The sequence below is a fragment of the Ptiloglossa arizonensis genome, chromosome 9 (assembly GCF_051014685.1).
Source record: "Ptiloglossa arizonensis isolate GNS036 chromosome 9, iyPtiAriz1_principal, whole genome shotgun sequence".
Taxonomy (NCBI): domain Eukaryota; kingdom Metazoa; phylum Arthropoda; class Insecta; order Hymenoptera; family Colletidae; genus Ptiloglossa; species Ptiloglossa arizonensis.
This window is the reverse complement of record NC_135056.1, coordinates 20,013,484-20,135,379: the sequence shown is the minus strand read 5'-3', so window position 1 is coordinate 20,135,379 and position 121,896 is coordinate 20,013,484. Positions and strand designations below refer to the sequence as shown.

Genomic DNA, 121,896 nt, shown 5'->3' with positions numbered 1-121,896 from the left:
GCCCTACCACCGCCTTCGTTCACCTTCGTCTCGACCGAAAAATAGGGAGACCCGCCCCAGCGCGCGCGAAACGATCCTAGTTTACCTAGTTCTCCTCCTCCGCCTCCTCGACCACCTCCTCGTCGTCGTCGTCCACCGTCCCGTTTCCCGTACGAAGACCGAATCGGTGATAAGGTGTCGGGGTGTCCAGGTGAGGAGAGGTGTCGTGTCGCGCGTCGTGTCCGTCGGGTATCGTTCTCGTCCTGTTTCGAGTCTGCTCCCCCAGTTTCGGTTCTACCGCGCCCTGACCGATTCGTCGAAGGCGCGGCAGGTTCACGGGACCACGCGACGGGACGCGAGGCGAGTCGAGGCGACGCGAGACGAACGCGAACGCGAACGCGAACGCGAACGCGAACGCGACGCGAGGCGACGCTTCGGTTGCACACACGCGTGAGATGCACCATCCCCGTTCTCCCACCGATACCACGAGCACGGTACGCGATCGCACGTCGGGTAGCCCTACGCGCGGAAACACCGCAGCGTCGTACCGTCTCGCGTTCCACGCCTCCCTCGTGTCGCGCGCGCCGCGTCGTCAAATTGCCAGGAATCCTCGCCGGTAAACGTACACGCACCTACGCTCGTACACCTCTCGGAACCGATCCCGCCGAGTGCGCGAACCGAGCCCGTACACCGCTCGTGGCCGATCACGAGTACACCGAGAGGATGAGTCGATGAGAAACGAAGAGCCACCGAAAGGACACAGCTCGAACGCGCGATGGGTGTGTCGCTCGTACGAACGCGTAGGAAAGTTTCGCGGGAGGATCGTAGCCTCCCGCCTCGATCGTCGAATCGGGCCAGCAACGCCACCGTTTCCGCGGAGACGATCGAACGATCGAACGCGATCCACCGACCGATGCTCTGGATCGTCTTCGCGATTCAGCTGATCGGGGCGCTAGCCACTCCCGACAAGAGTAAGTATCTTTCTCTATTTTCGGCCGTCACGACGTCCAAGAAGATATCCGAGATCGAGATATAATACTTCCGGCGCGTTCTTTCCCTTACCCCGTGACCGTTCACCCGCCCCCACCGTCAACCGCAACCCCCTACTCCGCTCCTGTCTAAGAACTCTGTTTCGTCGGTGAATCGTTTCCGCTTTTCGAGTCGATCGATCCCGCGTTTAAAAAGAGCAACCGAGAAAGACACCGCGAGACTTTCCTGGCTTTTGGGATCCGTGGGAAAAGGCGTGGTCCTCCGCGTTACACGTCCTTTCGTTCGCACGAAAACACGAGAACCGCTCGCTCTTTCCCACCTCCCATGGGAAAACTACAAATTTCACGCGCCCGGGGTGAACCTGTTCCCCTTTTTTTTCCTCGTGTATCGCGGAATATTCGAAATTTCGCGCCCAGCCGCGAACCGTCTACTTCTTTATTCCCCGGTGTCGGAGAGTGCATCGGGGAACGTTCTAAATTTCGCGCCTCGCGAAACATTCCTTCTTTACGTTCTCGGGCTCCGCTACGGTGAAAATTCGCGATTCGGCGAACCACGCTTTGCGTTTTCGCGTTTGTGAATTTATCGGAGAACGTACGAAAGTTTACGCCCTCCCCGCGAAACCTTCTTTCGTTTACTCGTCTTTCAGAGATATCGGGAAAAGTTCCAAATTTCGCGCCTTCGGAAAGAACGTTTCTTTGCTCGAAAATGTATCGGGGAAAGTTTGAAATTTCCGACGAGGCGAATCGTTCAAACACGAGTCGACTAGGAGAATCGTGGACTGGAAGTGTATCGGAGAAAATCCGAAATTTCGCGCCAAGCCGCGAACCATCTCGAGGATCGCGCGACAACGACGCGAAGCGATTTTCAAATTTCGGGGTAGCGCACGGTCTCGTCGGAAGTGAATAAAAAAAAGAAAAAATCGGTGCCAGGGGTGAACCGGAAGCTGTACGAGTCGCGTGGAATCTCCTTACGGTTTTCCACGGCGTCTCCTCCCTTCGAGGCTCGTACACGAGTCACGTAACGGCTCGCCCGTTACCCTCTTCCTTAACTCGGACCGAGCGATCCACGATTCTGGAAGGACCTCGGGCTTCGTCTTCGATCGGGTGTGTAGGTCGGTCATAAGCGATCGCGCGTCGTTAACGTTGATTAACGTGGCCGGGAAGAAAGGCGAAAGGCGAGAAAACTCGATTTGCCATCTTCGAGCTCGCCCGGTGAGAGTTTCCAACTCGAGGGAACGTCGTCCGAGTCGATGTTCTTCGCGTCACCCGAAGACACGATCGTGGAAACTTTACCTACGTACGAGTACCGTTTCCATCTATACCTTTTTTTTCTTCTTTTTTCTCCTCTCATCGGTAAGTAGCCTACCGTGATGAAAGTTTGTTGTTCGTGAACGATACCGCGTTTTCGAGCACCGAACGAAACTCGACGAAGTAAACCATCGCACGGTTACCCGGGAGGCGTGAAATATGTACAAGTGGAAGTCGCGAAGCTGGTTTCTCCCCCGACGGGAACGTAGTATCGCGCGTTAGGGGAATACGGATAACGACGAGCGACGTTTGCTCGATCGCAGACGTTCGAAACCACCGACCGAAACGTTTCAGCCAATACGATCGCTAATTCCTCGCGGAAATCAATTTCTCGACTCCAGTGGTTGGGAATCGCGCGAAATTTCCTCCTGCGGTGACTCGATGCCTGTTAATCTCTGTCTCGATCGACGTAGATTCGACTACGCGCGCGATTCAAAATAGAAAAAAAAAGAAACGTAGAAGACGGTCGGCCGGGTGCTCGGTTCGCCATCGTCGACCTAAACCGGTACGCGGAAAATTAGAATTTACGATGCGCGCGTTACGTCTGCCGCGCGATGACGCGTCCGTTATTTTCGAACGAGGATAAACTTCCGCACTGTGGTACCACGGATGGAGATTAATTCGCGAACGTCCGAGTATCCCCGGATAACCGAACGAGACTCACCCTCGTCTTTGCACAGCGGAACTCGTCTTCGGGGACAACTCGATTCCTGACCACGGTTAACGGAGACGAAGAGCTCGCGATGTTTCCAAATTTACGCGCAATTCGTCCCGATCGGAGAGACGAAGAAAAGAGTCGTTCGAAATCGTTGGAAAGTTTCACGTAGAACGAATACGGATCCGAACGAGCAACAAACTGGGCGAGAGTCGCGAAACTTTGTTTTCGAGTTTCGTCCGAGTTCGTAGGGTTCTTCTTTGATAGTCGAAACGCGATCTGGGGTTCTTAAGAGCGTTTTTCCGGGTAGAAAAAAATACTCTCGATCGCGATACCGTTCTTTTTCACGGGTCGGGAAGTAAAAAGACGGTTCCAATTCCTTTCCCGCAGGACCGACCGCGTTTCTCGTGGAACGAGCTCCGCGTAACGAAAGGAAGGAAAGACGGGAGCGAATAGACCGGAGACGAGAAAAAGAGAAAAAAAATAAAGAAGAAGAAGGAGGAGGAGGAGGGGAGAACAAACGAGACGAGAGTTTTGTAAGCGGACAGTACTCGGCGCGAGTCGAGAGACGACGAGAAGGAGAAACAAGGGGCGCGCGACTGGATCCAAAAGAAATGAGCGATTGCGATTCCGAAGGGTCGGAAGGTGGTCCTTCCGAGCACAATTAACCTCCGCCACTTGGTCGCTAATGGTTTACAAACAAACGACGACAGCGGCGACGGCATCAACGTAGAAGAAGGGCCACCGTTTTATCGTTAATTTGCGAGCGGAACGGTTCCCCTTTCCGCTTTTCCGAGCGTCGCGTCGCGTCGCGTCGCGTCGCGGCGCAGCGCCGCGGCGAGTACTCCAACCGTTCGGCTAGAAAAACCAAAGACCGGCGAACACGGTCGTCCTGTACGCGCGTATAAGCGTAAGTACCTCGTCGACGTGGAACGCGGAATCGAGGAAACCTACCAAACGTTGGAATCGTCGTGCACGTATGTGGACACAGTGTATATACCTACGTACATCCTCGTGCCAAGAACAGTTTGCGCAACGTCGAGGTCCAGCCCCTGGGTTTCCACTCAACCTCAAAGTTTTTTACACGGACGCGGACGATTAAAAATAAAACGAGCCGCGAAAAGAGAGAAAAAAAGAAACAAGAAAAAAGAAAAAGAAACGAAAGAAAAACCGAACAAAATGGTACCGCCATCGTCGCGACGCGTATATCGCCGTGCCAGAAACTGTCCGCGCGAAGTCCGCTCCATGGTTTCAAGCCCGATCTCGAACTTTTTGCGCAAACGTGGAGAATCGAAAATCGAGGGAAGGAAGAATTAACCGAATTGTAGAATTATTCTACGGATACGTAAATACAATGTGCGCGTACAGTCGTAGAAAAAATAATTTCCGCGACAGCGAGCACCACGGATCCCGGTTTTAAGCTCGATTTCAAAGTTTTTGCGCAAACGTAGAGAATCGAAAATTGGGGGGAAGAAAGAATAAACCGAACTGTAGAATTATTCAACCGATACGTAAATACGGTGTGCGCGTACTGTCGTAGAAAAAATAATTTCCGCGACCGCGAGCACCACGAGGTCTCGGTTTTAAAGTCGAGCTCGAAGTTTCGACGCGCAACTCGGACGATTGAAGGTAAGACGAGCCACGGGGTGGTAAGAGGGAAAAAAGAAGAAGAAAAAACCGCGAAACGACGTAGAATTATTCCGCGCGTAGATACGTCGCGCGTACTTGCAACGGCGATGAATAATTTGCGCGGCCTCTCGGTTTTATACCCGAACTCGGAATTATTGCGTAAACAGGGACGATTAAAAGGAAAGGGGACGAGGCGGGGGAGGAGAAAAAGAAAAGAAAAAAAAAGAAACGAAGCCGAAGGAAACGACGAAATTATGGTGCGCGCGGACACAACGCTCGCGTATTTATCGTACGGGGAATAATTTGCGGGGACGTGTATGTTGGAGAGCTGTTGGTTTTTAAAACCGACTTCAAAGTTATTACGCAAACGGACGAACGCGAACGGCCGAAAATAAGACAAACGGAACGAGGCAAGGAAAGTGGATGAAAGTAAGGCGAATAAAGATACGGTGACGCGTTTGAAAGCAACGCCGGTCGCGGAAGATCGCGGATTTCGGCGAGAGCTTGGAAACCGTAATAACGAGCGGACCGTGTTTGGGGAAACGGAACCGCGGAATTTAAATGTATAACGAACCGGAGTAGAAACAGATAATCGCGTACGAGTAGGAGCGACGATGACGGTGGATAGGCGCGAAAGATCGACAAGGTACGAATCGGTGTTAAGTGTCTCGAGAACGAGCCAACCCGGCTGAAAGATCGTCTTTGGAGCGCGAGCCGCCGCCCGCCCTCGAACCGGCCAGACTTTTCAACGCGGAGAGAAACGCGAGAAAAATTCCACCGGCAAAGGAATAAATCTGTAACGAATATAATAACTTTCTCGCGCGAACGGAGGGCAGACCGGAGCCTTTTCACCGCCGCCTTTTCAATTCCGAAACAATCGAGATTCTCGCGCAGTTCGGCTCCATTTGCAATTCGAGCGACGCTCGGAAACTTCGCCGGAATTCCACCTGCTCGGGGAACGTTTCGGGGAACTTTTACCGTATCTCGGTGCGAGGAATAACCTAACGACGAATCGAACGTGTCGCGATACAACCACGGAAAGTGATTCTCGCGTCTCGATGACCAGGACGCGGGTAAACCGAAGAAAACGACGCGTAGCGTCGAACTCTGCGTAAACACCAACGATCTCCAGAGTTTCCGCAAATTTACGTACCCGCGAGGCACGAACACGCGCAACTAAACAGAAACGAACGCAATGCGTCTCGTACTCGATCTCTTTGCTCGCCTGGCGAGATTTTCGAGCCGATTCGCGGTGTTACCATTGCTAAATACCTCTCTGTCTTCTCCGTTCCTTTGCACCTGTTCGTTGTCGTTTCCCGTTCGTGGTAAACGAACGTTTTCCGTTACCGTTTATACGCTCCGGAACGTAGAAACCGGACGCGTTTAAAACGGAGCAGGACTCGCGCCGAAACGGAAAATAACGATATCGCAGCGGATACGTTCCGGTTAAATCCGGAAGAGCCGGTGTAGAAATAGCGGCGGGGGAATAGGAAAATATTATTTGCCGATAGCATTACGCTGTGGATATTTTCATACGCGATATTCGTCTCTCGAAGACTCGAGTCGCGCGCGTACGCGTTCGTAACGTTCGCGCGAACCTCGTATCGATTACACGGGAACCAGAAATATAACCCGGTATTAATTTCTGTTTCGGTGTTTTTATACCGATCCGCGCAGATTCCTGTGATTTAACGCGTCGGGGACGGCAGTCAAACACGGTAATGGGGGTAGAAATTGCGCCATTCCTTGAAACACAGTCGCTCGGATACGTGGATAGGTCGCGGACGCGACTAGTCGCGTTCAACTGTTTCATCGCGATAAATAACGTTTCCAGACGAACACCAGATACCCGACGATATCAATTCTCCATACGGGAGGTTCTCCGAGTCGGTTGATCTCGGTGCGATTCGACGTATCGGGGACACGCGGGTATAAAAATTGCACGCTCGTTCCGTACCGCGATTTGTAATCCGTTCGGATAAATAACGTTCTCCTCGAGTCTAAATTAGACGGTTAATGGCCGATAACACGAACGGTTGGAGCTCGCGCGCGAATTAAACGTAAAATTACACATCGATGGTTCGGAGAACGGTGCAATTTACGGCCACTTGGCTATATTACGTATCGACTTGGCCCTATCGAGCTTCGGTCCGCGTCGTCGATCCGTCGAGTATTTCCACTCGAACCGGATGGAAACGTGCTCGACGCGAGTATTCAAAGTTTTTAATAACCTCCGTCCGGGAGAACGTAGAAATACTTCTCTACCTTTTGTCAAAAGCCGCGGGTTACAACCGACGAGAACAACAAACCGATATCGCCGATCGGTACGCCCCGCGTATCGGTTTTTAATCCCGGGTCACCGGTATTACGCTCGGATCGCGTTCCCGTTTATTGTATCTCGCGCACGGCCACCGTTCGTTTTCCTTCGGGGCGTGGAACGATCGTCGAAGGGCGACGCTCTCGAGGGCCGTGTCGCGAAATTGCCCGCTACACGCGCCGCGTACGCGGTTCCGTAGCGTTTTAAGCGCAAGACGGCGATAGAGAGTGTCGACGGATAAGAGGGTCGGTCGTCTCTCGAGAACCGCGCGCAATTAACGTCGTCGGGTGTCGGGTCGTCGGTGGACCGTCGGGTAAAAGGTTATCGATACGCGGATCGCGGGTTCCCTTTGACCGGTTTCGATCGTTTGGAAGCCGTCGTGGATGTTCGCTCGTGGATGTTCGGTACGTTGGCCCGTTGGCACCGTTCACCGATATTAAGACGTAATAGCGTATAACAACGATGCCGTTTTTGGCAATGAATCAGAACACGGTCGGGCATTGCCGCAAGGCACCGCCGATAATTCGTGGCTTTCTTTCGTCGCCAAAAAATTCACCGCGCGACAGCTCGCGGCTGTTTCGCGGCCGTTTCACGAGCGTTTCACGAGCGTTTCACGAGCGCTTCGCGAGCGTTTCGCGGGCCGGCGTTGACCAATTAGTCGTCGATCGAAAATCGAATTTCATCGGTAGCCGGCCGACGGTGAACGGTCCCGTTCAATCGCTCCGAGTATAATTGAAGATCCACCTCGGATAACGTTTAATTGGAGACTGCCGGCTATTTCCACGCTTTAACGTGTACCAGGTGCACCGTTGCGCAAGCACCGTGCACGTTTCCGCGCCACGATCCTCCACCCTCGATTCTCCTGTTTGTTGTTCGAGCGTCTAACCGATAGGTTGTTCGGGCCGAGGTTGGGGTTGCGCTTATGCGTGCGTTCCCGCGGAAACGAGTACCGAATCGAGTCCCGGTTTCGAAGCGATCCCGATCCGTTGTCCGTTCCATCGTTGGACAAGCGACGACGTCTGTTCGTCGAGTGACCGCTCGACGTGTAATTATGTACACAGGCGGTACGTTCGACGAGACGGTGCGCAGTTCCTGCGAAGAGAACCAGGAACAGACGTATGTAAATGCGAACCGTTCGCCGGAATCGTTGATATTCCGGGCTTTCGAACCACCGAACGTTCCAACCACCGAGAACCCGAATATTCCACGGATTCGATCGGTCGCGGTGAACTTCGTTCCCGTGGTCCGATCCTACCTTGGCGCGAGAAACCGTCACATCCCTCGGTTTCTCTTTCCACGAATTAACGACACGCGTAACTTTAATCGCGAGCCGGTAACACCGCGGTCGTTTCCTCGGTGTTTCCGCCCTCTTGCCTCCATCGTCCCGCCATCGTTCCCGTTCCAACGCGCGAGCAAACTTTTCCCTTTAAACTTCAACCGAGTTACCCTCCGGCGATCCTACGATCGATTTATAATCGTGACCGACCAACGGATCGTTCTCCAACGGTCGAATGGATGGTACCGGCCGTAATACACCGACCGGTGAAAATCGGAGAAATCGAGTACCAAAGTGTCGGAGAGTTTGTCGCCGGTTAGCCGAGTTTCGATCTTCTTTGACGAAACACTTTCGCGAGGAAACTGCGAATCGGGCACGGGGAATCTATCCGCGAAGACTTTGTAATTCGATTCGCGAAACAACGCGACTCGTCGAGTCGTATACCGGCAGGAATACGGAACCGATTAGAGCACGGTGCTTGTGTTTCACAGGTTGTGCGAAAGAATCTTTATCGCAACGATTCGTTAAACGATGCAAATTTAACTCTGCTCTCGCGCGTTTCGATTAACGTTCTTCCTTCTGGTTCTCTACGGAGTAACTTTTCGAAAACGTTGCTCCCGTTTCGGTCGATTCGCGACGATCTCCGGGATTACGAATCGCGATGCAACGATCTTCGTAGCTGCTCTCCATCGTGCCGTCTTTCGGGAAGTTCGCGTTGGAAAATAGATTCAATGGTCGAACGAAGCGAGTCGATACGATACGCAACTCGAAACACCCGTAATCTGTTTCAGCCGGGGACATCGAGGTGGAAATCAAAGTACCGAGCGAGGCCAAAGTGGGATCTTCGGTGGAGCTGGGATGCGAATGGCGACTGTTCGGTCGGAACGGACTTTACTCGGTGAAATGGTACAAGGACGATCACGAGTTCTTTCGATACGTACCGGAAAATGATCCCAGGATACAAACGTTCCCGCAGCCGGGCGTAAACATCGACGTAAGTGTTTCGTTTCGTTTCTTTCGTCCCGTTCGTGATCGCGATAGATCCTCACCGTGTATCTCGCCGGAAGAAATACACGAAATACACGAAATACACGAAAGACACGGTCGCGGAGCGGAAACGCCAAAGGAGTCCGCGCGAGAATCGCGAGTCTTTTGATCGCGTACGAGGAAAACGTTTCAAGGTGTCGTCGCGAACGGAAAGTAAACGGAAATACCCCGATCGATCGCAATATCGTTTCGTCAGCCGGGATCGCGGAAAGGAAAACACCGAAGATAACTTTATATCCGTAAATTACAAGTAGACGCGAGACTGTTTACCAGAGGCGGAACAGAACGAGGAAATGGTAACGAAATTCTCGCGATAGGATCTTCGCGAGTCCTCGTCCGCTGGTACGTTTGTCGAACGGTGTTAACAATCGGTATCGAGATACGAGAAAACGAGACAGCTACGACAATGAGAGTACGTACACCGGAACGAAGAATAATTTGTCGCTGCGCCAATGAGTCCTCGAGCATCCTTACGGAAAATAGGAAAAAAAAGAAAGAAAAAAAAAATACTTGCTTCGTACCCGAGCGAGACCATTTTTTGCGCGAGCAGTTTTTTTCCATCGCTCGTATTCACTGCCAGTTTTTTTTTTCATTTTTTTTTTCTACCGCTCGTACGCATTTCCAGGAATTTATACGAGTAACTCGGTCGATCGTCTTCCGACTGGTTCGAAAAGTGGCCGAAACTTCGAACGGTCGTAGCGCGGCTCGAAATCGTTGGATTCGCTTCGAACGAAATTCAAATCGAAGTGCGCTCGTTTTCCAAACGAACCGGCTTCTATGGAATTTCGAAAGCGCACGGTACTCCGATCTACGTAGCTACGGTACGTTCGCGAGGTTGAAGGAAAATTCTATCGAAGGTTCGATCGGTTTTTCGTCGAACAAAGTTAAATACGTTCCCGCGATCGGGACGTCGGCTCCTCGGTTTCGCGTACGGTTTTATCGTCGATGTTATCGTAAACGTTGCGTCTCGAATATCTCCGGTGAAGCGAACTTAAAGAAGAGTTAACGAACTGCGACGCTGTAACGAGCACGACGAGCAATGGACCTCGGCGATACCGCGACGGTACACCTTGACACATATGTCGTTTATCGCGTCGGTGGTCCAACTCTTGCTTGATATTCTTCGAACGTAACCACCGAAACTTGCTTATCTCCGAGCATCGGAAACCGTGCTGCGTGCCGCGTATCGCTTATCAATATTTTTCGAGCAATCGAAACGCAGAATCCGTTGTATCTCGGAATCAACGGAAGATAATCGGACTTGCGCCATTTTTGCAATAAAAAACCGGCTCGTCGTCGCGACGCACGGGAAAAATTCGCGAAAGGATCGCGTTGTTGTCGCGTACCGGTTTAAAAATTGCAGTTCAAACGGAATTGTAAAACGACTGGAAAAGAAAGAAAAAAAATACGCGCCATGGTACAAAGGGAGAGCGACGAGAACGCGGAGAAACGTTAATCTCTCGTTACGGCGATGGCTCGTTACGCGGGGCGAGTATACTCGGAAAGAAGCTCGCCATCGGTTCGAGTCTCTTTTTCGTACGAGCACTTTTTTCTATTATCGCGTGCGTATACCCCGTGGGAGATTACACGGATCGTTCCATCTTCGTTTAATCGTTTCGATCGGTGGTCAAAGCTCGAACGACCGTAACTTCGGTCAAGATCTAAGGATTAACTTGGAAACGAAATTCGAATCGAATTCCTGAACGAGTTACCGTTCGTGAATTTTTGCTTCCAGGACTCGTTGGATTTCCGCTCGAATCGCGATCCGTGGTCTACTCTTCTCGTAATTTCGAAGCACCCGTGTTTCGTCGAAATATTTCCTAACGATTTTAAGATTTTTCGAAACCGTTTTGCGTGTTCGCAGAAGAGAAGGAGGAACGAGAAATCGATCAGGCTGAGGGAGCTCGGTGTGACGAGCTCGGGACAGTACAAGTGCGAGGTATCCACGGAAGCACCGTCGTTCGCGACCACGTATCGGACGGCAAACTTGACGGTGATCGGTAAGCGGAACGAGAAACGCGAGCGTTGGTTGCTTCGCTGTTTGCCTCCGCAGACGCCATTCAAAGTCCCGAGTTAATGGTAAACGTCGCGTTCGGCAAATACGTTAATCGGATGCAGCCAAGAAGTTATCGTAGCGCGCCGATGACGGTGATCCTCGTTATACCAGCCGCGGGCTTAACGACTCTACGTACGATAAGTTATACAACTGCACGCTCGACGCGACTGTTTGAACGGCAGCTGTAAAACGTTTGGGGTTGTTCGTGAAATCTGTCGCGAGACGCTGTCGTGGCGAAACGACGGTGCCATAAAACCTGCCGCATGTTTGACGAACGATAGGACCGAGAGAGCGTACCGGGACCGGTAGAGGTGATTGCGCGATAGAAGACTCGGTGTTGAAACTACTCGGAACGATTGAACGCGAAACGGACAATCTCGAACACCGGTCTACGGATGTATCGAGCTTTCGAGAACCCCGTGTCGTATAGAAACAAGCTCAACTTCCTACGAGAACGATATTTCCCTTCGAGAGCCGACTCTAGCTTCTCTCGTCTATTCGTTTGCGATGCTTCTTCGCGGGAATCTTTCCTCGATAATGAAAACATTTCCGTGGCGAAGGATCGAGTACACCGAACGATCGAGTACCCAGAAGTACCTCGATCGATAAATCGACGAATCTCGTGCGTTATGGCTCGGTGGAACGTACGTTAAAATTGTACGAACGTTATCGGGAATCTTTGGTAAATTATCTTTGGCGACGATACGCGATTCGATCTCGAGAGGCGTGGTTGACTTCTTCGCGGATTCAAACACGAAAACATGGAGACACGTAGCGAATTGTGATGCAAATATTAGAAAATAATCGTACATAGTATCCTATCGCGCCATCGAAAACGTTTTTGCAACGATATCGAGATTTCCGATGCACCTCGCGAACTTTCCGTTTTATTTCGATTCGGATCGAGAACAATGGACGGGAACGCGTTGTCCGCAAAAAAAAAAAAAAAAAAAAATAAACGACTCGAGATCGTTATCCGGTAGATATAAAATAATGACGCGGATTTACGAAAGATCGCGATACGCGATATCGCGCTCGCGGCGCGAAACCACGGCCCCGTTGGGGGAAGGGGGGAAACGGGTGAAAAAAATATCAATTTTTGGCACAACGCTCGAGTCGATCGAACGCGTGCTACGCGTCGAGGTAATTCGATGCACCGATTAACGCTCTCGAACACCTACACGAGCCCACTTTTACGCGCGTATAGGTTTACGTTCGTTTTACACCTTGTTTCGACACGATCGTACGACAAAATCGGTTCGTTCCTCTATAAAAATTACTACCCGAGTTTCCCGTTTCTCGCAATTCCGTGATTTTTCTCCCAGCGTCCGTTTTCTCGATGTGTTCGCGGAGTGGTTATACCTCGATGAAACGAACACGATTGAAAATCGTTTTACAAAAATCTCTACCCTAGTTTCCCTTTCTCGTGATTCTCTGATTTCTCTTCTATCATTTATTGTCTCAAAGTGTTTGCAGAGTCGTTACAATATAGTAGATTCCTCGATAAGTCTTGTCGTTCGATAACCAAATGAAACTATTAGGTTCGTCGTTTATATTTTTCTAAAGACTACTGTTCGACGAACGTGTACGAATTTTCGTGTAAATCTCTCGACTGGTTCCTATATTTACAATTCTTTAAATTTTCAAGCGTCGCGGTATTTTTTGACAATAGAAAAAATTACAAAACTTATCGAACAATCTACTATATGTTCCAACGAGCGCTATTTCGCCCTCGTATCTGGGCTCTTCGTTTATTCGTTAAAAATATACTGACTACGCTTGTGTACAGTGTACCTAATAGGTTGCTCGATAAATTTTGTATGGTAAAAAATGAAGCTACTAGATTCGTGCTTTTATTCCTCTAATGATGATACTACTGTTTGATGAACATATGTAAAGTTTCACGTAGTAAAGTTTCCCTTTTTCGCAATTCCATAATTTTTCTTCTAACATCCCTTTTCTCAAAATGTTTGCACAATAGTTACAATATAGTAGATTCCTCGATAAGTCTTGTCGTTCGATAACCAAGTAAAGCTATGAGATTCGTCATTTAATTTTTCTAAAGACTATTCTTTAAAGCACGTGTACAAATTTTCGTCCAAATCTCTCGACTCGTACGCTACATTCACAGCCGTTCAAAGTCGTTCCTAGTATTTTTTAACGATAGAAAAAACCGCCAAAACTTATCGAGCAACCGAGCACGACGAATGCGGCGTATCGCGTAATTTCGTTCGCATAAAAGCGTTGTCTCGTGGTCGGTAAGGATATTTCCCGGTAGGGTCGATGGACGAGCGTAACTCAAACACGAATTATCGTTTTCAGCGATGCCGGAGAGAGGGCCGGAAATCACTGGGCTATCATCCTCGCATTATGCCGTCGGTGAAAACGTGACGGCGAACTGCACCGTTTGGCCTTCGGTGCCAAAGGCTGCTCTTCGTTGGCTCATCAACGGAAAACCGGTAAAGACGAGGCGTCCTCTTCCCCGAATCTGTATCCCGCCTTCCACGTTTTTTCGGACCCCTGGACGACGTGATAACTCGTCACGAGGAATTCTCGAGGGAGCGGGCACGAAAAGCGCGGTTAACCGCGAGTCTTTCATTCGGAGCAAACGCAACGATCTCGTGCCCGTTTCCTTCGACTCTGTTCGAATTTACGGTATCTCGGACACGACGACCTCGAGAAAACGATTTCATCCGCGAAACCTCGTCCGTGCAACGACACTCGGTGTTTTTGCAAATCTTGCACGACGTATCGAGGTTCGATAGCACGAAGATTCAATACGTCGAGATTCAATTCCTCGAATCTCGACCGTACGTTACCACGGCAATCTGTTCGTACCTCGTGTCTCGACACTCGATACTTTGAAAACTCCTCGAAACAGAAGGTTAATACGCGAACCGTGAATACGCGAGGGAAGAGTAACGATCCAATCGATTGTCCACGGTATGTTGATACAATACGACGCTAAAGTTAATTAGTTTCTCGACTGTCGGGGGCCAGATCCCGAGCGTTCGAACGCGAATAAAATAAAGATGGTTCGCGGAAGTCGAGTCGGAAACACCGGGTAAAATTCTATCGTCGTTGAATGAAAAGTGACGCGGTTCTCCCACGTTGAGAATCGTTTCTAATTCGTCGATCGATATTGTACTCTGTTGGAAACGAGGTAAATCGAACGGAAGGTAAAGATACATGGAAAATTAGTTTCTCGAGGTCGTGGTTGCTCGTTTCGCGCGTACGAAGACGAACAAGAGTGCACGGAAAGTTACAAAGAGGCAACAGCGAGTAACGATTCAATCTGTAAAAAATTCAAATGAAAATACACGAGCGTGGTTCTCCCTTTCTTGAAGCGGTGTTTCTAGTACACGTGGACCGATATCGTTCTTCTGATCGTAGATCGCGAACGAGAAGACGATCCAGTACCCGGAGGAACGAAGAAATGGAAATGTTACCGGCACGGGAGCACCGAACAGCGTCGGACTACTGGTGGAACTCGAGCCGAAGTACTTCGGAGAGGCGAACGGTGGAACGAGCGTGTCGATCGAATGCGTGGCCGAAATCGGCTCGAACGCGCTCCGTGCGGAGAAAATCGTGTCGATAGCGCGCGTGAACAACCAACGATTGAGCGCCGGTGACACTCGTAGCGGTGGATACGGTGCTCATCGCGACTCGACCGATCGTTTCTGGCTTCTCTCGTTTCTGTTGTCGGTGATCTTCGCGACGTGACACGCACACGCGCTGGTACACGTACACGAGCACGAGAACGAGAACGAGAACGAGAACGAGAACGAGAACGAGAACGAGAACGAGAACGAGAACGAGAACGAGAACGAGAACGAGAACGAGAACGAGAACGAGAACGAGAACGAGAACGAGAACGAGAACGAAAACGGGAACGAGCGCGAACACGTATTACGAAACGTTTCCATCGATGATATTGTCTCGTATCGCGCGGCGTTCGGTGTTCGCACGATAATCGCGTTCCAATATCCGTCCGATCGCTCGGTACACGAATACGTCGATTCGATCGTTCGTTTCCAAGTTTACCGTGCGAACGCGCGAACGAAACGCTCCGTCGCGATCACGACGTACGAACGTTTCCCCGCGAGACCGTTTACGAGATCGAGACGTTTCTCACGTTCCGGGTAGGATCGCTCGTCTCGATCTAGATCGTTCGACCGTGCACGCTGTGATATTAATGATAAGACGTATGGAAGTTGTAGCGATCTCGTGTACGTCGACGTTCTCGTTCGATAAGACGACGTCTTGGGCCTTTTTCCTAGATCATCGCCGAGATTACTGAACCGTTTCGAGTACCCGTTTGCTGAGAGATCGCGATGCTCGGGGGAGGGAAGAGGGAGGGTGAAGAATCGATGGCGATTTTCCGCGCTACGTCACGGTTCTCGGTCGAGATCGCGCACGATATCGTGGTCGAATCGTGATTCCGGGTACGAAACGCGGAGAAACGTAAAGAAAAGTGATTCTAGCCCGATTCGATGACCGTGTTTGACGTATCGCGCGATTCGAGACTACGGTTCGAGCGAGACCCGAAACTGATCGTCCCGTTGTTGTTGGCTAGGCGCCATTTCCCAATCGACGCAATTCCGTCTTCGAACCGTCCTTAAAGCGAGCACAGCGAACGAACGACGAACAATGGAAACGAAATCAAGGAGCAAGGACAACGATTTTCCGATCCATAGATTAGTCGATTAGTATATATGCACTGATGTATGGTACGTATACGCGCACATTGATCGCGTCTCTCGTCGCGGGTGAACGCGCGGTGAACGAAGAACGATACGGATAAGATGTACGCGACGAGAGAGCACGCGGTCGTAGAATAGACTTATCCGCGATTCCGTAGCGATTCTTTCTACCGTAACGATAACCGTTCCGTTCGAAGTTACCGCGACCTTCGAACGCGATCTTTTTCTCGTATTAAATCCCGATCGCGAGATTACGGTCTCGGTTTCGCGTATCCGTCGTGCATCGTCCACGTATTTATATAACGAGTGCATTTTCGCGTGAAGAGATAACGCCGCCGAAACGCCGCCTTCGGCCTAGGCAACGCGCGGAGCGCGTAAACGACGCTCGATGTTTGCGAAACAATTCGGTAAACGGAGTTCGTCGAAGCTCCGTTTAACCGGTGAGCAAAGACGAAACCACTGGTGAGACTTTGCCCGCGTATGGCAACACGTTGCGTATCGATACGTTTGTATGTATACGGGACGCGTGCGTGCGTACACGTCCGCCTTTCAATATCGCTGAATAAACGATTCACGTTTCTCGACGTTGGTTATCATTCGTCTGTCAGCGTCTTTCAGCGGCGTTCGTTTCTCCCTTGATTTTTCTCTCCCGTTTCCAGAATCTAGAACGCGTTCAGATCGATCGAGAAAATATTTTTCCCTCGTTCGATTTCCAACGATCGCGAAACCGTTCATGGATCTCGCGATTCTCGTTCGGAAAATCGATCGTTGACGCTCGATCGACGAGCCGCGCCCAAGCGGAACGCAACGAACATAGAAACGGAAGAAAAAAACACTCCCCGATCGTTTCGCGGAGAGGGGAAAAAAAATCAAAACGAGTTTCGCATTTTTATCAATTCTTTTTTTTTTTCATCCGACGAGTTTGTTCTCCGCGTTAACGAGCAACGAGAATCTTTCCGTTTCGTAACGAGACGAAAGGGCGAAGGGAGCCCGCGCGTGCGCGTATCGTGATCAGCGCGTGTCGTCGCTTATCACCGATCTTCGATAAAATACCGACCAAGCGAGCGACGCAACTGTCCGGCCAAGGTACACCCACACCTGTGCAACTCGTCCGTGACGTTAACGATTGAACGTGTCGCTCGTCGACGTGGTCACGTGCAATAAAATCTCGTTCCATTACTCTCTACCTTATCAGTCATCGGTAAAATTAATCGCGCGCGAACGTTGCGAAAATGACCGCGCCGTCTACGAAGCAATAACACGATACACGGTTTCCCGGTCGTTTCGGTTTTCGTGTTTAAAGATTCGAAGCAACGTACGGTAAGTTTCTCGTCGCGAAACGATCATTCTCGACTTCTTTCCTTGCTTTCGTCCCGGTCGAACAGCTGAAAAACAATGTTCCAATTTTCGTTCCTCGATTCTGTTATCGATACTGTCCTCTTGAGTCGACTCGGTTCGTCGAGGATACCTCGATGCATCGCGGAGGAAATATTGAGCGACGAAAACGGAACTTGGATCGCTTGGAAGAAACATTGCAAAATAAACACTGTTCTCTTAGGTCGACTCTGGTTCGTCGAGGATACCTCGATGCATCGCGGAGGAAAAATTTGGAAGAAACATTGCAAAATAAACACTCTCCTCTTAGATCGACTCTGGTTCGTCGAGGATACCTCGATGCATCGCGGGGGGGAAATTGTACAACGAAAACGGAACTCGGATCACGCGGAAGAAACATTGCAAAATAAACACTCTCCTCTTACATCGATTCTGGTTCGTCGAGGATACCTCGATGCATCGCGGGGGAAAAATTGAGCGACGAAAACGGAACTCGGATCACGCGGAAGAAACATTGCAAAATAAACACTCTCCTCTTGGGTCGATTCTGGTTCGTCGAGGATACCTCGGTGCATCGCGGGGGGGAAATCGAGCGACGAAAACAGAACTCGGTTCGCTCGTAAGAAACGTTCCAAAATAAACACACTTATCGATACGCTCGCGACGAGTTTCCTCGATTGGGGTTCGCGAAACTCACGCGTGCTCCGTGCGGAGAACACGCCGCGGAGGGTGTCGTAGGAACGAGTGGAGGATGTCGCGAGGTGGAGAAGGTGGCGCGTTGGAAAGTGATGAAATAAACGTCGCGTCGCGGTATCCGGAATCGACGTCGTCGTTTTTCAGCCGATGGTGGCCGTATTATCAGGCGACGATCACGGTGTCGCGTTTGCGCGAATGGATGGTTAAGAACGATCACGCAGCGGGCGGCGGTGTGGATCTATAGAAATTACCCGCGGCGAGAAACAATAAGGAAAGACGAACGTAATAAGGCTGCACGTGCACGGAGCATGGAGCGTCACGGCGCGATGGTAACACGCGCGTCGATATCTCGCGCCAACCCGCGTCGTCTGTGCGCGCCGTCTCGGCTGCTCGTGTTCGTCGCGCTCGAGGCTCGACGCGTATCGAGCGTCCCGATTGGTCGTTGGACGATTTCCCTCTCGCTCCCAACAACGTGCCGCAACTTTCGTCGACGAGCAGCTCGCCGACGGAACGACCAGCGAACGCGATCCTCGATCGCGCGCTCGTCTCGCGTTTCATCGGCGAAACGAGCATCTCCGGTGCGAACGCGCGATAAAGAAACTTGAAGAAAAAAAAATAAAGAAAAAAAGAAAAGCAAAAAACAACTCGAGGAACGTTCGCGTGGCGCGCGACCTCGATTCCCATTCGCGGGTACGAACGATCGTTCCTCGAAAATGGAATTCTCCGCGAGGACGTCGCTCCGAAATCGGTACCTTCCTCGTCGCGAGCTACCACGATCTAGAATTTTCGAAACTCGAAGTTTCGCGAGTCGAGAACCGCGAACCAAGTGTCCCATGAAACTCCGTTCTCTGCCCACCGTGTGGAAGTCGATCGATCGCTGCGAGGAGAACACAAAATTGGAGTGACTCGAAGGCGATAGACGCGAACGATCGCCCCGAGGAGAAGTCGATTGTATGCCATGGCAATCCGGGTACACGGGCCGGTACCATTGGAAACGCGAGCGAAGAGAGACGAAAAAAAGAAAAAAGAAAAAGAAGCGAACGATTCTACGAAAAAGACGATACCGTTGCAGCTCGAACAGGTGGGAAACGGTGGGTGGCGGTGTGGCGTGGCGTATCTTCGGGGCCTTGTCGTCGTCGGTCCGCGGGGTGTACGGGGTGCGCGAAAGGGGGTGGCGGGAGAGCCGTGCGATAGAGGGGCGTGTGCACGAAGGTGGCGGAGGAGCAAGGAGCCAGAGACACCGAGAATTCGCGGCTCGCAAGATGCTTCGAATTAATCTGTCGCGGACATAAGATATAATGGTACCGAGCTGCTCAATTACTCCTGGATTAACAGTGCACGAGGGGTTCCCCTTCTCCCCCGACCGCTTCTCTCCTAGAGAATCCGTACTCTCAGTGTCCCTTGCACGCTCTCCACCTCGTGCACAATCTACCAGGGCCTTTGAAACGCTATATAAACTGACAAACTTCCTCGGTGGCGCTGTATTAGCGTTATTACGGCACCGCGATCCGGTCGGGTAATAGCCGCCCGGATAAAATCGAACCGAGGAAGCGATACGGTTCTCGACGACGACGACCACGACGATTCGTGTTACGCGTCGGTAAACGTTCGACGCACGACGTGTCTCTCGCGTCCGTATTTTCGTGTTTTCCTACGGTTTCTCTGCGGCTGGTCGTTCCGAGTCCGTTCACCGAGAGTCCACCGCGAGGAAGAAGTCACCGAGCAGGTGAAGTCGAGGCGATTCGACGCGAGTAAGGCGTCTCGGCTCCGTCGACCCTCGGCATCAATCGTCCCCGGTCGTCTTCTGGTTCCGTTTCCAGGCGTCTCGCACGGAGAATGATCCGTCACGGTACACGTGCCTGACCAGAACGTGCCGACGCACACGCGCGATCCCGAGCACGCGCACGCACACGCGCACACGCGCACACCTCGCGTCTCGAGTTGGATTCATCTCCACCGTTTCCAGACTTCGAGACGGAAGGTTAACGTTGCTGGGTAGGTATAATTTTCTTTAATAATCGTTCGCGTTGGCCAGCGTTCTCGCGAGGACCGTGTCTCCGGAGGATCGTGTTTTCACCCACGCGGTACGTCGCGCGAGCCGCGTACGTCTCGACTCCTCGCGGCGCGGAACCCAGCCTCGATTCGCGATCGGGATCGTAAACGCGCGCTACCATCGTACGTGCGTGTACGAATCACGGTGGAAGGTGTGCGTCGACACCGCTCGTTTTCGTTTACTCGCCGACTGACCCGAATAGCTCTCCCCTTTGCGCGTCGCGCGAGTTCCCTTCTCGTTCGTCCGCTCGCACTATCGTCTACTCCCTTTCTACGAACGCGTTTCCCGCGCGTGGTACGCGGACGCACGCTCCTCCTCGCAAAGGACGCTTCCGAACCTTCGTTTAGGCCCCATTAGCCAATCAACCGCCGCCCGAATCAAAGAAAATATAAATAGTACTCGCCGCGGGCAGACCCGGCGAACGCTACGGGTCAGGGGTACGTGGACAGCCAACCGCTCGACAAACTCCGCTCCATTGTTCGCGCAACTCGCGTTTAGGGTCACGAACGGAGAGATTCTCGGCCCTCTCGTCGTCTACGGTACCTTCGCCACCGCCACGGTTTTTGCGTTTCGGTTTCTCTCTCGCTGCCCGAACTCCCGCGAAAACATTGAAATGTTCACGACCGTGACACGATATCGATTCACAGGACCGCAAAGGCTCGAACATGAAACGTCCGATCGTGCTGGTTTGCACCCTCCTGGGACTTCTCGGCTCGGACGCTCTGCCACAGGATACCAAGGCTTACGAAGGTTTGTTGCTTCGAGATCGACCAGAGAACCGGTATCGTACTCGTTCGTTTATCGCCTCGTGATCGATAAGCGTCCATCGACGATCGATCGGGCCCGCGCGTTGCCATCGATCGCCGATTCGATACGCGAGATTAGAATTGGCACGGTAGTCGTTTACCGAGCCGTATTCGCGGCAACGACGATGCTCGCAATTAACGCGGGTAGCGGATAGGAACGACACTTTGCGGGATAATAAAGTCCGTTTCTCTTATCGATCAAATGTATAACGAGAATCGGCTCGGGCTCGTGACGCCCGCGATCTCGCGAAACCGAGGATAAACGCTCGTTACGGGAAGAAAACTCGGCTAATCGGTAACACGCCGCGTGGTTTCTGCCGCTTGAAAATCCTCGGTGCACCTTCAACCGTGAAATTGAATTCGTAAGCAGAAAACCGTATCGTTTCACCTTGACATTGTTTCGCAAAGATTGCGACGTTCCGCGAGTTGGGAAAACACCAACGCGGAATTCGCCCGGTTCGATTTTTCGAATTCGAGCGGCGACGATCGACGTTGAAATTTCGTCGTTGCGCAACGCGTATCGTCGATGCGAAATATCGATTATCGTCGCGCAGAAAAATACATCGAGCGCGTGAAAATTTCAGAGCTCGATTTTCGATAGATCACTCCGGGTTTTAGAATATTTTGCTTTCGCGTTTGCACGATGAACACGAAGACGAGATTCGGTTCAATTTTTGGGAAAATTTCATCGTTGCGCAAGAAATACATCGAGCGCGAACTCGCGTGAAAATTTCAGAGCTCGATTTTCGATAGATCACTCCGGGTTTTAGAATATTTTGCTTTCGCGTTTGCACGATGAACACGAAGACGAGATTCGGTTCAATTTTTGGGAAAATTTCATCGTTGCGCAAGAAATACATCGAGCGCGAACTCGCGTGAAAATTTCGGAGCTCGATTTTCCACGGATCGCTCCGGGTTCTAGAATATTTTGCTTTTGCGTTTACACGATGAACACGAAGACGAGATTTAGTTCAAATTTTCCGAGAAATTTCATCGTTGCGCAACGCGTACCGCCGACGCGGAATATCGATTCTCGTCGCGCAGAAAAACACATCGGGCGCGAACGCGCGTGAAAATTTCGGAGCTCGATTTTCCACGGATCACTCCAGATTCTAGAATGTTTTGCTTTTGCGTTTGCACGATGAACACGAAGAAGAGATTCCACCGATTCAATTTTTCGGAGAACCGCGACGATCGACCTGGAAATTTCATCGTTGCGCAACGCGTATCGTCGACGCGAAATATCGATTATCGTCGCGCAAAAATACATCGAGCGCGAACGCGCGAGAAACTTTCAAAGCCCGTATAATTTTCCACAGAGAGTATTTTACTTTCGCATCCGCGCGATATACAATTTTCCAAAAGCGCGTTAGGATTCTTTCTTCGAAATTGCCCTTTTGGCTGAAATCCGAACGCGTTCGACTTCTCGGGACATCGAAATCTTTGAATATAACTCTCCACGATTCTCGTCACGCAATAACACATTGAACGCGCGAGAAACTTTCAAAGCTCGAATAATTTTCCACGGAGAGTATTTTACTTTTGCATCCAAGCAATGTACAATTTTCTGAAAGCGCGTTAGGATTCTTTCTTCAAAGTTCTCCTTTTTGCCGAAATTCGAGCGCGTTCGACTTCTCGGGACATTAAAATCTTCAAATATTGGATTATTCTGAATATCATTTCGTTTTCCAAAACGAATGAAATATACAATTTAATAAAACGTTTATACGCTCTAAAAGATTCATGTTTCAAAAGAAAAGAAACGACTTTCCGAACCCAACGTAACTCTCCTCGATTCTCCTTCCCGTTAGAATACCTCTCTGTTGTGTATTTCGTAGCCGAACGTTTCCATCTTTCCGCAGACATGTCCTTTTGGCTGAAAGCCGGGCAGGAAAATCTTCAGAAGAACCTCGGCTATAGGAACGTCGAAAAGCGAGCGAAGAACGTAATTATATTCATCGGGGACGGTATGGGAATGTCTACGATCACGGCCGGTCGTATATTCAAAGGCCAGAGCAAGGGTACGACCGGCGAGGAATATAAACTGGCTTTCGAGATGTTCCCCAACACTGGATTCGCCAAGGTATAGAACACTTGGATGGTATTTACCGACCGTGGAGTTTCCTTCGTCGCGATTTCCATCCACGAAATTTCCCAAGAATAGTCCCGCGAATTTCGTTTTCTCGTTCGCAGACGTACAACACCGACAAACAAGTACCCGATTCGGCGGCAACGGCCACCGCGATCTTTTCCGGTTCCAAATGTCGTTACAAAGTGATCGGCTTGGACACCAGATCGGAGTACAATCATTGCGACGAAGCGATCAACCGAGTGACCAAACTGACCACGATCGCCGATTGGGCACAGGAAACGGGCATGAGCACCGGTGAGTATCATTTCCGCGTTTGTCGTAGACCTCGATGGAAAACGAGAACGAGACGCGGAAAAGTACCTCGCGATTATAACCGTGATAGCGACTGGTAGCGAAAGATCGGACTTTTTCGAAGAATACGGTGAAACGAACAAACGGAGAAGACAATGAAACGTATGGATAGTGAGTTTATCATAACTGTCCCTGTTGTACAGTTTACATAGGAAATACACGAAGAATCGTTGGCTAAGGAATCCTCGAGTACGGTAAACTCTTGCGATCGTCGTATCACGCGTTGAACCGGCCGAACTTCTTTTCACACGTTACTTAAACCCATGGCTCTCTCGTTGATCTTGTTTTCCATCGTAGTAAATTTTTTAATTCGACCGATTAAAGTTCCTGTCGTGACGGTGGGACGTGGTAGTGCGATTAAACGGCCCGCACGAAATTGCGTGTAAATTTTCTTAACGACCGATCGAAAGGAAACGTAAACACGCGCGCAGTTTGCACAGATGTTTTCGACAGTTGCGCGACGCGTAGCTACACGTAGACGGTGTCTCGGCGTTCGAAGAGTTCGACGATTTCGGAACGGTGGACGTAGCTTGCGAATAGAAAGAAAGAGAAAAAGAAAAGAAAACTTGAAACGTGGCCGAGCGTAACGATCGTAAGACGGTTCGCGATCGCGTATAAGCGCCGCGCGCGAACCAAGCGGAGAGTCGCGTTTAAAGAGTTCGACGATTTCGGATCGGTGGACGTAGCTTGCGAATAGAAAGAAAGAGAAAAAGAAAAGGAAAGTTGGAACGTGGCCGAGCGTAACGATCGTCGGTTGCTTCGCGATCGCGTACGAGCGCTGCGCGCGAACCAAGCGGAGAGTCGCGTTTAAAGAGTTCGACGATTTCGGATCGGTGGACGTAGCTTGCGAATAGAAAGAAAGAGAAAAAGAAAAATAGAAAAGAAAAGTTGGAACGTGGCCGAGCGTAACGATCGTCGGTTGCTTCGCGATCGCGTACGAGCGCCGCGCGCGAACCAAGCGTAGAGTCGCGCACGCGTGACTCGGTGACAACGACGGTCGGCTCACGGTCAGCTACCGGTGTTTAAACGTTAAACATCAGTATCGAATAGACCTTGTCGAAACGAGCGCGAAAACGACACGCCGGAGGAGGTCACGCGTCCGACCTTCCGCTTTATCTGGCGCGTAACGCTCGGCAATGTTCGTCGCTGCGACGATTACTTTTCGCGTTGCTCGGCAACCGTTGAAAAAATACGGGAAAAATCGATTTTTTCGCGCGTATCTCCCACTCGCTCTCTCTTACTCTCACTCTCTCTATCTCTCTCCGTCTATCCGTATCTCTCTCTCTCTCTCGTTTCCTCGGGGCCCCCAGTTCGCGCGATCGTTCGATCGTTCCCCGTTGAACGACGGGAAGGGCGCAATTTACCAGATTCGATTGGACGAATTTAGGATTCGTGACCACCACCCGTATCACTCATGCCACACCGGCAGCGTTGTACGCTCACACCAATAACCGCGACTGGGAGTGCGACACCTCGATACCGGACCAATACAAAGGCTGCGTGAAGGACATTGCGAGCCAACTGTTCGAGAATGCACCAGGAAGCAATTTCGAGGTGAGACGTCGTTCGAAACAACGATTCGTTTCTTCGTTTACGACCCAACCTCCCACCCCCCACACCCCCAACCTTCTCCCCTGCTTCTTATTTGTTCGTCACCGACCCTTCGCCCCGCCGCTTGGCAAACCGAATACGAGTTTTTAATTCTCGTTTCAATATTTGCGCGCTCGTTCGTGTAATTTTACGATCGCGTAAAATTGATTCAGGTGATGATGGGCGGCGGCGGACAACACTTGGGCCTCGAAGTGGGACCGTTGGATCCCGACACGTGCGTCAGGGGCGACGGGAAGAATCTAGCGGCAACCTGGGCCGAGAACAATCCCGAGGGAAGACTGGTGACCAACGCCGAGGATCTGATGTCGATCGATATCGCGAACACGACCAAGATCCTCGGTGTGTTCAACTGCAGCCATCTGCCGTATCACCAACTGATGACGAAGGAGACACCGAGTTTGGCCAACATGACCACCCAGGCCGTGAAGTTGCTACGAAAGAACCAGAACGGTTTCTTGCTGATGGTGAGTGGTCCACGGGGATGTCGAAGCTCTCGAGACGAGCGCGAGGAATATCCAATCTTTCCACGAATCGAGAGCATCGGTACACCGCCGTGGAAACGAATTTCGAAAAAAGTTGCTTTCCGTTTCTCGTTTACTCGCCGGAGAAGCGATTCGACGCACCTCTTACGGAATTACGCGTCGGATTCGATTCTCGTTCGCGAGAAGAATTTTCTCCGACTTATTCGCTGTTCTTTTGTTTGTCTTTTTCTTACCAGACAAGTGTACTCGGAAAATACACAGCGTTTAAGTACGAAACGCGCCACGATTACACGTACCGTCGAAGATTTTCCGAGCAAGTCGCATTCGCGTTCCGCGCGTACCATCGAAAATATTCGCGCTTCTTGCGCAATCGGCCAACGAACGATTTCCCAATGCAATTTCCCCGGTATCGAACCGTTTTGCAGGTCGAGAGCGGGAAGATCGACATCGCCCATCACAAGAACTACGCGAAATTGGCGCTTCGAGAGGTCTCGGAACTGGAGGACGCGGTCCAGGCCGCTCTGGTGCAGCTGAATCTCGACGAGACGTTGATCATCGTCACCGCCGATCATTCCCACGCGTTCACCATGAACGGTTACCCGCTAAGAGGAAACGAGATCCTAGGTTTCGCCAACGATCCGACCAGGCCGGAGATCCTACCGTACGAAACTCTCACGTACGCCAACGGACCGGGATTCGTTCATCACAGACGCAACGATAGCAACAACGTCAACGAAACGTGGATACCCGTGGAACAGGACAAAACGAGGGATGATCCATTCTACATGCACATGGCCGGCATGTACCTGAAGGACGAAACCCACGGAGGCGAAGACGTCGGTGTTTACTCCATCGGTACGCTATATCGTTCATCGTTTATGATAAATTGAGTTAAACGCGGTACAAATCGTCCAAGTTTAAACTTCTTTAAAATTATCGGAGAGTAAAGCTTCTATGTATCCGATTTTAACGATTCGAATTCAAGACAGTTAGTTAGACTTTCTTGTCCACGATTTATCAGTGATCAAATTGCGTGAAATCACCCAAGTTTAAACTTCTCTAAAATTATCGGAGAATAAAGATTCTCCCTAACCGATTTTAACAATTCGAATTGAAGACAGTTAGTAAGACTCTCTTGTCCACGATTTATCCGCGATAAAATTGCGTTAAATCACCCAAGTTTAAACTTCTCCGCAATTATCGGAGAGTAGAGCTTATCTGTATCCGATTTTGACAATTTCAATTCAAGACAATTAGTCAAATTCTCTCGAATAAAGATTCTCCTATCCGATTTTTACGACTCGAATTCGAGACAGTTAGTCAGACCCTCTTGTAGATACTTGCTGAATGGTAAGCGATGCAGCGTTAAGCGAAAGCTACCAAATACCCGCGAAAATACTCTCCTATTCGTACAATACCTTAGATGCGTCTTAACACGATTTGAGACGAATGTTTTCTTTTCGCAGGTCCTTACTCGCACCTGATTCGTGGCACCTTCGAGCAAAATTACATCGCTCATGTGGTGGCTTACGCCGCGTGCTTCAAAGACTGGCCGTCTCACTGCAACAACGCGTACAGTCGTTACTTCTACGAAGTGGCGAACTCGGTGAACCCGAGCACGAATTCCCCGTTCCTGTTGCTCTCGACGATCGTGGTCCTTTGGATGGTCGTTAAGTTCTAATCGTGTACATCGACGGTGTCACACACGCGGCACGATACCCTGTGGGTTATCATCTTTCGTTCAACGATCGTACGAAAATCGAACGCGTTCTCTCTTCGTCTCAGCCCTTCCCCGTCCCCTCTCCACGAACTATGAATTCTACCGACCGTACGGTATACCGATGCATCGTTAAAGTATTCCGCTGTAAATAATTCGCGCGATTCGGCTTACGATTAACGCAACGCTGCTACTATATATTATATCTATCTATCTATCTATCTATTTATATCTGTATACATACAAATATACAAAGCGGACGACATAGTACAAGAATGGACGACTATACGAAAAGAAATGCTGGAGAAGATCGCACGAGGTTGGTCGGTTGTAGCAAATACATTTTCACCTGTGATACTCAACTTTGTTGGTAAGCGTTTGTTCGTGCACCAAATCGCGAGGAACGACTCGAAATCGACGATTCGCGGATCGTTAACGGGAAAATTTCGTTCCGAATGAAAGTCGAGTAAAAATGGAACCGTTGCAAAACGAATTCTACTCTCGTTGGTCGTTCGAGAATAATATTCGGATAGAAATTCTTCCCGTTTTCGTCGCGTAGCTTCCTGTCGCGTGACGATTATACGACGAGCGTGCGTACGGTACGCGACGCACCGTGTACCGTGCGCCGCTCGTAATTAGACTTCCTACTTATAATTAAAATAGACCGAGCAAGGAACTCCGGCGAGTACGGGGACGTGCTCGATACGTGCACAGTTGCAAAAGCTTGGGAACCCGAAACAACGACGGCTCGGAAATCGTCGCGGAAACTTTCCTCTCGACGGCGAACGTAACGCGATTAAATACCGTGGGAACCGCGGAACGTTACAAGTTACGCGGGCGACGTCGCTCTGACGATAGCGAAATAATAATTCTTGTATATGAGCGGCATCGTGTCGTCGCTGACGAAGTTTCGATCCGGTTTGATCGAGGCGAATGGGTTCCGTCGCGGCGTAGAGAGCACCTCGACGTCGTATACGGATTGTATCCTCGCGAGGTCCCAGACCACCTCGTCCCCGGTGTAGGACGTGACGACGAGGGGGGTCGGTGTCTTGCAAAATTCTCGTATCGTTTCCAGCCACGTGTCCGTACCCGCGTACCCCGTGTTGCGATAGAGACCGGCGTTGAAAGCGCAGATCAAATCGGCCGGGACCACGCGCTCCGTTTCGTCGCGTACCAATTCGTGGTAGAGTCTCTCGGGTCGAAAGAGTACGATCACGGATTTACCATTGGACCTGCACTCGGAGCAGAGCTTCACTTTGGCGAGAAGCTTCGGGGGCACACCGCTCGGTAAACGCAATTCCGGACCGACCAGGATCAAACGTAGGGTCTTCAGGTTCGGTAGCAAATGAAGGTACAGTTTCTCCCACGCGTGTAGATTCACCCCCTCGAATTGAAATTCCGCTCCCGCTATGTGCACGGTCCATTCGGTCTTGGTTCGCCAATCCGGGCATGAGATTTGCATCGCGTGGAGAACCGTCAACGGGATCGTGGACAAATGGGACAAGCTGGCGTACGTGTAACTGTCCATTTCGCGGTAATACGCGGAATCCTCCCCGTAAATACGTTGCGCGAGCTCGTCGAAACCGAGAGTCGATATTTCGAGGGGATTGGATTGCCGCGCGTTCGGAATTCTCGGTTCGACGGCACCGTGTTTGTATTGCAGGACCAGGCATCGTCGCAACACTTGGAATTCCGCGCAACGTTTCTCGTGTTCGTCGCGATGCTCGCAGACCGGCTCCATCGAGCAACGCGGACAACAATCGTCGCGAAAACGACGACAGACTCGACACACGCGCGGATAGAGAACGATCTCCTTCTCCCAGAGTTGCAACGGTCTCCCGATCTCCGATTCGAGGATCGCGAGCACCTCCAGTCTGTACTCGCGGTACTGTTCGGCGTCGAGACGCGAGTCGGATTCATCGGCCAGCAGGGTGGTCATCGAGGCGCGTATCTCGTTCAACGGTTCGCAGAGGTCACGGTGACTGGACGATCCTTGAACTCGATGCGCGGCCGAACAATAGGACACCATTCGACAACGTTCGCAGAACACCTTGGACCGCTCGGAACAAACGGCGCAAAGGCTCGCCACGAACACGAATCTAGGTCTGACGTTCAACTCGACGCTCTCCGCGTCGTCGTCGTCGCTCTCGTCCGATGAATCCGACAACGACGATCGCACCAGGGGATAGTTCAAACGCGAGCAAACACCGATCGGTACACCCGGTTCGCGACCTCGAGAAATCGCGCTCTTGGTACGGATCTCGATCTCTTCGTTCCTGGTTGCGTCGACGGACGTGGATCCTGAACGATCGCGATCCTCTCTCGATGGTTTCGAATCCTGCTGCGCAACGCTCCTCCTACCTCGGGACTTTTTACGACCCATATTTTACCACCGCGAGAACTCTGAAACGGTAAACTTTAATCAACGATCTTGACTTCTTTTCGAGCCCTCTCTCTATCTCTCTCTCGAGATTCTCGATCGGTCTGTATTGAATCAACGGTGATAAAACGAATCACTGCGTAGGATACGAAGAACGACGATGCACCTGTAGGATGTTAACGTAGCCAGAAATTTTAGCGACCGTATATCATCGAGATCTTTCCAAATATCGGAATCTGGCCAAAGCCGACAGGTGTTTCAAACAGAGAAGGAGAACGAGAGAGAGAGAGAAGTGAAGTGAGCACTTTAATTTGATCGAATTACCGACTTTAAATACGAAGCAAACATTAAAAGCAAAGCGATCGTTCGATTACGAAAAATTGCGGCAAAGTCACGGGACGGATATTGTTTCGTTCGTTGGAAATATCCTCGTGCTGGTAGGTTTCTCGCTACGATCGCAGAGGTTTCTTTTCATCGTTTTATTTAACGAAAGAACAACGGTTTACGATATCGCGTTACCGTTATCGAACGATAAATCGTCGAATCGATCTACCATTTTGGAAAGTACACAACGATCGACTTACCTTGCCGTATTATCGCGAATCTCGATAACGCGAAAACATTAAAAAGGCTAATTGGTATTTGTTCCGAGCGATAAGATCCAACGTCGGGATGAGAAAAAATTGTCCGAGCTGGTCGCACCACGTAGACGAAACGGGAGGAAAATACGGGAAATTAAAGGAGAACTCGAGGAACGCAACGCGATGGAGCACAACCGATAGCGGTCGAAGTCTCGCAATGTATTGTCGAGAACAGAGCTCATTTGCGGGCACTATGCCCATTGCCCGGACGAAGGTATTTCAGGCTGCACGTTTCGGGTGTATGCCCCTTGCTAGCACCGACTAAAACGGGTCTAAATCGATTAGACCTCGTCCCTCACGAGATCCATTTATCCACGTCGATCCATTCTCCCGTTATTTCGATCCCCGATCGAAGTTGTCTTTCGGCGCACGAGAGACCCGAGCACTTCCATTTCATCGAATTACCGACTTTACCGAAAATACGAAGCGAACGTTCGAAGCAACGCGATCGTTCGATACGAAAAATTGTGGCAAAATCGCGAAACACGAGTACACGATTTCGTTCCGGACATTTTTACGGAAGAAACGTACGAACGGTGCAAAATCGTCTTTCGAAACAAAAATGTCCCGCGTTACTTTTCGACGTTTCGATCGAAAGCATCGCCACGCGAACATCGATCCGTTGTTGATTTGGAAAACTGTAATGACCCGCTGTCGATACAAAGGTCGTACCCGCGGACAATAAAAAGGAATTCGAAACGTGACGTCGGAATTTCGAGAAAACTCGAACAACAACGGTTACGAAATACGTTTCAATATCGCTCGTATATTCCTTAAACCGAATCTACGTTATCGATGATACGTCCGACGCGTTATATAATTTCAAGTACTGCTAATAATAAAAATTGGAATTATACACGCAACGATGACGATGATATATCGTGGGAAGTATACGCGTGTACGTATGCGCGTAATGTGAATAAAACTGCACACGTGCGTGTACTAGAATTGTGTAATGCAACGAAAAAAAAAAAGCAGAGGCGCATTGTTGGGGAAGTAAGAAATTTACACGCGTAGCTGTTGTAAATTCCTTCGGATGTTATCGTTGACGCACTTCGCGTTCTTCGTACCGCTGAAATCGCGTTTTTGCGATTATCGGTAAATTTTCGATAATTTGCAACATCGATCGCATCGTTATTCTATCCTTTCGAAATTTTTCGCGAATTACTGCGATTATAATTATTATTAACGAGAAATGCGCGCATCGACAAGTGCTGTCAGGCTGCGGTGACTGGCAGCAGTTGACTACGATCCTGATTTCTCAAACTGGTCGACCGTTGACGTACTGCCTCGTAGTATGCAAATACTAGATAAGACAACCGTAAAAGATAAGATTAAGCATTTCTTGTACCTCCCAGCGTTTTATATCACTTTTCGTAATCCGATTTTTTTTTCCACCTGAATACGCCTCCATGTGGTTAAAAGGTGAACGAACATAGGAACGTATCGTTACATACTGTAGGTAGGTTGTGCAGTTTTGAGGTTAGGTTATCGGTATTCGAACGTTATAGCGCTTTCTCTATACGATGTTTTCTCGTCTCACTGCCAAGAATCTGTTCGTAAAATGCTCTTAACCGATTCGAGTCATTGACGAATGTTGTACATAGAACGAAAAACATTACTTCGCGTAAATATATAGAGCAATTCGCCGCGACTTCAGCTATAAGGACGGCGCGTTTTAACCTACAACGTTTGTCTCGCGACAGAATTTTCTTCGTGCATCGCAATACTCTTTATCAAGATCGAGGGAACACGAAATGTGATGTAAATATTAATCTCTGTAATCGTTGAACCGGTTTCGATCGTTCGCATCAATGGCGATACCTTTCCAATTAACGATATTCTGACACGTGGAAATAAGCTACTATTTGTTTTGTTTTATTCGATGGCTACGAAGCAGTTCAAAGTGCTATCGCGTTGTAATGTTCATTTTTCGTTCGATTTGTGTACGTGCTATCCAATTTTCCAATTCGTTTCGATTTTATCGATAATTTGTAATGTAACGTCACGCAATTTGTATTCTTGTGCTTCTAACCCCTAACGTTAAAATTTTGATAACGTCGAATCGATTACGATCCCGATACTCGTAAAGACCAGTATGCTGAAATTCGTCTCGAACCATCTCGAACACGATTGTAATCGAAAACGTTCAATTCGATCGTTAAAAGGAGGCCGACGCGGGCTTGATTTCTTTGTCACGTGAGAAACTTCTCGACGTTAGAAACGTTTTAAAAATATACGCAAGTACAACAAATATACACTTGAGAGTAAAAATCATGTTTTATTGCGCACGATATTGCTTTTCGTTTCGTTCTTGGTATCCCGTATGTCGGAGAAACATTCGTTGGAGAAGTAAATTGTCGAATAAAAAGAAAAATACACTTTTCATCGTATAATCCGAATCGAGTCTTTCTTAGTTTAATGCACGGTGTATAGGAAACAAAGGGTGAATCGAGGGCGAAGAAGATCGTGCCAGCCTTAGAACGGTGCACTGTTGAATGCAAATCGGGAACAGTTGTATTTAAGTTGTTCCGACCAACGGTAACACACATACGAATCGGCGGGAATTTTTCACCAAGTTCAAAAGCATAGTTACAAGCTCCCTTTTTCCATAGAATCCTTTATAGTCGATTCTATTTTCTGACAAGTAATTTCGCGAGAATGAGCAATGATAATATAGAAATAAGGGTGTGTGCTAACGACTTACCAAAAATTCGGCATAGAAAAACAGAAAAGAAATTTTATGGGAGTAAAATGGTGGAACTAAACAGCGATAAATCGCTCGAAACGACTATCACCGATGCCTCCATGGAATCGGAAGTGGAATCCGACGAAGAAACGGAGAGCGATGGAGAGCATATGCGACGACTTATACCATCGCCGATCGTTCGTCAATGCGTTAGCAACGATTCGAAGAAATCTCTTACTCAGATGAATCAAACCAAACAGATCGACGACGAAAGCGTGTGGTCCATATCTATACAAATGTTTGTACCTTTTCTGTTAGCCGGTTTTGGTATGGTAGCCGCCAGTTTGTTACTGGATATCGTACAGGTACGTGGAAATAGACAATTCGATGGTACTCGAATATCGAGGAGTGAAACGGTGCTGATTTTCTGTTACAGCATTGGCCGGTATACCAAGAAGTGTCCGAAGTGTATATACTGGTACCGGCGTTGCTCGGTTTAAAAGGAAACTTGGAAATGACACTGGCCTCCCGACTTTCCACTCACGCCAATCTTGGTCACATGGACACAAAGAAGCAAAAATGGACTTTGATCGTTGGCAACTTAGCTTTGATTCAGTGTCAAGCTACCGTCGTGGGCCTATTGGCTTCCATAGCTGCCGTCACATTGGGTTGGATTCCGGAAGCACGGTTTGATGCACACCATGCGCTTTTATTATGTGCCAGTGCTTTAGTGACTGCGTTCGTAGCCAGTTTTTTATTAGGTTTAGTGATGGTGACCGTTATACTACTATCCAAGCAAATGAAGATCAATCCGGATAACGTAGCCACACCGATCGCAGCATCCCTTGGAGATTTAACTACTTTGGCGCTTCTTTCAGGGATTGCGTCCTTTCTGTACAGAGCGATAGGTAAACGCGTACCAACGAGTACGGATGCCTTTGATCTCGAATCACTCGAGCGCGCACCACTAATTTTTAGTTCTTCTTCGTTGTTCCAGATTATGCTCCGTGGATAGCACCAACGTGTATAGTGTTTCATATCGTCGCAACTCCTGTTTGGGGTTACATAGCAATCAGAAATCCATTTACCAAGGAAATATTGGATTACGGCTGGTCACCTGTAATATGTGCGATGTTAATTAGCAGGTTTTGTCGTTTTTTCCATCGGGAGAACAAAATTATACGCGACATCGGTCGTGTAAAAACGTTTGCATTCATTTCAGCGTGGGCGGTTTGATACTAGACTATACGATATCGAATTACAAAGGCATAGCTGTGTTTCAATTAGTGATAAACGGTGTTGGTGGTAACTTGGTCGCCGTTCAAGCCAGTAGAATATCAACATCGTTGCACAAAGAACGACGATCCGGTATTCAAGAAATACCCGTTGTTCGTTTCAGCGCGTTCCACGCATTTTTTGCCACAGGTACGACAAACACGGATCAACACTGTGTACAATGTAAAGTGTCTTGCTCAAATGTTAAAGTATCGCTTCGAACGACTTATAGGTGGACACGCGAGGACTGCCAGAGTTCTATTAGCAATGGTAATACCCGGTCATCTGATATTTGGGTATGCCATCAGTTACCTTCAAGCGGGACACACTTCTTTCACTCTCATATTTATTGTTGTGTATTTGACTGCCGCTTTACTGCAGGTAAAGCTGCTCACTTCATTAATCGTATCTCGACGGTAATGCCGTGCAATCGTTACAAAATATTTCGGATGATTAAAACGTCGTGTACGTGTTTTCGTTTGACCGTTAGGTGATTTTATTGTTGTACATTGCTCAATTGATGGTCGTTTGGATGTGGACAAGAGGAATGGATCCAGACAGTTCTGCGATACCGTACCTGACAGCGATAGGCGATCTCATAGGAACGGCGCTACTGGGAATCGCGTTCCACATACTTTATTCCATCGGCGACAAAGATTCGGACGTGGGTGACTGATTCATTTTGGATCGGTATTGTTATCCATGCGAAACAGTCTGCACGGAAAAGAACCAACGCAACGATGTTTACTAAAGATTCTCTATTAAACATTCGTCGACCCTCTCGTTGCAAGAGCGACGGCCGCAAAGCGCCCACGCAGTTTGCTCGACAGCACGCGCCGGAACAATGACGTATCGTTATTTCGGAGAAATTATTTTCAAAAGTATTTCTCAAAGAAGATCATCGTCCGGGTAACGGTACGTTCGAAAGTGTCCGATACAACGATTTTTGTGGCGCGTGCGCGATATTACGCGCGAGACGACCAAACAAAGTCGGTAACGACGAAAGGGTGAAATCTCGGAACATTTTCTAGCTCGTGGTACCTTTCTTTCGAAACTCGTCGAAATTTTAGAACATATCGTTCGTCGTACATCGTACCGTCTCTTCGACGCTACGATTATGCGAGATTATGCAAGATTATGCGAGAATTATATACGCAGTACGTATACGTACGTACGTACGTAGCGACGATGTGTAAAAATGTACGAACGACACGCGCGTGTGTCGTTACTTTAGCGAATACGTTGTATATACGTAGAAAGTCGGGTAAATCTTCGAACGGGGCTGCTCATTTCAATCAAAACGCATCGATGTGAACAAACGCAGGCATAAAGTCAACGAAATCAAATATTTTTTGTTACCGAAAATTGTACTTTACCGGTCGAAATAAATTCGACTCGCAATAATTTACGTGTGTTTCTTTTATCGCGTTTAAAGAAAATCGAAACCCTACGACGCGTTCTTTTGCGCAAAGTTCGCCTCGGTGGTCGCAAATTCAAAGATTCCTCGAAACGTTCAACCTCTCGAGAATTGTGCGCTACGGGACGCGCAAATCGAGCCGATCGTACGCAAGTTGGCGCGATTTCCGCGATCACGGTAGACTTTTCGAGAAACGATCGAAAATCTTACGTCTCGCGAACGAAACGTTCCCTTCTTCGTAAATACCAAGAACGCGATGCAATATTGTTTCGCGAGGGTGGACCTTTCGAAAAAGTGCGTAAAACAATTCGGTGCGTCGCGACACGGATCGAAGAGACAAAGGTGGACACGGTTCGGGTCGGGTCCCGAAGATCGAGGCGGACACCGACACCGACACCGACACCGGCGTAGGTAGGTCAGACAAGCGGACCGCTGGCCAGCTACACGTACCCGAGTTAAACTCGGTCCGACTCGATCTCTCGCGGCGGCGGCGGCGGCGGTGGTGGCGGTGGCGGTGGCGGTAGCGATGGTGGTGGTGGTGGTGGTGGTGTCTTTCTTTCGTACGATATCGTACGGTCGAGTTACGAGTAGGGCGTAAAGGTTCGTAAGCGTAATCGCGTAAGCGAGGCGCGTCTCGACGTGTGCGTACGACGTACATACGTCGCGATGCGTGCACGTGTACGTACACGTCGTCGGCTCAACGATTCGTACACGTACAACGTACGAACGAAACGACCAAGTTGTGGTCGAGAGGCACATCACGGCCCGTCTCCGTCAATGAAATAGTTAGATCTGTCAGTGCCAACTATCGCCTCGGTCTCGGCGGAGCCTTTTAGATTTGATCTATCGCGTTGCCCGTACGAGTCCGTTTTCTAAAAGTGTTTTCTTCGCGCTTAGCTCCCCCCTCTCCCCCTCTCCCTACCCCTCCACCCTCCTCCTCCGTTGCGCACAGCGGGCGACTTATCCTCGCGAGGAAAGGGAGAGAAAAACAGTGCGTTCGCGAACGATCTCGTCTCGTCTTTCGATATTCGTATTCTCGTGATCAACTCCGACGGAAATACCGTTGCGAACCAAGAAACAACAATCGACCGAGAGACGCGAGACGCGTTGCACGCGCGCGCGTACCGTTCTCTGTGTCGCGCGTACTCCGTTCTGGGTTTATTCCGCGTCGGTTGCGAAACAAACGGGAATAATTAACGACCGGAGACGTTGCTCGTCGTCCTCGTCGTTGTCGTCGTCGTCGTCGTCCTCGTTGTCGTCGTCGATCGATGAATTTTTCTACCGAGATAAGAAAGAAAAATATCGAGAACAAATTAGAGGACCCCCGTCCCGAACGAGAAGATCGCGCACCGCGAATCGTCCCGCCGATATATTACGACCGATACTCGTCGCTTCCTCGGGACGACGATCGTCGTTCCCTCTCGTTCACGTGCGCGGATCTACCCGCTGCTGTAGAAACGTTTCGTCTCGCGGCGCAACCCTGTGTAAGTATAAAAACAATGTTCGAGAAGAAGAAGAAAAGAAACAAAAAATATGAAAAAAGAAGAAAGAAAAAAGGAAAAATAAAGAAAATCTTTTCGTGCCCTCCCTAGCCGTAGCGCGTCGGTTTCTTTTGTTCTTTTTTTCATTTTTTTTTTTTTTTTTTTTTTCTTTCTTTTTCCACTTTCTTCTCCTTCGACGCTTTGAATTTCGCGCATTGCCGCAGGATATGGGGCACGGGACACGAGGATAGCATGGGTACAAGGGCACGGAAACTCCTCGTTTTCCATGGTAAACGAAAGGGATGTGTTCGAGAGTGCGCTTCGCGGGTCACGGGAACCAAGTATCAAAACGTATGTTAAGTTATTGCTCCTCATGGTCGAACTTAAACACGTGGAGTAATTTATCAATTTGTGAATATGTTACGGAAGTGCTTCGTACTCGCGCGCCGCGAACGTTAAACGACAATGTTTGCAAATGCCGATGCGTGGATATCGCGGCTCTCGCTTTGATTTTCGATACCGGTGTACATTTTTCGGTTTCTCGTTAATTCGATCGTCTGAACGTCGGCCGCGTCTCCGTGATTCCGTTTGCGTCGCGGCGCAACGACGACTACGAGAACGACGCTGCTTTCGTTCTGGCAGCGATTTCGGTCGCTCGATTTATACGCCCGCGCGACCGTGTATACGTACACTTTACACGCTCGTGTAAATCAAATTTTCGTCGGAAACGTTTCGCGCGCTGACGCTCTTACATAAGTAGTCGATGCAGCGAGATTACTCGGCCTAGACTTGCACAGAGTACTTTAACGAAGCACGCGTTGTTGGGTGTAAACGAGCGCGAAAGATTTACAGAGCTTACGCGAGCGATATCATCGGGATTGACGTTAAACTATTTGCCCCGCGATGTCTCGCGCTCGTTCGATCGCGCTACCTTCTCGCCCGGTCTCTCGAAGATTCGAGATTCGTTCGAATTTACACCGTGTACGAAAATTTCGACCGCGTTTCGGATGCCACGAACGAACCGGGTCGTTGAAAAAGAAAAAAAAAAAAAAAACGTCAATCGCGAACCGTCGAGACTTCGAACTATATTTCAAATTTTACGCGCCCGAAAACATCACCGATACCCGTCTTCGTGTCCGAACACGCTCGATCGATTATCGCCGCACGAGTAAACTATCGCGCGCGTAGAAATATGGGAAAACGTGCTCCTAGTTATAGCTTCGCGACACGCGGAGAAGTTAACGCTCAATGTCAAAGCGAAATGCTCGATTCGTGGACTGGCCGTAAAAGAGCTTATGTAATTGATCTTCGCGGAAGCGATAGATAAAGGTACAAATATTGCGAAAAACGAGCGTACGAAATCGAAATCGCTCGCTCGCGAAAATGACCGACGCGTCGAACCGCGAGGTGATAATCGTTCGTCGACCAACACCCAAAACGACGATCGACGATTTTTTTTTTTTTTTTCTTTTTTTCCGTCAACCGTTGAAAATCGTGCTCGTTCGCTCGCTCCGGCGTTCGCGCGCGCCCACGCGCGAGATCGCAACGCGTTCGCGTCGCCCGTTGCACCACAAATATTGTTCCTGGCAAAACAAGATTCGATGTTTCGTCGAATACGAGACATCGGTGTCGCAATGTTAGCCTATCGTCGTGTTTGAACTGGTTCGTTAGCGGAACATTTTCAGAAACTGTCGCGGAAAAACGCAACGGTTACACCCGTCCACGTTCCGTGCACGCGATCGTTTTCCTTCGAGGCCAGGGCGTTCGAGAGACTCGTCAATCGAACCCGTTTAACGCGAAACGTTCGATAAACGTCGGGTTCTGGACGTCACGGCTTACGGACGATATCGCGGACGGTGGTTCGCGCGCGATTCGATTCGTCGATCGAAAAAGAGGAGACTCCGCTCGAGTCGGAGATTAGATGCGTGGGACCGATTAAATGTACGCGACGATTCCGCGCGGGAGAAAAAATAATAAAATAGCGTCGTCTCGTAACGACAGTGAACCGATAGATAGACTCGCGGTCGGACGGGCAAGTAGGCGGACAATCGAACGATCGAGCAGCGGTTAAAGGCGGACCGGGTCCGGGTTAGGCGTACGAGCTGAGAACCGAGAAGGCAAGGCAAGGCAAGGCAAGGCAAGGCAAGGCAAGGCAGCCAGAGCTTACAATTAGTCGGAGCGACGATCGATAGATTCGCGCTTGCTCCGTTTGGCGCGTGTTCCCGGTAAACGTCCGGAGCGAGTTTTAAGGAGACAAGCGTGATGCACGATCGAGATCAGTCGCGATGTAACCATAGCGTGAAACGGCCTCGCACAGGCCTACCAGCCTTACACAGCCAAATGCGTGACGACGGTTGATTTTCATTTTTGCCAGAATCGACGCGATTTTGAGAACAACGCCGAAAACGAGGATTCTCGAGTCTATGAATTCGGTCGAGCCACAACCTACCGTCGAGGATCCGCTTACAAGCCAGCAGGTACATACAACCGACCAATTTCTCGTCGAAACGTTCGCGAACGAGCATGCATCGTTTCACCCGAGACCGTCATCGTGACTCCCGAATCCCCAAGTGTCATCCTTGTCTCCTTTGCAACATATGTATCGCTTACGCAAACGGCAGGGACGCTGATCATCGGCCGACAGTCGACAAATATTGTACATTTCGAAACGATTCTAACTCTCTCCCTCTCTCTCTCTATCGCTTGCTCTCTCGCGCTCGCTCTCGCCCTCGCTCTCTTTCTATCTCTCTCTCCGTCTCTCCGCCTATACGTATGCACCGGAACGTGGCGTTTAACCTTTAGAACGGGCGGCTGGAAAATCTTTAAACAGAGTTTTCGCGACGAACGTTTCGATGGTGACCGCTATCGCGATCCTCGGTCCTCGAAATCTCGGGGGGAAGTATTTCGTGACGCAACGCGGCGCGGATTTGTGCAACGACCGAGGACCGAGTAATTTTCTTCGATTCGTTTACGCGTCGATCGTACGCGAGTGTCGAGTAACAGATGCTCCGGCGATTGAAATTTTAAATTGCGATCGTTTCGAGCGGTGGGTAGCGTACGCGAGGCCCGATGAAAAACGTGTCCGAGATCATCGGTGAGATCGTTCTCTCCCACGGGACGAACGAAACAACGAACGACCAACGAACGTGTAAATCGTTGTAACGCACGGAAGACGCCGAGAACGATAAAGCTCCCGGGCGTGTGTAAAGGATTTATCGGACACCGATCGAACGCGAAAACAATTGCACGACATCGGTCGCGATATCTCCGCGCCGCGATACCGAAAATTGCATGGCTTTTTAATTTCCGACGCGACTCGCGACGACGGTTCCGAGCGAACCGAACCAGAGATAGCGTCCCTCGCCGGTTACGTAATTTGCTCGATTCTTGTCCTGAAATATAACGACAACGAGCGAACATTCAGACAAGCGTTATCGTTCTCAAAGGAGAATGGTTATATATCCGTGGCTGCGAGTCGCACGCGGTCCTCAGTAGAAGATGATAGAGGACAAGGTGCATCAACATCCGGTACGGCTACCACCCGACAAACACGCCCACGCCGACGTCGCAGGAGTCAAATTCGAAAAGTACGTTCATCCGAGACAATTTCTCTGTCAGATACCACTTTCCCGCTTCAGCGATGCGCGCGTATCTCGCGAACAACGCGAAACGTAAACAAGCGCGGGGTTTTTGCGGGAAAAAAAAAAGAAAGAAACAAAAAAAAAATAGGGAACCCGAGTAAAAAAGAAAAAGAGACGAACAAAAAAAAAAGAAGGAAAAAGAACTCGGTCGCGACGAGCGAATCGTGGCTCGCTTTCTTCGCGGGTAGGCGCCGTTGACTCGCGCGGGTCCCGCGTACGTAGGAAACAAATAAATAACCGTGTACGCGCGTAGGATGCGAGTACGCGCGCTTAACGCATACACGTGGTAAACGCAGAATTGTTACCGTCGTTGCTCCTGTTGACAGTGATCAATCCAAGGAACCGTTGCTCGCCGAGAAGCAAAGTTCCCACAGGATGACACCGTCCGCGGACACTCGTTCGCGCGCCAGCTCGGAATCACCGCTCGGGAAGACGGTCATGGGCACAACTTCGGCCACGGACGCGAGCATGGTCATGGTCGGTGATACGAACGCGTGCATGGAGCACGGCAGCAACGTCGGTGTTAATATCGTCACCAGCGTCACGGTGGACGCCGCCAACAAATCGCTAGACGAGGATTACATGGAGGTGCCCATCTTCGAGGAGGGAAACGCCGACGGTGGTCGTTTACCGGACGTGGTCGCCGAGAGTAAGATCTACGGGGTCACCAAGGAGGAACCGCTCGAGTCCTACTTGGCGATCACCATTCAAGTCTTCATACCGTTTCTCATCGCCGGCCTTGGCATGGTGGGCGCCGGATTGGTTCTGGATTTGGTGCAAGTACGATTAACCCGGTTCCCGTTACGATCCGCGCGTCTACCGTCTACCCTTGAACTTTCCCCCGCGATCGATCGATCGCAAACGGGAAAACCTTTACATCGTTTCTCGACGTTTTACGTTCGCAGCACTGGGTCGTGTTCGAGAAGGTGAGCGAGTTGATAATCCTGGTGCCGGCGTTGCTGGGCCTGAAGGGCAACCTGGAGATGACCCTCGCGTCGCGGCTCTCCACCCAGGCGAATCTCGGCCACATGGACACACGGAAACAACAGTGGTACATGATCGTCGGGAATCTGGTGTTGATTCAGGTAAGTCCACCCTCGGCGTCGCACGGTGTTGTTTTCTAAAAGCTTCCGTTACCGCGAACACCGGCCCGGTTCTTCGCACGGTATCTCTTTTCCTGTTTATTTTTCGTCGCGCTCCGTTTCACCGTCGGTCTCCCTCTAAGCCCCCTTCGATCTCCGTCTGTTCCTTTGGTTCCGTTGGTTCCGTTTCCGCGCGGTCCTCGACTTGTTTGCGTTTCACGGCGCCCGGTTGGGAACCGAGCGCTTTCGAAACACGCGTCGTCTCGTTACACCGTCACCGATACTCGAGCGTTCGCGCCCGACCGTTGAAATTCGTTCGAGGATCGGGCAAGATGCGCGACACGCGGACGGCCTTATCATTGGCGCCACGATTTTGTTTGATTACGCTTTCAACGCGTCGACGACGAAACGACCTTCGTGGACGAACGTTGCGCTCGTCGTGGTAAGTAAAACCAGCGATCGATGCGCGAGACGCTCGAGATACGAACACGCTCTTTCCGGTGAAAACGAGACGACCATGATCGTTGGACGCCTTCGGCGATCCAAACTCCCCCCGGGGATATCTAGCAACCCGCGAAAGGGAGTACTCTCTTTCGTCGTTTCGTTCACCCTCTTCGGATACGCTCTCGTTCGGCCATCCCTCGTCTTCGCGTTTCCGTTGTTTTGCCGTTTAGTGCGTACGTTTGTGTAAAGATGGTCGAGTGTCGTGTTGGCAGTGCCAGGCGATAGTGGTTGGATTTCTGGGCTCCCTGGTGGCGATTGTAATGGGAGCGTTTCGAAACGGTACCATTTCGTTGGATCACTCTTACCTGTTGTGCGCAAGCAGCCTGGTCACGGCCTCGTTGGCGTCCTTCGTACTCGGACTGATAACCGCCGGGGTGATTGTATTTTCACGGCATTGTCACATTAACCCGGACAACGTCGCGACCCCGATCGCCGCGAGCCTCGGCGACATCACATCCCTGGCTCTGCTCTCTTGGGTCTCGACGATACTCTACGAGTCGATAAACAAACAGGATTGGGCCGCGCCCCTCGTGATCGCCTGCTACGTTCTGGTGACACCGCTCTGGGTATGGATCGCCAAGAGAAACAAATACACCAACGACGTACTCTACTTCGGTTGGACGCCCGTCATGATCGCTATGCTGATAAGCAGGTAAAGCGAGAATCGAACTCTGCACCCGATTCCCCTAGTTGAACGCGAGAAATAATCTTCGTCGTTCCGATACAGTTGCGGTGGTCTGATACTGGAGTTCATGGTGTCGCGGTTCGAGAACTTGACCGTTTTCCAACCGGTGATCAACGGGGTCGGTGGTAATCTGGTGGCCGTACAAGCGAGCAGAATATCGACGGCCCTCCACAAACAAGCGGAATTGGGAACTCTTCTGATACCACCGGGTCACACGCATCCTGTGATCTTCATCACGCCTATCGCGAATTTTTTCGGCAAAGGTAACTCAGGCTTCGGGCCCCGAACCCCCGTCAACTGTACGGAACAGTGTCCTGGCCAAGGGTCGAGGGAAACTGCTCGATTTTGACCGATCGAAAGATCCGATCTCGAAAATCGAGACGTTTCCCTTGACCCACGACCGATTAATGCCACGTTCCTTCCACTGATGCGTACTTTTCTTCTCCGGCAGGTATGCACGCGAGGACTACCAGAGTTCTAATGGCGATGGTTATACCGGGTCACATAATTTTCATTTATCTGATCAATTACATGAAGGACGGCGAGACCTCGCTGACACCGCTTTTCGTCTTCGTTTATTTATGCGCCGCCATGCTGCAGGTCGCCGCCCTCCTCTACATCGCCTACATAATGATACATTGGATGTGGAAGCGAAAAATCGATCCCGACAACTCGGCGATACCGTATCTGACGGCGATGGGTGATCTTTTGGGTATCAGTCTGCTCGCGATCGCCTTCCAGTTTCTTTACTTGGTCGGCGATCAAGACTCCGAACGAACGATCGCCCCGTGAAACGAGAATCTTTCGCGGTCCTTATCGATTATTCAACGATCGATATCGTCGACGGGCGACCGTGCGCACAATCGTCGGTTATTACCATTCCATCGTCGCGTCGCCTTTGCTACCGCGCTATTGGTTACCCCTTCCCCCACCAGAAAGGTTCACCGTGGTAGTCGGGGGAGAGGAGCAATCGATACGTCGCCGAAATCGCAGCCGATCGAGGCCCGAAGAGGCTGCGCCTCTGCGAAAGTGTAACCGTTGCACCGCGTATCGCGAACCACGAGAAGCAAGAATCTCTCGCAAGGTTCGCTCCGATCGAACCGAAATCTCTATTTCGGTTGGACTCCGTCGAGCCTGTTCCGTTCCACCGAACCCAAGACATCTCCATCGATGGCCGCCGATACGCTACGCACGCTTCCTCGGATCGATCTTGCTTCTCGCTTCGGATACAGTGACAATACCGCGATCGTTTCCCGAGATCGTCTCGAATCGGTGAGAACGAGCGAAATCGAGAGCAAATTATTTCCTTGGAGCGACCACGGTAGTCTTACGCGAGGCTATAACCTAACTTACACTCTAGTCGTAAGTGTTTTCCGAAGCTGCGAACGTGTCCTCGTGAAATGGCCGGCCAGAGATCACGGGGAAACGGTGCAACGAAGAAACGGAACGAAAGTACACGGGAATTATCGCCTCGCTTCGGCGAATTGTTTTTTTTTTCCTCGGACGTCGATACGACGCGTGTATGTGTCTTTGAACAGTTGCCTTCGTATACGGCAGGGAAATTAGATAAATGCTATCCTAGATACCGTCTAAAAAGCCCGTGCGAACTATTTTTTGACGCTTTGCGAGAATTCGCGAGTTTACGCGACTCTCCTCGCGGCATCTACCCATAACCTATCTCTATCTATCCGCGCGTTTCTCGACCCGGTCCCCGAAAACGCGCACGCCCGAGTTCCGCGAAAAGTAGCGGTCGCCGTGGCTTTTGCGTCCCGCGTTGCTCCGCAAGTCTTCCAACGAACGTGAAAGCTGTACGTAGAGTTCGTTATCGACACGGCGACGCGCGTCCTCCTCGCCATTCCAACTCTTTCGTGCGTACGACACGGTAATTCGAACGGTTGTGTAATTATCGTTCGTTCGAGATACAGATCGAGTGGCTGCGAAGAAACGGATCGTCCCGAGAACGGACTCTGATCGGTCGGTTCCGACGACACATTGTTTCGACCAGGGGTGCGCGCGAGGTTTGTCGCGGAGTGAAGAGAAACGCGAAAAAAACCGCGTCGAATGGTCGAGAACCGGATGACGAAGATTACGTTGGAGTATTCTAAAGTAACGAACTATTGTTACTCCTTGCGTGCAAAAATAGCAACTCGAGCGCAACCGTAGCGTATACGTGTACGAGGAGAATAATCCCTCGCCGTTACGCCCCTGTCGCAGTCACATGGATTTGTTTACAACCGCTCTATACGCCGAACAATGTATACGTACGTAGCACGATCGAGGCATTTGTTTTCGATGCGCCAAAGAGTACCGTAACGATCAACGGGACCGTTGCGAACACGATCGTTCCTTACATAACATTCCAACGATATTAACACCGCTCAAAATAATTCGTTTACGAATCACCTTTAACCAAAGAGGAGAGAACATCTTCGAATAATCTTTACCAAAGACAGCGGCTGTACTGCTTCTTCCTAGTACAAAGTGATTCTCGGATTAGAATTTAAGGGGAATCCTTCGTTTGTGAATCGACACGGATTTCGAAAACGGTGCCCACGATAACTTTGTCGTTCCCCTAGGGTGGTATACTATTTATTCAGGGCCCGATAGATCGGGCGCACGTAGATTGCGTTCCACGTGCATTCAGTTTTTTTCTTTTCGCCTTCTTCGACGAGCCGCGCGATCGTCGCTGTTCGAATCGATCGAAGAGGTTATTTAAGAAACGAGCAACTGCTTTCTAAATAGTAGGGCAAGCGGTGTCTCGTTAGTATCGACGATAACGCGTTCTTGTTGCATACCGTGCGCGCGTACAGCGTCTTGGAATCCGAAGGATCGTCGATCGGAAAAAAAAAAGAAAGAAAGAAAACGGAAAAAAAGGGAGAACACTTCGATCGAAAAAGTTTCGTAATCTCGCATAAAAGCAACTAGTCAAATCGTCCGCGAATCGAGCAAAAGCACTTCCTGTTTGCGTTAATTGTCTCCGAACGCGAACGATATCTTGGCAATGGGGAGTCGCAATCACGCAATTAACCCTCACCGTAGGAGTTTCCCTTGGAATTATTGCAGTTGCATACATTACACCACGGCGCGAACTTGCCCTCTTTTTCTCTTTAAACGCACGCGGGCGCACGTATGCCGCTAACAGTTTCCGAAAGAATGTAAAAGTCGGTAGAAAAAACTATACCAAAGGATTAGGTTATAAAATACACGTTGACAATAATGTTCGATGCAAGATGTCGTGATAGATTTTATTTTCTACGCCAGATAAATTAATCGCAAGATCTCCTCGCTCGAAGGGAAATATTTCGATGTCCGCAGAGGTATCCCGGTACCCGTTCGAAATTTTCACGAACTTTACGAAGAGCGGACGCGAAACGTTTCCCTTCGAATTGTTTCGCAATCCCGAACGAGCGAGAAAGGATACGAGAGAAAGAGAGCGGTAGTGGATGGATGTAGGGAACGAAGACGAAATGAAATCTGGGTGCGATACATTCGAAAGGGAAACTATTATTTTTAATACGATAGCGAAGAAAGGAGAGTCGGCCTACGAGAACGAGAGAGACGCGTGCGAGCTGATAACAGTCGTTTACAAATCACGTTGATTAGGTCGTGGTATGTACCTGCCCTTCGTCGTAGTCTAAGCATTCTAAAATGGTCTCAGTTCGATCGAACGAGCCAACGAAAAAGAAAAAAAAAAAGGAACAAAAAGAAAAAAACAACTGTTAAGCGTTTTCGAACGATAAAAGAAAGATCGAGACGCGTCGTTGACATCCAGCGACGTGGTCACGCACATTCGGACGAAGCATCTATGTAGTTTTATATAATAAAACTGGGGGAAAGAAAGAAAACAAACGTATTCTCAACTTACCTCCGTTTTCGTTCATTTATTTCCCTGATCCCCAACGTCGACCGTATTAAAAACTTCAGAACTTACAAAATATTCGAATTCGTTTATTGCGAGACGTTTAACCTCCAAAAATAAATGTACATCTCGTACAATCTTAGAGACAATCAAAGAAACACACGGAACGCAGGTACCCCTAGATCGTTCTGTTTTATATACGAACGACTCAAAATCTAAAGCGCAGCGATAACGAAATCTTATAAAAGTACGAATTGCGCGCGATCGATATGAATTATTCGCTAACGAACAAATGAACTACGCGTGCTATCGTAGAACCGTGACTGTAATTCGAAAAATGAATGGCGATTCTATGATTGCTGATTCTACGATCAACTTGACAGATGCGTATCACATATTTATACATGGAAAATTATAATACAGTACATACGACGGTAAGTTTTGGACAGGGACTATCAACGATTACGCGAAACGTAAAAACATAAGCTGTACATGGTTCAGTCTGACAAAGTGCTCCCAACATTGTTCACTGTAATTTCGCTTCTTCCTTCGCCTTCCAAAGAATTAATTCCATGCAGGAAACGGCGTCTTCTTTGCTATCGTGTCCGCCAACTGCAACACCAATTAGCAACAAATTATCGTCAATTTTTGCGAGATACAATACCGCGCGATAACGCGACGACTTTCAAACTAACCGTCGTTCTGAATGATCTTTCTCAGATACTCGGAACAAAGATTCTTCAGGGCTCGTTTCTGCGGCAATCCATTCTTGTGCGGAAACATTACACTCGTGTCGACCACGGTGTCGTGAAGAAGCCTCAGAGCTTTGAAATCGCTCTCGAGACTGTGACCCACCAATATTGTTTTTTCCGAAAACATGGTAAGGAGCGACGCTTGAACATCCAGTAACGTCGTTGTCACATCCTTCATGCTTTCCTCCGTGATTCCGGAAAACCTGTGCAATTGACCCCCGATAAACGGCCACCGTTACTCGCATCTTGTGGAGAGTTACAGCGGGGAAGTGACGAACAGAGACGGGACGAAAATGGAGAAAAGAGAAAGTATCTCGAAATATTTTACCTTGTATTATAATCGATTACCGGATTCTGCGGTTTAACCAACGTTTCGTACACTACTTTGGATTCTTCGTCGATGACCGTTACCCTAGTTAGTTCTAAGCCCTGTGTGGTGTAACTCATTTCGCAATCGAGCGCGTAAACTCCCTGTTCTTCGGCCAGCACATCTTCGCGATGACGCGAAACGGAAGAAAAGTGGAGTGAAGGTGAAAACTCAAAAGATATAAAATTAACGAGAACCGATATCAATGATTAAGATGTACCTTTCGGCAAGGTTTTCACGTAGCCACGTAGATTTTCGTAATCGGTGTATTCCCAGACGTGCGTCTTTGCGTCGCAACATCCGGTCGCGGAACCATATTGTTGGCAACAGCTGTACTTGCCCTCTCCCCTGATCGTGAATTTTCTACCCCAATGGTATATACAGTTCTGCGATCGTACCGCGAATCCTTGTTTGTCTATTATATAAGTTTGACCGCAACGGCTGCAAATCCTTTCGTTAGGCACTTTCGACAGAACATTTTGGTTCCGTGAATTTATTACGTAGATCTTCGCGCGACCCTGCAATTAAAACGAATCGAACGATAGAGTTGCGGTCGTCGGTAAAGGTATTCTATTCTCTTCGTTGCAAACTCTTCGTAGACGATTCACCTTGTGGCCATCGGGATGTGGACGGGGAAATCCGTTATCCCGTAGTTGTTGTTCCGTCATTATCCATTTCTTCAGCATACCGTAGAGCACCACTCCTTTGAACTGCGTGACGGATCTCTTGCTTTTCAGAACGCTCCAAGAACCCTTTGCTTTTCCAGTGATCACCGCCTCGTGGGACATCACGCTACTGGCCGATGTCGTTGTTGTCGTTGTACTACCATCCATCGACGAATTCTGGTCAACTTCTTTTCTTAGCCTATGTGCGGCGAGCATACACGAATTTTTATAGACGGCCAATGCTTTACATCTTTCGTGACAAGCGAATTCTTCTTTCACCGCGCGCTGCGCCGCGTCTTCACCGGTAGTGTAGATCTGTACGCACACGTCGTGCATCATGTTTACGTAATACTGACGAACGTTTAAGGGGAACTTCTGCGTGGTCACTTGCAACGGTTCCGGCCGTATCAACTGGGGAATCTGCAAGCACGTAGTAAATCAACCGATCGTATCGTCGTATTTGTTTAGACTATACCCTACGATAATAATATACTCACGGCTTGAGGAACATGAGCGATGCGTACACCGCTCTTTGCGGTTTGCGCCGCTGTTTTGTAACTGTCCACTGCTTTTGTTTCTGTCGATTTTCCTACATTCTCTGTCATCTTCTTCTTCTCGATCGCTAGAGACTTCGCGTACGGCACATGAGCGATTCTAACGCGACCTGTTGCAAACATTGAGCATATAGATCACTCTCACGTGCAACGGTAACCACAGAGCACGTTCTGTTATATTTTCGAGACTGGATTCTCTCGAGAAATGCAGCAGAACCTCTTTTATCGGAAGGGCGATATCGCATCGATAAGGGAGTATCTACAATTTTTTTCTAAATTTTTGTACGTTCACTTAAAAAGATCATCTAGGATGCGTCGAGAACAGAATTTCGAAATAAATACATATTTAAGAAAATTTTATCAATTTTTCACTCTATCCGTTACAATTTCTTAGGAATGTAAGATCAAAGAGAGATCAACTTCTCAGAGTTTCGAGTACCTCCTTAATATAGTCAATGGATCGAAGCATAATTGAACGTAACGAATGGAATTTTGATAAACATTTGTAAGAGGACTTACTGCATTGACTTTATACAGATTAGAATAAATATTTTATACGTCCTCACAGCTACTCGAGTGACGAATAACTGAAACGATGTTAACAGATACGCAGCCGCTGACGTAATACACAGCTTACAACTTATCGTAAACAGTAGACGGTCACTGCTGACGTAATATTTTATACTTCTCATATTTCTAATGGGACTCTCGACATAAAACTACGTCTCCGCGACTCTAACAACCGCACGACAATAATCGATTTCAAATTAAATAAGGGGAACAGGCTATGGATACTTTCCTCTCGCTGATTTCTTTACTTTCATCGGTATTTGAGATTTGTCTGTTGCATTTTTATTTAAGTCATAATAAAATTCATACTCTCTGAAAGCTGAGTTAATATCCTAACTGTTTATGTGCCTCTTATATCTAACTAGCCTTTTATGATCAACGTTATTGTTTGAACTGAACCGAACGATTAATCAACTACTAGCAATAACAATTGACATTTAACGCTGTCCAATGTAGGGACTCCTCAGACGTCTACTTCCCCTTCCAACCGTTCCCTTGTGTAGCGTGCTGCCTTCGTTGTCAAGGAAACCACGCACATTAAAGAGGCAACCATGACAGACTGATGATAGCAGCTAGCAGAAACCACGCACGACAACGCGACCAACAGCGAGCCAATAACTATCATTATCCGTGAATACTTTCTTATTGAATTAGATGAGAAGAATCTAATTCGTCCTCACAGCGATCAATTCTTGGATCACCTACATACCCCGCGTCTCTAATTGTAGAGCCAAGAACAGATACAGACGCAAAAAATAACAATGACGAAACGATTGAACTCGCAACCTTACAACATATACCAGGATGAGAAAATAACACGGCAGTAAGCAACGAAATAATTAACGATGTAACTATCGAAAAGAGCATTCATCCCAGAAACAAAAACACGGATGAGATAAAATATCCGGACATCCTGCCCCTTTCTCGTCTTTCGATTAGTTCGAATAATCGAGATAATCTACCGTAAGCGTAATTACCGTTTCCATTCAATTTTAGTTCGGAATTGTGAGCCGTTCCTATCGGTTCAACATGGTTTCGACGCACATCCTTGGGAACAGCACTACTCGCTAGAGCTGACTTTTCCGCTACAGCGTCTCTCATCAAACGCCACCTTTCGTACATCTTCTGTTGCGGGTTTGTCGATTTCTTCGAATGATTAACAACGACCTGTCTGGTAACGCAAGTGGCCGCCGAAGGATGCGCTACTCTCTTCTTGCCAAAATCTTCGTTTTGATCTTTTTCAGGCATCGACGAAGACTCTCTCGTTGATACCCTAGTTTTCGATCGTTCCGATACTTGGTATTCCTTAAAGAACAGAAAAACCTATTACAGTAGACCGTATCGTGAGAATAGGACAATAAGGATTAATCGTCAAAAATAGAAATGCGAAACGACGACTAATTTACCGACCTATATCAAATATAAACGGGTACATAGGATGTTGAAAAGATGAATCTTTGCTTAAGCTAAGATCAACCTTTTATTCTTCTTTGCAAGTACTGTAAGCCTCGTAAGTTTCGGACTTTTTTTCTTTTAATATCCTGTATGTAGCTTAACGCGTTCACGATATATTTCCATCTCCGATTAAAATGTTTGTATTCAACACTGAGTGATTTATCACACGTACCTGAAATATTTTTAAGCATTCCTCTTGCACGTCGTGATCCGAGTCGGACGCGATCGAAACTATGTCATCGACGTCGTTGTTGACGATGTTACTATAACGATCATCGTTCTCCTCGCATGCATCGTCATCTATATTCGATCGGAAGCTATCCAAAGGACTTGTGGATCTATCGGTCGAATTTCTTTCTTCGCTAGTTTCCATCTGTACACGTATTCCTTCGTTCGTTTTATCGTCGGATTTACGATCCAACTTTAAACGTTTCCTTTCGTCTCTTCTTTTTTTAATGCGGTCCAATTTTTTGGAATACTCGGAAGAATTCTTGGAATCGCGTTCACGGTGCTTCTCCGATTCACGAGAATCCCTCCTATCTCGTTTACTCTTGTGTTTATTTCCATTCTTGTCTCTGTTCCTTTCCTTATCTCGATGTTTCTCTTGATCCGCATCTCTACTTTTATCCTTGTCGTGTTTTTTACTTTTTGAATCCTTAGTTTTGTGTCTGAGACGACTTCTGTCCTTGCTTCTACTATCGGACGTAGAACGTGATTTTTCGTTCGAGACACGACTGTCCTTGTATCGTTTATGAGAAGTATCGTGGCTCCTTTGATCTCTGCTTTTACTCTTACTTCTGCTTTTGTGTTCCTTTATATTTTTATCGACCGCTTTATTCGCATCCACTTCCAACGATTTTCCCTTCTCGTGTCGTAAAGATTTCGAAGTTTCTTTAGTCGTGGTTTTCTCTTGCGCCGGCACACTGCTGTTGTCTATCGGTACCTTCTCGTCGCGGTTTTCTTTACTGATGCATTCGTCGTTAATATTTTCTTTCGGGGAATGTACACGTGTATCTTGCGCATCGTTCGAACAATCACTGTTCTTGATATCACGATATAATTCATTTTGTTCCGTGGATCCCTCGTCGATAAGATCTCCGTTGATCTTATTTACATCATGACCGTAATCTTCTGTGTGATCTTGACTTTCATTTTCGTCTTCTTCGTCGTCCGAGAATTTCGGTTCAAAATCTAAAGAAGATTCTCGAGGCTCCTCGCTTGACTGTACGTTAGAAGCAGACTTAGCATCCGTCGATACCTCGTTTACCATATCAAAGTCTGATGCAAATCCATCTAATGTCAATTCGTTTAGGCTCTTAACAGTTTTCAATGGGGCCTTTACTTTCTTAGGGACATACTCCTCTCTCTTCTTCTTACACTTTGGATAATACGGCTCCCTAAGTTTAAACAGATAGTCGTTCGAACTACCATCTTCGTACGAATTCGATGAAACAGAGTCAGACTTACACGTTGGTATATAACTTTGCATAGCATCCCGAGCATTGGAATTGACTATTGTGGTAGGTTTATATTTAGCTTCGGTAGTTTGAGGCTCTGCAGATTCGCAACCTATACCTAACCAAGGCTTAACTCTATCTGGAGAACTTTTATGTTTCACAGCTACCCTACTTTCCCTGGTTGGCATATAGGATATTATTGGTATATGACGTTTCTTCAGTTCTGCAATCGGCGTAGGATTATAAACACACGGAACAGGTTTATTAATCGGCGGCGGTACATCTGTCCTTTTTTCTCCAGTACTAGCCGCAACAATTTCCAAAGTACCAGACGTTCCAGAAGTCAAAGATGGCTTCAGCCCTTCAACTACCTGAGAAACAACATTCTGACACGAAAAATTATCTGTATTCGTGACTTCTTGGTTGGCAAGAACTTTCTTGACAGCCTCCGTCACTAACTGTTGTAAAACGTCTGAATTGGATTGTACCATTGTAGCTTTTGATTCTTGAACCTGACCCGTCGAACGGCTTTCCAGCGTCCCGGTCGTCTCCGTCGTAACCCCGACATCCTCTAAAACACATAATACGAATATCGTTTGTCCATGGCCCAATTCTCGCATTCGCATATCTCCACGATAAAAATTCAGTCAAATTGATTTTCGATGTAATCCAATGTAATGTTTTATGCGTAATATATTTACGACGACAAGATATTCAAAAAACAAAGTGACTTACCTCGCTTTGCGTGTTTGAAATGACAGTAGGGTCTATCGCAAGCTCCGCTTTCATAAAACGGACAATTGATAGCTTTAAAGTAACCAGTCGAAGGCAACATAACTATTTCATTGTACTTTGTTCTTGTAATCGCTCACTTTTTGAGCAAAAAGTATCGCATGAAACCGTGCTAGAACATTGACCTTCCGAACAAGTTTAAACTAATTTACCTTCTTTATAAATTAAGCATTATTCTTTCTTATATCAAATCGATGCGTTTGTGGCCATTATCCGAGAGAGATTCGTGAGTTTTTACAAGACGCGTCAGAGACACGAAACTCCAGACGAATCAAGTCCCGAAAACAAAGGTTATGTACAAGTGGTTCGTACATTTCCCTATTTGCCATTTGTTTGAAGGTATCGTTCCCTTCCTCTTTCTCACTCGCTCTACTACTCTTCTACAATTTCCCGTTACTCTTGTCCTTTATTGTCTCTACTGCCATCTGGTCTACGTTCGTCAAACAACCAATAAACAACGACTGGGTATCGAATATACTATATATGTATGGTCTGCTCAAATGAATAGTGCTCCGCGTAAGAATATACTTGACGACATTACTCACGCTGAAGCATATTAATCTTCTAGTGACAGGAGCTCCATTAAATGATAGATGCATTCTTTCTAATAATACTTTATTCGAATGGAATCATTTGCTCGAGCAATGTATGTACGCATGGAAAATATTTACGTAAATTTTACGCATGTACAGTCCCTTTATCCTATTGCGTATGCCCTACACTCACACTATAGGAAATATACATACACATATGTATGTACATACCGCCTTTTTCGACTTGCCGTTTAAATTTTTGCAAATAATAAAAGTATCTGTAATATTTGTCAAAGAAATTGAACGCTTTCAGGGAAATTATAAATCAAACGAAAGGTAAACAGACGTAAAAGCAAATACAAAAAGACTACAAATAAAATGACTTATCATATTTTTCTACATATGCCTTACTCATGGTCTTAGATATTTATCGTTTTTAGAATATTAAAAATAAATCCACAGTATTATTTTTTCCAGAGTTTCTAATTTAAGAATCAGCTTTTAACAATGTTTTCGATAATTACTACTTGTCATTTTTTTAATATCTTTTTACAATTATTAAAAATTTTAGAAACGAACATCAACACTTCATAGTTGAGGAAAAGGTTTGCATACCATGCATATATAATATTATTATACATTCAAGTAAATATATGTACATATATATATTTTTAAATATACTATAACAAAACGGTACAAAATACAACAAGCGTTTTGGCAGTGTAATCATTATGGAATTGACCACAATACACCAATAACAATTTGCCTATGTGTGTGTCTGTATATTATATATAACACAAGTTAACGTCATTTTTATATAATGATTATCTACCAACGATTATCTTATTGCGTTCTGATTTTATAGAGTTACGACAGTAAAAAGTTGATTCGCGCCATGGATAAAGTTGTACAAATTGTTTATCACGCATGAACGATCAGTTCGCAGTTTTGTGCGTCTTCGTTCTCCACCGTTGCGAACGAAGGTAATTCTGCTTTAGTAGCTAATTGTAGAGCGTGGAACCATCTAAAAATTTGATGCGTATTGAAAAATACTGAACAATATAAAACGATACGTTTAATAAATGTATTAAACAATGGAACCCACTTCTGCTTGTCTTCTTGCGACGATGCTTGTAAGTAATAACTTTTCCTGGAATGATGCATCTTAAGAGCTTTAGGTCTGTCCTTAAAACTCAAAGGGTCCTCATCAGACAATTTAACACCTTCCGTAACAATAAAACCAGGCATAGGAGTCGCTGTTAGAGCCATACTTTCAGATTCAGATTTAAAGGTATATAAAACAAAATCGATGCGTAGTGCGAACCATCGCCGTATCCAAGGTTTACTTGGTTGAGTCTTTAACATAAGATATCCAGATATAACGGAGGATGCGCTCGCCGAAACTTGTAATAAACTTGGTACCGGTCCGGACGGAGACGACGAAGAGGGTGATTTAGAAAGCGGTTGCGTTAACGTAGCGTAACACAGACGACAAACTCTCATGTTTTTATTATCCTCAAACAATAATTTTTGATTCGAGCATTTACCGCAAACTACCTATATAACAAATAAAAGTAAAATAATATGAAGATCTGGAAAACAATATTTCCACGCATCTACGTTGCATTCACAAATTCGTCTTTGATAATTTCATTTTCATTTCGATCCTTACGAAGCAGTGCCGAGAAGCGTACTCACTATTCCGCAAGCTCTGCAGTTGTGTTTTCTCTTCATTACAGAAAAAATTACATCGCATATCATGCACCTGGTTACATCTTCAGTTTTTACAAGCGTTTTAACATTTGCGGTTTTCAGACTTGCTTTTCTTCTCATAATTTCTTGCATCGTATCGAAAAGTGCAACAAGCCACGCTGCCTTCTCCTCGGCTGCATGCGTGTATAATTCAACGCTCTTGTCTTCGTCTCTTATGTAAAAAGTATTTGCTGTTTCTAAATTGTCGCCCTCCATTACTTGCAAATTTTCAACCATGAATTTTGCTCTCAATCGATATAGTGGTCCAGGTATCAGTCTTATCGAACAAAGTAATAATAAATCACTGAACTGAAAATCAGGAAAAATAAAGGAATTTTTATCACTAAAGTTTAGTGTAAGTAACAATAATGATTAACTATTTGAACAAAATTGTTTCGTTGTATCACGGGTGTGTATGTATTTAAACAAACATAAAAATATCCGCACTATAGTTGTATACGTACCAAAAATAAATGCCTTTCCTGATGATCGCCGCTCCTTGCAGAAATCTTAACAATACGACCCTCTCTTACAAGTTCCCGTGTAGCACTGACTAGATCCGTCGTATCGTATATACTCTCTTGTATTTCAAGAAGCTTTTTGAACTTGTCGATCTTCTTCATTGCGTCGTTCGTGTGATTAGCAGCAGTCGATACTAATTCCAATGCCTCTACGAGAAAGAAAGCCGTGTCTGTTCGTTTGATTTTACTACGGACGTCTATTTAAACGTACCCCGTTCAATAAACGTTTAAATAGAAGCCAGTCCTCGTTAGGTGAACGTTACTTTATGCGAATGTAACTCAGCGAATGGAACTCGAAAGATCCTTACTTTTAGCGTCCTCGTAATCAGCATTTCCTTCTGTGAGGTTTCTCAGGTAATCTTTCAGAAGAAGCTCGTACCTCGGTAATCTTTGTATAGGACTCAACATATGATGAGACAAAGATAACTTGGCACACTCATCCAATCTTTGAATGTCGTTGATAATTGCAGCAAATCTGGCAACTTTAGCTTGCAGAGTATGTATTAAATCCATGGCATAATCAAAGTTTTTTACATATTCTGTATACATCTTCAGAAATGGAGCAAAATTCTTCATAATATCTCCAATTCTAGGATCCAATTCCCAGTTTTGTATTCTTTCCTGAAGCTGGGGTAATAGAAAATCGTTGTGAAACTTGTAAATCGATTTAATATTAGAAAACATGTGTTGAACTGTTTCCGGAGGAAACATAGGATGTGCTCTATTTTCTTGATCGACTCTAAATTGGAATACTTGATCGATCAGTCTTAGAACATTAACATAATTCTTTTCTGTAGATAATAATTCTTCTGCAACTCGACGCGCTTTTTTCTTTTTAGAATCTGAACAATGTACATTGATCCTTGATTTTGTTTTGTACGTCGAATTGTCAGTATGATCCGTGACTATTGCAGAATCAGTTTCCAAAGACTTAGTGCCCTCAGATTCTTCTTCACTCTCCGATTCGCTTATCGTATATGAATCTACCGCGTATCGACGAGAATTTCTTTCTGCAGCTAAATATCTGAAAGTGTTTCAGGTATTGTACACTGTCATGTCAATCCGTACAAACTATTTCATAAATATAACTTACCTACTACTTCTATACTCTAGCACACCATGTGTTACACGAACAAATGGCACTTTCATAGAATTCTCCTCATCTTCTCCTATATCAACATGATCCGTTGAACTTCCAGCTGACATTACAAATGGCAGAAACCGTGAGGAACCACTAAAGGTGGTAATTTTGCTAAATGAATGACCATTGTATCCTTCCTGCTCTTTACCATCTATTGTTGTGTCAGAATGACTACATGTAGTATCCATACAATCTTCATCTTTACAGTCTGTCCTTTTATTTAAGCCAGATTCCTTGTCTTCTACATTAACTTCCAATTCGGTATAGAAGGTGCTATTCGACGATTGTGTCTTTGAACCAAACATTTTAGATGCTGTGTTATGATTTGTCTTACTATTAAATTTTAAGAACAATCTTATTGTTCGAAACGAAACATCTATCGGTTGGCCTTGCTGCATCCTATGCCTGGAACCATTAATTAAATTACTCGTTATAATTACATTACAAATTATGAACTTATTCAATATTAATACATTCATAATGCTTTGATAAAAAAGAAAAAATTGAGAAGGTACCTGTTTTCGATTTAATCATCATTTCACCCACCAAATACATTATACGTCCACTGTACGTAGATTGACTGTTTTCACTTGCTTCTAAGAGAAGGCATTGTCAATTAATAGCAATCAAATACGTGCAAATACAAATGATTGTACATACATACGTCCCATGAGCCTGTGTACCATTATATGTTTATATATACTAAAATTGAATAGGTCCACTAGCTCTATTAGTTCCCTGCGGTTTCATATGTAATCAAATATGATGTATTTCGGTAAATTACCTAAAGTCAGTGAAGATAAGTTTGTATCAAATTATACGTATGATATAACTTCTTTACTCTTCTATTGACTACTCTTTATCACAATTTGTTTTTTTATAACTTCGTATAAAAAAAATACTGATATCTTATCATTTAACACTGACAATAACTGACACAAAACGAAACAAAAATTTAACTACGATCTTCGTAACTTTGGGCGACGTTGACCTTCTTACGATTAATAATATAGGCTAACAGAATATGACACCCAACCATACTTGAATGCACCTTTAAATCAACGACGTATATCCCACCTATGTTCACACACATACATGATATACGTATCATCTATATCTCGTCACCCTTTATTCTTACTGTTGAGTGGAATACGGTACGTCAAATGCATCCCCTTCTTCTTCGTGACAGGCATTTATTTATGTATGTAGAAATTTGCCAAGAAAGTGGAGACGCTGAGTTTGGAACATCGTATTACTCTCGAACAGCAAAAATTAAGGAACCCACGTTACTTACCTACATAAATATTTATATATACTTTGTACACTTGTATGTGACTTATTTTTTGCGTATTTATATAGTTGACGAATGCGTTAAATAAACACATTTGTAGATCTACCAAAATAATATTTTCATGAAACAGAATCGTTCTAAATAAATAAATAAATTCATAATTGGATTCGGTAAATATTTTTGACTATATCAGTATCGACCAATAGGAAGCAAGATTTAGCAAATATAAGGGACCGTTCAAAAACGAGTCGTCGTGCGTTTCGGTGAAATGCCGGGTATCCAATACTATCTGAAAACAAAATTTTACACAAAAAAAGTAATCTGAAAACGTCGAAATTGTCCGAAACAAACCAAGTATAAACTACAAACTACCAAAAATGTGCAACTATATTAAGATTTTATGAATGAACGTATAACGACACTCGGCAGCAATCTCGTACAGGAGAAGGCTATCGATCACGTCTTTTTCACTTCATAATGTTGCTTCGAAGAAAAAGTTCATGCTCATCGAAATCGATTACCTAATGGTGCGTACAAGTGATATAGTATTTTTACGCTACTGCAATTTAGCAAACACTGTTTTCGTATTACTCGTTGTCAGTACACGTTACCCATCAAGAGGTTTCGCGGGTGTACGAGTTTATGGGTAATATTTCCCAAGATTCTTTGGCATCAAGTCGTGAGGCTGCGCGAAACGCCAAGAATTGAATTCGCTGTACGAGGATGAAAGAGAAAGAAAAGCGGGAAGAAAACAAAAGACATTTGAATTTTATACGAGTTTCGCTCGATTTGATCCTACTATCGTAAATAATTTAGGTTCACGTTCGCGGTGCATGTTTATTCGGGTCAGCAACAAAAATGGCGACCTTCTCACCTTTACTTGCGATTTCGCGCGCTTCGTTATTCGATTTGTTCTTTTCAGCTCACTACATCGTGACCGCGACCGCTAACGTTATTGCTATCTTCGCGATTGCTAAGTATAATAACTGGTTTATTTCTAGATACCGTCATTGGTGGTATGTGATAATCGCTACCGCGAATATTGTGACTCGTATTCCGTGTTGCGATCGTTACGAGAGAACGTAATGTAATAAGCCCTTTGGATCCTTTCGACAGTTTTTAACCTTTCTTTTAAATGTTCGTATCGTGAAAGAGTCGCGCAAATAACCGATTTTATCGGTAAAAATAACCCAGAATATCAGCGCGCGAATCTTCGATGCATCGCAAACGAATCGTTGATAAACCCTATTTTAAGACAGATGCTTACCTGCGGACACGAAACTAAGACACAAAATAATGACGTGGATCATCGGCGATCATCGCGAAACATTGTTTGTTCGCAGCTCTGGGTTTGTAGCAAAATATGTCGACACAAGGCACAGAGCTTTCGAATTGCCTCGTGACTCGAGATGTCGAAACCATGTCCGACGAGATACAGGTAACATCTCTCGGCTTCGGCTTCGGCTCATAGATTTAATTTCGTTGAAATGTACGTGTTCTTACTGCTTTCTGTTGTTTATCATCTGTTATTCTTCAGGGCAATCGTGCGGATATATTGGAGTGCCTATCGGTCCTAATTAATGAAAATAACACCGAGAATGGTAGAACGGAAGAGTTGATATTGGACGAGCAGTTGTTGGGCGGTACAACATTAACAGCCGTAACATTACTGGATGGAACACAAGCATTTGTTGCGAATAATTTTAATGACAATGGTGCGTGACAAATGGATATTAAGAGGCGTATCTATAATAAATAGTACCTCCATTATTTTTATACCTTGTAGTAATACAGTTAATTATCGCTTTGTATTTATTCAATACGCAGAAGTGGACTCAAAGGGGCAAGCAACATTTGAATTGGAGAATGGAGATACTATATTATTGCGGGATGTATCAGATTTTACAGACGGTAAGCCACTTCAATTGGAATTAGATCCAGCTACTTTGGTCCAAGCTCGCGATGCTACTATAGAGAACGTTGAAAACACATATCCAAGGGTAGAGTTTATTGACGGTACTGCCTACATGGTGACGGGTCATCTTGATGTTGGCAAAGATTTGTGGGAAATCGAAAGTGGTAAACTGAAAAAGAAGGATTCTAAGATCTTATTAAATAAACTATCTACATCGAGGATCAGGCATCCTTGTCCAAGGGAAGGCTGTTCCAAAGTCTACAGTACCCCTCATCATCTTAAGGTGAAGGTCGTTTACGATAATAAATATAAGGTCAGATCTGTCCGTGCTTAGGTCTGTTGTGCAATTTTATTTATACACTTGTAAACTTTACGCGCAAAGGTGTATCAGCTATAGATATCAGAATTTTTAGCAAGAATGTTCGAATAGTCATGCACAGCTATGTTTTCATTAAAACTTTCTATTCTATCTAATTCGAACTAATCGTGGTCAGGTCTGATTAAAAGTCTTAAACGTAATGCTTTGCCATCGTATAAAACGGTATCGTCAAATTAGGTGCACGAACGATCTCACACTGGTCAACGACCATATCGTTGCACACATCCCAAATGTAAAAAAAGTTTTTCGACGGGATACAGTTTAAAGGCGCATTTGCGTACGCACACAGGAGAAAAGCCCTACAAATGTCCAAATGAAGCATGTGAAAAAAGTTTTAAAACCTCTGGAGATTTATTAAAACATGTTCGGACACACACGGGAGAACGCCCCTTTTTGTGTCCGTTCGATGGTTGTGGTCGTTCCTTTACTACTAGCAATATTAGAAAGGTAAGAAGAAGAAAAGTTGTCTCCAGTAGTATTATACCAATAACACTAGCTGCAGATTGATAATTCTATAACGTAACGTAATAGGTCCATGTCAGAACGCACACCGGTGAACGTCCTTACAAATGTACGCAACCGAAATGTGGAAAGGCTTTTGCCAGCGCAACGAATTATAAAAATCATATACGAATTCATTCTGGCGAGAAACCTTATGTATGTTCGATCGAAAATTGTGGAAGGAGGTTTACCGAATATTCTAGTCTTCATAAACATCACCTCGTGAGTATCGAATCACAATTAACGGCAAGAGATACCGATATTTGATTTTACGCATCTTCGTATCTACAGATTTTTTTTTATTTTTAGGTTCATACACAACAGCGTCCGTTTGAATGTAAAGTCTGTTTCAGGAGATACAGACAAAGCAGTACTCTTATAATGCACAAAAGAACAGCTCACGCTTTAGTCGATAATGATGATAATGTGGATGTTTTTTTCCAAGAATCCATGCCGGAGTCTTCTAGTCGGGGAAAAGACAGGCGGAAGACAAATGTTGTACGAGAAAACGGCAGCTCTCCGTTAAAGGTAATTCGAAAAATACTACTACGCAACATACGCGATAAATTTTTTCCACAATATACCTTCTCATGTTCGTGTTATGGAAGATTACAGAAAAAGATAGACAGATACAGATTCATTCCAAAGCGATCGACGATTTAAACGACAACGAAACGCAAATTCTACTGGTTGGCGATCCTTCGCAAATCGCAGCGTTACAGGTTGGTCGAGTTTATTTTTTCCCCGGGTTTTTTACAAAATTGTTCCCCGTACGATAATACTCTTACAAAACACTGGCATATCGATAATTATAATTCAGACGATTTTTGGTGTTTGTTGTGTTCACAGAAGATCGAGTTAAACGGTGGATTCGACGAGCCTGGAATCGATACTTCGTTCGAAGAATTAAACATAAAGATCGAAGACATAGAACTTGGATGGAATTAACGCGTTTTCGATGGCGTATGCTCCAACATTAAACAGAGATGCGAGTCAGCTTGTCATCGCGCGCGATTATTTCCTATTTTCTCAATATTTTTTCGACTTATTTTCTGATACCATTGGCACGAATTATTTCGGCAACGTTTCGTTTTAGCGTTGCGGAACGAACGATTTCGGTGCCATGGATTTAGCGACGATTCAACCCTTTTTAATTTTCGGCGATAATTAAACGATTTTTATATTTATTAACGTAAAGGAACAAGCATTTCTCGTGTTTGCGATTGTATATACAGTGACTGCAGTTTTCGATTGGGCTTTTTATAGTAGGTATAATATCTCGTTGCACGTATTCATTCCGTCTGTCGCGTTCTTATTCCTGTTCCATCCTATTTCGTTACGCGTCGAACCGAATTCGTTCAGTTGCTTCAGATTTACGTCTTACGAATATATTCGAATCGTGCTGGTCGTTAACGACCGATATTATTACGAAGAAAATTACGTTTAGTTTCCGTCGTGACGCACGACGTTATGAGAAAAGGGCATATAAAATTATAGAGAAATTATGAAGTTTGTGATAATATATCTTTTCAGTAAATAATACGATAATCTTATACGGTGTGAACGTTTTGTGTTTAAACAACAATGGTCCTGTCGAACATTGCGATACCTGTTTAACAACGGTCTGCGTATCACGAATATTATTAACACCAACGTCGAGGAACAGCGACGAGTGCCGACGAGGAGTCGATCGTTTCTTCTTTCAGAGGACGACAGTCCGACGTGTAAATCATTCGCAAATAATACGACCTGTAGCGGAGAACCGCGACAGAAAGAAATACGGATTGTTATTAGCACGGTTTTACTAACCGAATAACTTTATTAACATCTCGAACTACGGGCTTGAGATTTTTCGAAGCGATCGCATTAGTCGAGTTCGAGCTGCGCTACATCGGAAATCGGTATCGCGCGCGGTCCGTATCGAGTTCCTTCCCCATTTACGTTTCTCTTTGCTCAAGATTCGTTTTTCGTTTCCCGAACCGGTGCATTATACCGTCGTTACTCGTTAACGTTCGTACATATGTATTTAATCGTTTTCCGGTGCTCTATCGCTTCCATTTACGTGTCGTTTCATCGTGGTTGACCACGGCGAGCCCAGTTTCGCGCTCGAAATCGTCGCGGTCGGTTAAAACGCGTTATTTCCGATCTCTCGTTCGAAAATTTATTTCGTTCTCTTTCTTTGCCCATAAAGCTGGTTAACCTTGACACGTAGACGGTCTTCTTACGAAATACCTCCTAGCAAGGGTCGTTTGAAATTACTTCCGAAAGTAGTACGAACATCCAACCAGTCCTCGGAGCGAGTAGGTCCTGTTTCTCGTTCTCCCACCCGACAAAAACCTTTTCGTAATGAGTTCGTATGAGTTTAACGTTTAATTCGTCATTCGCGGACGACCCAATTATTCAGTTCACAGTCGTGTACATTCGTTCACGTACCTACGTTTCGACGAGCCTCGGGGCCCGTTTGATCAATTTCCACCGTACCAGTTCATATCGTTTCCTGTTGTCCGTAGTTTTTCTTTTTCGGACGCCGGTGTCGGTTCTCGGCCCGTCGGAATCACGCGACGAGCGCGTATATTTCGCGGACCGATCGCGGTTACTATTGCAGAAATGTCCGTCGGGTTCTAATCGCGTGTCGTTTGGAATTTCGTGCTCCATTCTCGAGAAATTTGCGCGTAACGGTCCGCCGAGGACACCGACGATGGTAATAGCAAAAGTGAACATTTCAAGAACGAAGAGTTAATTGGAATAGCAAACCACGAGGGAAAGGCGAACGATGCTCGATGATGCGCTCCTGTGTGTACGGAGAGAAGTTTTAACGCGGCAATTATCGGTGTTGTAATTTAATTTAGATATTCGAGAGAGCATCGATGTATCGTTTCGTTCCTACCACTGGGTACGTATTCTATTAGTTCTCTATTCGAAATTCAGACAGTCCGTTTACCGTGCGCGGTTTACAGTTTCACTTCCGATAGCCTATTATCGAAAGCAATTTGCGCTCGTTGCTATCACGATTCGTTAATCCACGTTTATTCGGTATCTGTTTGAAAGTCGTCTCGATGTGTAAAGAAGATAAGCTCCTGTAACCGCGTGCAATCAGCGGTATAAAAGTAGGGGACTGTATAGGCAATCGAAAGCTAAATCAGTGGATCGCAGTAAGCATCCCTGCATCTCCGATCGTAATTCCCGTATTTTTCGCAATAACGTAATTGCGGCGAAGATAATCGCGGAAAGATCCCCGTATCGCTGAATAATTCCCGTATTTTCGAACGTCGTTACAGGGAAGATTCACGTGAGAATTGTTCGTTGGCGGTAACGGTGGTACTGTTGGTACAAATTACAAAACAGCTCGATTGTACGCACGATCCGGTGATCGAGCGATCGTTGACATTCGTTTTCGTCGAAGCAACGATAGAATGGTACTCAAGGCTCGTTGGACCGTATCATTGATCGGAAGGAAGCAATTAAACGGTTGCGTCGTCGTGCTCGATTCGTTTTTGAAAAATTCGAAGATACGACGGATCGAAAGTACTACTCGATCGCGTCGCGTCTCGTCGCGTCGGAGAACTGAAAAGTAATCGACTCGCGACAAAAGCACGAACCCGACCGTTACGGAAAATTGTCTTTTATCGTTGGATAAACAATAGTGCGCGCAGTTTCTCGAGAAACAATTCCATCTGAAGGATCTATCGCGGGTTTGCGAGTTTTGAGCCCGGATCGTTCTCCGATGAGCGGTATAAGGGTATAAAACGGACAAAGTAGACCGCCGCGTAGGAAATAAATCGATGATTCACAGCCACGATGGACACACGAGCGTGTATTCTCCGCACGATAAATCATCCGTACGATCGATCTTGTCCTTCGATCTTTCAACCGGTAGGATATATTGCGTTCTGCGAGGTTACGTAAAGACCATTGTCGAAGGGAACATTTTTGTCGCCAATTGCGCGGTAACGGTGAAAATCGTTGTCACGCGGTATAGGAACGTCCCTAAGTCACTCAGCGACCATCGGTACGTTCGGTGCGTAACGTTGTTCGTCAACGTTACGGGCAAACGAGAGACGAACACTCGAGTTAATCGTCGACTACCGCGTCCGACAAAAGTATCCTTTTGTCTAGACTCTCCTCTTTCATTAGGGGCGTCTCTTCTTCGTTTCAAGCGGTGAGAATTGAAAATTGGTCCACGTAGCTCGTGTTCCATTGTCGTCCCGCGTCTTTCACGAACGTTTAGAATTTATCGCGCAACGAGCTCCCCGCGTTGGTTTATTCGCTCGTTCGTCTTCTCCGACCGTTTATTTCGCTCGCCGGTCTCCCAAGCGAGAAACGAACTCGCACCGTCGATATCGAACGAACAGAACGGATCCTCGAGCCTCGCAACGGGTAAATCGTTGTGGATTATTCGCGCGAAACGTGCGCGGTCTTTTTTTCACTCTTTTCGTCCTTAGAGAATTTACCTCGACCGATATTCCGACGTTCTCGTTGCAGGGTGTACGGGGATTCACGAGTCCCGTGACAGAACGGAACCGTGTTCCCGGTGAAAACGATCGATCGTGTCGTCGATAATGGCTGGCAGCTGCCGGCACTTAAAATCGTATCGGATATCTGACGGAGGAGTCGTCATCGAGGGAGAAGAAGGTGATTTCTGAAGGTCGTGAAATAAGGAGTTATCGCGCGATAATGTCTCGTCGCCGTAGTCTACTTGACCGTACGTAATCTGCTTTTAGTGCCGCAGTATTGAGAATCGCGACGACGATCCGCGAATCCATCGTGAACCACCTCCGTTCGCGGTGTCGTACGATCCGTGATCGGACTCGCGAAAAAAAGCATCGCTTCCGGGCGACCTGCCACCGAGAGGAAATCATTATAGAAGCGAGGATCGTAGGACCACGATGAGACTCGACGAAAGCCCGAGTTGCTCCACCGTCGTTCGCTCTTGTTCTTGATATTGACTCTTCGAAATCTTCGAGCAAAGAATGTCGAAGAAACAATGGATGGTCCTGCTGATGCTGTTCTTGACTTACTTGCTGCTAGGTGCCTCCATCTTCTACCATATCGAGAGTCGTTTAGAGATCGAGCGCGTCGAAACGGCCAAGCAAGAACGCATCGAGATCAACGGTGAGCGGATACAATTCCTCGTGACGATCGATCGTTACGCGTCCACTGAAAGATAAATCGTACGTAAATTGATTCGTGTATTCGGTAGAGTACGCGATCGAAGATATCGTACAACGATTCTCGAACGAACGGTTAATCGATCGGCTCTCGAAACGCGGGATAACGATCGAAGGAAGCGTCGGTTGCAACGTCGTTGGACCGAAACCCGACCAATTGTTTATCCGCGAATGTTCGTAGCCGCATCGTCGAACAACCGTGCACGATCACGAGGAACGTCGTCGGAGTGGTCTCGCCCTGCCGCTCCTGAAAAAACATTTATCCGAGTGGTTAATTGCCGATGATTTCGAACACCGGTGATTTCCTCGTTTACGCACACGTTTCGAACTCGTCGGGAATTATATTTACGACGGTCGTAACTGACATCGCGGCGATTATTTTACCACGTCGCGCGGACAGTGTCGATAAAATTACAACGCGATGATCGATCGTACGGGCAGTCTCGGTGCCTCGAAATGTGTAAAAAAAAATGTTCCAAGTGCGAGAACGGTTGCAAATTTTACCGCGTGTCCCGTGTGAAAGAAATTTCCCGGTATTCTCGCAGCGAATCGAAATCAATCGGTACGATTTCGACGCGTGAGAGATCCACCGATTCGAACCGCTTAGCCTCGTGATCGTGATCGCGTTCGTGATCGATTTCGAGGAAAAATATTATCGAAAACTTGTCGTCCCGAATCGAAAGCGATAAGCAATCGGTCGCCGGGCAACGTGGTGCAACGCAACGGGTCGTTTTACCCGAAACGTACGAACCAAGGGTGTTTGTCCGCTCAACGGTACACGGATCGATGGAAACGTTGCGTTCTCGAGCGATTTCTATCTGAAAACTATCTCTCTGCGCGCTTCTCGAATGTAAATAAAGTCTCGTTAATTTAGCGCGAGCGGTCAATACAAACGATAAGATTGATCGGATAACACCGATCGTGAAATGTCACATTTAACGCGGGCACTCGATACAGAAGCGGGCGAAGCTCGAATCGGACCTCGTGATCGAAACCGGGAGAAACCTTCTTTCGTTTACGAAAGAAACGCGCGCGATCGTTCGTCTTTACGATTACCGTATTTACAAGTCCGTCACCATTTTTTCAGCTTTGCTTCACGCCCATTACGTGCCCAGCAATATTCACAATCACAACGAGATTCTCGGTAAATTGACGCGATACTGCGGCAAATCGGTGTACAATTACACCGAGGGCGAAACGGATCCGTTGAAATGGGACTTTTACAACAGTTTCTATTTCGCGTACACCGTGGTCAGCACCATAGGTACGTATCGAGGACGGAGGCAGACGCAGGTACAAGTGCACGTTTTGTGTAGCATTTACGTGTTTATAGATAGGGAAATATTCGAATGAAATAATAGACGCGGGGAGATATACCGACCCGATCGAGAAGCAAATATACAAAACGTGGAATTTACGAATTATTGTCGTTCGCCTTTGTCCGTTAGCAATCGATATAGCCGTGTACAAGGTGTCCAGGAGGTGTACTCTTCGTTAATTCGGTATGCGCAATATATAGGTTACGGAAACTTGGCCCCCACGAACATGCTGGGTCGCATCTTGATGATATTTTACGGTCTGGTAGGCATACCTATAAACGGAATTTTGCTGACACAGTTGGGAGAATTCTTCGGTCACGTATTCGTGAAAGCCCACCAGAAGTATAAATCGTACAAACACGGCCGCAACGATTACTATCCGAGAAAACTGACCACGTTCGAGACGAGAAAGCTCGGCTTGGCCGCACAGATATTCGTATACCTGACGCCTGGCTTCGTCATGTTCATATTCTTCCCGGCGTTCCTCTTCTCTCATTACGAGGGCTGGAGCTACGACGAAGCGGTCTATTACGCTTTCGTCACGTTGACGACCATCGGTTTCGGGGACTACGTGGCAGGTCAGAGAACATTTTATCCCTTAACTCGTAGCCGCGGGACCATCCCGCGCGTTTCCTCGTTTCGAGCGGTCCCCCGTCGTGCACGTTTCCGAAACGTTCGAATTCAATTCGGAACGTTAACGCGCGGAATAAACTCGACGGAGTTCAGGAGATGGACGAGGGTCAGCGTTCGTACCTTCTCTTCTTTTTATTTATTCATTCATTTATTTTTCTTCCGTTTCTTTCCACACGCTCACACGGGGATCCCACCTTTCGAAGTAAGTACACACGTTCGCTAAGTTTCCGTCCCGTGTAATTTATCGAGCGTCGTTGAACGCCGCGATAACTGGTCACGGGATTCGCGCGCGACGTAACGCGATCGCGGATCGGACACTGAAGAGTTTCTTTCGCACCCGACAGGACAGGACAATAGCAAGGGTAGCGGAGTTTTTTTCATTTTGTACAAAACCTTCCTAATATGCTGGATCTCCTTTGGATTGGGATACATCGTTATGATCATGACTTTTATCGCTCGAGGTATGCGCAGTAAAAAGATTACGCAAATCGAGCGTAAGCTGGCGATAAACTTGAAGCACACGCAGAGTAAAATCTGGAACGAATTCAATAAAGAGATAAACTATTTGCGCCGCGTCTTCAATGAACTTCAACTCTCCAAGGTCAAGGTAACGGAACAGATCCTTTCGCCTATCTTCGATTCTTATCTAGCCACGCTTACTACCTACCATCTAGCGATTTCTTTTCTCTAACGATGCATTTCACGAATGCTCGCGCGACGGCCGCGCATCGATTTCTAGTAATTATCTTCTATCGCGCGTCGCGAGACGCCGCGACGCGACCTGGCCACACGTCTATTCGCGCGCGCCAATTCGTTTCAGAGAGTGTACGTGGACGAATGCAATTACGAAATCCCACCGTCGAAGTTTCCTCGTAGCAACAGCTTTCCCGATCTTCGCGATTTGTTGCACGGCGCGAAAGGGTACGACAGTATACGCCAATACAGACCGAGACGACGCGCCAACAGCGAGGTGGTACCGACCGAGGTAAGAAACATTTATCTTTCCCCAAATTACGAGTATTATCTACTCGCGATTTCGATCGACTTCGATCTTCCAGTTTCTCATATCCGCGCACCGTGGACTCGATTCGTAAATTCGTAACCGATTATCTTCCCGTTTTGCTCGAAACACCGTTTCCATTGTATCGAGCCGATTCTCCCCGCGCAACGAGCGTAAATTTTCACGTGAATTTCAAATAACTCGTTATCGTTTCTAGATATCGGCCGCGACTAGTCGAACGGTATATTTTTCCATTCGAAATGAAATTTATGCGCGAGTTACAACAGAACACGATTCTAGGAGGACAAAATGGCGCGCGTCGTGTCCGAGACGGATCTCCAGAGGATCGACAAGACGGCTACCTTCGCCACCCACGCGATGGTTCAGCCAGCGGAGTTACTGGCGAGACTGGTGAACATTCTCGGTTACATGCCGCCGGCCACGGACGATATCGGAGCCGATTTCTCGAATCAGAACACGTACGTGGAGCCGGATACTCAGTATCGCGGGAGAATCGACGAGAACGGGACGAAAGATCCATCCGCGATGGAACCGATCTACGATCAAAGCACCGGGGGTACTGGCGCCTGGGCGATCGGCAACGAACGGATCTTCCGATTGCAGAAACCGCGCTCGAGAGCAGCCAGCGAGATCAGGTTGCACGAGACCAAGGACGAGGACCATCACGTGGACTGGACCTGGTCCGGTCCGACGGCTTCGCGAAAAATTCGAGAACTGATGAAAGCTCGTACGAATCTATCGTTGCTGAAGGACACCCGCGCGACCAAGGATACGAAACTATCCAAGCCTCGTGCCTTCTCGTTGGTGAAATCGGTACCGAAAGCGTTGATTTCGGGTCCGTGGAGGAATCGGTTCTCCTCGAACACGGAGAAGAAGAACACGGAACTGGTGGGACGTGGTACCAACTCGAAGGACGCCGAGGAGTCGTTCACGTCGGGACACTCGTACCCCGATGAGAAACGACGCGCCTCGATCGCCGCTTTCCCGCGAAGATACTATCACACGCACACCGGGGCCGATAACAACGATCTGTCGGAAACGGAAGGCAGCAATCTCCTCGAGGAAACCAGCCTGGCCGATTTCCTCAGGGCTCTGACCGTTCTACACGCGAGCGTCGCCACCACTGGCAGCTGGACGGCTGCAGCCGCTGACGATGATCCCGCCAATCGATCTCGACCTCGTAGAAAAATGGGCACCGCTTCCCTGTCCCCGCCGAAACTCCCCAGCCTGTTCACGTTGTTCTCGTCCCCCTCGTCCGGATCCAACGCGCAGGAACCCAGCGAATCGTCAACGGCCCAGATCGCTCGTAACCCGAGACGGGGCAGTTTGGCTTTCGTCGGTCCCACGGTCGCGAAACCGAGACGATTTTCTCTGAGACCTGTGGCGACACCAATCAGCCCCCCGACACCCCCAAGAAGCGATTCGCCATTCTTATCGGTGAGCTTTCCGATAAACGTCGAGCATTGTACGCGAACGAGGTGATCCCGTTTTGGACACGGCGGGTTTTAGACGTTCAGGGGCAATCGTGAGGTACAATGTGTCTATGGGCCCCCTGAACGGATAGAACCCGCTATACTTTGGAGTATACTTCCCCATGATCGGTCACTATTCCACCCGTTTTGTAGAAATCTATTTTAGATATATTTTTTGCACAGTTTACTTTCATTTTAATACGTTCTAGTAGAATTTTTCCAGCGAAATTGCATAACACGATCGGTGATTTTTTATCAGGACTCTCGACGAACGCCGTACGAAAATAACTCTGCGTTTCTATTCGAGTCGCACAAGGAACCTCTGATTCGAACTGAAGGAGCGTTGGGTTTATCGTCACCGATGGTGTCACCCCCGCCACCGCCGCCACCACTACCGTCCACTAACGGTAGACGTTTCTCGTTACGACCTGCTCAGATTCAAACAGGAATTCCAACGGCAGGAAACACGACGACAGCAACGACGACGACGACAACGACAACAACGACGACGACGACGACGACGACGACGACAACGACGATGAATCCACTTGCACCCGTGCTGAAAGCCGTACCACGTTGGAAGGCTGGTATGCTGCAACGACAAATCGGTCAAATGAACCTTCGACGTCGAGTAAGGGCCTTCAGTCTCAGCGATGTCCACGTGGACGATCTTAAGCAGAAGGCTACCGAGTCCGTTAGTCCAACGTCCACTGTCTACGCGAAGAAAACCAATCGAGATGTACTTCGTAGGAACGATGGTCCGCACGGTGCCAGTGCCGAACCGGGGAGATCTACCGAGGGTTCGGAATCGCGAGATTCTACCAGCATTCGGTTCGAGAACGAAAGTGCTCCGTCGAACAATAAAATCGAACGTACGACTTGCGTTGAAAACGGAGGGAAAGGACAGATACACGTGGAACCGTCTTTGTATAGAAATATCGCGATGGAACCACTCGTGGATAAACCTCCGATTGCCCGTAGCAACGAGTCGCGGCAACCATTGGTAGAAGTAAAAGTAGAAAAGCCCGTCGTGAGCGATCTCAAGGAACTAAAAATTGAAAAACACCAACCTTCTCGTTCGAGCAAATCGTGACACAACGTTACCGTTTGAAAAATATACATATTAAACGACGTGTAACGCGTAAAATTTAGATCAATTATTGGAATTGGAAGGGACCAAATGCTAACACGGTTTAATCGCGTACGCAACAACGTTAACGAGGAAATTGCATAATTTTTGCGAAACGATTCCTGAAACCACTCAAATTTTATTCGATCGTTCGATACAATAAATTAAGTATAATTTAGTTTACGATGGAAAAAAGCTTTTCTCCCCCTGCTAATCGATAACAAAAATAAAAACATTCTAATTTCACGGAAGCATCGAACAATCTGTTTGGTATTAAATTAATTGTACAAAATAATATGCTAAATTTGTAAGTAATTTACGAATTTTGTAGCCTTCTCCTTATTTCTTCGACCAAAGTTGCTCGTGGAATCAAAATCTGCGATCGCGACGTGACGTCTCTCAACGTAACTTCGTTCCTCATCAGTTCCCCTTCACCGATTATCACGGCCAATGGTATACCATTCTCTTCGCAGTGCTGTAACTGAGCGAGTAATTTTACGTTCTTTTTGTAGGATTGTTCGGCTTTCAGTCCAGCATCCCAAAGATCAGATAAAATCTTCATTCTTTCTTCGTGTAAATTCTTTTGCGCACTCGCCACGAACACTTCGACCTCGGTCGTGCGTGTCTTTAAACCATCGCGATTCAGTTTTGCTTCTAAAACACTAAAAATGCGTTCGACGCCCAACGACAGGCCGACGCACGGTACCGATTTCTTTTTGCTGTCGAACATTCCTACTAAATTATCGTAACGACCACCACCGGCAACGCTACCAACTCCGACGTCATCGCCTGAAAATAAAAAAAAAAGAAAGGAAATTCATTTAATCGAATCGTTCGCATTTAATAACGAACCCACATCGAGTACTCACCGATCAATACCGCTTCGAAGATTACACCCGTATAATAATCGAGTCCTCTGGCGAGACTAAGATCAAACGTTACTTTGTTCGTTATTTTAAAAATATTACAGTACTTAAACAACAGTTCCATGGATTCGAGTCCTTTTACCGCGGACTCGTGTTTCATCAATTCGACGTCTTTTCTCAATTCAGCGATGAGTTCCACTCCACCGGTTCGCGATACGTACGTTCCAATTTTGTCGGCAGTCGGTTCGTCCAGTCCCTTTTCTTCTACTATTTCTTTCTTAACTTCCAACCACGGACTTTTGTCGAGTTTATCGACAGAAGAACAAATACCGCGAAACATATCTTGCGGAACGCCACAAGCAGCGAATATACCGTCTAGCAACAATCTATGGTTCAATTTGATCGCGTAGGGTTCCAAGTCTAGCGATTGCAATGCTTCGGAAATAATAACAATGCATTCCACGTCTGGTAACATAGGATCGTACTGACCGGCTATGTCGAAATCCTTGAATAAAACATGCGACGAATGAAGGGAATGTTCAATGATACATTTACCGTGACTCTTTTCAAAATGATAAGGGTCGTCGAATTTTACTTACGCATTGATAAAACTCCCTATATCTGCCCTTTGTTGTGGCTGGATTGTCTCTTCTGTAAACTTTTGCTATATGATACCTTTTGATAGTGGAGACTTTCCCCATAGCCAAATATCTGGCAAAAGGTACAGTTAAGTCGTATCTGAGAGCTAAAATCTCTCCTCCTTGATCCTTCAAATCATAGATTAGTTTCGAATCTTCCCCGTACTTTCCTGTCAATACATCCTGAATCGAAAACGATTTAGACAATTTCTTTACGTTCCTGTAGTTTAAGGTAAATAGTTATACTTTCTACCTACTTTCAATTCGAACACAGGTGTATCTATAGTCTCTGCCCCGTGTCTTTTAAAGACCGTTATTATTTTATCCAGTACTCCCAGCCGCAATGCCATTTGCTCTGGTCCGTAATCTCTGGTGCCTTTAGGCGTTTTGAGAATAAGTTTGGACAACGGGACATTGTTTTCGTTCAACTTAGCTTTTAGCTGCACCAATTTGGTAACTTCGTTCGCTATCTACGCAAAACAGGAACAACTCGAATTAAATGTGATTGGCAAATGGATTTCAAATCTGTGTCAAAAATAGGATAGATTTTAGTGCAATTTCTCTTCTTGTTGTTAGTCTAACTGAATGCTTATACGACTTTTGCATACCTTCAGCCCCGAAATCGTCGCGTGGCAATATTTTCGTGCAGCAAGGATGATATTGGTCCGCGTTGGACGTAACATCGCAAACGATGCAGTCATTTTTAAACAACCAGAACGAAAGAGAAAAGTCCGCCTCAATGTTGATTATTAAACTAGCCGAAAGAACAGACAGTACCATGTAAGCGAGCCAACGAGCAAATGCTATAAATTACATCTTATTTGTCTTTGATTGGCAATGTACGAATCCACGATTAAATATTGCAATAAGAAAATAAAAGTGTAATTATAATTTTTTGGAACATATAATTTATAGCAACTTTGCTTGCAAGCAAACAACTGCCTCACCTTTTCGTCAATTGCATTTCGATCAAAGAGACAGAGATCGTTTATTCGATCAACTTTCCTGGTCAAAGAAGAAGTAACTTGTCCATCTGGATCAGGAAATGCGATACGCTCTGTTCGATCAAAGCTTTGAATATTTGTAAACCACCTTTTCAAATGTGGCCATTTTAAAAGTTGCTCGTGAATAGTAACACATAAGTCAAATAGAACTGCGTCTTTTGTAGTGGGTACCCAACCACAAACATAACTGACATCCGCGAAATCGTGGTTTATGCTTTCCAATTGTGTTTCTATATCCCAAGAATTCTTTAGATCCTGAAGGATGGAAAGCGATGCGGCACTGTGCGATTTTTGTCAAAGGTTAAAATAAATAAAGAGTACCGAAAATCTTATTTATCGCAACAAGACGACGGATTTGCTCTCTCTCAAAAAAGAAAAAAAAACGAAGAATAAAATATTGACTCTTGCAAAAATAAATCAAACACGAGCAACAAATATGACTTTACAAATTAAACTATTCTGTTAAGTAACGTTAAATTCAGACACGGTGGCGGCAGAAGTTCGTTCCCAGAAGGTATTCGCTCATAGTAAAAGGTTCGCGTAAAAAAAACCTAAAGTTTACGATTCTTGAAAAAATAAAAATATTTAATCGTACCTCAATATTGTTAGTCTTCGCGGCCTTTAACTTTCGTACGATTTCTCCCTGTTCCTTCACCTGTTCCATTAGTTTTTCTCTGATTTCGTCAGCCATAGTGCGTGGTTCAATCTTTCTCTGCAAAAGTCCAATTCCAAACGTTTCACGCAACGCGGCATCACTGCGCCTTCCGCTAGGTTATATCCACGTTACACCCAGAATTATTACGGTCTGCTCGCTTTGCTGATATTACAATCGCGTACGATTCGCCCGTTTACGCTTTCCAGGAAACTTGAAAGTTTACTCAACCCCACTGACGTTCGCATGTTTCTGAAACGTGTGTTCTACGATCAGTAGAACACTACTGCGACCATTTTCTTTTTTCTTAAAATTTGTCGATATATCGGAGAATTTTTAATATTTTTTTCCTTATTGGTTAATTGAAACAAAAGAATAATTGAATATATATTATACGCGCAAACAATGTAACCGAAATATTTAACATTTAGTAATATTAACACGATATTAATCTTTATGAGTTTCTATAGAAAATGATTTAATTTTGATTTAGTTTTTCTGATCGATAAAAATGATTATCTAATAAAAAAAACTTTAATAATAACCACAATGTCATAACAAAAAGTGCTTAGAGCTACGATATTAGTTTAACATTAAAAACATTCATATCGAAAGGAATAAATTAGTAAATGACTTTACAGTAATTGAATGTTAAAAAAATATCCTTGTAGCGAATGGACCAGTTTCCAATTCCATATTTTAATGCGATTAAGTACAACAAAATGTTTAAAGTATAAGAAAAGTATAACAAGTGCGTAAACACTATTTAAAAATCGCGGTATAATCAAGGAACAGGGAACGAAGGCGTGGGTGAAAGTTGTTTCGTGGAGATGTAGGGCGAGCCTTTTATCATATGTTTTACAGGCTATAGAATATACAATATAAGTAGATACTTTTATAGCTAAACAATAAATTCTAACATAACATATTATTTAATACCAACAAGCCAATCAAAACACGAGTTCAACAGTCATCGCATCACGTTATGGACATCCACCATAGGTTAGTTGCTAAAAATGGCGTTTTCACTGGAGGGATTTCCAATTCAAAATTCACCGCTATAATTGCTACCTAGAATAATAATGAATGAAATATCTATAGATTTATATATATTTAAATAAAATATAATTATATTGATTGCGTGTTCCATAGTTCATTCTAAAAAAGCATTGATATACATTTAAAATTAATTATTTAATTCTAGGATTGATAATCTATTTACAACGAAAAGTATTTAACAATGAAACATTCGCAAAGAAAATGTAAAGTGCCATCTTATGATAGACAACAGTAATGTTATATGTGGTATGGATATATATCGATACTACAGAGACTGATAGTTATGTATTAATATTACAGAAACTAATGGTAATATACCGACATTACAGAAACTTGTAATATGTACAGTACAGAAATTAGTGACATCTAGTGATACGGATAAGAACTATTTTGCTATAAACTTGGGTGTTTTATCGCCGAGGGCGCTAGTTTGAGTTTTAAAAATAGTTTGATCCGTTCACCGCGAAATAGTAGATGGATTACTTTATCCAAAGATTAAACTATTATTTATTAATTATGTGTAATTGCATTGTGAATATAAATTTTTATACATTTAACCAACATATGGATCGTATGAATTATTATGAAATGATAATAATCTGACTATTCCTTTGTAATATTTTAAATTCAAACTCAACTTATGAATTAAAGGATTAGAATGTTATTTGTTAAATATGTGTCATTGCGTTTTGAGAATGAATTTTAATATTTATAATTTAAACATAACAAATACTACGAAATAAGAATTGATAGCAGTTTCATGATATTTTAATTCTGTAATAAATTACTTTAGTAACAACTAAAAGTTTGCTTAGAAGAAGAGAATGTGTTCGGTGTAACGTATTTCTCTTAAATGGCAAAAATTAATAGTCGTTTTTATATGTAGCAGATTATATTCTACAACATTGTATTATCAAAATATAAAACAGTTATCGGATGTCACTATCGTAAAGAATCAAAGTTAAATAATCGCATAAGGATTAGTGAACATTTTTAACAATCTTTGCTACAATGCTAATAGATTTTAATAAAGAAAACATTATACGTATTTGATTTACTGCACTACGGCATGGCCTACAACTCTTGGGAGGACAACGATCCCATTCACTTTTACCTTTTGTCGCCATATTAACACGTTTTAAAGGGTCATCGAAAAGTACATTAGCGGCAAATATTATCCTTAACTTAAGATACCGCATTTGCCATTCTGTTTTGCAGTGTTTTATTTTATTCTGGTAAATTGCCCATGTGAAACACTGATAACCATTTCAAAAGCTTTTTTGAGAGTAGTAACAGCATCAGTCTGTCCGATGCAGTCCGAAGGACTCGCAGAATCTCCATAAGTAAGTGTGTGACGTGTCTATGTGTAATTACGAAAAGTGTGTGGGATGTCATTCACTAATACAATAAAACGACATTCAATTGCTGCAGTAATTGAGAGAATTCTAGTGTTATAATCGTGGAATTAACAACGGGCAGTGCCCAGTTGAAGCGATCCTAACCTTGAACAATAACAAGCTGGAAACATGGGTAAGCAAACAAATTCTAAAACATACTTACCTTCTACAAAAAGAGCATCTTATGAAAAAAAAGAAATCGTTTTCTTGGAACACGGAGTAATCTGTTTCCTAGTAACGGGCCGATAGCGCAAAACGGTCGCGTACCGTACGTTTTATAATCTAATCTATAGTCTATAGAAGACGATTACTCATTCATCGTTTCAGTCAGCGATTCACACCTTATTCAAACAGGTTGTTGAAGTTATTCGTAATTAAATATGAGAAATTTACAAGAAACAACTGATAATATACCGTTGCGTAGAAAGTTTGACAGTAACATTAGTATAGATAGATTTTCTGAGAAAAGTCTTCATGGGCTTGAGTTTGAAATTCGATCTTGCAGTAAGTTTCTTCATGTGAATATATTAGTGAACAAAATCTATAAAACTTATTGGTAATGATTATTAATCATGACTAGATACAATATGACTTTTAAAAAATTTGCATTTTGAAAATAGGAGACCTATGGTACATTATTTTACAATGTAGTATATAATATTTTTATTCTTACAGGGAATCTTTGTAATGATTGTATGGCTAGAGTGCCATACGCAACCCTTATTGCAACCATAATGTGTTGTTTAGGAGTAGGTATATTCTGTGGCACAATGTATAGAGGTGTTACATTGGGTTCTTTGATGATGGATCAGGTGAAATAAACATGGTTTTATTATAAATACCATATACGACGGATAGAGTTTGTTTAACATTTTTATTAAGAATTTTATTTCATAAGGTGTTTCACTTACGACTTGGATGGTTGGAAGCTGTACAGTTGACTTTTGCAACAATTGGTGCTAGTATGGCAGCTTTAGGTTTCATGATATTATGTGTTGGTTGTCTTGCAACTGGAGCTACAAGGCATAAAGTATATCGTGCATGGAGATCTAGAGTTGGTGGACGTATTTCCTGTGCCGTTGTATGTATTTACTATTATGGATTGTAGTTTTGGAAACTAATAGAACAAAAAGAAAAGAAATATATATATACATATATATTGTATTTTTTAGTTTATGACAATTACATACATTCTTCAATTAGGCTGGCTTTTGATATTCGCATTCTTGGTTATAATTACTTGGATTTTCACTATATTTTGGGGATTATGCAGTAATCCTCGAGTTCAGTCTCTTGATCAATGCATTGATTTCACTCAATTCAGTAAGTTTTCCTATGTTTATAAAAATTCTAGTCTTTTTTTAATACATTATTTAATCAATTTATTCTTTAAAAAACAAAACATTGTATATATTTTATTTCATGCAGGTTTCATATTCCCAAATAATACAAGAATCGAAGATATGAAAGTATGTGGACCACAAGAAGTGAAACTATTTTGTAAAGATTTTGTTGAAAAAGCAGAGGTGATGTTTATCTTGGCAACAGTGGCTGCAATGCTAGTTGTATTAAGTCTCATACACTATTTAATGTGTCTGTCTGCCAACTACGCGCATATCCGAGATCATGAAAAATTTCAAGAATTGCAAGAACTTCAATTTCTGCAAGATCCAGGAGATCCAGATTCTCCTCAGCCCGGTATGGGAACTTTGAGCTCACATCATCGTGCTAAGGACAGATTCTAGGATACGGCCCGCGAGATCTTCGCCATGAATCCTTTATAAATCCAACACTCCTGTCTACAGGAAATCGGAGATCTCTGCTCTATAAGAATCGAAAACCTTTTGGTGTTATTCTTCTCTTTGTACCTAGACTCAGTATTCTACTAACTAATTACTGTTGCAGTAGTTTACTGACCGAGGATCTTGCGGGAACACTTTATGCCGTCCATTTTCTGTGACTGTCTTTTAAGCATTTACTCCATCTTAAAGTTACAAATCAATTAGATGACGTTTAGAAGCATATAAGATTTCATCTATTCTAATGTTGAGTAATTCGATTATTGTTACTATATATAGCGTAAGACACATGACAACATTCCATAATTTGTATGTGTTTAAAGACAAAATGAGTTTTTTTTCAAATGCAGATGTATAGTGAATACGTGCGAGACAAAGACTATAACGCACGGAGTATATATACTTTCTAAACTATTTGCTATATAAAAAAATTATATATATATATATATAAAATTTTATGTATATCAATAACAAATATGTGTACATATATTTATCATTGATGTACGCAAATGTTTTTTATATACTAATGTCATTTGATATGGTAACTTCTCGTTTGCTAATGTCTTCAAATTTTGTAAGACTGTTTATCAACACAGACTGTATATTAAGTATTGTTGATATCATTTATATAGATTTTTTGTTTAAATAAAGAAGTGCAGCTTTTTTATACCTTTGTAAAGCGAACTAAGGAAACTATATTAATTGTACATTGCTATTCAGTGTTCTAATTATGCTGGAGGAAAAAATGAAAAAAATTATTTTTGTTATATTTGTATTTACATTTCTAATTTCTTATCTATTATACTTGTGTTAAAAAGGAAAGTTCATTGAACTATTCAAAGTTAATTATATTTTCTTCCAGTATGAACAATTAAGTATTACATTATAGATCTACTGCCATTATAAAAAAATTATTTAAAGAAGTCCGTGTTTATTATATTACAAAGTATCGGAAAAGACAATAGAAATTTAATTCATATTGTATCTTCAATGCACAAAATAGAACTGTGCCAAATTTATGCAATTTAAACTACGAATAAAACATAACATATATTATATGTTATTGCTGAGAAATAGATTCTAAAATGAATATACTTAAATTAGCAAGTTTGATTTATAATAATTTCGTACTTGCTCAAATTTTTTGATACTAATTCGTAGTTTTTGTGCACACGCAATAAAATTCAGGAACGAGAGTTTTGTTTAGAATAAATAGATGTGATTAATGCTACATTATGCACACCTGACAAGTACATATCAAAGAGATTACATGTTATTTATGTAAGTTTGGAACACGAAGGATTGCGCATGAAAAATTAATGCGCGAGTTACGTATAATAAAAAATCGATTTATTGTTATTTTTTGGAAACTAAGCGCTACATTTTTTTATCTAAACATTTGTATATTCCTGTAAGGTCGAATAAAAAGTACTTTCTACTCGACGTGTATATTCAATTTTTAAAAACAGTTTAAAAGTATTCCCAGAATCCTACAGTGTTTAGATTGCACATTAATAGACAAATTTCATATTTTTATTATGTACAGTTAATTACAATTTGTTCAAGCTTGTATATCCATATAAGTTACTCATCGTCAAACTCGAGGTCCAACTCCAGGTCGAGAGCACTCACTTCTTGAAAGGTATTAATGAACGTGTACCGTGAAAATATCATGTATAATTTTCGAAACCAGACATACTGGGACTTGTGTGCAATCATGGCATTCTATAAAGGCAGGAAACAATTTCAAAATGTTTACTTTTGTTTGTGTCAACATTTAAAATTAAAAATATAAAAAGTTCGTTAATGGCAAATAGTATACGTTAAATATAAATCACACGGCAATTGTGTACTTACTTTTATTATTTTTTTTTGATCATATGTTACTAAATACCAGTAGGAAGCAGATAATAAACTAATTGGTAAATCTAGAAGCTGTACATATTTTCTAATTATATTCACAGACTCTAATACGTACAGCTTACAATCTGAAAAAAGAATTAGACTTTTAGCGCCTTCTTAATATCAAGTTAGGATTGCAACAAACAATACTAACAAGACGGTACTTTCTTTTCAATGCATAATGCAGCTATGGCAAAGTATAAGGAAATGTGATTCTTGTGTCGACTTATGCCATGTTTGTCAAATGTTACAACTGCATTGATTTTATAACTTTCTACATGTTGTAAAATACATTCTGCCACTACTTCTGTTGGCCATTGTACATTTTGATCATCAGGTAACTCTGTACTCCTATACATGCATTTATTGAACTATGATAGAAGATTAGAAGGATAGAACTTGATTTCATTCAAACGAATAGCAAATTATTTTATAAATTAATAGGACAAAATAAATTCCTTACATTATTATAGTTACATTAGCTTCTGGAATTCCTAACATTTTGGTACAATCCCATAGCTCTTCTTTCCTTCTTTTATTTCCACCTAAAAGAATATTTATAAATATATAAAATTCTACATAGATTCCTTTTGTATATCTAATGCATTAATTATAAGGTTTTGTAGCATTTAACAAACTGAACATGTATCATACCAGTGGTAAGACAAAGGAGATAAATCTCACTAGCCTTCAATTTTGTGACCCAGTATACCAGTGGACCAAAGAACATGACTTCATCATCAGGATGAGCAGTGACTAACAATATTCGGGCAGGTGGACCTGGAAGCTGCCACGCTGTGTGGCTGACTCTTTTCAAGATTGAATAAAGACAAACACAAACGCAAAGGTACGCGACAGTAGCAATTAACAATTGCCATGAAATTTCTTTGATATAATACCACCACCAACAAATTGCTTCATTAATTTGCAGACTAAGGTATTCCCTAATAAAATCGAGATCTAACATTTTAAACGGCAATGTGAGAACTACTTTCACTTACGAATGTCACGGTCCTGTCATAGTTCTGGAAGAGCGTTCTATCCCTTCAAAATTTGAAATAAAATTTCTTTCGTTAACAGAACATTGTTTGGTTATGTTGTGCACCAACGAGATAATAGGATTGGACGCCATGCTTGCGTAAGTCGATACAAAATTTCTATTGTAGGGTTTATATGTACGTATATTTGCACTTCCGACATTTTTTAATCATTTGTTTAAATTCATTCCTTGAGTTATATTTTTATTCAATAGCAAATTTCTTCCAATTTACGTTCAATTCATCTACTGCACTGTTACTAGTTACTACATTTAATGATCTATTTACATCAGTTTACATTTGTAATTTGTACACGTGTATCAAATAACAAATACATGTGTTTTTAATTTTTAACGAACTTTATATCTTATTCTTTATACTGTTTTTTACTTGTAATAAAAAATCTGTTCCGCATTATACTCTATAAAAATTTGAATAATTCTTAATGCAGCATTATATGGAATTAATTTCTTAAACAATACTATTACAACTTTTATTTTAACAATTCGATATTTATTTTAGAATCGAGCCATTGATTTATAAAAATTTGCCTCTTCACGATTTTAAATCACTTTATCATGGGTGAAGTTACATAATGTCACAGAATGGTCAAAATCTAAAATTCCCTATACTCGAAACTTGAATCGTATACATTCTAGGTCTGTTAGGAAGATGATATTTTGTTATATTAGATTTCATAATTTCGTTGCAAACATCATTTATTTTAAGTAACCTTAGAAAAATTTAATCAATTGGTACGAATAAAATTTACACTGTTTACACGTTAAAAGGAGTTGAAATTATCAATTGTACTACGATGATTGCTGCATCATTAAATAATATTTTCGACAGCTTAGAGCAGGTTGACATTCAACGTAAAAATATTAAAGAACGAGTATCCTATTATACCACGATACACTTGTCAGGTATCCGGGTAATAAAGAACAGGTTATCGAGCATTTATGTCTAACCCTTCATTGATATTTTCAATTTTATAATAGTTATTGATTTAAATTTTTCATTTAATATACTTTCTTCGACATTCCTATTTTTAATTATATTATTTTCAGGTTGACGTTATATTTTACATATTTTGCATAACTTTTTTAGCACGCAGACACAAGGTTGGAAAGTCGTGTCCTAATTCCTCCTAGTCGTGTCCTAAAGGATTTCCTAATTCCAAAGTCGACCTTCTTGTTAAGTTAAGTCGTTCTCTGTGCACACATCTTTGCACACACATTCCACGAAGGTTTGATGGAATACAATGTAAGTTAGCTTAGAGAAAAGGTTATTCAAATATATTTAGATTAAAATCATCGACAAATGAAACCTGTGCCACGGTTCAGTATCCACAACGTAGAACTACTAATGCTGCCTCGAAAAATCAATGGATCTCCACCGTGGTCTGGCCTCTGCACCTTTTACAATAAAACCCATAGATCACATATTGGACAAAGTAATGGACGTTACGTATGGAAAGTGAATAAAGACAGTTGCAGAGAATGAACTTTAGATCTAATCGACTTGTCAAGAAGATGAAGATACTACAATTTACGACGAAACACTAAAATTATAATACAATTTACTAGATAATTATGCACATTGTATCGTATTGTGTACATTAAATATTTTTATTTTGATATTACAGGGCGATGCACCCTGTGAATAAAAGTTTATATCATGTTATCGTTCTCGTTGTTTTGCAAATACCACGATTTGATAAGTGAAAACAGTCTGACGAGTTGCTATCTTTTTCTATCGATACGAAGAAAATTTAAGCGTCAATGCGCGCCAAGTAGAACTATCCCGCGCATAGTCAGACACAGTGAAAATGCGTAGTTATAAGGCGGCTGGTTACTCCGCATTAAAATACGACACGATTGAACGAATGCATATATATATACATATTTCGAGGTATCGTGCGAAATAAATTGCAACACCCATTGAGAAAAAGTAAAAAGTATGTATTCGTAAAATCACAACTGTGTGTACATTAAAAAACGTAGCTCGGATTTTCGATGGAGCGTTCCAATTACGGGTTCACGACTTCCCTCGTTCGATCTCGAAGGCTAAAATAAAGTAAACGGAACCATTGGAAAACCAATAATAATTACCGTGTACGGAAGATCGTAACTCGTAGGCCGAGTTCATTTTCCCATTTATCGTCTTGTCGGGCAGGACGAGCCGGCCGCGGAACAATGGCTCGGCATTGCGTAGGAACGAATAGCCTGTCATACCTGTGACATATATATTTTTTTGTCGTTGGCACAATCGCCGCGTCAGTCAGGAAGAAAAACTGATCGTATTTCTTTCCATCGCGGAGCTAACCTCGTGGTTTCCGCGGTACGAACAACGTGCCGAACGTCGAAAAAGAAAATTCGACTCGCCGATAATTTCGACCACCAACAGTCTCTACGCGCGCAGGGAACGATTCGTGTCTCTCGATTATCGTGCGTTCGTTTCTTTTCTTTCCTTCCTTTTCCATTTATTTTTATCGAGCATGTGCGAGCCTCGAATAAATTTTCCGCTCCTCGTAAAGTCGAGTACTTACCCTACTCGTTCGACCCATTTGAACACGTTATAGACGAAATATTTAAAGGTTAAGTAGAATCTGATTTGCGCATAGGCATCAATTCATCGTTAATTAATTTTCGTACAGTTATTGCGTATTACCGCGTTTTATTGCCTCTTAACAGTTGGCGTAACACGATTTACTGCCGGTCGAGTTGCGAATAAAACGTGGCGAAGAATTCGAGCCTCGAGGATTCTCATGATTACGAAACCCCTGTGCACGTATCTGCCTTCTGTCGAGAGATTTATGACACAATAATAACGGGATGCACTGGACGCGACGTATTTCGATAACGATAATAACACACGATCGACTGTCGGTAATCGTACGAATCGCGGCAAACGACCGCGGTAGCGCTCCGCGCGAATCACCGAAATACGACAATGAAGCCCGAAAAGCGTGTTAATAACAGTCCTTATCGTGGTATCGCGAACAGGATCGGACGATCTTCGAGTCGCGACGTAGCTGTTTGTTTTGGACGAGTAATTTTGTAAATAGGCTCGACGAGACGTTTTGCAACGATCGTCGTAATAAATATTCGGTCGATCTCGAGATTTCGATCGGTGTCCCGAGATCGAGAATTCTCCTCGCTCGAGGGTCGAGACGTACGCGATTCGCAAGGTTAGGGGGGTCCTTTGTCGATTTTCACAGGGTCGAAGAAATTCTATAAATACGACGAACGTTTATCGACGTGCATTTTGACGTCACTGCGAACGGATAATGTAAATTCGTGGGTATTACTCTTCGTCTGGATTACAATGTGTCGGAGAGATTGTATCTTTTACTTTTCTTTTTTTTTTTAATAGAAAAAAGTTTATTTCGTATTTACATTCCGAAGGGACGAGTCACCGATGTCCAAGTAGATTACAGATGTCTCGGTTATCGTTCGTATCGATTCACGCGTGTTCGACGTTGCGTGGAAAAATATAATAATCGCTATTTTGACATCCGTTTATGGAATTACGACACGACTTGTTTGTAACTTTTCGAAAACTCGATTATCAGCGATCTCGATCCGTTGCCAGGTCTGAAACAACGATTACGGTACTGTCGATATCGATAAATTTCAAGTATACGGTTTATTAAAAACAAGAAGGAAAAAACACACACACACGCACAAGGCTGTTACCAATTGTTAAAAAATTGTATCGACTTTGTCCCCTTTTTAAATAAAAGTTCTTTCCATATTCCGGTACCTCGATACAATTAGTCCAGAATATTGTTACATAACCGGGTTTATTCTTAATTTGTAACGTTATCTTGCGTTTCAGTCGATATTTGTTCGGAACGACGTTACGGCGAAACACGATAATATAAGAAAAAAAGAAAGAAGAAAAAAGAAACGTTTAATTACAAAAGGCGGACGCAGTGGTAGGTAGGACACTTCTACTTCCGTGACACGTTTACGGATCTTCGTCGGTATAAATCCGTCGATAACGGCACGATTGTAAATCTGTAAATTTGTAAATCATCCGGACCCACAGGAACGTTGGTCTACGCGAACGAGTACGATTATCGTTCGCGGAAGGCTACCAGAGAAGGATGGCAAAGGACTATACTTACTCGGGCGCCCCGTTACGAATTGACACATCTAAGTGGCGGTCGATTTTTCACGGGACCCTATAATAATCTTGACAGCTTTTCAGTAGTCTATGGTCGACCCTCGTAATAAGCTTAACCAATCCACGACCAATGTAATTTATAGAGGCCACTTGTTTACGGCTAATTACTGTGGCACGCGGGCAACCGTTAAATTTTTTTCTATACGTCACGCGTCTTCGGATCGCGTTCCACCGGGCCGGTGGATTTTTCGAAAAAAAGTCCGAGAGACCGCGTTGCCCTCGAGTATTTACAAGCGGTGGGTGTCGTCGAGAATCGTCGTACGTCGCGAGACTCGCGAGCCTCGGGTTCTCCGTAAATTGTCCCGTATCGGGGAAATCCGGCCGTTTCTCGCCGAACAATACGAAACGTACGCGCGAGTTCCGGCGTCGCTCCCGATCCGGTTCGTTTCGTCGAGACAACGCTAATCGTTCGGCATCGTCGACTCGCACACGACCGCCCCTCGATGAACACCGCCGCGAACGACAGTAGCCCGGCGCGCGCGCCAAGAAAAAGTCCACGGACCGTCATCGGCCCTTAAAACCGTCGAACAATAGACCGAAGAGGTTCTTAATCGATAGAAAGCAACGCGTCGCCTCGGTACACGCCTCCGTCACAAAACGAGCCTCGCGATAAGGTTATGTCTCGCGAGTCGAACAGAGGGCGCGTGCATGCACGTAGTAGATACGTACGGGCGTACACAGGTATGCGTGCTATCGGGCGCGAATAACGGAGCGAGCGAGAAAGGGGATCGTGGAACGTCCGCGGGATGGAGAAAGACGATGGCAAAAAGGAGAGAGGAAAGGAGACACGGAGCCTCTCGCGGTCGAGAGTGGGATCCACCGAACCGCGCGGTGGGGCGTAAAGGGGTTAGGGAGGAGGACGAGGAGTACTCCCCCCTTAGGACGGTGCGGCGCGGTGCGGCGCGGCGCAGCGGGCCGAGGTGAAGAGACGAAGAGAGAAAGAAAGAGGGAGACGGATCGCGACGAGAGAAGAGGAGGGCAGGAGGTAGGTAGAGGAGGAATATTTCGCGGACGCGCGAGAGGTAAAGATTCTCTGAAACCTGTGGCATTTCGCGAGGCACTCTTCCGTTCGGGTATACGCCGAAGGGGGATCGATAGCGCGTCAGAGACGAGGAGAATCAGGCGGCAGGGCTATTTCGAGCAACAACACACGGCAGCAGAAGCAGCAGAGAAGCGGTAGCAACGACAGAAGCGTCCCGTACGCCGCGAGAGAATCCCGCAGCCATTCCACGGCCATGTCTGCCGGCGCACGGGGTTGGCTACGCCCGAGCGGGGTCCGTTCGGCCAATCGACGGGGAGCGCGGAAGGTCCCGCGCCGTGGTCGTGGCCAATGGGCGTAGCCCGTTCCGGTGAGGCGCGCGACGTCGCGTCGCGGTAGAGGGGGGACCCTCGCGGCTGTCACAGGTGCAGCCAGTTGGCTGGCGAACTCGAGGCGAGCGTGCTCGGGAATCGCCGCGTTCCTCGCCGTGTGCCGCACCGTTCGCCCGGTTTCTTCGATTCCATCGCCGTTCACCGGGGTACGCAAACCGGTACGCGTACGCACCACCACCACCACCACCACCACCACCACCACTACCACCACCACCACTACCACCATCATCACCACCACCACCACCACCACCACCATCACCACCACCACCACCACCACCACCACCACCACCATCACCACCACCACCAGCACCACCACCACCACCACCACCACCACCACCACTACCACCACCGCTACCATCGACACCGCCGTCGTCGTCGACGAAGCCGGTGGAAACGCAAAGGGGAACCGCCGAGAGTGCTCGTTACCGGAACGATCGTAACAACCGCGAAAATCTCTGTTGCCCAAGCCGTCGATCGGCGAGACGCACCGACGACGTAAGGGCACGCGAGACGCGCACCGGGTGCTCTTGATGCGGCCCGTCGCGCGGACGCGCACGTCGCGTCTGAGAGATCCGCCGCGATACCGGTCTTCCACTCGGCGCCATGATCCAACGCGGAGTGTCTAGAGCCCAGCGGAAACGATCTTGAACGCGACGCACCCGGTGGTCGCGATGTGCCGACGGTACTGGCCCATCGGCTCAGAAACACGAGGGTGAAATATCGGTGCCGGGGAGTCTCGATCCGGTGGTTCTACCGGTGGTAGTTGTTGGCTCCGAATCGGGCGATACTTGCTCGAGAATTTCCAAAGTGCCCCGACACGAGATACCGAAGGAGAAACCGAAAGTAATTTCGAACGAGATTGATAAGAGAACAGATACCGATAGAAAGAGATCTAAAGACAGAGAGAACAAGAGAGAGACAGAGAGAGAGAGAGAAAGGGGGAGAGAGAGCGCGAGAGAAACCGAGAGAGAGCGTGCGTGTGTATGCGTGTGTGCGTGTGCGAGAGAGAGAAAGAAAGAGAGAGAGAGATAAAAAGAGAAAGAGAGAAAGAGAGAGAGAGAGAGTGGCGGAAGGGTCGAACATCGAGTGAAAAGAAACGTGTACAGAGGGAGGCACCGAGAGAAACAGAGATAAAGAAATAGAGACACCTACGGAGAAACAGGACCGAATTGTCGAAATATCGAGTGTGTGGCAAAAAAAACTGGCAGCCAACGGGGGGAAGTGTGAGAAGTGCGATTTAACGGCCGTTGGGATAACACCGCAGTAAAAGTGGGTGCACTGGGGCCCTCGGGACCGTTCGGCCGATACGGGCCCGTGGAAGGTGGGCCTGGTGGTGGTCCCGGGCCCGGCGAGGGAGTGGGGGCAGGGGTGGCCGCAGTCGCGGCTGGGGAGGTGGAGGGCTACGGGGGCGCCGGGGGCGGGGGAGGGGGCCCCGGGGGGGTTGGAACCCCCCGGATAAGGGTCGCGACCCTCGGCGGGCCTTGCTGCGCGCCCCTGCCCGTCACCCAAGCTTGTAACATAGGTAAGTGAACGGTTTCTCACCGCACAGTAATTCTACCATTCTTTCCCCTTATTGCGATCGAATCGCGACTCGACGCGATAACCAGCGATCCTCTTCGATACGAACGGCAATATCGTCGCGTTTCGAAGCGTATGCGTTATCGACGAGTTCGAGCAAAGTTCCTCCTGGAACGAAACGCAACGATGCAGCTCTTCGTACCGAAAATAAGAACTCGTTGCGATCGACTCGGTTTTCATCCTCCCCCGAGACTCCGAGTTTAACAAGTCCCCCCTCGCCACGGTTCGTCCACGTTAGACGGATATTTATGCGCTTTCCTGTATCGAACGTTACGAGCGTGGACAACTGTTTCGAGCAGCGATACGTTAAGCTGAATTATTAATACGGCGGGATATTAATATTCGAGGTATTTGCATATATTTGTAACGATAATAGCGCGTCTTTGTCGCATCGGGACTATGCGCGACGCGAAACCGAGGATCGTGTAAAATACGATAGCACGCGGTGGCAGAAATAAATATGCAATTACGGTGGCAGAGCCGGGGTACAGTTACGCGTTGCTCTTATCCCAATCTAGACTTTTATAATTAGTTTACCGATGCGTTTCGGAGTTCGCGAACCTTTGGTCGCTCGAACGGAACGGTGACACGCGTTCCCAGCCGTACAGGGGTCGTCCACTCGCGATCCACGAGGCTGTTTATACGTTTCTATCGCGATTTTTATACGCGGAATTGCTTTTTCCACGGGGCAACGGTTCCTTTGTACGTACCAGCGAAAGATTGAATTTGCGCGTACGTTCAGGGTTGAACGGTAACGTGATTGAGAAGAACGAACTTTGACCACTTGAGGTTTACTTTTCTCGCGCGTTAAATCGTCGATAGGTTCGACGTTACTTCGGTGGAATACTTTCCGCGTTGAGTAAATCGAGTTTGGGGGCCCGGAGTGAACAACGACAGTCGAACAATAATAACACCACCCGTGGAGGAACATCGATTATTTGGAGTTTAAATTTCTGGGGCATCGAATAAGAACATTACCATCGAGTTACCGTATTCGCGTTATCTCTCTGTTTCTACAATCGTATCTTTGTAACGCGTATTCTTTTATACCGTTCAAAGTATAACGAACCAACGAACTAAATACTATGGGTACTTTTGTCCCAACGATTCCAGCGATCGTGCAGAGGGTGGTGTTCGAGTTCGTTCTGACCCACGGTAACTCGTTTCGTTACAGCCGTTTCGGAAAATTCGTCGAACTCTTTCCCGTTCATAGATTTCTTGGTGGTACTCGGGCCGCGATTTGGTCATTTCGGACCCAGGTGACGAACGAGAGTCGATGAACCGTTCATCGATCGATCGTTCGATCGCGTGGATCGTTCCGGTCGCTCTAGAGTAAATCGATGAGCCAACGTTGGCCAAAAAGCTCGTGGCACCGGTGTCCGCGCGTAGAGGACGTCGGGGGACCGGAAAAGGTCAAGGGTTTTTCTTTCGCAGGGAATTTTCCGCGATACGAGTCCAGAGGAGCGGTTTCTCGAGGACTTTTTGCGGACGGGCAAGAAACGCCGTTCGTTCCTTTATCGTGATTGATCGTACTGTAATTTGGATGTCATAGAAATGCGTCTTCTTTTTTCCGCGGTGATGGATCGTCCAGCGGTTCGGATCTAACGAGGATGAATTCGCCTCGGACAGGGTTGAACACGCGTCGAAATACGCGTCATTGCGCGTAACGAACCAGCGATCCGAGGAAATCGTCGTCTTCGCGGACGCGGCTCGGGATTATGCACGCGGCCGATTATCCGACGTATCCGACACGTCCTGGTCCTTTTTGCGCCGAAAGACGCACCGGATCGGACGAGAACGTATTACTCGGGACTGGAACCGTTGCTGGGGATGGTTTCGTTCGCGAGAAACCGTGGAACCGGTACCGCGCCGTTGCAACGATTACGTGGAACCGATTATCGAGAAACTTGCGAAGAATTCGACTCCGATTTTCGAAAGAGAACGCAGCCAGAGGGTACGCGCGATCGAGAAACGATCGATCTCGCGACAGACCGAGCGCGGTTCGGACACGATCGTAGCGACGGAAAGCCGCGTACTCGACTCTTCGCCGCTTAACGAATCGACGCGCAAAATAATAACACATTTTTATCGGGTGGCAACGTCCACGAGTTCGCGCGTCGTCGGTTGTAAATCGTCAGGGCGATTCACCCTTACGGCGTCGTTTCTTACCCGTTCCTGTTAATTAGTCCGATCTACCTCTAAAATTCTTAAAGCGGCGGTGAATTAAATCGAGCTCCCGACGCGCCTCCGTTAACGCCGAACGCGCTCTTTGTTTTCGTTCGACCCTAACCACGGGAACCGAGTGGTCATCGCGGAAATTTCAACCGCGAAAAAGTGTTTCAGGGAAGCGTATTACCGAGCCGCGAAGGGTCGTATAAAAATATTGACACCCAAGGTGTGCACCGGATCGCGTTCGACTCGCCGGATCCGCGCGTAGATACGATCGCGCCTCGACCGGTTAGACGTCTTATTAATTACTAGGAGAAATTAATTGCCACGGTGACGATGTTCGTGACTCCGTTGCGGTCTCGCGAGCGTATTTTTCTTCTTTCTTCAACGATCGGTTCGATTTCGCTTCCACTTCGTACGTGACACCAGCGCGCGAACGCGAAACGCTCCGGACGATCGAACGTACGGAAAAAATGCTCGGTTTTTTCGAAGGAACGCGGATTTTTCGGTCGGCTCGGATTAAAGCTCAACAGCTCCAACTCGATTTTAACGCTTTGTCGAATATCGCTCGCCAATTTCGTACTTTTCCGTTTAATTAGAAGGGAACGAAAATTTTCGGCCGGGGTGGGCTAATTTCGGCCGCTGGAACGAACATCGGGCCGGTGAATCGAATTTTCCACGCGCAATTCTACGGGGAAAATTATATTTCGCAGGAAATACGCTTTGTGGAATTTTCGAATCGTTATCAAGTCGACAAAACGGTTCCGATAGGTAGGTAAAAGAGCGGCACGCGTCCCACGCCTCGCGCGGGGAAGGAATTCGATCAATCGAACCGTTTTCGCCGGACAGTGTCGAGGATTCGGCTCGCGTAGACGTAATTCCTAATCTGGTTTTCGGCGATACCGAGGAAATCCCTCCCTTTGTGTTCCTCGGGCGTCTTCGCGCGCGTTTCGCCCCGTGAAATCGGCCAGCGATATCTGATTTTGGAAATGAAAGGTCAACCGCGTTAAGGGACGTATCTCCGATGATAGCGTTATCTCATTGGATACGTCCCACGGTGAAGTTTACGGAGGCGTTATTTTTATTTTACGTCGCAGGATCGTTGATGAAATTTTCGAAAACCCGGAGATTTTACCCAATCTCTTCGCGCGTTCTCGGCGAACGCGCGCCTCTAGTTTTTTCGTTAAAAACAGGGAATTTTCGTCCGCGAAGCCAATCTCGCCGTAGGAATTATACTCGTAAGTCGATTTCGCGTGGAACGATTTAAATCTTGAGGTAACTGCGGAACGTACGGCTCGCGTTTCTCCTTTTTCTTCTCGCCCTCCCGCGGAACGGAGGGAGATGAGATGCGCAAGGTCAGACCTTAAGGGTGGGAGAAGGGTTGCTAGGTTGACAACCCTGCCAGCAGGGAGGAACTCCGCCCATTGGCGGAAACCGCGGAAAAAAGAGAGGAGTGAACCCTAGAGGGTTCAGCAATGGCGAAAAAAGAAGTCGGAGGTCGGGAGCGAGAGAGCGAGCGTAAGAGAGAGAAAGAGGGAGAGAGAGGGAGAGAGAGAGAGAGAGCGACGCGTATAGATAGACGGGTGGGAGGGAGACGGTGGCAAGGAAAGCGTAATAAAGGGCAAACTCGGCCACGAATGTTAATCGACAACGGACTATAATCACCGGAGCAGCTCGTCGAACGGAATTACGCCCGTTCGGTGAAAAAGCGTTCGCGGAATCGTCGATTATTGACAATCAATTAATGGAACTATCAAAACCCAAGTGCGATCATTAAATTCGTTAGAACGAAATGCTAAGTTTCTGCGTTAAATGACAGTGCCGCGTTTCGGATATCGACGCGATGTACACTCCGATCGACGTACGCGAAAAACTGACCGAAACGTTCGTATACATAATTTCGATAGAATTTTTTTTCGACCTTGATCGTTCCGTACGCAACGTTTTTCCCCGCGACCACTCCTCGAGAATCGTTTACCGTTGAACGGACTCGCGTTTAGGATTAAATTTAACCGTATTCCGTGTTCGAACCGCGGAAGGTTTATTTGTTTTTAATCGTTCGAAAAAGCCCCGCCGATTTTCCCGGGTCCGCGTAGACGAGGTTGCTTCGACGCTAACAATAGGGAAGTCGCATTGTTGTGCACTTTTACGCTCGCGCCTCGGTTCCTCTGTTCCGTATAGTTCGCTAGACTGCACGGTAATCGAACCGTTTGAATTACAAAAAGTTTCCGCACAATGCGCGTGTTCGTTATGCACGTGCTCCGCCGGAGCGGGCCGAGCCCGAGCCCGAGCCCGAGATTTTCTTTCAAATTGGAATCTGATCGGTAATCGAGAATGTTTCAAAGTGTACGAGCACGTGTTCCGTTTTCTGTTTAACCGGCTTCTAATTGTTCCCCCACGGCCGTCGCGACGCGAGCGTCGACTAATCACGCGTTCTCACCGAAGAATGGATAATATTATCCTCGTGGCTTCGCTCGTGGTTCGTTGTTAACCCTCCGCAGACGCGGTGCAGCTAATTTAACACCTTACCTAGACGCTCTCGAATCGATCGATTTTTCAGCTCGGTCCGACCCTTTCGAAACAATTTACCACGAATTTTCCAAACTTCCGTCAAGATTTTCGCTTTTGCGTCACACCGGCTCTTGAACTCGGAGATTTCTGAAAAATTTAACGCTTCGCCTAGATCCCACAGAGTCCGGGAAACGATTCGATTCGACGCTCTCGAGAAGTGTCCGAATCGTTCCCAAGTACCCGGTACTCTCGAGTTTCGGTACCTCGAGTTTCGAAAATTTTTAAACGTTCGAGGTCTCCGGGAAACTCGGCGAGGAAAAATTCATCGCTTCTGGGATAATCTCGACGAGCGCAGGGTCGAATCGCGATGGAAAGGTCTCTTTGAAATCGACAATCGTGCGAGATTAGTGCGAGCGGGGGTAGGGTGGGGTGTATTCGTCGAGTTTCGCGATACCGAAAAAGTCGAAAGTGGGACAATTTGAAAATGCGAGCGCGAGCCACGGTGTGTTTCGTTCGTCAAACGGTTCGGGAACGCGGCGTGGCAGATTTTTGTCGTTTTCCTCGTTCGGTTTTCGCGCGATGACGCGCGTGCACGGGCGCGTTTGAACGTGCAGAAAATTAAAACGCCTCGCCGAGTCGCGGGTACGCGTTTTGCGCCGCACCACCTTGCTCGACGTTTCGCTTTAACCGATATTTTTCGACTGCGCGCGGACCGAAAACACACAAACGAGCAAAGTGGAACGGCGAAACGAACGAACGCACGCGACGGTGATATATATTAAAATTTCGAACCCGCGCGCTACCTCTCGATTATTCACGAATGCTCTCTTTCTTTTCGCAGCAGGGAGACGCGGTTTGGCGATGCTCCTGTCATGTGCAGGATGCGACAAACCAATTATGGATCAGTACCTGCTGAATGTTTTGGACCGAGCGTGGCACATCGAGTGCGTCCGTTGCTTCGATTGCAGAATCACGTTACAGGACAAGTGCTTCTCCAGGGAGGCGAAGCTCTTCTGCAGGGAGGACTTCTTCAGGTACACGCAGCGCAGTTTTCGATTCGCGAAGATCGCGCCACGAGATCCCACGGTACACGCCCCCGGTACGCCGCTTCGCCCTCGGATCGACCGACCAATTGTTTTCTAGTCGAATACTCGGACGTTCGACCATTCGTGTATTCGGCGAACACCGTTCGTACGCTCGAGCCGTTGAAACATCTGACCCCGTATTCGCGACATCGTCGTATCTCGCGCACCGATCGAGTACCCAGATATCCGTGTACTCGCAGCGTTCGAATATTTTGTACACCGATCCAGCCTCTGGATATTAATAGCGTTCGAATGGTACGTCGTGGGTTTGCTCGCGAGAAACGACGAGCGGTCGATCATCTACCGAGAATCATCGATCTCGTACGCGTGACCCAATAATCGCTCGATGACGCGATGTAGCATTTGAATACATCATCCACGTTACTCGGACGGTGCGGATAGACGAATAACAGTATTCGAGGTCGTAACGTTCGAAAACGCTGTGAAATATTCGCACGATCTCGTCGGCCCTGTTCGAAAGGCGACCATTTTAAAATGTCACGGAACGAGATCCGGGCGGCTCGTGCGCGAAAACGCGATGTCTGTCGTCTCGTCTCCGCTCGAAGTAATCGCGGAGGATCGCCGAAGAATTTCGAAAACCCGAGAACAAAGATTTTTCAAGGTTTCGGGTACCTTGGACCGGATAATTCCCGTCGAAACGGTGTCCCGACGATTACCTCGACTCGTGTACTTCCATCGCAAAGTTCACCGCGACGATCCATAGTTTGGAGCGATTGTTCCAAAGTATTCGGTTCTTAAGACGCTATAGGTAGAGACGGTGACTTTCGTGATACTCGAACGCGACCTCCGTGGACCCTCGATTTGCTTGGACGCGTAACTAGGAATTCTTGTACTCGATTTCTGCGAATGGCTCTATCCGAGTAATACAGTGGACGTAGCTCGTCGCGCGAAACAATCGGGACGATCGCGTTCAAACGGACCGAATCGAATTTCGTAGACGCAACTTTTACGGTACGTATATACACGAGATTATCGTCGTACGCGTTGTTCCGCTAGGCGATCCTCTAATTATTCCGATAAGTGTTTCCTACACGGTCGACGCGCTGTTCAAAGCTGTCCGTTTAATCCCTGCGTTCTCCAATTAGTTAAAAGCTACGAACAATGCAACCGACTGCGTCGGCTCGCGTGTCGGATGAAAATATTTAAACGATATTCGCTCGACCGACACCGGTATCGCCCGAGTTTCTTCTCGATCGCGAGGTTGTTACGATCGCTGGACAAAATCGATCGTTCTCTTATTTGTACGCTTAATTAGATCGGTGTACGAGGCTTGTACTCGCAGCGTGAAAACAGTTCCACTCGAATAACCAAATTGGCGTACCATTGGCGAGTTATCGGGCCAACTTGTCCTCCCGGTTGTGCCACGTTCCCCCGTTGACGGACAAAAGTAGTCGATAATTGATGGATCGTTTCTCGGTGAGAAGTCGCGGTCGCTGGTTTTTCGCATTCTTAAAACGGGGAGCACGTTTTATCATCGCTACGGACCGTTTCCCGGTCGCGTAATTAGATAAACTATCGGTGACACGCGGTCGTAGTACTACCGGCCCGTCAACACCGAGGGAAATCGAAAGATTTACGATCGATGCATTAGCGGACAATCGGCCCGCGACGTTCGTTCGTTCGTTCGTTCCGATGCTTCTTTTCTTCTATCGCGCCGCGCACGGTGGCTGTTCGCTCGTGAGAGGCAAAAAAGAAAAAAAAAAAGAAAAAAAATGAAAAGAAACATTTCCCGACGAATGGAAAGGAGGCCTTGACATTTTCCATCGGCGTCGTTTCGCTCGATAAGCTTTCGAGCAAAAATCTCTCGCGTGCCTCGAACGTGGTTTCGTCTCGAAAACGCCACGCGGTATCTATCGCCCTTAACACCGGGAAAACGGGGCACTTGCCTCGGGCTCCGCGCTCGTTCTCGGTTCCGCGTCTTATAAAAAATAAACGAAGCAATTGTACCGGTCGAGGCATTCAATTCTTTTCGACGTAGCGCTGCGACTACGTTACTCTCGTAGCGTGTATAAGTTACAAACTGGTCTCGGACGAATGTTTCCTCGGCCAGATGCTTCGCGATACACGGAATTGTTATTCGATCGGGAAGACATCGAACATTTTTCCCCGTAAGTAACGTACCTCGACCGAGGGTGGGTTTCGAATGGTTACGTTTCGCGCCGCAACGACCAACCACCGAAAACATTTTAATTCCGTCCGAATGGAAACAGCGAGCTCGAGGATTTCTAGTTGCTCCGGGCATCGCGATCTCTAGGGGCGTCACTGAGGTCACAGAGCGACGTTACATCGGGGTGGTTCTTCGCGCGATTCAACCTGCCGATTTGTCGCACTTTGCGGCGCGTTTCTTGCGCCTCGCGCTCGAGATCGGACGAAAAAATGCAAAAATTAAGCAGGTATTTGTCTCTCCCTTGGTCTTGGTTCCTCGCCGCTCGGTTCTCTCCTCTGCGGATAGTTTTTCGCGCAAGTCGCGCAAGAAACGGAACATTAATTAATGGAGCAACGTCGGGTGGTAAGGAAAAAAAAAAAAACGAAACCACCGTCCACGGTGTGGCGCTTCTCCGTTACCGGGACCACACCGATCACGAAGCCGTCTCGTACCTTTCCAAGAGCCTGGTACACTTTGACGGTAGACGAAGCGAAGAAAAAAGGAGGCAAGCAACAAGAAACGAAAAAAGAAACGGAATAAAACACCAAACGGAACCAATCGAGAAACGATTGACGCTTATTTGCTTTCTTGCGAATCACGGAGTATATATATACGATAGAAAAACCGGCGATCGCGACCGACCGCTGGAAAACATCGCGCGCGGTAGTAGGTAGCCAGGCTTAGGGAACATCGTTGCGAAACGTTAACTTTACGAACTCCGCTCGTATCGAATATTTATAACGCGGGGAAATTGATGGTCCCGGTTCGAAAAAGCGCCAGCGGCGGCTCGTTAAGACCGTGTTGGTCGAGCGTAACGGATAATCGCGTTCGCGCGCGCGCACGGGAAAATAAACTGACAAAACGAAAAACGAAAAAAAAAAAAAAAAAAAATACACATATATATGTATACATATATATGTAATACTAGAAGCAAAAAAAAAAAAAAAAATCAACAGAATAGAAAAAACCACGGAGGGGGAGGCGGGCCGCGGTGGAGTAACGAGCGTAACCAGTTTCCAAAGTGTTTCCGGTTATCGGGTATGACGACGAGGACGAGGACGAAGAAGAAGAAGAAAGCGTTCGTCGCGTCGTTCCCGCGGGAAACTTTTCGTTCTCGCTTTCGCGGCAAGTTCCCCGAGAGAGGTTGGTACAATAACCCAAATCGCGGACGGATGGTCGACGGAAGGGGACCTTGACATTAGAGCAAGAAACCGATTCCTGGAGCGTGAAGATCGGCGAGCAGAGGCTACGCTTCGTACCTCGGCGTTCCTTCGGAGGGGGGCGTTAGGGGGCTGGGATTTTTGCCGCGAATCCGGAGCTCGGCCACCGGGGGAAAAAGTCGCGCGAAAAAGCAGCAGCGAGTCACTTAAATTAATTACGGCCACGGCACCCGAAGAAGCTGGAAACCCGCGAACGTGTCCCCGGGACCCCGAATGTCCGAAGCTGCCATTTTTTCACCGTCTCTCCTCTCATCGCCTTTTTCACCAACCCCGTTCGAGCACAAAGCGAGCGACATTGTAACCGTCGAGCGACCCGCGTCGAACCGAGGAGCACGAGGAATTCTACGAAGAATCATCGACGAACCGAGATCCTGAGAATCGAAACGAAGAAAGTCCAACCGATCCGTGACGTTCCCTATTGGTTCGTTCGCGAACGAAACGTAGCTACCGTTCGATCGATGGGTTCTTTCGCGAGTTCTGGAAGCGATGAACGATCCCCTTTGTGGCCAGGGATCGTGTACAAGCGGAACGTGGGGAGGGTCTTTAAAGGGGGGCCCTTTGATACTTATACGAACGAGCGCATAACGAACGTGTTGTATACTTTACGAGCCACTTTGCATTTCATCCCGATGAAAAATTCATTAGACGTAAGACGAGCGAGAGCGAGCGCGGCCACGCTCGATCGGCGTAGAAAAGCTTTTCGGTTCGAAAATAACTCGCGCCACGGCGGCGACGTCCCGTTGATTACCGCGATCTTCGACACGCTGACCGTTACACGGCCACGTGGTACCCTAGATCGCGACGTTCGTACTTTTCCTCTCGGTTTTTTTCCCCGATTCGGTACACCGTTGCACCACCGCGCGCGTTACGCGTCGCCCGGTACACGGGGGAACGAGGGGCCGAAAAATTGAATCGTTGCGCGCGAATTCGTAACGGATCTGCGAAAATTCACGAGCACCTACTCCCCGCGTTTGTTCTGGACGGAGCGGTATCTCGGTGGCGAAATCGCGATAACCGAAATCTCGGGTTCCGATCGACCGATCGCACGAGCAGAAACGAACGAACCGAAACTGGCCGTAACGAAGCTAGGCCAGTGCGACGGTGGAGAGGAGAGGAGAGGAGAGGAGAGGAGAGGAGAGGAGAGAAGAGGAGAGGAGGCGGATGGAATCGATTCCCACGACGCGACGAATCTATCGATGTCGTTTCTCGACTCCGAACGAGAAGCCACGTTCACCTCTCCCCGTCCCCCTTCTTTCAGCGAATCGCTGTTGGGAATACTGTAACACCTCCGGGAGGTCCGAGGTATCGGCCGAAAGAGAACGGTGCGCTCTCGGTTATGGTAACCGGCTCTACGAGTCGCAGCAAGGTCCTTAAAGGTCGATAATGGCCCGTGGGGGCCCCGAAAGGGTCCAGGATCAAAAGGACCGATGTCCCCGTTTCGACGCCGCCTCGACTGCCGTTGCTTGCGGTCGATGGCCCCCACCTCGGGTGTGTGTACCCCGACGAAAATTATTACCTTAAAATACGGGCCGCGCCGTCGTCGAAATACGCCCGATGAAAACATTAACCGGTGGGCTAGGGGGATGACGGTGTGTCACCGTGACACGGTGAGCCGAGGCTAGCGCCCTGCTACGCGTGTAGCGTATAATAGCCCCGAGACACCGTATACAAAAGAGTTCCGCTACGAGTTTTCGGTGGCGTCTCCTCCTCGCCTCACCGACGGAATCGTCGCGGGTGTATTCAACGAATTACACCGGTAGTACCGTTGCAACTGGTCGGTACACGGAATATTAATCGACGCTCGAAAGTAACGAGCCGATCGAATATTTGCCGCTTCTTGCCCTCGAAAATAATGGGAACCCCGGTAAAAAGATCGAGCAACTCGAGCGCAATGGAACACGCGTTTATCGTCGTTTGAAAAACCTTCTCCTCTGTCTTCTAGTTCTTACGCGATCTTTTTCCATCCACCGTCGAGCTCGCTATCCTCTTTCGTTAAACACTCTTGTGTCCGCTCGTATTACCTGTCGCTTATTATTTCTATAGCGGGTATTATCGATGACCGCGTTCTCGTTCTTTTTCCTTCTCGATCGTACGTACCGTGGACCCTGACGTACTCTCTCTCTCTCTCTCTCTCTCTCTCTCTCTCTCTCTCTCTCTCTCGTTCGGTTGGACGTCCTCGTTACTTTTCCCGGTTTTCGTCTTTTTCGTTCATTTTCGTCCCGCGTTTAAGGAGCTTCCCCTCGTCCGCGGCCGGACCGATAAATCGTATCCCTGTATCGAACGAAATTCGTCTCGAAACGAGGTCCGTTGTTCCTCGACCGCGAAACACCGCACCCTTCCCCCGCCGGTAAACACTCGAGATTCGCGTCGAGTAAAAAGTTCGGTTCGTCGCCTTTTGGGATCGTGGTTCCAGATCGCGGGGGACGAGACGGGTGAATATCGCGCGCGGCCGTTGTATCTCGCGCTCGTGCTTCGCGTAGCAAATATTGACGAGAAACGCCAAATGTGCTTTTCACCCAATTGCTCGAATCGGAGAGATCGATCCCTGATTCCACCGGACTTTCCGATAGACAATTAATCCCGGCCGAGTTGCCCCGTTGAGTGTGTTTCGTCCCGTACGATCGATCGAAACTTCGGATTAATTACGAATAGAATATCTGGGAGCCTCGGTGCATCGAGTCGATTCGAGTCGATTCGAGTCGATTCGAGTCGAATCGAGTCGCGCGCCCGTTTCACTCGCGGAGGAGTCGAGCGCGGCGCGTTATACGAGCGGAATGGAAAACAGAGGAGAAACCCGGTGCCCAGACGCGACGGACACGGCTTGGAAATCAAAGCGAAACGATCGAAGGCAATCATAGATCGGCGAGGCTTTTCTCGTGCCGGCTCTCGAAAGGGCGCCGACGAGGGGTCCATTGTCCTTGCTTTCCACCCGCGGCGCTGGCCTCCTCGGGAGTAGACCCGTCGAAACTCGAACGTGGAAACATTATAAATGCGGCGTGACGCCCGCTACGAGCCGTAGGAGAAGTTTGTTGGGCGTGACGGGGCCGGCGCGGTCGTACGGAAAGAGAAACAGGGAACGAGGGGGGAAAACAGAAACGGAGAGAGAGAGAGAGAGAGAGAGAACGCGAGAGAGGTACCGAGTTGTTTCCCTTCCAGGAAGGTTCGGCAATAGTATGTATCGCGATGCGTATTCGTACGGGGAACGTTTTTGCCAACCACCGGCTCTTGCGTCACGATACACGAGGGGAGAGAGAGCCTCGTTCGCCCCATGTGCCGTAGGTCGTACGTTTTTGACGTATCTCTTCTCGGAGGACCACTACTCGTTCCTCGCTCTCTTTTTTTATCCCTTTTCTTTTCTTTTCTTTTCTTTTTTTTCAAATTTATTACCTACTTCTGGCGACAGGAACTGTGCTAATTGCCAGGGGTGCGCGCGCTCCGACAGCTGAAAACTGCCGGTCGCGAGCCGGTGCCTCGAGTATATTTTTATCGAGATCGGCTCCGAGATCCTGGAAGTAGACGCGCGGATAACGGGGGACGAATATTCAAACGTTGAATGAAATATTCGGGAAACGTTCGAAGAGTCCGCGCTCTTCTCGAACGTTCACCGTTGAAATCTTACACTCGCCACGGGGGTCGTAAACGTATCGTTGCCCCGGTAGGTGAGAAACCGAAATACTCTTATAATGCCACGGCACACAGACCGAGTTACCAAGAACGTGTCAAATCCCGCGAGCTTACCCGCCTCGATCCGACGTCCGAGCCGTGAGTTACTCGCGTCTCGGTGTCTCGTCGTTCCGCGGCGTGTTTCTCTAGCGGTGGGTCGACCACACGGGGAAAGCGATAATGAACGGATACCATCGAGAAAGTTCCACGAGGAACGAGGACGAAGACGAAGACGAGGAGGAGAACCGCTCCGAATTCGACGAATCGAGCTTCTCGTGGCTCTCCCGTCTCGGTGAGGCTCGACGCGTTGCGTTTTCGCGGCGTTACGCGACCAGCCGTATATCCATTACCATAACTGTTACGAATCGTTTCGCAAGAACGATGTTCACCCCATCGGTGCGCGATCTCACGATATTTCGCGAATTAATCGCGCGAGCCGGTCGAAAACACGTCTCGATAACCGGGCGCGCGTAAGTTACGATCTCGAAGTTGCCGCGAGATCGAGCTCGAAATCGTTGCCGCGTACACGGTTTCGAGCTGACCGTTTTCGGTCCACTTTGAAAACGCCGGTTCCACGAGCAACGGAACAACCGACCGCGGAAGCGCGCGCTTCCCGTCTCGCTCCCCTAATTGGATTCCGTTAATTAGACTCCCGCCTTGCGAATAATCTCGCGGGTGTTTATTTCCTTTATCGCCGGGACCGAGAGGTCCGCGCATGCGCCCCGATCGGTCCGCCCGACAGGGGAACGCGAAGGCGGTGGCTCTCGAGTGTTTACAGCGAAATAATGAATTGGACGGTAATTAAAGTTTCTGCAATAGGTCAAGGTGGACGGTTCAACGGCGCCCCGTGACTCGAAACCGCGACGTGTCGCGGTGAAACCTTCTACGCGGAACGATCGCGCGAGACGATACTTCTCTTCGTTTACCGCTTCGCCTCGCGTCTCGGAGGTTTGGTTTCTTTTTTTTTTTTTAAGGCGCGGTCGAGGTCGAAATGTGGAGCCCGAAAAATAGTGTGGAACGTCGAGGAGAGGAAATTCCGATCCGGTGGAAAACGGTCGTGGGAACGATACGGTGCGACGCGAGCGATCGGAGACTTTTCTCGTATTGGAAATATTCGATCGTCGATAGATCCAAGGTGCTCGTCGATGGCGCGGTTTTTGAAATTGTACTCAAGTGTTCTGCTTCGTTTCGGGCGATGGGCGACAAAAATCGTATCCCACATTTTCGATTCGTCTCGACGCGAAGAATCGTGGCTCGTCGCGATCGCGATACAATTACCGGGCAGGTTAATTATCGTTGCGTTTATCGAGCGAGCGGTTACCATTTCGAGTGGAATCGATCGAGAAACGAGAAACGGGCGCCGATACCGAAAGGTATAACGATCGGCCGTCGCGACGGACAGGTTCACGAAGAGAGAGAGAGAGAGAGGGACGCGCGTCGGGGTCGTCTACGGGACCCCGTGGAACCAGCACGCACCGCACACATAAACTCCCAGGGTCCGTGGCAAATCGTGGCCCGGACCCACCCCCTTTTTTTTCATTCGGGGCCGGCTGTCCTATATTTCTTGCTACACGGCCAGAATTCCTCCGTGGCTCTTTACGCTCTCCTCTTTAAGGGAGCCCGAAGCCCACACCCCCTTCGTCGTTCCCCCTACTCCACCTACCGCTTCGTGTGCCCCTCGTCCGTCGTTTTCTCACACACGAACCGGAGCCACGAAAAGCACCACGTAAGCCTTTCTATTAATGATTTTTACGGCCGGCCTCCGTTTCTTTTTCTTCCACGAGGAAGAAAGGACCGGGCTGCTGCCCCTCGCGCGCTCCCTTAAAAAGAGAAAATCGCGGCCTACGGGGGCACAGACGCGCGTCCAGCGAAAAGGAGGTGGTGGTTGCCGTGGCGAAGATGCGGAGAGGGGGAGGGGGAGCCACGAGAGAGGACCCGTGTTCCGAGTTCGAGGAGAGAGAGAAAGAGAGAGAGAGAGAGAGAGGACCCGGTGGTGTTCGGTGACGTATGCATTCGTGGAAGTTGACACGGGCCAGGCTAATTGCTATAATTAATTAAATAATTCCTGTAATTAGGCTAGAGGGATCGGTACGCGAGGCGAAACGTGGTAGAGCGTAAGAGAGCAACGACGAACGCAGGGTGGGGAGGAGAGAAAGGGAGGCTTGGCAGCGTAATGACCGCCGGTCAAGAAATATCTCCGGCTTCTGCTTCCGTGAGAAGATTGTTAGGAACTGCGTGTACGACTGCTAATTTGGACAGGTTGATGAATAGTTTGAAAAAGTGTGCCGGTTGATTATAGGATGGCCCCCGCCGTAAGTAACCGCGCGTAATAGTTATAGATGACCGCGTCGATCGATAAAGGGAATCCCCCAGAAGCGGGCGCGTATTTTCTTTTTGCCTTTCTTTCCCGTTTCTTTTTTTTTTTTTCTGCACTTTCGTTCACCTTTCCCGTTCTCTTTTGTCGAGGGAACGGAAACGACGCCGCGATCACGGTGCGCGACGCGAACGCCCGGCTACGCCTATTCTCGAGTCGTTCCGGGCGGATCGACGCGGCCGAGCGGACGCGAGATAACGAGCAGGGATGGAAACGGTTAACGAGAAACCGAAGAGCTTTTCCCGAGCCGTCGTGGACGGCTACCGACGCGACGGAAGGAAACCGACCGACTCGTTTCAAACGTTGAAACTTTTCACGACTTCGACGCTTCTTTCGATTACGCGTGTCGAGTCGCGTCTAGTCGCGTTCGAGTCGCGTCGCGGTCGTTCTCGTAGCGCTTCGCGTAATGTGGGTCGCGGGTCGCGTTGGACGCGTGTTTCCGTCGGGGGACGCGATAGCGATAAAATAATAGCGGCCTCGGGTCGCGAATCGGGTCAACCGATACACGCGAAACGCGAGGCGGGAGAATTTCCGCGGGGCAAGCCGCGGCCGCCGCGTGCATCGGGAATTTGAATGCGCGCTAGCGACGTCGGAAGTGCAGCAAGAGAGAGAGGAGGCAGGCATCAATTGAGATATATTTACTTTCGAAAGGCGGCAGCCCTAAGGGACCGAGGTAATTGCTATAATTAATTGCGTGATTCCTGTAATTAAAGCGATCAGGATTGCTGGCTGGAAGTATACGGCCCCGATGCTTCCGTAATAATACAGCCGCGGGAGGATCGGACAGACGAATCGTTTTGGTCAGATTTATTAGCGCGCGCGAGCCGCGCAAGGAGCCGAACCCGCGTACGCAGATTTTTCGCCCGCGATTTATCACCGCTTCCGCTCGATTCCGCGATCGGGAATCGCGAGCGGATCGAATCGGCCCCGATCGAACGAGGAATCGTTAAATTTGATGGCCCGTGGCGCGAATTATCGGCGTGTTCGCTCACAACTCGGCCACTGTGTCTCCAACGGAAGAGAACGCGCGAAAATTCCTCGACGGTCCCGCAACAAAGTATCTTCTTCGAGATGATATCTCGCCTCTCCGAAAACTGTGACGTATCGTATCTCGATGCTCGATTCTTTTTTAAACACCGCGCGAAATTTCTACCGAATCGATCTCCGTGCAACGGAACAGGCTACGTTTCTTTCCAACTTTCCAGAAACGTGTCGGTGGCTCGAGGAACGGAATCGCGTTAACCACCGAATCGATCTATCGGTGTTCTCTCCGCGTCTCGTGTGTCGCAATTGACGTCTACACGGAGGAATGCACGCGCATCGAGAGCAACACCGAATCCCGTGCTCGCGCAATCTCCACGGAGCAAACATTCCGGAATGCGAATTTCTTTCGATCGAATCGTCTCGATTCGGTCCCTTACGCGTCCGTTCCCTCGGGAACACCGGGGGGACGGTTTACGACGGACGGAGCGAGACGATCGGGTAAAAAAGAGGGATCGGCTAACGCGAAATTAACAAGTGAGTCGCAGCCGGGGAGATATCGAACCGGCGCGGCGCGGGCTGGTCGGTAACCGCGAGGCTCGCTGTTACGGCACCGAAGGGTTTTAACTTTTTATACCCTATCGGGACGTTAAAGTCCCATCTCTTTAAAAGCGCTGTATTTCTTTTATCGACGTTTGCGAGTCGCGCGGCTTAATGACAGGACCTGTAAGTTCCGAGGCCAATAAACGTCGTCGTCGTACAACATTGACTTTCCTTTTCGTCCCGTCAGAGCGGTCTCGACGCTTGCCCACGTGTTCGCGGTCGTTTCGTGCGCCGCCGGAATAAAACGAACGACTCTCGGAGGAAAGCTCTCGCGCCGAAGCCAACGATGCGCGTAAATTCGCGTTAACGTCGAGATTCGAGAGGACGGTACGTACGTCGCGTCGCCGGCTACACGGAAAATTTAGAAAATATTCCCGCGTTCGAATAACTACCAGTCGAGTCTCCCGGGTTCGCGTATCGAAGTCTCCGTTTCTCGGCGAACCTCGTACAGTCTACACGGATAGCTTCTTCGTAGAGCTTCCTTCGCCAACGAAATTTCAATCTTCGCGCGCGCTTCGTCCGACTCTATTCCGGTTGACACACATAACCGAGGACTCGCGTTACTCTCGAGTCGAGAGCCGCTCGTTGTTTTATTATCGCCAATTTCCCATAATTCTTAGCTTTCGACTTCCTCTCGTACACGGCGGCATTTTATCGTTCAGAGTCCGGTTGTAAAACAGCAATTCGCCGAACCTCGTCTCTCCACCGTCTTTCGATGTCTATATTTCTTTTTTCGTTGCTGTTGTCGCTTTTGCTTCTTTGCGTTTCTTTTTTTCCCCTCTTCCGCGTTACCTTTCCAGGAACACTCGCGTCGCGTTGATTTTGTTTTGTCACGGTGGAATGAAGTCGTTGAACGAAAAATAAAACGAACCGAGGGAAAATTACGGGTAAACAAACGGCGTTTCGTCGTCCCTGTCTCATCCCACCCAGGTTCGGGTCTTCCCCGATCTCTCGGGTACTTCTTTTTGTCGCAGTTTGTGTTCTTTTCTTCTTTTTCTTTTCTTTATCAAAATTGTCGAGCATTACGGTTCGTCGTAGTTCCTCGATGCAGGCGCAACTGATTACCTAACGCGACGAACGCGGAGAGAAAGAAACTGCGAGCCGCTCTCGAGATGCAGGAATCCAGGAGGCGCGGAACTCGCGGCGGGAAAACCGCTCGGCACGATTAATCACGAGGCGTTCGAAAGCCCCCGTGGAGAACCGCGCGCTCGTTATCCGGTCTTTCGGCGCTGGCCGCGGATAAATCTGAAAAGAAAAAGAAAACGGAAAAAAAAACAACAGAAAACAAACGAAATCGAAAGGAAAAAAGAAAACACTCGGGCCTGGCGGTTTCTCGTTGTTCACGGTTGTTGTTGGTCCGTTGCAGGCGATACGGCACCAAGTGCGGCGGTTGCCTCCAAGGGATAAGCCCTCAGGATCTCGTGAGGAAGGCGAGGGACAAGGTTTTCCACCTGAATTGCTTCACCTGCCTGGTGTGTCGGAAGCAGATGAGCACCGGAGAGGAGCTCTACGTCCTGGACGACAACAAGTTCGTCTGCAAGCAGGACTACCTGTCGGGCAAGCCGCTGCCGGACACGCATCACGTGCACGGTCATCATGGTGAGTTACAAGTGTCATTGTACCTCGTTATCCACCTAGACGGGGCGAGGACGTATCGGGAGACCCGAAGAGAAACGGCTACGATCGTTTTTCGTTCGATTCGGGTAACCCGAGACGATCTCGATCGTTGTGGTTCCCACCGCGCGGGAGATTCGTCTGTTCCGATCGTGATTTCTCGAGAAATACCGGAGACTCGCGGCTACCTCTGCGATCGCCGATAGAAACCGAATCGCGATCGTTTCTCGAACGAGAGGTCTCGTCGCCCGGTCGGTGATCATCACCGTTCTTCTCTAGAGAGTCTCTCTCTCGGTGGCTCACGAGCGCGAAATAATTTCCATCGCGTCGCGAGGCGATAAAGAAAAATAAACTCCCGAACGTTGGGATTTTTCATTGTTTCGAAGCGCGAGGGACAAGGGTAGGGAGGGTTCGGGAGGGGGATCACAGTTCAACGCGTCCGACGCCCGAGATTTCACAGAGTCAGGATCGGTCCAAAAAAGAGGGGCCAGGGGGTGGGTTTTTCACGGGGGTTTTACCCCCGGTCGAACGGCAAGCTGTGAAAACACGGTGCGTGTACCCGCACCCGTCAGCCACCGACCGAGAGAGAGAGAGAGAGAGAGAGACGCGCGACGGAGAAGCGGAAAAAACGAGGGTGAGAGAGAAAGAGAGAGAGAGAGAGAGGGCAGCTCGGTTTCACGAGGGCCTTGCTCGTGTGTAAGCCGTGAAACGAAAACCGAAAGGTCGTTAGGCAGGGGCGAACCTTTTGTCGCTTCGATGCCGACGTCGAAACCGCAAAACGTCCGACAACCCGTTTCTTTTTCCTCTTCTCTCGGCTTCGAGGGGATGGAGGGGAACCAGGAGCCTTCGTCTTCGAGACGCGAGCTCCACGCGCGTCGGACCATCACCGACCGAACCAAGGCGTCATAATCGTTTCGACGTCTCGATGCCCGAACCGGTGATCATCGTCAGCGAGGACGCTCGCGAAACGTCTTCCAAGATTTCACAATTTCAAAATCGCGACGAGAAAGATTCCCGGGCGTTCATTGATGCCCGCGTTCGAGGCGTGAATTTCGATCTTCTCGAAGATCGAGTTATTTTCCATCTTCTTGAAGATCGAGTTCTTCTCGATCTCCTCGAAACAATGCTCGAAACACCGAAACTTTCGATTCCCGTGCGGTAGATCGAACGAGTGGGACATCGTGTCGATCGGACAACACGGTGCGTTGAAATTTCCACGAACGAATCGTCTCTCTCGTCGAGCGCGTCAAAGTGCAACGAAAAAAGTTTCTATCGACGAATCGAACACCGGAAGGAATTTGCTCGACGTTTTCGCAAACTCGAACGTTTCGCCGGTTCCTTTTATCGGGTACTCTCTCGAAGCGTATCGGTATCCGATAAAAAACGGAATCGGCTACGTTCAACGATACCGAATCATCAATCTTTACGGCTACTTTGCATAAAACCGTCCGTAACTATATGCTCGGCGTATTCCACGGACGATTTACACTCGTCGATCGGCACAATTTGCAGTACCAGTCCGTCGAGTGAAACCGCGACCTTCCCTGGTCGGTATCGACTCGCATAATCGGTAGGTTCCCAGGCTCTCGGACCGAGTCTAACTGTGATCTCTTGGAAACATCCTTTCGAAACGCGACACGCGCTCGCATCCTTGAAAACTTCGGGACTCGATCGCGCGGCTCGTCGCGAGATACGCGCGCGAGCAACGCGTCGTCGCTCGGAGTCTCGTGGTCATCGTTGGACGACGATTACACGGTTTCGACGATCGAGTATCGTCGATGTCTGGGATATAGCCCGCGTTTCCGACATTAATCTCTATTCGCGCGAGCCGCCATTTGTCAGTTGTCGAATTCGCGGTGATCGTCCGCCGTGCGCGTGAAAAGCGCAGCAATTACGCCGGCCCGGTGTCGATTAATCAGGAGCGTTTATCGATAAACTTTTCGTATCTTTTGTCGTTGAATGCGCGATATTACGATGCAAAACCCGCCACCGCGGCGGCATAATTGCGACTTTTGAAAAACGTAATGAACACACGGGGATCGCGCCGGCGACACCACCGGCCACGTTCAAAAGCGAATAATTGTAATCACGTTTAATTGCTAATTTCGTATGGAACATCGGCAAATTTACCCGCGTCTCTGATAAATTATGTTCCGTTAGATATAGAGGCGATTCGGACGCTTTGTGCGTCTAAATTTGACGTTGATCGACGTAATTATTCCGCGGCGAAACTTTTTTCCGAACGTCTCTCTCTGGCGCGCGTTGAACAACGATCGTTACTTTTTCCAACGGTGTCCGTGCGTCATCGAGGTCACCGCGACGGATTACGTTTCTCCCTGGGTTTAAAAAGGAGTTGCGAGTCTGCCGTCGGCGAGCGCGAATTCTCGAACCACTTTGCGCGTATCGAGCACCAAGAGAAACGAATTTAATCGTTCGATCGCGAGAACTCGCGGCTACCCGAACGGTTACGAGACTCGGCCACGAATCGAAGTTCGTTCGTTCTTCTCGTTCGCGTACGCGAGAAAAATGGTCGAATCTCGCCTAGATTGTAACCTACACGGATCATTGAACAGAAAAGTGACTGGGCGCTCTTTTCCAAGACAATGATTCGATGATCGAAGTGATTAAAACGCACGGTTCGAATCGTTCACGAGCAGAATCGTCCAACCTTTCGGCAGGAGGAGACTCGCTGATGGGTTCAGGGTCGGAAGACGAGGACGAGGACGGTAGTGCTCATCATCATCACAGCGGTGTCGCGGGTTCTCACCTGGGGCCTCATAATCTGGGTTCGGCCGGTCCTGGTGACCAAACGGTTGGCCACACCGGCGATCTACCTCTTGGAAGCGATCCTTGCAAGCAGGAAGACTCGGAGGATCAAGGTATGTATCGAGTTCTATCTTTTGGGAACCTGTTTCCAGGGTACCGCTCTCTTCGACGGGTAGAACGAAACACATTCGTCGAGTTCCACGGTTTGACGCTCGATCGGCAGGACGAGGTCTCGATCGTCACGGAGTGCCTGTTCAAAAATTACTCTTCATCGAGGAACGTTACCAATTTCCGAAACCACGAACCTGCCATTTGGACGACAAATATTCCGTCCGGTCGATCGAGCTATCCTTTGTTTCTCTGCTCGCGAAAGACGATCGTCGATCGCTGCTTCGTTCGAAACTCGATTTCCAAGATCGAGCGAGATGAATCGAGGGCGGAAATTCGTCGGCTCGAGCGCCGGCACGAATTACCAAGCGCGTCGAGTCTTCCCGGACGATTATTCGGTTGTGCTCTTTTATCGCGGGCGCAACAACGACCCCCCTCGCTTTTACCTCTCTCGAAACACGCTACACACCCGGTACAACCATCCTCCTGGGCGAGCTGCGGTAGAGGGAGGGAAAGGAGGGGTGTCTTCGCGAAGGGTGGCCCCCGTAGCGCGGTGTGACACTGTCCAAACATTTTCTTTGTCCCGTGGTTAAGACCTCCCCGGGTATATAGATTATCGCGAAGAGTCGGGGCCCTATTCCACGCGCGTGTGTGCGCGCGTAAGTGTGCCTCGCGTACATTGTGCGTGCGTACACACCGGCGAGACACGTACACGCTACGGAGAGTATAGCTTTCAAACCGAAGAGCAGCCACGGTAATCCGATGGGGGTTTCGCATCGCTTCCGGGGGATTGGCTCCGATTGTTGTTACCTCGATCCGGCCGATCAAGATTCCGAGATATGTATATTATGCCCGCGTACATGTATACGTTATTAAGAAAGCGTTCGCCCGAAAAATGTTATTGTTTGTTCAGCCGATAACTCTCGTTGTCGCTGGAAATCCTATCACGTGCTCGAACCTACACGGGGAATATGTAAACAATTCGCTTTGCGATCGAAGATCGCAATAACGGCGCGACGTTAGTCGGCACGGGGAACGCTTCTTACGATGATCGTTACGAGCGATCTTGGCTACTCGTTTCGCGACGAATCGACGATTTCGATCGCAAGGTTCGAAGTAACGCTCGGTGATTTCCATAAGGGTGGAAATCTTGTACGCGCTACCGTGCAGCTTTGTTTCGGTCGTTGCGAGTAATCGTAGCTTCTCGTGTTCGCGACGAATCGACGATTTCGATCTCAAAGATCGAAGTAACGCTTAGTGATTTCCACGAGAGTGGAAATCTTGTACGCGTTACCGCGAAGGTTCAAACACGACGATTTCGAACGCAAGGTTCGAAGTAACGCTTAGTGATTTCCACGAGCGTGGAAGTCTTGTACGCGCTACCATGTAGCTTTGTTTCGGTTGTTGCGAGTAATCGTAGCTACTCGTGTTCGCGACGAATCGACAATCTCGATCTCAAAGATCGAAGTAACGCTTAGTGATTTCCACGAGCGTGGAAATCTTGTACGCGCTACCACGCAGCTTTGTTTCAGTTGTCGCGAACGATCGTAGCTACTCGTGTTCGCGACGAATCGACGATCTCGATCTCAAAGATCGAAGTGACGCTCGGTGATTTCCGCGTGGAAATCTTGCACGCGTTACCGCGAAGGTTTAAACAACTTTGTTTCGGTAGTTGCGAGCGATCGTAGTTACTCGTGTTCGCGACGAATCGACGATTTCGATCGCAAGATTCGAAGTATCGCTCGGTGATTTCCGCGTGGAAATCTTGCACGTGCTACCGCGAAGGGTTAAACAGCTTTGTTTCGGTTGCACGAAGGTTCCCTGGACGGCGATCCCGAGACGAGGGACAGCCAAACGGAGAACAAAAGTCCGGACGGCGGTGCTGGCGGTGGTAGCGGCGACGGCGGCGCCGGCTCGAAGAGGCGAGGTCCGAGAACGACCATAAAGGCGAAACAGTTGGAGATTCTAAAGTCGGCCTTTTCGTCGACTCCGAAGCCCACCAGGCACATCAGGGAACAGTTAGCGAAAGAGACTGGCTTGCCCATGAGAGTGATACAGGTTCATATTATTTCGCTTGTTCCTTCGTGCTTGCATCCCGCGGATAACCGGAAGCCGCGCAACTTCAAAGAAAACACCACTCGTTGCTGAACGCGTTCTCGCGAATACTTTCGATCGTTTTTCCGCTACTCGGTGCACTTTTCCCGTCCTTACGTTTGCTCTCGCCCACTCTTTTATCACTCTCGATAATATTCCATGTTCGATCGCGAGCGTCGTTCACTACGCTCTCGTAGTCAGCTCGCGCACACCCGCCACGTGTTTCCCAAGCGTCCAAAACTCCCACTCAGATTCCCGGAATACCGATCCCGAGCGACCGGCTCGATCTTTCGCCGACGTACTCCTCGAACGCGTATCGGTTCGCGTTTTATCCCCACGGATTTCACTCGCACCTACCACTGTCCCCGATTTTTCCTTTACGACCGCTCGTAAATCTTAACCGGCGATATTTCGCGCCACTTTCCTGTCCACAATGTTCGCGGGCGAAACGCGAGCCAACTTTCGCGAGAACACCGAGTTAGACGGTAATCCCTTTCAGGCCGGTGAATTCAATGAAAGCAGTCGGTCGTATCCGTTTTGCGCAGGTCTGGTTTCAAAATAAGAGGAGCAAGGAGCGTAGGTTAAAACAGCTGACGTCGATGGGCAGGAGCCCGTTCTTCGGCGGCTCTAGAAAAATGAGGGGCTTCCCCTTGAACCTGAATCCCGGTGCTCTGGGCGGCGAGGACGGGCCGCCGCCCGGTTTCCCCTATTTCGGCGCGGAGAAGTTCGAATTCGGTTACGGCGGGCCCGTGGCGTTTCACCACGAATACTTTGGTGCTCATCCGCCCCCTCATCCCCACGGACAGCCCTTCAGCGGACCGGGAAATCCTGGTGAGTCCTGGAATTCCGTACGTAGAGAAACTTTTTTAGCCGATTCTCGTGATTCTTCGTTTCGTGAGCGGATTCCCGTCGGTCGATTTCGCGGATCGAAGAGCAACGTTTCTCGCGGAACGATCGTTCGATAACGAATGAAAGTTTCTCTCCTCGAGAGAGAATCGCGCGACAGTCTCGAATCGCGTTCGCGAATTCTTCCCTTCGTAGGAGCTGCGAAACTTGAAAAATATCGTCGACGATCGTTTCGACGGCGGAAGATTCCACGAGAAATCCCACTCGTGGGTATCGTTATAGTTTTTTTCCATCTCGATCGGGTTCTCGAAACGATCGAGTTGACGCGCGAACGTTAATCGTCTCACGCCGGGGTAAACGTTCGCGTTCGCGTTCGAGAATCGATGGAAAATCGTAACGAAAGTTGCACGAGTTCGCGATAGAGAGTTCCAGCTCGCTCCTAGTATCGTTTACGAGCTCCGCGATTAATTAGTCGTCCCGGAACGTCGTAGCTCTTTCGAGCCGATTGCACGACCGTAACTATCCCACGTACACGCGTAGATGTTTCGCGTTAGTTTCTGAAATCTGCTCGCAATCAGCGCGCCCGGAATCGAACCAGTCTCGTCGGGATCCCATCGCGACTATAATAAACATCGTAGCGGGTAGGTAGGTCGCGATAATTATGACAGCCGGGTTCGGAGATAGCAAGCCGGATACGATCCTCTCTGAATAGTACGTAATCTGTTTCTGACAGGTTTGGACCCGGCGAGTTTAGCGGGTATGGCGGCCGCAGTGGCGGTGACAGGGGAATATCCACCTCCGGGTGCGGGAGGCGGCCCTCCGGAATTTCTCACGGGCCCTCCTGGACAGGGGCCCCCTGCACCTCCTGGCGGTAGCCCCGGAGAGTTCCTAGCACCTTCAGGTACGACCAGATCCTATTGAAAGGCTATACTTACGAACGAACGTGGATATAATCCGTTTTCGTAGCTCGCGTGGGAAACGTTCTTTTTTCACCGTTTCGTTCGCGATCCTCGTCGGTGCGTAGGTCGATCATCGTGTCGTTGAACGATGCAAACGGGACGCGATCGCGAATTTAGACGGTAACAGGGGGGTGTTGGACAAGTCCCTGTTGCGGTGAGCCCGTATGCGCCGCCCCACGAGTCACGGAATCCTCCAGCGAACTTATATCGACGACCCGGTGTAATCGAGCATCGATGTTTAATTAGCTCCTGGTACATAACGGTACGACATCGCCGCGTTGCGTCGGCCGTGTAGCCACGTACGCTCGATATCGGCGCGGTTCGATTTTTCCATTCATTTTTCAACGATCCGCGCTACTACGTACCGGGGTGTGGCCGTTGTTGCGAACACGAACCGGCCGAACCGATCATCTACGAAATTGAACGGAGCTCGCGTGGTTTCCAGAAAATCGGAACAAGAATCGCAATTTCATCGCAGATTCGTGCTTGTCGCTCGACCTTCGTAAATATCGTTAATAACGGGACGCCCGCGATCGAACCTAAGTACGAACACGCTCGAATTTCGTTCATTTATCGGCTCGAGGTAGTACAATAACGTTGTTCGCGTACCGTACTCTCGGCGCGGTTGAACCAATCTCGTAGGGATATTCGTCCAACATCCTGCGTTCCGAATTAGACACGCTCGCGAAGTAAACGCGTAGCAACACTTGTTACTTTCGTAGCTTCGGATACATGGCACGTTTCTCGCTAGATCGAAGCTGCGAACGGAACCGATTCGATGGGTTTGATATTTCTCAGGTGGAGCACAGGGTAATCCCAGTGCCGGTGGGAATGGTGGCGGTCCAGGTGGCGGAGGCGGCGGGGGTGGGTTCCTGGAGCCGCACCAGATGCAGAGCGAAGGGCTGGCCTGGTAGTACGAGTTTTAATTGAACGTAATTTCGAATTTCGTTGCTTTACCGTCGTCGGCCGTCCGAGAAACGTTCGTTTCGAGACAAATCGAGACCGCTCGCGGCCCGATGGGAGGGCCTTCTGACTCTGTTCCGGTTTCCTCGAGCCGACTTTTGCCCGCGACGATTGGCAAAAGTCGTCGACGCCAGGTCGACCTTGCATCTTCTACCGTTCGTTTTTGTAAGATATACGTATGATAAGACGATCGACCGTTTAACTTCGTTTCTGTCGCGGTTATCATTGTCATTATTAACATTATTATCTTTATTATTATTTTTTTATTATTATTATTATTACGGTCCTCGGTGAACACCGACCCGACTATTTTATTATTATTATTATTATTATTATTATTATTATTATTATTATTATTATTATCATCATCACGAAGAAATGATTAAATATTATTATTAATATTATTGTGTATAAAATTTCGAATGTCCTATCGTGTAATATTATACCCCCCCTGTTGATTACTTTTCGACGTTACTTTAAGAAACACCCTGTAGATATCTGCTGTTATACACTCGAAGATCGTACACACGAATCACACGCCACACGCGAGAGGACACACGACGTACATATACACCTGCGTACGGTATGATACACGCTGTAACAGTTACACACATATAATACACGTTCAGACAGGAACACACGCGTAATTCTACACTTAAAGACGCTGTACTAATTATCATTAAAGTATAAATATAAATAGGAATGTGTAACCCGTAACTGTTAAGGCGGCGATCGATGTAAATAATACCTACTGTCTTTTTGCGGAAAGCGCGCGAGCGAACGTCAGTGGCCGGGGCTCTGTCGACGAATTCGAGCCTGTAATTTTAATTGCAACGCAACACCACACACGAGGGAAGGAGACTACGCCGCCGCGATGCATAATGATTATAAATATTATTATAATAAACCACCTCGTATTTCCGTATACGTTACAGTTGTGTGCATTCTTTTCACCTAATTACACACGTTCTTCTGCGTGCTCCACGCGTTCGAAATCTCGTTCGCGCGATGAATCGTTCGTCGTGGAACGCCGTGGAGTTCATCGATACAGTAAGTTCGTTATCTAGGAACGCGTACACGGTGTTTGTGCATCTCGAACGAGGGGCGCGAGCAATGTCCGTGCGTTCCAGACCGTGCGACTAGGTGTGAATGACAAGTGTCTGGAACAGAGCGGAAGAGATCGCGCGGATGATTCGACCGTGGTTCGGTTATTCGGAAACAATATCGGTATCGAGCGTAACAACGGTGCGCGTCGAAACGAGTACTCGAAACCCACCGTGAGATTCAGGTGCGAGGGAACACGTGGGCGTGAACGCGCGTGTGTACGCGATTCGAAGATTACGCGGCAAGAAATTGCACGGTAATCGTTGCGAGAGTCACGGAGCACAGGGTGAAACAGTTATCGGAGTTGGAGTTCACCGAGCTTGGACTTGGGCTCGGATTCTAATGTATTTTAAATTAAATTAAATATATACCATTATTATTATTATCTAAAAACTTCTCCTTTATTCGTCCTATCTACGATCCCGACGTTCTTCCGAGGTAATCGTAAAAATCGATACGCGCGTGTTACCGGATCATTGACACGCAAATTGATACGCAGATGCTGGATCGCTTGCGTTACGTATTACTACGAAAATTACTAATCACAACCTGTAAAATGAACAAAAATTCGTGCCGAGTAATTTTCCCAGAGAAGACCTCACCGATCGCTGGAACAACCTTTGGTGCTTCGAAACGCGTTCGAACTGCCCTAGCGAACTCGGAGCCTGGGTTATTCGTTTCGGCCGATATCCGAGATGAAGAAACTTCAAGGTGGCGTTGTTCCACGGAAACAACGTCGCGGCTAAAGAGATTCGATCGTACCCTCGACGCGTATTCTCGTCCCGGGCGAAATCACGGTTTCCTCGGTCGTCCCAACGGGCCAAACACCTGAGACCGTCGACGTTGGAGTCGAATCCTTTCGGTCCCCTAAATCGTCGTCCGCAAACGCATCTGCGCCTTGGGGGTGGTTGCGTGCCCTAACGTCGTTAGCGGGTGCAACGTCGTTTTCCACACGAGGAAAGAGAACGGAGGGAGGGATTCGTTTTCCTGGACATCTGGTGAATTCGATTTTGATGTGTTTCTGCTCTCCGGGGGTTGCTCGAGTTCTTCGGGGCTACGAAGCGTCGTTCCAGTATCCCTGACAGTCCCGTTGGGGACGGAAACGATGCTGCTACATCCCTCTCCCCCTGTCCCCCTCTTCCCGCGCGTGTGTTTCGCGCGCAAGCCTGTGTACATACACGCTATCGACCCCCCGCGATCCTCCCTCGGCGAGTGTTGCCCTCTCGAGTACGTGTGCACAGCTCGTGGCCCGCTGTCACAGTTTACCGTCGCATCCCCAGGTAGTCGTGTATTTTTCAACGGCGCGAAAACGTGCCACGCGAGACGCTTTTAATATTGTAGCCGTTGTTTGTCTTCTTGACACTGTTTCGGGACACCCTCCGCTCACGAGTATCCCCGTTGCTTCTTTTCTCCGCTCGTACGCCGATGACGCAACAGGAGACACTGCAAATCATTTCGTGGTACAGTGCGCCTCCCGATCCGATCCAACGATCGTTCTTCGTTGTCGAATCGAGTATCGCAACGCATACGAGTCGAAGGTTGTCCCTCCCGCGTGAACGTCATCTCCAAGGAACGGTTCCACGAGTATGGAGTTCTCGAACGCGTATGCTTTATTCAAGATTCCGTTCTCGCGTAGAAATACACTGCAATGTATTTTTCTCGCGTGTTTTTCCACGCAGAGTACCGAAGTACTCGATCGACGTCATCACCGTCCGCGTTTTATCGCGAAAACTCGAGATGGTGATAAAAGAGAAGCGCACCGCGGGAAGAAAAACGAAGAGGGCACGAAGGAAGCGAGATCGCGGGCTCGTTGCGCGTTTAAATTTTACCTTCGACATATTTTTTTATCTTCCGGGAAACGGGAGTTACGACCTGTCCCGGTTGCGTAACGCACGTCGAATAGAAAAATATCTCTCTTCTTCTCTCTCTCTTTTTCTGAGTGGTACGGGAATCTTTCAGTAAAGTATCGGAACGAGGATCGACGACGGAGAAAATTTTCGAGCCGACTCGATAACAAAGGCGCGAAGCTACGAGCCAGAAATATGCAATCGCACGAAAGAGAGTAAAAACACACGCGTGACATAAAACCGAGTAATTGCGGAACGAACGTGACGGCGGATCGACGATCGTTTGTCTTTGAAACGACCTTCGAAAACTTATTTTCCCATCTTCGTCCTCGTCCTCATCCTCGTTGTTCCCCCTCTCGATAGTTCCCGCGTCCTCGCGGGAGTTTATCGTGGAATTTAACCGGATCGAGTGCCCGGAGAGTCCTCGCGCATCGGGTGTGTACATTGTAACAACGATTCGCAAGGGCGAAGGGCGTCAGCGTAGCGTGTAATGCGTGTCCTGCCGGATCTCTTGCAGAAGATCCGTCGGGAGATTCGACAGATGCGTGGCCCGCCTCCGCGCCCCGGGAACTACCGCGGGGGTCCCGCGGGAGTTTTGCAGAGACAAACCGTCCCAGCGGGCGAACCGTATTCACCCTATCGTATCGTTTTTTTTTTTTCTTGCCCCCGCACGTTTCGCGCAAGGTGGGATGGACATTCTTGCGATCGTTTCGAAAATACTGGCAGCGAGGACCGACGCGCGCGGATCGAGTACGGGTCGCCACGTGTCGAGTGAAGATATTCGACCGTACCTTTCGTTCGTCGAGTAAACGTCTACGTCTTTTCAGAGCTTGGATTCGTGTCGATTCGCGAGAGCACGCTGTCGATTCCCCCCAAACGCGTACCTCTACAAAACTGCTTTCTCCATTGGCCACGAAGGTGCGAGAGAATTTAAGAGAGTACGATGCAGAGACTTTAAAAACGGTTCCAAAATACCGGAGACGGTTCAATTCTTTGAGTGCAGCGTATCGGGTACTTTACTTCGCGCGAATGCATCTATGGTGCACACGTGCACCGATCGTGTACCAATTCGTAGCACAGAGGTACACGTCGATCGCGTTTACGAGCGGGAAATTTTTCGGGAAGAACCAGATACGCACGCGAGTGTATCTCGTCACGGAGAAGAGGTGGGTGAGCGGGGTTGGGTCTCGAAAGACGCAAGGGCTGCTGCGTGTCACGGTCGAAAGCGTTTCGAACGGTCACGTGTCCGAGCACGTGTCGGGGACACACAGCCCCTGTCGCGCAAACCCTTCGTCCTTCTTCCGACATTATGCAAGGAGGCCTTACAAATCACGCCCTGCTTACCGTGCACGTTCCCAACCCTACCGATCGTCGTCGGCTCGAATTAACGCGCCAAAGCTTGGAAGCTAATTGGAATTAACCCTCGGTATTGCCGTTTGATTGCCACTATTTTCTCGGGAAACCGCCTTCGGCGAGCCGTTACTGCGGCCTCTTTCCCGGACACTTTTCCATCGAACGACTTTCGAACTTGGATCGATCGTTACGGACAAACTCTCCACGTTTCGCGATTTTACATTCCCGTTTACGACACCGTCTTCCATCGGGAATCGTCCTGTCGGTGGACCGGTCGATGTTTTACGCGCGTGAGTTTCCTCCGTCGGGGAAGATAGCCGAAAATTGTTCGTGAACGCGCGCTCGACGATCCTCGAGACGGACTCTTCCGCGAAGAGCTGGTTCCTGGAAGCGTATGAATTCGTCGTGGAGAAGATCGAGACGACGAGCGGACACAATGGGAACGTCGAGTGGCCGTTGTCACCGATCGTGAACGAGGCGGATGAAACGTGTCTTTTTCGTGGCGCGCGGACCGACTTATTTTCGTCTCGCATTCGAGCCGGACAGACAGACGGCAGAAGTGTCCAGAACGACCTCCTGGTGTTCAGGCTGGCTTAGGCTAATCCGAAATCCGGATTACTCGTGCCTCAGCTGGTCCAGTCTTACGACCGCGTCGCAACAGCGATAGGTGTTCCTTTTTCTTTTCGTTTTTTCTTTTTCCATACGGCGGGGGAGGGGGCGTTATGGAAGCCGTCTCGATCCCGCGGCATACGAATTTCGTCGCGACGGAAAAAAAGCGCCCGATCGGAGCGTTTCCGTACTTATTCCCCCGGTGAAACGATCTGCATAAATATACTTATGCTAATTGTCCAGGATTGTCCGGCGGTGATCCGTAGATCTGCTGAATCACGCGCGCGCGCGAGCGCGTCTATACCCGTGCGTGTACGAGCTAGGTGCGCACACGCGCGCGGCCACGTTACCCGCGAAGCGTGTACGTCCAGAACGGAAGTGCTTATACCGCGTTCTTATTACCGCGACACACGGCGACGTATGTAAATAATTGTGTCGCGCGTAGATCGCTTTATTCCGCGCGTAAATTATACGCGTACGTTACTCCTGGTGGACGTCTTCGCGGTGGATAAAGGGGGCCTCGGACAGGTCCGCGCGAAGAATTTTAAGCGCGCGAAGAATCTTCAACGGCTTCGAAATCTTCCACCGCGAACGAAGTGAACGACGGAGGAAGGTGATCCTCGAGTCGAGCTCGGTAGGAAAAATTTCATTTCGAGTGGAAACAAGGTGATTGCGCGTCTCTGAAGTCGGTCGAGATCGTGGAATAAGTTTCGCGTCTGTGCGAAGATTCGATCTCGGGGGAGGGGAGAAAGAAAAAAAAACGAGCTCGGAATATAGGTCGGGGACGCGTTTGCACGATCCGGTTGGATTCTTCGTAACGAAATTAACGTAGCGGGTGGTAGACGGTGGTCTATGGTATTTACCTCGAGGCGTGGAACTCGCGTTCCGGTCGCGGCACGAGTCGCCGTTGTATTCGGAGCCGGTTTCGCGAACGATCTCGCGCGATCTTCGTCTTATATTTCCCGCTTATGTCGCGTGTAGACGTATATCTACCCTCTCGACCCGCTTATCGGTACTTCCCCCGGCAGCGAGATAAGTATTTGCTATTTAAAATACCAGTCCTCGTCGCGCGGGCCCCAAGATAAACTGTTCGTGCATCGTCGAGGGGTTGGGTGCCGTGAAAGAGAAAGAGACCGGGCGAAAAGAGGGGTTGATTATAAACCGAAGGCAACGGGCGGGGAGAGGATGCCGGCGGAGGGTGGTGGAGTGTGCAGCAACAG

General features: G+C 47.4%; 13 protein-coding genes and 1 long non-coding RNA gene across 55 annotated transcripts; 9 read left to right on the top strand and 5 right to left on the bottom strand.

The window, feature by feature from the left end:
• The first annotated feature begins 752 nt into the window (after positions 1-752).
• On the top strand, positions 753-16,533 carry LOC143151067 (uncharacterized). Its single transcript, XM_076319844.1, has 5 exons — positions 753-950; positions 8,945-9,147; positions 11,065-11,200; positions 13,579-13,715; positions 14,650-16,533. Exons 1-5 carry the CDS (start codon positions 755-757, stop codon positions 14,977-14,979), a joined length of 1,002 nt encoding a protein of 333 aa, XP_076175959.1. The 5' UTR covers positions 753-754; the 3' UTR covers positions 14,980-16,533.
• A 3,312-nt stretch (positions 16,534-19,845) lies between these two features.
• LOC143151554 (alkaline phosphatase 4-like) lies at positions 19,846-27,464 on the top strand. The gene is made up of 8 exons (XM_076320838.1): positions 19,846-19,985; positions 20,691-20,793; positions 22,712-22,932; positions 23,043-23,235; positions 24,680-24,846; positions 25,056-25,367; positions 25,811-26,240; positions 26,852-27,464. The coding sequence occupies exons 2-8, from the start codon at positions 20,709-20,711 to the stop codon at positions 27,064-27,066; spliced, it is 1,623 nt and encodes a 540-aa protein (XP_076176953.1). The 5' UTR covers positions 19,846-19,985; positions 20,691-20,708; the 3' UTR covers positions 27,067-27,464.
• Positions 27,251-30,257, bottom strand: LOC143151555 (uncharacterized). Its single transcript, XM_076320839.1, has 2 exons — positions 30,067-30,257; positions 27,251-29,505 (listed from the first exon to the last, which is right to left on the bottom strand). Exon 2 carries the CDS (start codon positions 29,483-29,485, stop codon positions 27,932-27,934), a length of 1,554 nt encoding a protein of 517 aa, XP_076176954.1. The 5' UTR covers positions 29,486-29,505; positions 30,067-30,257; the 3' UTR covers positions 27,251-27,931.
• A 1,189-nt stretch (positions 30,258-31,446) lies between these two features.
• LOC143151556 (solute carrier family 41 member 1-like) lies at positions 31,447-35,485 on the top strand. 3 transcript variants are annotated; one of them, XM_076320840.1, is made up of 7 exons: positions 31,447-31,585; positions 32,560-33,177; positions 33,249-33,720; positions 33,810-33,957; positions 34,035-34,237; positions 34,320-34,468; positions 34,578-35,485. In XM_076320840.1, the coding sequence occupies exons 2-7, from the start codon at positions 32,785-32,787 to the stop codon at positions 34,761-34,763; spliced, it is 1,551 nt and encodes a 516-aa protein (XP_076176955.1). In that variant the 5' UTR covers positions 31,447-31,585; positions 32,560-32,784; the 3' UTR covers positions 34,764-35,485. The 3 variants fall into 3 exon arrangements, with proteins under 3 accessions (XP_076176955.1, XP_076176957.1, XP_076176956.1); XM_076320842.1 differs by lacking the exon at positions 31,447-31,585 and adding an exon at positions 31,592-31,887 and having other exon boundaries at positions 32,847-33,177; XM_076320841.1 differs by lacking the exon at positions 31,447-31,585 and adding an exon at positions 31,592-31,887.
• A 1,385-nt stretch (positions 35,486-36,870) lies between these two features.
• LOC143151552 (solute carrier family 41 member 1) lies at positions 36,871-46,759 on the top strand. 5 transcript variants are annotated; one of them, XM_076320834.1, is made up of 8 exons: positions 37,363-38,314; positions 39,360-39,462; positions 40,432-40,572; positions 40,953-41,406; positions 41,532-41,711; positions 42,425-42,864; positions 42,940-43,160; positions 43,349-46,759. In XM_076320834.1, exons 3-8 carry the CDS (start codon positions 40,484-40,486, stop codon positions 43,687-43,689), a joined length of 1,725 nt encoding a protein of 574 aa, XP_076176949.1. In that variant the 5' UTR covers positions 37,363-38,314; positions 39,360-39,462; positions 40,432-40,483; the 3' UTR covers positions 43,690-46,759. The 5 variants fall into 5 exon arrangements, with proteins under 5 accessions (XP_076176950.1, XP_076176949.1, XP_076176948.1 ...); XM_076320835.1 differs by lacking the exons at positions 37,363-38,314; positions 39,360-39,462 and adding an exon at positions 36,871-36,988; XM_076320833.1 differs by lacking the exon at positions 37,363-38,314 and having other exon boundaries at positions 39,154-39,462.
• A 381-nt stretch (positions 46,760-47,140) lies between these two features.
• LOC143151551 (uncharacterized) lies at positions 47,141-53,718 on the bottom strand. Its single transcript, XM_076320831.1, has 9 exons — positions 53,312-53,718; positions 51,292-53,147; positions 50,642-50,969; positions 49,038-49,204; positions 48,484-48,960; positions 48,096-48,393; positions 47,837-47,999; positions 47,452-47,711; positions 47,141-47,368 (listed from the first exon to the last, which is right to left on the bottom strand). The coding sequence occupies exons 1-9, from the start codon at positions 53,409-53,411 to the stop codon at positions 47,283-47,285; spliced, it is 3,735 nt and encodes a 1,244-aa protein (XP_076176946.1). The 5' UTR covers positions 53,412-53,718; the 3' UTR covers positions 47,141-47,282.
• A 690-nt stretch (positions 53,719-54,408) lies between these two features.
• On the bottom strand, positions 54,409-58,666 carry LOC143151246 (FYVE, RhoGEF and PH domain-containing protein 4). 7 transcript variants are annotated; one of them, XM_076320208.1, is made up of 8 exons: positions 58,610-58,666; positions 57,831-57,911; positions 57,268-57,720; positions 56,483-57,198; positions 56,118-56,323; positions 55,600-55,962; positions 55,007-55,458; positions 54,409-54,925 (listed from the first exon to the last, which is right to left on the bottom strand). In XM_076320208.1, exons 3-8 carry the CDS (start codon positions 57,711-57,713, stop codon positions 54,823-54,825), a joined length of 2,286 nt encoding a protein of 761 aa, XP_076176323.1. In that variant the 5' UTR covers positions 57,714-57,720; positions 57,831-57,911; positions 58,610-58,666; the 3' UTR covers positions 54,409-54,822. The 7 variants fall into 7 exon arrangements, with proteins under 7 accessions (XP_076176323.1, XP_076176322.1, XP_076176317.1 ...); XM_076320207.1 differs by lacking the exon at positions 58,610-58,666 and adding an exon at positions 58,454-58,536; XM_076320202.1 differs by lacking the exon at positions 58,610-58,666 and adding an exon at positions 57,976-58,424.
• Positions 58,667-58,879: 213 nt separating this feature from the next.
• On the top strand, positions 58,880-62,961 carry LOC143151247 (uncharacterized). Of its 12 annotated transcripts, none has more exons than XM_076320218.1 (9): positions 58,880-59,133; positions 59,950-60,044; positions 60,144-60,321; positions 60,434-60,804; positions 61,078-61,347; positions 61,432-61,623; positions 61,711-61,929; positions 62,010-62,123; positions 62,251-62,961. In XM_076320218.1, the coding sequence occupies exons 2-9, from the start codon at positions 59,970-59,972 to the stop codon at positions 62,347-62,349; spliced, it is 1,518 nt and encodes a 505-aa protein (XP_076176333.1). In that variant the 5' UTR covers positions 58,880-59,133; positions 59,950-59,969; the 3' UTR covers positions 62,350-62,961. The 12 variants fall into 12 exon arrangements, 11 of the variants coding, with proteins under 11 accessions (XP_076176333.1, XP_076176327.1, XP_076176332.1 ...); XM_076320212.1 differs by having other exon boundaries at positions 58,881-59,133; positions 59,866-60,044; XM_076320217.1 differs by having other exon boundaries at positions 58,881-59,133; positions 59,862-60,044.
• A 982-nt stretch (positions 62,962-63,943) lies between these two features.
• Ork1 (open rectifier K[+] channel 1) lies at positions 63,944-72,458 on the top strand. 7 transcript variants are annotated; one of them, XM_076320662.1, is made up of 9 exons: positions 63,944-64,294; positions 65,884-66,046; positions 66,123-66,513; positions 67,657-67,833; positions 68,089-68,466; positions 68,866-69,128; positions 69,342-69,506; positions 69,822-70,979; positions 71,274-72,458. In XM_076320662.1, the coding sequence occupies exons 3-9, from the start codon at positions 66,372-66,374 to the stop codon at positions 72,105-72,107; spliced, it is 3,117 nt and encodes a 1,038-aa protein (XP_076176777.1). In that variant the 5' UTR covers positions 63,944-64,294; positions 65,884-66,046; positions 66,123-66,371; the 3' UTR covers positions 72,108-72,458. The 7 variants fall into 7 exon arrangements, with proteins under 7 accessions (XP_076176777.1, XP_076176775.1, XP_076176778.1 ...); XM_076320660.1 differs by lacking the exon at positions 63,944-64,294 and adding an exon at positions 65,332-65,410; XM_076320663.1 differs by lacking the exon at positions 63,944-64,294 and adding an exon at positions 65,394-65,560 and having other exon boundaries at positions 65,884-66,033.
• On the bottom strand, positions 72,263-75,576 carry Hisrs (histidine--tRNA ligase). Of its 4 annotated transcripts, none has more exons than XM_076320665.1 (6): positions 75,247-75,576; positions 74,595-74,906; positions 73,905-74,117; positions 73,609-73,830; positions 73,013-73,514; positions 72,263-72,932 (listed from the first exon to the last, which is right to left on the bottom strand). In XM_076320665.1, exons 1-6 carry the CDS (start codon positions 75,340-75,342, stop codon positions 72,460-72,462), a joined length of 1,818 nt encoding a protein of 605 aa, XP_076176780.1. In that variant the 5' UTR covers positions 75,343-75,576; the 3' UTR covers positions 72,263-72,459. The 4 variants fall into 4 exon arrangements, with proteins under 4 accessions (XP_076176780.1, XP_076176782.1, XP_076176783.1 ...); XM_076320667.1 differs by lacking the exon at positions 74,595-74,906 and adding an exon at positions 74,256-74,401 and having other exon boundaries at positions 75,247-75,574; XM_076320668.1 differs by lacking the exon at positions 75,247-75,576 and adding an exon at positions 74,256-74,401 and having other exon boundaries at positions 74,595-74,733.
• Positions 75,577-77,636: 2,060 nt separating this feature from the next.
• M6 (neuronal membrane glycoprotein M6) lies at positions 77,637-80,054 on the top strand. Of its 3 annotated transcripts, XM_076320672.1 has the most exons (6): positions 77,637-77,705; positions 77,794-77,892; positions 78,435-78,571; positions 78,658-78,840; positions 78,932-79,082; positions 79,188-80,052. In XM_076320672.1, the coding sequence occupies exons 2-6, from the start codon at positions 77,889-77,891 to the stop codon at positions 79,502-79,504; spliced, it is 792 nt and encodes a 263-aa protein (XP_076176787.1). In that variant the 5' UTR covers positions 77,637-77,705; positions 77,794-77,888; the 3' UTR covers positions 79,505-80,052. The 3 variants fall into 3 exon arrangements, with proteins under 3 accessions (XP_076176787.1, XP_076176785.1, XP_076176784.1); XM_076320670.1 differs by having other exon boundaries at positions 77,665-77,892; XM_076320669.1 differs by lacking the exons at positions 77,637-77,705; positions 77,794-77,892 and adding an exon at positions 77,940-78,263 and having other exon boundaries at positions 79,188-80,054.
• Positions 80,055-80,856: 802 nt separating this feature from the next.
• On the bottom strand, positions 80,857-82,961 carry Pig-l (phosphatidylinositol glycan anchor biosynthesis class L). Its single transcript, XM_076319582.1, has 5 exons — positions 82,115-82,961; positions 81,924-82,005; positions 81,615-81,811; positions 81,416-81,546; positions 80,857-81,283 (listed from the first exon to the last, which is right to left on the bottom strand). The coding sequence occupies exons 1-5, from the start codon at positions 82,425-82,427 to the stop codon at positions 81,143-81,145; spliced, it is 864 nt and encodes a 287-aa protein (XP_076175697.1). The 5' UTR covers positions 82,428-82,961; the 3' UTR covers positions 80,857-81,142.
• Positions 82,962-83,078: 117 nt separating this feature from the next.
• On the top strand, positions 83,079-84,177 carry LOC143151435 (uncharacterized). 3 transcript variants are annotated; one of them, XR_012993328.1, is made up of 3 exons: positions 83,079-83,445; positions 83,608-83,763; positions 83,858-84,177. It is a non-coding gene; the product is annotated as an uncharacterized LOC143151435 (long non-coding RNA). The 3 variants fall into 3 exon arrangements; XR_012993327.1 differs by having other exon boundaries at positions 83,095-83,445; positions 83,844-84,177; XR_012993326.1 differs by having other exon boundaries at positions 83,081-83,445; positions 83,608-84,177.
• A 3,493-nt stretch (positions 84,178-87,670) lies between these two features.
• Lim1 (LIM homeobox 1) lies at positions 87,671-117,210 on the top strand. 6 transcript variants are annotated; one of them, XM_076320375.1, is made up of 8 exons: positions 87,671-87,676; positions 95,162-95,354; positions 107,780-108,012; positions 110,685-110,906; positions 112,718-112,959; positions 113,541-113,826; positions 114,554-114,742; positions 115,599-117,209. In XM_076320375.1, exons 2-8 carry the CDS (start codon positions 95,182-95,184, stop codon positions 115,712-115,714), a joined length of 1,461 nt encoding a protein of 486 aa, XP_076176490.1. In that variant the 5' UTR covers positions 87,671-87,676; positions 95,162-95,181; the 3' UTR covers positions 115,715-117,209. The 6 variants fall into 6 exon arrangements, with proteins under 6 accessions (XP_076176490.1, XP_076176492.1, XP_076176488.1 ...); XM_076320377.1 differs by lacking the exon at positions 87,671-87,676 and adding an exon at positions 89,502-89,584 and having other exon boundaries at positions 110,706-110,906; XM_076320373.1 differs by lacking the exon at positions 87,671-87,676 and adding an exon at positions 89,502-89,584.
• The last annotated feature ends 4,686 nt before the right edge of the window (positions 117,211-121,896 follow it).

What these genes read in the sequence shown, in the direction of transcription:
- LOC143151067 (XM_076319844.1), top strand. Translation starts at nt 755, where the DNA reads ATGGGTGTGTCGCTCGTACGAACGCGTAGGAAAGTTTCGCGGGAGGAT. An exon ending in AGCCGGGCGTAAACATCGAC is followed by an intron (nt 9,148 to 11,064) that starts GTAAGTGTTTCG and finishes GCGTGTTCGCAG; the next exon opens with AAGAGAAGGAGGAACGAGAA. An exon ending in GGCTCATCAACGGAAAACCG is followed by an intron (nt 13,716 to 14,649) that starts GTAAAGACGAGG and finishes TTCTGATCGTAG; the next exon opens with ATCGCGAACGAGAAGACGAT.
- LOC143151554 (XM_076320838.1), top strand. Translation starts at nt 20,709, where the DNA reads ATGAAACGTCCGATCGTGCTGGTTTGCACCCTCCTGGGACTTCTCGGC. An exon ending in GGAAACGGGCATGAGCACCG is followed by an intron (nt 23,236 to 24,679) that starts GTGAGTATCATT and finishes GGACGAATTTAG; the next exon opens with GATTCGTGACCACCACCCGT. An exon ending in AGAACGGTTTCTTGCTGATG is followed by an intron (nt 25,368 to 25,810) that starts GTGAGTGGTCCA and finishes ACCGTTTTGCAG; the next exon opens with GTCGAGAGCGGGAAGATCGA.
- LOC143151555 (XM_076320839.1), bottom strand. Translation starts at nt 29,485, where the DNA reads ATGGGTCGTAAAAAGTCCCGAGGTAGGAGGAGCGTTGCGCAGCAGGAT.
- LOC143151556 (XM_076320840.1), top strand. Translation starts at nt 32,785, where the DNA reads ATGAGCAATGATAATATAGAAATAAGGGTGTGTGCTAACGACTTACCA. An exon ending in TGTTACTGGATATCGTACAG is followed by an intron (nt 33,178 to 33,248) that starts GTACGTGGAAAT and finishes TTTCTGTTACAG; the next exon opens with CATTGGCCGGTATACCAAGA. An exon ending in CTTTCTGTACAGAGCGATAG is followed by an intron (nt 33,721 to 33,809) that starts GTAAACGCGTAC and finishes TCGTTGTTCCAG; the next exon opens with ATTATGCTCCGTGGATAGCA.
- LOC143151552 (XM_076320835.1), top strand. Translation starts at nt 40,484, where the DNA reads ATGATAGAGGACAAGGTGCATCAACATCCGGTACGGCTACCACCCGAC. An exon ending in TGGTTCTGGATTTGGTGCAA is followed by an intron (nt 41,407 to 41,531) that starts GTACGATTAACC and finishes TTACGTTCGCAG; the next exon opens with CACTGGGTCGTGTTCGAGAA. An exon ending in ATCGCTATGCTGATAAGCAG is followed by an intron (nt 42,865 to 42,939) that starts GTAAAGCGAGAA and finishes GTTCCGATACAG; the next exon opens with TTGCGGTGGTCTGATACTGG.
- LOC143151551 (XM_076320831.1), bottom strand. Translation starts at nt 53,411, where the DNA reads ATGTTGCCTTCGACTGGTTACTTTAAAGCTATCAATTGTCCGTTTTAT. An exon ending in TTTCAAACACGCAAAGCGAG is followed by an intron (nt 53,148 to 53,311) that starts GTAAGTCACTTT and finishes TATGTGTTTTAG; the next exon opens with AGGATGTCGGGGTTACGACG. An exon ending in CGTGAAAACCTTGCCGAAAG is followed by an intron (nt 48,000 to 48,095) that starts GTACATCTTAAT and finishes GTCATCGCGAAG; the next exon opens with ATGTGCTGGCCGAAGAACAG.
- LOC143151246 (XM_076320208.1), bottom strand. Translation starts at nt 57,713, where the DNA reads ATGCAGCAAGGCCAACCGATAGATGTTTCGTTTCGAACAATAAGATTG. An exon ending in TGATTACGAGGACGCTAAAA is followed by an intron (nt 56,324 to 56,482) that starts GTAAGGATCTTT and finishes TCTTTCTCGTAG; the next exon opens with AGGCATTGGAATTAGTATCG. An exon ending in AGGAAAGGCATTTATTTTTG is followed by an intron (nt 55,963 to 56,117) that starts GTACGTATACAA and finishes CCTGATTTTCAG; the next exon opens with TTCAGTGATTTATTATTACT.
- LOC143151247 (XM_076320218.1), top strand. Translation starts at nt 59,970, where the DNA reads ATGTCGACACAAGGCACAGAGCTTTCGAATTGCCTCGTGACTCGAGAT. An exon ending in GTACCCCTCATCATCTTAAG is followed by an intron (nt 60,805 to 61,077) that starts GTGAAGGTCGTT and finishes TCGTCAAATTAG; the next exon opens with GTGCACGAACGATCTCACAC. An exon ending in ACGGCAGCTCTCCGTTAAAG is followed by an intron (nt 61,930 to 62,009) that starts GTAATTCGAAAA and finishes GTGTTATGGAAG; the next exon opens with ATTACAGAAAAAGATAGACA.
- Ork1 (XM_076320662.1), top strand. Translation starts at nt 66,372, where the DNA reads ATGTCGAAGAAACAATGGATGGTCCTGCTGATGCTGTTCTTGACTTAC. An exon ending in TTTCGGGGACTACGTGGCAG is followed by an intron (nt 68,467 to 68,865) that starts GTCAGAGAACAT and finishes CGCACCCGACAG; the next exon opens with GACAGGACAATAGCAAGGGT. An exon ending in GCGAGGTGGTACCGACCGAG is followed by an intron (nt 69,507 to 69,821) that starts GTAAGAAACATT and finishes ACACGATTCTAG; the next exon opens with GAGGACAAAATGGCGCGCGT.
- Hisrs (XM_076320665.1), bottom strand. Translation starts at nt 75,342, where the DNA reads ATGGCTGACGAAATCAGAGAAAAACTAATGGAACAGGTGAAGGAACAG. An exon ending in GAAATGCAATTGACGAAAAG is followed by an intron (nt 74,118 to 74,594) that starts GTGAGGCAGTTG and finishes TGTTTTGCGTAG; the next exon opens with ATAGCGAACGAAGTTACCAA. An exon ending in CACCTGTGTTCGAATTGAAA is followed by an intron (nt 73,831 to 73,904) that starts GTAGGTAGAAAG and finishes TTTTCGATTCAG; the next exon opens with GATGTATTGACAGGAAAGTA.
- M6 (XM_076320669.1), top strand. Translation starts at nt 78,140, where the DNA reads ATGAGAAATTTACAAGAAACAACTGATAATATACCGTTGCGTAGAAAG. An exon ending in GTTCTTTGATGATGGATCAG is followed by an intron (nt 78,572 to 78,657) that starts GTGAAATAAACA and finishes TTATTTCATAAG; the next exon opens with GTGTTTCACTTACGACTTGG. An exon ending in CATTGATTTCACTCAATTCA is followed by an intron (nt 79,083 to 79,187) that starts GTAAGTTTTCCT and finishes TATTTCATGCAG; the next exon opens with GTTTCATATTCCCAAATAAT.
- Pig-l (XM_076319582.1), bottom strand. Translation starts at nt 82,427, where the DNA reads ATGTTAGATCTCGATTTTATTAGGGAATACCTTAGTCTGCAAATTAAT. An exon ending in TGAAAAGAAAGTACCGTCTT is followed by an intron (nt 81,547 to 81,614) that starts GTTAGTATTGTT and finishes TTCTTTTTTCAG; the next exon opens with ATTGTAAGCTGTACGTATTA. An exon ending in ATCAAAAAAAAATAATAAAA is followed by an intron (nt 81,284 to 81,415) that starts GTAAGTACACAA and finishes CTGCCTTTATAG; the next exon opens with AATGCCATGATTGCACACAA.
- Lim1 (XM_076320375.1), top strand. Translation starts at nt 95,182, where the DNA reads ATGCTCCTGTCATGTGCAGGATGCGACAAACCAATTATGGATCAGTAC. An exon ending in TCACGTGCACGGTCATCATG is followed by an intron (nt 108,013 to 110,684) that starts GTGAGTTACAAG and finishes GTTCACGAGCAG; the next exon opens with AATCGTCCAACCTTTCGGCA. An exon ending in CAGCGGACCGGGAAATCCTG is followed by an intron (nt 113,827 to 114,553) that starts GTGAGTCCTGGA and finishes CTCTCTGAATAG; the next exon opens with TACGTAATCTGTTTCTGACA.